We start from the raw sequence: 144179 nt of genomic DNA, 5'->3' as shown, positions 1-144179 counted from the left end.
CCAGCGTCGGAGTGCTGACCACGTTCCTGAGCTTTGCATGATTCTAATTGCATTATATATATATATATATATATATATATATATATATATGTTTGATACAAATTTTGATATATCATTCAGTACTTCCCTTTGTATCTTGTTTGCGTTCAGTTGTGGCCTATATATTTCTGTACTCTATGCTTTACATACTCAGTACATCTTTCGTACTGACCCCCTTTCTTCGGGGGCTGCGTTTCATGCCCGTAGGTACAGACACAGGTGATCCATCACTGTAGGCTCCACTTTCTGCTAATTCGGAGTACTCCCTTTTGATCCGGAGTCCACTTTTGGTACATACATCTTTTGTTATGTATATATTTCTGTATATCTGACTATTTGGGTACGGCGGGGCCCTGTCCCGTCATATGATTCTGTCGGTCTGTTTAGAGGTCTGTGGACATGTTTGTGGGTTGGGTCTTTCTATACGGATGTGTGTATATGATGTGTTTGGACGATCCCATTCGCCGCGGCGGCCGGTCCGCATATGTTTACATGTTTCCTTGTTGGCCGGTGTGGCCTTTGTTGGTATTTTCTGTGCGCAGGGTTATTTTGGATAGTCTGTAAAACAAAGGAAACTCTGCCGAAATTTTTCTGGAAATTATCTAAATTTAGAATATAGCCTTGACGGCTTCTGCTAAATACTTGAATGCATATGATAGATGGGTTTGGGTGCCCAGATCGGGCACTAGTCACGGCCTACGGGGTTGGTTCGTGACAGTTTCCTTTGGTTCCAAGGTTGTCCTTCCCGGTTACGACTTACGAGATCGTAATTCATCCTTTACTTCATTGTTACGTACTTCCCATGGCTTGTACCTTCCAAAAATTTATGGGACGTCTCTAATACTCCATTGGTATGGTGAAATACGTGGCATGCTCATGATCTGAATGTTCAAGGTGTAACATCCTTCCCCTCTTAGAAACATTCGTCCTTGAATATTGTAGCTTGCGAGCTTACGACGCTTTCATTAGTTTCTTGAAATGGTTGTCTTCCTTTAGTTTCTGATCCCATATTCTTATACTATGGGCTCATTAGTCTTCTTTCATATTCTCCCAATTCTTTGTCGAACTCATTCATTAGTTCCATATCCTCATGTTCTTATGTATGTACTCAGTGGTCAACAGATATCTAGTTACTGTCCTGGGACCTGTTGCCATTAAGATGGTCTTAACTCATGATTGCTACAGCTCCCTGCCAGTCTATGAGAACTCTTAATTTTTGTACTCTTTTGCCTTGCTCCTTATTTCTATACTAGTAGACAAATTCTCTTGTTCAGATATGACACCCTTCCTTGTTTGCTTCTTTGGTGCTATTTTAGATTATCCCTTTTTGTACTCGTCGACCTTATATACATACCATATCATCTCCTTTTTAATTCCTTGGTCAAATTCTTTAATTCCTTACAATATCATCCTATTCATACCTGAACTTTTCCTACAATTTCCTCTCCTCAGTTTTAGCATAATTGTAATATAAACTCATAAACATGGAACTAAGATGAAATCCTACTTAATCATAACTTCCTTTTGATACGAGTATGCTTTCTTCTTAAGTCATTGATTCTCTTGTACCATTGATCATTTGAGACTTAAATTAGCCGATGTTCTTCTTAGACTCCCTATCGTTGTCCTTACACCATTTTTGTCGGCCATTGCATCATGACGATTGGCTATATGGTTATATAACACATACTCTCACATTTGATATGACCGTCGACTTGTGACTCCACGACTTGCGAGGTACTTTCTAATCTCAGGTAGCACTGCTGTCTTGCTATCCATAGGCACACTATCTCCCTTTCCTTTGGAGATCATTGAACTCCCTATAATTATTCCTCTTGTTAAAACTTTCATCTCTTCTAGTGCTAAGATTTCCCTTTCTTGAGCTTTGGAATATTGTAACTCATCTTAGAACTGAATTTGTTCTTCCCCCCTTTTAAAGGACCTTTGAGTGTTAACCGTCTTTGATAGTCATCTGGCCAACCTTAGCGATCCTTCAACTCCTTTATTCCATATAATGCCGGAGTTCTTTTCATCGCATGGTCTAACTTGTTTTCCTTTTTGCAAGTTGAGTTCTTGTATCAAATCAAAATGCTTTATCGGATACAATCCAAACGCCTTTTTTATTGTCTGTTCACTTCTACCTCTCATGACTAGTAGTCCCCTAGGTTAATGAATTAATGAGGACATCGGAATTCATTAGGCCCCTTATAGAGTGTCCGACTATACCACGCTCTTTTAGCCCTAGTCTTTCTCCACGACTATCTTCTTAATATCCTTGAAATTCTCCTTGCTCTAGGTGCCCAATTCCTATTTATGTCTATCCTATACCATTGAAAGTTGATATTCAACACCATCCATTCCCACGACTCGTCCTTTCATTAGCTTAGCTCATTTGCCTCGTAATTCTCCTTAACTACTCGTTTGCATCGCAGCTATGCATTATAGTCCTTCTAGTGTTCTGTCGACTCTTATTCTTATCATGAAATCCTCACAAAGTAAACCCTTTCCTTTCTTCTTTCGTCGAGTCTTCATCTTCCTTTATGATACTACAACTTGTGCACACATATATAGATATATATCTTAAAAAAATCGGTTTTCTTCATGATCGCATCTTTGCATCTTTCACATAACTATTGTCTTATAATTTCAATTAGTTTTCCCTTGGGCAAGCCTACTGATTCACTAACCTTCTCCTTGTTGTAGGCGGCCACATAATTCCCTTTAACCATTTCATTGACACCTCCTCCTTCCTTCAGTCATCATAGTTTATTTTGTTTTCCTTTACTCGTAAAACGCATGTTTCCATTAGTCATCCTTTACTCTTAGGTTAGGAAGCTTTGGAGTGTTTCGTTACGAGTGCGAATCCCTTTTAACACTAAAAATCTCTTCTTAGGGCACTTTCTTCCCTTAAATAGGCGTACCAATCATGGGTTCACATCCATCCTCCTGGTCAAGTCTCAGGAGCTTAAAATTCCCTCATCGCTCTCATAAGATCTGTTTATTTCTTCTCAAGGATGCGCCTTTATTTATTATTTACAACCTCCTTGGTTCTAATTATAAAGACGTATAGGTTGGTTCCAGGGTCCTCACGTTCATCCCTTGTCACGTATAACCTTACTCTATCTCCCGTTGATTTATTTAAATTTGATCCTATCGTCTACTTTTCTTGCTTTCATCCTAACCCCTTCCTCACTTATATTACCTGATCTTCAATGGGTATACGTTTTCCTTGTCCAAGTTTCTTTGTCCTTCATAATATCATAACCTTATTTTTCTCAATGCTCTTGCTTACATATTTGGTCGCGTTACCGCTATCCGACTTTAATTCCCGAGAAAATCCAATCCTGATTCTTTTTGTAGCGCTTGCTACCTCAATTTTGACATACAACACAATCAATATTCTTAACATGTCGTAACATCAATCATAAAGGTATACATAATACTCGATGTAGCCACTCGTAACTTATCTTTTTATCGCTTTTCAACACCTTTTCTTGCAAGATATCCCATTGCTATTTGATTTTGTCCTGAATCTGTGGCTTTAAAAGATCTCCCTCTCTTTTTGCCCAGCTAGCCAGAGATTTCTAATTGTAAAGCTCATATGCTCCTAATTTCCCTCGGGCTCATATTCTTTTTTTTCGTATGTCTAAATTTGTAGGTCTTCCTAGCATATCTTTCTATGTCTAACTGTGAATCTCAGCGATATAATTTTACTTAAAAATCTTCACTCGTACTTGTACCCTGTCTCCTTGTCTAAGATAATCAACCTTGCATCCTTTCCTTTCCTGTAGCAACCGAATCGATCCTTACGATATTTTATCCTCACTTGTACACCCACTCTCTTATCTCCTTACACATAAACCAACAGCGCAACTAATTTCTCTATCGTCAAATAACCTTCACCACACCTGCCTGAAAAAAATTGAGGTGAATCCTTCTTATAAGGATTAGCTAGAAATACACCACATATTCCTAAAGTTAATACAATCTCTACTTCCTTCGTCGGCCAAGCAACATCACACTTAGAAATTATATAAACAATCCAGAAGACAATCATAATTGCAATCCAACTTACCTAACCATTTCTCATTCTTGAGTTCAAGGTCGTCATTAATACCCCAAGTAACTCGGCCATAATAATTCTCAGAGTAGTACCAACTATCAAATATTCAGAATCCCTTTGTAGTCGAATGACTGGTGACTTCTAAATCCCAATATAACCCACATCATATGGAAAAGTTTGATATTGTGTGCCTGTCATCAACCCGTCCTGGTCTTATGTATGTATAACTTCTAGGGTAAAACTTTTCCCTACTCATTAACTTCCTTTCCCATATCAATATCTTTTCGTTATCTCTTACTCACCAGTCTATAAATCATAATACTGCATTTGAATTCTTAATATCAACTTTCCCTATATCTTCAATAAATCTCAATTCTCTGAAATCTCGAATGCACTCATTCCAACTCCTTTAATTACTAATCATTTTTCCCCTCCAGATTTCTTCCCTTAAATTAGAATCATTCTAAAACTTCTCTTTGAAAGCGTCTCATAATGGTTCATTCAATCATGACTTACCAAACATCCGATTATCACATTTTTCCTTCATCCTTTCTCTATAGCCTAGACATTCAAACAATTCAATTTGTAAAAAAATCTCGGCAGAGTTTCCTCTATACTTCTTACTGCCTCATTCCTGCACACAGCCCAGAAAACACATCCAATGCCTCACAGGGTAATCACAAATACACGTAACATCTAGCTCGAGCTCTTATATCAAAGTCTATCAATATCATAAGGCAATAAACATACCTTTCAGAGTAACAACTTCAATTCTCATCAATTACCTCATAGCGGCATAATCAATAGCTCATCCACAATCCAAACATTTAGGATTTTGAATCAGGGACATCACATCCTATAGTTTAGCTCTACGGCACGATCTAAGATGAGAAAGAAAGGTGAATGGTTCCTAAATGCCCTGCAGCCTCTTATTTATAAGTGTGGCGCGCTTCACACCTATAAACAAGACTCTACTGGATACGGCTCGTAGACACTCCCTAGGACAAACTGCTCTGATATCACTTTTGTCACGACCCAACTAGAGGGCTATGATGGGCACCCGGAACTAACATGCCAAGCACCTCTAAACATACATCTTATAATCATTTCTGGGTGGACCATAAAGATAGCTCATAGATATCATAATCTGTAAAGATATATATCGCAATATAATGGCACATCTCTGTATAATCTTCGACAATTATGCCCATCATTACCCGCCGTCAAGGCTACAAAAATATTACACAACGATATGAACCGGTAGGGTTATGAAACGTATAACTGTACATACATGTCTATGAGCCTCTACATAGGATACACGTGGCCGTGGAGACCAATACCAATAAACTGCAGCTCCGAAGTAAGTGGAGCGCTCCTGAGATTTCACTGTTGAAGTTCGTATGGATCAGAACCATCTACCTGTCTACCTGCGGGCATGAGCGCAGCGTCCACAAGAAAGGACATCAGTACGAATAGTGTACTGAGTATGTAAGGCACGAATAATAGAATTAATAAGAGATACCGAACATGAAAATTAACATAATGAGAAATATAGAGCATAACATGAGGTAAGGAAATAACCGGTACATATGATTGCCTCCTAAGGCGGATACCATACATACTTAACTTTAAAGAAAACATTTCTCATATACATATATATATCATAATCATTAGGCCGCGTCCGGGGTAAACATCTCACGCCGCCCACTAGTGGTGCTGCCCGGCCATATAGGCACGGTGTTATTATCATTATCCATAAGCCGCCCACTACGCCCATCGTAGTGGTGCTGCCTGGCCATATAGGCACGGTGTTATTATCATTATCCATAAGCCGCCCACTACACCCATCGTAGTGGTGCTGCCCAGCCATATAAGCACGGTGTTAATATCTTACATCAAGCATGCATGAGAGCCCAACTAAAAGCTACGACTCTATCGGAGTGACGTAAGGTCGGTAACCTCCGTTTTATTTTATGGAACAATCATCATCGCTATATCTCACCTTGAAGGAACAATTATTATAAGGTGAGATCAATAACAGTGAGTAAAATCGAGAAAATCATGAAATAAGCTCAATAATCTTATAATAGCATTAAAATCATAAGCTTTGAAATTTCTAGAATTAAAATCATCATCATCATCATGTTCATCATAGAAAACATATCATCTTTAGTATCATAATAAGCTTTTAAGAATCATGAACTTCTAACTTTTCGAAGTAAGAAGGTTCTGGAAACATATATGAAATCATAGCATAGGAATCATGCCTTTTGAAAGATAGGGACTAGCCTTAACATACCTTTCGGTCGCCTTAGTCGTTCAACGTTTATTCTTCCAAGCTCGCAACTCTACACGTAAACCATCCATATTATCATTAGGCTCAATATCATACACTTGTCTCAAGCATTCAAATGAAATCTATTTAGAATCTGCCGAAATTCGAGCAGCATCTCCCCTATATTCTTTACCTCCTCCAAATACCAAACAACTCCCAAACAATACCAACAACATCAATAATAATATCAATACCAATATATTCCATAAAACATCCCGCACAATGTTTCTCCAATTTTCAAACCAACTATAACAATATCCACAATACTATAATCAAAGAATTATATTCAATTTAATCTCAAATTAATTCAAAATTCTCTTTCAAACTCACCTCATGGCCATCAACTTCAATTCAACTCTTTATGACTTTTCTCCTATGATTCTTTCCTTTCTAAAAATTTCTAAACCTTTACATCATCTCAATCATGTAACTAATAGTAGGAAAACATACCTTATAGTGGAAGAACTTCACTTTATTCACCCCTTTCCAAGACTAAGTTCATCACCACCTTGAAGAGAAACAAGAACAATCATTTTCCATGAATTTTCTTTGAGATTTTGATGTTGATATTCTCTCTTGATGATATGGAAAGGTTGTGGAAGATTATGGAGGGTTATGGAGTATTATGTAAGTTTATGGAAATTTATGGCAAGTTATGGAAGGCTATAGAACCCTCAAGAGTTCTCAAGAATACTTTAGAAATATGAAGGATGAGAAGATGGTAAAAATGATGAAAATTAATGGGTTAGAGGGGTATTTATAGGTGTGTTGGGTCTGGGTACTGTATCACCTAACTTGTAACGTACATAACTCCCTGCTACGATGTCGCATTGACAAACGGTTTATTGTGTTGGAAACTAGGCTCGAAGAACTTCATTTTAGGCTTTTGAAATTCTATAAAACTCCTTATATACCCAGAGATATACCCCTCCAATGTTGACCCAAAATTCTGCCTAGAATTCTGCCAACTTTTTTCAAGTTTTCGACAAACTTATTTTCTCTGCTTTGCTTGGTCCCGGAATCTTCCGAAACTCTCCATATATGATATTTATCATTGATCATACTTGATAATAGTCGTTTCCTTTGGTTCCAAGGTTGTCCTTCCCGGTTACGACTTACGAGATCATAATTCATCCTTTACTTCATTGTTACGTACTTCCCATGGCTTGTACCTTCCAAAACTTTATGGGACGTCTCCAATACTCCATTAATACGGTGAAGTACGTGGAATGCTCATGATCCGAATGTGCGAGATATAACATACTATCTTAGAATTTTTGGCAATATATTAGTCATGGTCCAATTTTAGCCAAGCACATAAGGAACAAAAATAGACATGAGGCTTTCTCAAGTTTTTACAAATGAACAACAAAAGAGTATATCATAGAGCAGGTATCTCATTAGTTTTCTTAAAATAGCTTTAATCCTAGTTCTGAGCCCTCATTCTTAGTCTTTTAGGTGACAATTTTAGACAAGGAAAAGGCAAGTGCAAGCAACACAGACATCATATGTAAGCCATCTATTCAACCTCTTAAAACAAAATAGTAGCAAACCCAGCAAGTTCTAAATCTTAATCCACTTCTAGCACTGTTTTGAAAGAGAAATTTAATCAGAGGTCAATTTTCCAAGAAGCCAAATACATAGAAAGAAAGAACAAGAGACTATGCTAATACTAAGTTCTGCTTTTACTTCCTATTTAGTCTAACCCTTTTTATACTCCTACTGTTTAATCAACAAGAAATATGTGAAGTCTGCCCATTTAGTACTTCAAAAACCCAAACTAGAATCATAACAGCCTCTAAGATAGTCTTAGTAACTAACTTAACAAAAAAATATGAGGCTTATTGTCACAAAATGAGATCTATTTTAGGCAAAACACCTCCTCTTTTCCCTTTTAAAGAGATTCTAGGCAAACAATAGCAGTACACATAGATTCAGTAACAAGTTTAAGACTTCAGAAGATTCAGCTAACAGTGAGAATTCAGAACCTTAAGCTACCTCTTTTAAAAGATGTTAAACTTGTTAAAGATAATTCAAAACCTCCAAATGATGAAACAGGATCAAATATTACCTTCTAAAACTCACGGACTGAACAGACTTCTAGAGAAGAGATTCAACTTTTATAACAAATCAATCTGAAGTTACATCTAAAATCACAGCCAAATCATACAAATACGCTAGTAAACTAAATTATTCCATTATTATCAGACAAAACCATCACTACAACATTATGAACAGAAATCACAGGAACAAGACTAAACACTTAAACTTCCAAATAGAACAGTACCATACAACAAAACTAAAGCCTTAAACAACCTAACACCCTAACACTGAACCTCAAAACAACATTCTCTGAATCCCATTTTTGCTTATAAATTCCAAGAAGAGAAAAAAAATAGAACAAATCCTCAATCATGATTCAAAGACAAACCCCCATCACAATGTATTAATTTAAACAACATCAATGACTTACTATCACCTAAAACAGGCAGCAACATGTCCAAATTAGTGAAATAAAGCTTCAAACACATATTTAAGCAACACTGCGGTCATTTAAATTCATATAAAGACTGGAATTGAAATAGATAGTAGTATAGGAGTATTATCTCTTTCAAAGGCAACCCAAAGATCAAATGGGGAGATTGAATCAAGCCTTCGATAATAAACACTCAAAAAACCCTTTTTGCAAGGCTTTTCTTCTTGATTTTCAAGATGTAATGTACTATCTTCGAGTAATATCTTATGTATTATAGTAGTATATTGTAATATATATATATATATATATATATATATATATATATATATATATATATATATATATTGGTAATGTAGGTATATATGTTGTATATTTTTTAGGTAAACTAGCCAAAGACTCAAACCCTAGCAGTAGAGTATTCGTAGCAACCCCTAAAAAGGAATCCCCTTTTTTCTACTCCTAGTTTCTATTTATAGCATGCAAATCATCTTAGGGTAAGAAAAATGGAAGATTCTAGGTTTTCAACCAGATTTCCCCCCTAAATCCCCAAATCGTCCACCAATTCAATTCAAAAATGAATAATGGCAAAATAAAATACAGCACATCGTACTAAACAGTACTAAATCCCTAATTTTTTGCATATTGTACGAGGAATAACAAAAATGGGATCATATTGTACAACCAGATGGCAAATAATACGCCAGCACACACAAAACGACAAAATCAAACTAACAACAAACAAAATAGGACCGTTAAAACCTTATCCAGGTGTACACGTAGCCAAATAATCATCCCACCATCAAGCAAATCACCACACACACCCCTTCTTGGGGTGGTGTGGTAGCACAAGTTGGCTAAAGCCTTTAAGGCTCGCCCGTGGCATCCCACACCACAAAGGGGGGGGGGGTGGGGAAATACTCTTGGTAGACAGAAAATGGGTGCAAATGCAGTGGAGGGGCGGTGGCTAGCGGTATAATCCCAGTGCCGCCACTGAACTCTCTCAAGAGAGAAAATAAGTGGGGTTGGGGGGGGGGGGGGGGGGGGGGGTTAAGTATATTATTTACCTCCCCTTTTTAAAATATAATACACATTTAAAAACATAGTATATGTTTTAAAAATTATTTAAGACAAAATGCCCTCGTAAAAATAATATTTTGACAGGATAAAAATCGTAACACTTCGTTTTAAAATATGAGCTTCAAAACGAGCCCAATATTGATATACTTTTGAGAAATATTTAAAAATAGAAATAAATGCAGTAAAATTGAGCAGTAGTTTATACGTCATTTTTAATTAACAATTTTTCCGAGTCGGGCGGAGCGGGATATGTATCTTCTTTTCAAATTATGTTTGTGACAGTAAATAACTCGTAATTGCTTATAATTTTTAATGTTTTATAAAAACTAATAATTAAATGTCAATTTTTGTAATTTTCTCGGGATTTTTGAATTTTAAATTTTAAAGGTGCATCCTTGCTCCGTCTTTGACTCGGGAATTTTGGAAATTAAAATACACGTCTTATGCGGTGGAAATTAGGTGTCAACACACACACACACACACACATATATATATATATATATATGTATCGAGTTTTCTCAGTTTTCTTCATAATCGCATCTTTGTACCTTTCACACAATCATTGTCCTATAATTTCAATTTGTTTTCCTTTGGGCAAGCCTACTGACTCATTAATCTTCTCCTTGTTGTCGGTTGCCACATAATTCCCTTTAACCATTTCGTTACACCTCCTCCTCCCTTTAGTCCTCATAGTTTCTTTTGCTTTCTTTTACTCGTAAGACTCCTGTTTCCATTAGTCATTCTTTACTCTTAGCTTAGGAGACTTTGGAGTATTTCGTTATGACTGTGAATCCCTTTTGACGCAGAAAATCTCTTCTTGGGATACTTTCTTCCCTTAAATAGGCATACCAATCGTGGGTTCACATCCATTCTCCTTGTTAAATCTCAGGATTTTAAAATTTCCTCATCGCTCTCATAAGACATGTTTATTTCTTCTCATGGATGCACCTTTTTCCATTATTTACAACCTTCTTGGTTCTTGTTATAAAGACATATAGGTTGGTTTCGGGGTCCTCACGTTCATCCTTTGTCACGTACAATATTACTCTATCTCCTATTGATTTATTTAAATTTGATCCTATCATCTGCTTTCATGCTTTCATCCTAACCTTTTCCTCAAATATATTACCTGATCCTCAATGGGTATACTTTTTCCTTATCCAAGTTTCTCTCTCCTTCATAATATCATAACCTTCTTTTTCCTAATGCTCGTGCTTACATATTTGGTCGCGTTACCGCTATCTGACTTTAATTTCCGAGAAAACCCAAACCTAATTCTCTCTGTAGCGCTTGCTACCTCAATTTTGACATACAGCAGAATCAATACTTTTAACATATCGTAAAATCAATCATAAGGGTATACATAATACTCGATGTAGCCACTCGTGACTTATCTTTTTATCGCTTTTCAACACCTTTTCTTGCGAGATATCCCATTGCCATTTGATTTTATCTTGAACCCACAACTTACTACGCCTCCCCTCTTCTGACCAACTAGTCAAACTTATATCTAGCAACCATCTTGAAATCCTAATCATAAGGCTCATATGCTTCTGATTTCTTTGAGTTATTCCGGGTTCTCATATTCACCATATGTCTAAATCTGTGGGACTTCTTAGTATATCTTTCTAAGTCTTAATTGTAACCCTGGCAATATAACTTTACTTAAAAATCTTCACTCATATACATAATCTTTTCCCTTTTTGTACATAACCCAACACCAGATGTGTTTTGAAAGTTCTCTGTCAAGGTGTCTTTCATGATCTTGACTTCCTCAAATTAGTCCAACCTCCATGTTTATCGTACCTTCTCATCAGTAAATATACTTTTCTAAGTGCTGCCGATAGCTTTTATCAGCATAATTTTATACAATAACCTTTAGTCATACTTGTAATCTGTTTCTCGGTCTAAAAATAATCAACCTCACATCCATTCTTTTCATTGCTACATAGCCTTTTATCAAATATCTTTGAAAACCCATTTGAAGTTCTAGAGGGGAAGTCTAAATAAAATCATGCAATGTATTCTCCTAGGTTGGAAACGTCCCTTACTTCCTTGGTGGGATGAATATTATCGTAACTTTTGAAACTTTCAATATCTAGAAAATTTCCCGTAACCACGAGTCAACACACGTGATTACTTTCCATTCCTAGTCCTCGGGGTTCATAGTGGCAGAACTGTCTTGGTCGCAATTACCCATGAATACTTCAATTATTGATTTCTTTAAAATCCCCAATTGTCGACCATTAGATAATATCCCATAGTAATTGCACATAACATAAAGAGTTTCAGTAAGATGATCCGCATACCTGTGACCGGCCTGTCCTGATCCTAGTCTTAGGGACTGTAAAGTGAAATATCCCTTTCATCATCCTCCCACCATCTACTAGTCTGACCATCCTCATCTCCCTCATCATAGTCCGAAGGATACAAAAACTCTGGCAGTTCTTGATTGACTGAAGCCCAGGATAGAGGGCTAGAATACTCAGTGACACTTACACTCATAGCTGCTCTGACGTAATGCTCCATCATAGGAGAAACTGGAGGTGCCAAATCCGGTGCAGCCTCAGGAGCCTCCTACTCCACTGGTGTCTCATACAAACTCTCAGACCGATCCGTCTCATAGCTATCCTCTGACGGATCCTCCTCCATAGAAGTCAAAAGCTCTGGGGGAGTCGTCTCAATATTCTCAGAAGTATCTGACTCAAGGGGAGTAACTAAGACTCCTCCTAATCTATCCTGGTACCCGTGGTCCAGAATCGGTGGGTAGTGCTGGTCCGGAGTCCACCCTGGGGGCCTTCCTTGCACCCCCACTATCAGAAATCGTCCTCTTCATCTGTATCAATTTGCACACAAGAGGGTCAAAAATGATCTTTCCTAAACTTTGGTTCTATCACACGATCTAAGATGAGAAGGAAAAGTCAATGATTCCTAAATGCCCCGCAGCCTCCTGTTTATAAGTGTGGAGCGCTTCATACCTATAAACAAGACTCTACTAAACACGGCTCATAGACACACCCTAGGACGAACTGCTCTGTACCACTTTTGTCACGACCCAACTAAAGAGCCATGACGGGCACCCGGATCTAACCCACCGAGCACCTCTGAACATACATCTCAGAATCATTTATAGGTGGACCACAAAGACAGCTCATAGGTATCATAATCTGTAAGGGCATCTATCAAAATATAATGACACATCGCTACATAATCATCAATAACTATGTCCATAAACATAGGCCAACAAGGCTGCCAAAATATAATACAACAATATGAACTGATAACGATATGGGACTTCTAGCTGCACCCATCTGTCTACGAGCCTCTATATAGAATACGTGAATCAATGAAGACGGGGCAGGACTGCGCCATGCCCAAGTATTTATATATATATATATATACACACAATAGTATTACCAATAAGCTACAGCTCCGGAACAACTAGAGCCTTTCTGAAACTCCGGTGATGAAGCCCCTAAGGATCAGATCCGTCTACTAGACTACCTGCGGGCAAGAACGCAGCGTCCACAAGAAGGAACGTCAGTACGAATAGTGTATTGAGTATGTAAGGCATGAATAACAACATAACAAGAAATGTGGAACATAACATGAGATAAAGATAACCTGTACATCTGATTGCCTCATAAGGCGGATACCATGCATGCCTAGCTTTCTAAAGAAAATATTTTTCATACATGTATAACATAATCATTAGCCAGCGTCTGGGCCTCCCGCGTCCGAGGTAACCATCTCACGCGGCCCACTAGTGGTGCTGCCCGGCCATATAGGCACGGTGTTATTATCATTATCCATAGCAGCCCATCGTAGTGGTGCTGCCCGGCCATATAGGCACAGTTTTATTATAATTAACCATAGCCGCCCGCCGTAGTGGTGCTGCCCGGCCATATAGGCACGGTGTGAGAAAATACTTACATATATATAAAGCATGCATTAGCACCCAATTAAAAGTTACGACATTATCGGAATGATGTACGGTCGGTAACCTCCGATTTATATTATGGAGCAATCATCATCGCTATATCTCACCTTGAAGGAACAATTATCATAAGGTGAGATCAACAACAATGAATAAAATCAAGAAAATCACGAAATAAACTCTATAATCTCATACTAGCATCAAAACCATAAGCTTTGGAATCTCTTGAATGGGATCATCATCATCATCATTATCATCATGGACCATATTTATCTTTAGCACCATAAGTAACTCTAAGAATTATGAACTTCTAGCTTTTAGGAATAAGGATGTTATGGAAAACATGTATAGGTTCATAAGAAAAGAATCATGCCTTTAGAAAGAAAGGGACAGCCTTAACATACCTGTTCGGTCTCCTTAACTACCTAACGCTTGTCCTCCCAAGCTCGTATATATACATTCAAGAAAATTCATACTATTGTTAGGCTTATCGTCATATGCTTGTCTTAAGCCTTCAAATTAAATCCTCCTAGAATCTGCCGGAATTCGGGCAGTATCTCCCCTATTTATATCCCTAGCCCGAAATCACAATACCAACAAAACAACAACCATAGCAACACCAATGTCACGACCCAACCCCGTGGGCCGCGACTGGCACCCTAGCTGGGTACCCGTACATACCTACCTGATCGAATTTCGTATCGTACAAATTTTTTTTTTTTTCAAACGGGTATTACAGAAGTAGGCCGATACAGATACGGCACGCGCGCAAACATATATATATATACCTGAACATGCAGACATTTACAGGTAAGTCGATAAGGATAACGTACAGATGAAACCCGTAACCCACACATCTATCTACAGGCCTCTACAGACATACAGAATCATATGACGGGACAGGGCCCCGTCGTACCCAGAATTTCCATACATGCAGAACATACGGAAAACAGAAGATATATACCAAAAGTGTATGCTCCGGATCAAAGGAGCTTTTCAAAACAGCTGAATCAGAACCCTACGCTGGCGGCGTATCACCTGGTGCGTCTGTACCTGCGGGCATGTAGCGCAGCCCCCGAAGAACGGGGGTCAGTACGAAAAATGTACCGAGTATGTAAAGCAGAAACATAACAGATACAATCATAGTCCGAACCGGAGTCACAGAAATATAACGGACAAAACCATACATCAGACGGACGGACAGAGTCATGATGCAGACCGACATACAGAATCGTGGTCCATACAGATAAACAGAATCATGGTTCAGACAGACAGACGGAATCATAATCCGGACAGATGAGCAGGATCAGTATCCATACAGACGTACAGAATCGGAACCCATACAGACGTACAGAACCAGAATCCATACGGACATACAGACATAGTCGAAATTCAGGCGGACAGACAGAAGTATACCAGACAGAATTATGCATGCAGAGTAGTGCAAAGTCATACTAAATCATACAGAATCATACGGAGGCACGTGCTTATATAAACACTGATGGCACATGCATACAGACATACAGATCCCGGCCCTGTCTGGGGGCGCGGTAAACAGAACCCGGCCCTCTTAGTACGGGACGCGGTGGACAGACAGAATCAGATCAGATCAGATCATATCAGATGCCATCCTGGCCGCCATCCCCATACACAGATCAATATATCATAATCATATAGATATAACAGATCCCGGCCCGCACACCGAGGGACGCGGTGAACAATGCAGAGGAATATGCACGATAACAGAACCTGGCCCGGGACGCAGTGAAGGAATGCATTGAGACAGCCACGAACAGATCCATGAGAAACCACATACATACAGACTCACATACAGACTCAATCAGACTGAAGGTTGCCAAACGGCGAGTCAAAATCAGAGTATACGGTTAGTATGCATAGTACGCGCCTATATCCTACTTGGGAAGGCACGACAGATTATTATCAGAATCAAATTCTCAGATGTTCAGAAATCATTTTGTAAGAATTTCATAAAAATAGTTGTATCATGATCAAAATAGAAGTTCAGATGGTTTCTGAGAAAATCGGACAAAACGGAAGTATTTAAAGTATTACAGAAGATATCGGGCCTTGCGGGCCCGCCTCGGACCAACTCGAGGAAACATTTGTAAATTATCGCTAATAGACCTTATGAGGTCATCCATAATCGTTTGGAAGTGTTCCGACTCCGTTTAGGGAAATTTTGTACAAAAACTCACTTTAAAGGCAATTTGTAAGAAAATAGCTTCAATTGAATTGAAGGAATTGGAGCGGTTTTCCGTCTCGAATTCCGGGGAACGGAGTCGTACTTAAGGCTCGCGGCCGAGCCTATCACATCCAGAACATGCCTAGGAACAAAGGGAAATGCTTCACATACCTCGATAGCGCCTTACGCTCGCTTGGCGTCAATCCCAATTTCGTCCAAAATCTAGAAATGGTCAAGTTTACCATTTGTTAGTTTCAAAATTTTCAATAGTCCAACTTAACACATACTTGCCTACCGAAATTTCGGCAGCATTTCCTCTGTATATAAGACATCCCCGAGACTTAGCTCGGCTCAATTCATCATCACAACAACCCAGAATAACATCAAAACAACAATAGACATTAAAACATACACTATGGCATCACTAGCCATCTTTCGACATAACGAAACATCTTTCGTTTCAAACTTACATTTCCAAACCAAACTTATCATTTTCATATTCATCAACCATCAAAATCATTACAACATACGTCGAAGGCATATCATACCATTTTCACACAATATACATAAGATATGCAAACATTCAAACTCTCCATTAAGCCACTACTTTTCCAATATTTCCTAACCTTCAACATACAAGTTCATTATACATTTCCATCTTCCAAATTCATCAACAATAATCATAATTTGCCTCTTGATACATTCATTTCCATTTTTACATAAATCATAACAAAGTTGCATACTTTCCTACAACAACTTGATAACCATTTTTCCAAGACAATAAAGATTGTTGTCTTTCCATTCACTTCACCATAACATACTTAACATACAAACAAGATCAAATTCATACTCCATCAACACATAACAATACCACACGGCCACCTCCTACATTCTTCAATTTTCACTAATTCATTCCACTTCCATTTCTAATACAATTTCCACCATACTACAACTAAATTACAACATGAATTCAAATCATCCAAGACATGTAATACATGTACATGTATTCGGCCAACAAGCATATTTTTCAACACACAGAATTTCCATGTTTTTCATTCATTCACACATACTACAACATACATATACCTTCCATAACATATCAAAAGCATAAAATCCTTACCTTTCTTCAAGTTCTTCACTTGGCACTAAACTTGTCCTCTTGCCAAACTAATTGTACCAAGTTGTAGAGGACTTTGCACTTAGTAGTATTCCCACAAGAATTGAATTTTAAACTCAAGGATTAGGCTCCAAAAATTTTCTTTCTTTTCTTTCTTTTTCTCCTCTCAAACCCGAAATGGTCTTGTTCCTTTTTCTTGATTTTTTTCTTGCTTTCTTGAACCTTCTATGGATATGTATAACCATATATAATATTACCTAATTAAATCATGGACTTGGGCCCTTCTTTTTACATAGCATGGCTGGTTGGGCCTCCCCTTTTGGGCCTTGTTTTATTATTTTTTTTTAAGTCCAACTTGTTGGCTACATATTGCAATCCATAAGGCAAATTTCCAAAATTCCAAATTTTGCCCTTGGCCACCTTTCGTAATTCCACACCATTGTATTCATTACCTACACATTCATGCCAAGTAAGGTCCAATTGTGGCCTTATTCATTGCAAGTCAATTTACCTTGAATTTTCGAATAAGCAAAAATGTCGGATGTAACAACCAATATCAACAACATCATCATCAACATCAATATGCTCAATAAAACATCCCACACGATGTTTCCCTAATTTCTCAACCAATCACTAGCCTTTACGAAGCTTTAACAACTAGATTTCAATGATATAATTCATAATATCCATAGTAAATAATATCCTTACCTCAATCAAGGTTGATAGAGCTTGAAATCTTATTTATCTTCGGCGGCCTCCTTTGATTCGTCGAGATTCATTGTTTAGAACAAGAACTACAAGACCTTATACGCTTCCCGAGCCTAAATTCTGGGGTTTCACTTGATTTGGGCTAAAACATTTATGGAGGAAATTAGGAGAATGTTCTAGGGGTTTAGGGAAGGTCTGGGGAGGTGGCTGAATGAAAATAAGGGGTAAATCCTTTTTTTATATTATTATAGGGTCGGCTTGCACCGACCTAGAACTTTTCGCGCACTATAGCGCGTGTCTCGCGCACTATAGCGCGTGTCTCGCGCACTGTAGCTGCCCGTGTCCTGTACTGTAGCTGTCGTTTCTGCTCTGCCCGCCTGACTTGTAACATCCATAATTCTCTACTCCGACGTCGTATCGATGAGCGGTTTGTTGCGTTGGAAACTAGACTTCGAGAACTTCATTTTAGGCTTTTAATTTACTTCAAAACTCTTCATATTCCCATAGATATACCCCCTCTGAAGGACAAGCTTATGCATGGTAGTATATGTATGTGTTATACCTTATAAAATAAGTTTATTTTGATATTTGGACCATGGAACCACAAGTGTGAGGATGATATCTCAGATTTAAGACCCTACGGGATAACATGATATGAAGTTATCCACAGCGGGCACAAACCACTCACGATAGTTTTGGACAAAAAAGAGCCTAAGGGAAAAATACCTAAGAGGCAAAAAAATATGCGATATTACAGAAGGTGTGTTTTCATACGACCCATGCAAATGACTAATAAGGATATATGATGTACGAAATGAGAACCATCGAACCAAACAAACCGAAAAAATTCTAAGTGTTCCAGTGCAGCAAGAGCTAGTTAAGCGAGCCAAAAAGCAAGATCAGGTCTTGCTATAGGGCTTGCTCCACAAGTGGTAAATATGCCTAGATAATTTTTTTAAAAGATTGACTAAATATGGAAAGTAGGAATCGCATGCCGAGCAAGCCAAAAGGCGAGGTGTATCCTCGCTATAGATTTTTCTCTAGATATGTTTTAAACATCATCCTTGAACTTAGAGAAATTTACCCGTGGTCCTCATCTTCAGATTTTGATTCAGAATTTTCCATAAGTGCTAATGTGTCTTCTAGCTCATCTATTTCCACCAAGGACCTATTTATTTTTTATCTCTCATATTCATCGTCACTTGAGGGGTTTCCCATTGCAGCTAAAGCCTTTCTTATTATTTGGTGAGCTTGCTCAGTGCTCATCCTGCTTCTAGGAACCTTTTACTTTTTTCTTCTGTCAGGTTCACTTCTTCTTCCATTATCCTTTTTATCTGGACATTCTCTAATAAAGTGGTCTGTACTCCCACATCTGAAGCATCCTTCTCGATTGCCTCTATCAATCCCCTATGATCTTGAGGTACTTCATCTATTCAGGAATCCTCCTCTTCTGACGAATTTTTAGAACCTTCTGGTGAGTAATGCCATATCTTCTTCATCAAGATCCTTGCTATGGGTAGGTGCAAGGACCAGGTTTACTGATTTAGTTGATGGAGTATTCTTCTACGCCTAGATCTTCCTCATAATAGGTTTTAGGTTTACCGTGTGTTCTTCTATTGTCATTGTGTCCAGGTCTTTCGCCTTTATAATGACATTGACTTTGCTCTAGCATGAGTCAGGTAGAATATCAAGCAGTTTTTCAATCATTTTTTCTTGAGTAATATCAACACCAAAACAGTCTAGTTCATTGGTTATATTGCTAAACCTATTGAATATCTCCTGGATGGATTCCAACTCATTCATCTTGAACAGCTCATACTACCTATTTTATGGAGATTTTGACTTTTTACCTGACTCATTCCTTCATGTATGAAAGGTGTCCCACACTTCTTTGGTTGTCTTGCGAGAGCAGATTTTGTTATATTCTTCAGATCAGGTGCCACAAATAAGCATCTTCTTGGTTTTGATATTATTTTGGATGGCCTAAAAGTCTTTCTTCTTTTTGGGGGAGGACGTTGTTCCTTTGTCATGGGTGATCATAGGAATAATTGGGCCTTTTATGACGATTTCCCATGATTCAGAGGCTACACCAATTATTAAGTCCTCTATCCTTGCTTCCCACCGGCCATAGTATTTGTCATCGAAGCGTCGTGGTCTTGTTTTTTTATTAACCTTTTTGTATTGTTGGAGGTGCAGCCATCATTCAATGTGCTAGCCTTTATAGAAAGATATATAGCTCTGATACCACTTGTTCGGATTGGGCTACTACGTACCTATGTACGCAAAGAACCAGGTTCTTTGAGCAACTGTGCAAGAAGGTAAATTGCAGAATAAGTAAAGCAACACAATGATTTTTGCATGGAAAAATCCTTGCTAAAGGAAGGAAAATCCATGGCCTACCTTTGTAGGACTTTCTCAAACTTCACTAAACAAGAGCAGTTTGAGGTTACAACGACTTGTGCACCTGCGGAATTGTTCCTAATAGTCCCGTCTCTACCATTTACTCAACAACAGCTCCTAACTTCCAGTGTTTTAAAAGGTGCGGACGTAAGGCGAAGCATTTTACATATGCATCGGTGAGGCCTAAGAACCGAGGCACGGGGCGTAAGCCTCATGGGTATATAATTTTTAGTATTTTATAAATTAACAAAATAAATATATAAATAAAAAATACATTGAAACTATAAAGAAAAAATAATAAAATTAGTAGGAAAATGTATATATCTATTAGCATGCTAACATGTGCACAAACCAATAAAAATCTTGAAATGTGAATGACGTAAAGATGCATTACACCAATAACATGATTTTGATGAAACATAATTAGAGTTATAAAAATGATACTCTATTCTAATAATTCAAAGATAAAAATGACAATAATATAAAGTTATTGTTTATAACCTAAAGCTAGATAACAAATTAATGTTCATTATAATACAAATAGCCAGAGTAGAGTCTTCAAAACATTATTTAAACCAGAGTGATACCCAAAAAAAAAAATCTAAAACTATAGACTATCATGAAAAAGATAAATTGAAGAATGCTAAAAAATCTTGAAGACAATAAAGTATATAGAAGGAAAATGCCAAAATGGAAGGTTAGAATTTGTTTTTGACATTTTGAGATTTTTAATTTGAGAATTTACTATGAGTTAACTTTTGAAAATTTAACATTTTAAATAAAATTTATTAAGCAATTCTGGCTCAAATTTGAAAAATTTCTCGGGGCTTACGCCCCAAATGAATGCCCAGAATGTTGGGGCTTATGCCTAGGAGAACGCCTAGAAGGTTGAGGCTTACGCCCCACGATACTTATGCGGCGCCTGTACGCCTTGGTGCGTTTTTGGTACGCCTCGCCTTGGGGCTAGCCCCGAAAACGTCTTTTGAAACACTGCTAACTGCTATCAATATCTCAATGACTCTACCCAGTCAGCAGGTCCCTTACAACTCAATATAAACTAACACCTATTACACAATTCTGGCAAAGGTAAATAGATGGAACCACAACTAGAATCTAATTGTTACAACTAAAGAACTTAATTATAAATCTTGATAAGCTCATATTCTTTGTTGATAGGTAGTTGGCTCTTCCTGAGACTAGGTGTTGACTTCGCCTATTCTTGCCTTATGTTGGAATATTATGATTGTGGTTAAGATCCAAAGCTTGTTCATGTTGTGCTTATATAGAAGTAGTTGTTGCCTTGTCTTGATGAATCCAACCAAGTATTGGTTTCATGATTGTACTGAAAATAATTCTTGTTTGACTTGGATCATTCTTCTTTCCTTGTATGCGCGTCACCTTCTCCTTTTCCTACTTCAATGCTAATTACATGTAGTGTGTTTATGGTAATATTTCCATAACTTGTAATCCAACCTTTCATCAAATAGGAATGAGTCGATATTCCAGCTTCTCCCAGCTAGCATGAAATTGCTCTTTGACATTCTCTAGTGTTACATGAGAAGGATTAGTTCTTTTGAGTAGTTCCTTTGATATTGTAACTGCTTCACCGAATCCCTCGGAGATCTGTTTGGACTTCTGGTTCTTCAATGTCTTCCTTATATGTCCCTTGATTGTCGTTGGATACATTGTTTGTCACATCATCAAAATAACATTTTAAACTCGGCAACTATTATTGAGTCGACATCTACTCAATAGTTCGAAGTATATGGGGTCCCACATGAGGTTAACAAGATTATTAGGATATTTGAACACAGCTAGAGCATAAGTTGGAAGAGGCTCGAGTTGGGTGAGGAAAAAGAAACCATGGAACAACCTTGCCCTCACAGGTTAACCGTGGAAAATTCCACCGAAAAGGGTAGGAGACCAATCCCAATCGTGGCCTCCAACTGTACGCACGGTTAAACTGTGGCACATTCCAGAGAAATGTGTAAGAAACCATTTTTAATTGTGGCCTTAGTTGGTTCGAGGCCTGTAAAAAATCAAAATTTATGGTCAGCTCGGCTAGTGGGCTTTTATGTTCGAACCTCGAATCAGGACTTGATCGAAAAGACAAGATCCATCAACAAATCTAGATTCAATATTTGCATGTACCAGCTAGACATCAACAGATAAACATATTTTTACCGCTGTCTTTCCCTATTGAGCATTTACAAGGTATACAAATAAAGAACGAAAACAAAGAAAATAATTGTATTCCTACAAAATTTCAAATACCTAATTACAAGGATTTGATTTTTTTCATAGTTACAAAGTATAAACTTTTTTTGCCATATTTAATAGTTTGGTTGTGTGAGGTTGATCAAAGCTGATCAATTTTAATAGAAAATTGACTAGAACTGGGGTTTAGCTTTGTGGAGCTCAAAAGGGTCGGTGGAGAAGGTTGAATTTTGGTACGTACTTTGGATGGTGAATAAGTTAGTAGGCTTACATTTAGTGGTGGTGGTCGAAACAGGTAGTGATGATTTAGGGACGATTTGAGCTATACTGTCTGGACTATCAAGATCAAATTGATGGGCTTACAATTGAACTCTTAAGGGTTCTCTCAAGATGAAGGGTCGACGAGCAAGGGAATTAGGATGATGACTCAAACGCGGTAGTAGAGCACGGACATGACGTTCCATAATGGCAGTGCTTGTGTGCCACACGAGAAACTCTTGAGAGATAAAAAAAATAGTGTTCACACTTTTCTATATTGTCAAGTCTAATTGTAAGTTCAATGCACTGGACTATGAAAACTTTAATGCAAATAATATTAATTAATTTGCATATTCGTTAAATATTAGAGAATATTTTAATTCAAATGATGTTGTAAAACTGTTTGTTCAATTAAACACACTCCAAGAGTTAGCAGCCCTGGCAATGGTCAGTGACAGTATTCGTAAAGTCAAGGCTGATAGGGTGGTTGATAGTGATGTGCAATGGTGACTGATGGTAATGACAACGCTGATAGCGGGTGTTAGACAAGGTTGGTGGTGGAAGGTGTGATGGTTGTTCGTGGAGATGATTGGTGAGATGCTGGTTGGTGGTAAAGTGGTTAATAGTGGTGGTGGTGGTGGTGCTAGTGGTTGATGGTGCTAGTGACGATTGATGATGGTGGGTCACCTTCACATGCATTTCTTAATGAAAAGAATCTTAATAATTTTAAGGCTATGTACGAGATCTAGATGAATCACCGATCCAAAGTAATCAATAGCTGCAAAACATCGTAGGGGTTACTTGGTTTACAGACAAGTTATCCAAGGATAAATAATGTTAGAATTATAATGTATGGATTAATAATGTAGGAATTATAATATAACGACTAGTAATGCAGGGTCCGGAATGATAGAATTATAATGCATGGATTAATAATGTAGGAATTATAATAACGACTAGTAATGCAGGGTCCGGCTCCCCTCTAGTGAAATTTCTGTCCAGTTCCTCTGGTGATGCTCTTGATTTGCGACTCGTGTCTTACTAAATAATAAATGGATCAGATCTATTTTGTTAAAATATTCTTTAACTATAGTTAAAATTCTCACTTTTCTCCCCAGTTAATTTCCCTTTCTCTCCTTCCTCCCTCCTCATGAACCCAGACCATCCCTCATCTTCATTTTCAATTACCAGAGGGTTTTAGAAATAGAAATTTAAAAGAAAAATAATAAAAGTAGAACTCTCAATCTTTCTGATTCAGTGTTAGTCCTAGATTTATCCACAATCATGCTCATAATTCTCCACAAATTTAATCAACAACGATTACCACCACACAATTTCTAAAACCCCGTAATGAAGGTGAGAAGAAGAGAATAGGCTAGGCTTGGTGCGCGATTTCAACATTGGTTCTCTTGGATTTTGAGGAAAGAAATTCATAAAATTGTTCCTGTTAAAATTCATATATTGCTAGATCTTGGAATATGCTAGCGCACAATTTAGCCAAGTTTTCTATTTCATTGCTACGTAAGGTACTTGGGTTTCTGTATTCCCTAGTCGGATTGTAACTGATGTTGTTGCGTCTTTTAACTCCTTGAGACCGTTTATGCATCAATACAGTAAAGTTGTTTATTGTCCCAAAAAAAAAAGTAACAGCAACAGAGGTTTTACTTAAAATGGAAAAGGGCCTAAAATGCTCTCGAACTATGGGATTTAGTACAAAAATGCCCTTCATTTACCTTTCCGCTCTAAAATGACCCTGCCGTCAATCTATTGGGCCTAAATTGCCCTTATTTTTAACGGCAGAGGCATTTTTGGCCCAATAGATAGACAGAGGGAAATATTGTACCAAATCCCATAGTTCAGGGACATTTTAGGCCCTTTTCCTAAAAGATAATTAATTTTTTATTTATTACAAGGCTCGTTTTAATTGGTTAGTTTAAAATTAACCTAAACTAATTATATCCCAACACAAATCTAGATCCACCTAACCCGCCATGACTTAAAATGGTGATTGTAGCAACATCCATCCCCGTCGGTAAGCTACCAATAATCTTCACCGCCCTTTCCTCTACTTGAACAGCCCAAAACCTCTATTAAAACCACCAACATAACACCGCTCATCTTGTATTGATGAGTGCAAAAATTCTCCTTTCTCTCTTTTCTCCCATGCAAACCCTAATCCTAGTGTAGCCTCTCACGGGAGCTCCGGGCACTGATCAGCCGTCAACGGCGGCTGGCCAGTCATCATGTCACGACCCGACTAGGGGCCGTGATGGGTACCCGGGGCTAACCACCGAGCACCACTCATTTCTCTACTCGCCATAGTCATCATACACTTCTTTACCATTTATAAACTCATAATCATAAGACAATAATTTTTCATTTGAAAACATAATTGATTTTATACACATACGCCCTTCGGCTATCAAAATAATAACATATACACCATAGTAGCATCGTGAGACCATACTACCCACACATACGTATCTACGAGCCTCTACTAGAGTACTAGACATATGGACGGGACAAGACCCCGTCGTGCCCAAAATACATATACATATATATATATATACACAAAAGTATAAACCTGATTAGCACCTCCGGAATAATGGAGTGCTTATACAAATCTGCTGATAGCTCCTAAAGGTCTGCGCCGTCTCCCTGTCTACCTGTGGGCATGAACACCACGTCCAAAGAAAACGGACGTCAGTACGAATATTGTACTGAGTATATAAGGCATGAATGAAATAAACATGATAGAGTAATCATAAGTCATAAGGTGAAGGCAAAACCTGCGCGACCTTTAAGGATGAATACATTCCATACATACATCGCATATACATAATCGTCGTACATGAATCATCATAGCGTATACATCATCATGTCATATAATTCATCATCGTAGTACTGTAGCTACTCATACACATAAAACATTATCCGTATTCGGCCACGTAAGGGCTCGACAATATCCGTATTCGGCCACATAGTGGCTCGACAGTATCCGTATTCGGCCACGTAGTGGCTCGGCAATATCACATACATATCTTCCGTATTCGGCCACATAGTGGCTCGACCATATCACATACATCATACAAGGATCAGTATATCGCATCATCATCATTGTCATCACATTCATCTTATAAACGTATCGTAACCTTTCATTAATGCACACATTTAAATTTAAAGACAATCTATGAAAATCACATCATATTCGTAGCATGGACTTCGTATGAATATCGTAGGATAGACTTCATAATATCTAGGCTTAAGCTCAACATTACCACTATCGTTTATATAGCATATCTCTTACCTTTTGTCTCATATGAAATCCTCTATAAACATAGACTCGCAACTTTGCGGAACATTGGTCATAAGACGTGCATTAAGGCTTATGGACAATCTATAACAATGTCGGGGTGACATAAGGTCGAGAACCCCCGATTACATTATGGAGCATTCATAGGTATTCTGCCTCACATTGAAGGAATTAGTATATAAGGTGAGTGTATACATCAAGCATCACCAATAGATCGTAGTTAATGTTGTTAGCTTTGTATAAACATTATACCCTGAACTCTAGAATCTTTAGACTTAAGCTTATCATCTTCGTTATCGTGCTCATAACATGTCTCTTATCCTTATCTCACGTGGCTATCTATGAACATAGGCTCTTAGTTCCGGGACATAAGGAAGCCATGGAAATGTAGGGAAATAATATCATAAGAATCGTATAAGGATTTCCATTTTTGTAGGAATGTCGTTCATGAGCTTTAGGACTCCTAGACTTAGATTCACCATCAATATCGTCAGGCTCGTAACGTGTCTCCTTCCTTTATCTCGTGATACTCTTTATAATCGTAGATTCATAATTTTTGATACGTAGGAAAAATCATGAAGAAGGAGGAGACATCATACTATAGAATTCATGACATAGAAAGAAGGGACTAGCCTTACATACCTTTTCCTTTAGCTACTCTACCGCTTGATCGTTCTCCTTCAATGCACACGTTCTACCTTCAAGAGAATTCGTATCGACATTAGCTAAAAATTATAAGAACGGACTTACTAACGCTAGAGAAAATTGGGCAGCATTTCCTTTGTTTATACTACTTTTCCCATGTTCTATATCAACTCCCAAACGTTCATATCAACATTCACAATATCGCACACGACAATCATCATTTATCTACATTTACCACAATTCACCATTTCCCTTTAATTTCTCCACAATTATGGTTATGACCCCCTATCGCGTTTTTCTCACATATAATACATATTACATGGTCTAAATGTCATTTATATCCTATTCACAATCAGAACATACCAACATTCATGATTCAGCCCAACCACTATTCAACAATGACACTATTCACTCATTTATGACCCATTTTCTATGTCTTTCTACAATTCAAGTGTCTTAGCCTTCCAATACCTTAAACAACATGGTATGGTCATGAAACTTACCTTAGATGATGGATGAACAATCCTTGAATGGAAATACTCTTCTAACACCAAAACCCTATTGCACTTCTCTTGGGATTTCTTGGCTTGGATGACTTTCGCTAGGTCTCATACACTTGTTTTTCATAGATTGAAGTAGTTGATCATGGATTTCCTTTGATTTTCTTGTGGATGAATGTTAGAGAGTATTCTAGAGGTTTCTTGACTTGTAGAGAGTGGGAATGAAATGAAATGAAATGAGGAAGGGTCCCTTATATTAAATTGAAAGCTGTCCCGACCAACTTATACGGACCAACATACGGTCCGTACATTTTATACGGACCGTATGTGTGTCCGTATGTTTGTTCCAGAATATGATACCCCTCTTGGCTAATTATACGGCCTAACATATGGCCAGTATAATTTATATGGTTCGTATGTTGGGTCGTATAATGCCCAGTGGTTCCGTTTTCGTTCTCGTCGACTCGTTTGATCTCCGATCCTTATGGAGCCTTCTTGACACTTATTTAACACCTCAATACCAATCTAAGGAACGTCATTACTTGTCTTTAAGACATTATTATGCCATCATTAACTTGTCTTCCATAATTCCTACTCGACACATAACATATCCTTTACTTTCTTTACCAAACTTCTTCCTTTTAGTCAAATGTCTTTGAATCTCAATTAAGACAATCAAATGCTATTTCTTACTTATCCAAATCATCGTATACCTCGTGTTCCTCACTAGCCTATTTACTGTACATTAACGGGGAATTTTTCAAGGTGTAACACATCAAATCCTAACTACCAATCACATTTCCCAGCCTTACCTCCACCACCAAAAATACAAACATCTTTTTCTTCTTTTATGCCTACCCTTCCTATAAACCCTAACCCTAATAGCTTTTCTCAAACCCTGCTGCATGGCACAAAGACAAATTCACTTTTGCAATGCGAACCTATACCACAGAATAAAGTCACGTATGTTAATGGTATTCCATACGTGAAATGGACGACGAAGGAAGTAACTCGCATGGAACAGATAGAAAACTTGCAATATGCCATTGTTGGTAAGTTTTCTTATGGTTGGCTTGAACTAGAAGAATTGAGAACCATAATTCCTACGCAATGTGGTGCAAAGGGTAAATGCACAGTAGGGTTTTTTTTAAATAGGCATGTTTTGATTTGTTGTACATTAATGGAAGATTTCATTACTATTTCTTCCAAAAGTTCTTTTTGGTTGAAGTCGAAGGATAGATATTGTCACGACCCGACCAGGGGCCGTGACGAGTACCCGATACTTGTACCGAGCACCCCTTAGCTATCCTGTACAAACAGTGCCATATTTGTTTTTTTCTAAACATTAACATTTGCAGTAAACTTTCTAATATCGCGTTACACCAGAACGCGGACCGTTCGGAATAAAATACATTAAACTGTACATAGCTGACTGTGTATATCTGTCTACGAGCCTCTAGACATAGTACATTTATACAGAGTAAGGGCCGAGTACTATCGCGCCCGAAAATACATACAAAAAATAGTACCGATGAAATAAGGCTCCGGAACAACTGGAGCGCTGTCGAATGCTGCTGATAGGGCACTAGGAATCTGGTCCGTATACCTGCTGACCTGCGCGGCATGAAACGCAGCGTCCACAAGAAGGGACGTCAGTACGAATAATGTACCGAGTATGTAAGGCATGGAAAACAATACAAGCAGTAACATGAAGTACGATCAATAATAATATCACGGAGCCATAGGGCGTATAACGAGGCAAGAACGTAACCTGTACATAGGAAGGCCCCTCTTTAGGCCTGCTGTCATGTAGGCTTGTCTTTTCGTCTTTGAAACGTTTCTTTTCATAGGCATAGGAATCACATCTTTATATTACTTATTCACGTGTACAGAAATAAAACAGTACGTTTCAGTAACGGTATCATTTGCTCACGTTTACGGACACCGAATACAATCGGCTCTCCCAACCCCCCCCCCCCCTCGGTGTCCCTTATTCATGTATACAGAAAACAGTACAATTCAGTAGACGGTATCTTTCATTTACATTTACAGACGCCGAATACAGCCGGCTCTCCCAACCCCCTCCCCAACGATGACCCAACATAGTACATCACATATGTATCACACATTATATATATATATATATACAGACGCCGCGTACGGCTCATCCCATATCCCGCGTCCGGGCATCCCGCGTCCAGGATGGAATCCAACTGAATCAGGTGGTGATATAACAGTGGCCCTTCCCTTTTTCCCCACATACACATACATATACATTTACTCATCTTTTATGCATATACATGTCTTATATACATTTACTTTACCATATATATATACATACCCATACACGTATACCCGTTTTATGTACCTATATCATATAAGCACAGAAGAGAGCCAAGGAAAATCATGTATCCATCGGAGTGACATAAGGTCGGTGACCTCCGATTACATTACGGAATGCTAGTGATAGCTTTGTCTCACCTTGAAGGAACAAGTATTTTAAGGCGAAACTATCAACGGAAAATAGTGTTACAGTAACCGAAAATGAAATCTTAGGTATTTTAGAAATGAAGTTATAACTAGAAAATATAAATATGGTTCAACAATTAGTTTATCGCTTTCATGTTTATATGAAGTACTTGGCTTAGTCGTAGAGTCGTTCCGGTCGTACTTATCATAGCTACATTCTCTTGTCCGACATTGTCATTATCATTATCATCATAGAAACACTCCCGCTGGAGTAGTCATAGTACTTATCACTTGGTGACGAAATCGGGATCAAAGGCCCCCTTTTGATTCACTTCAAGTACGTTAACCAAGATTATAGGAAAATCCGAGAGTAACGGGCCCACCTCGGGCCGGACGAGGTAGCGTATATAATTTACCCATAGTACGTGTCATAACGTTACTTGTATGAGTCTTAGGGTAATCGGGTCCCGCTTAGGCAAGTTATAGAGGTCTAGAAGATCTTTTCATCGTTTTGCACACTTTCTACTTCAATTCAATTGAACGAAAAGTTGAAAACTTTAGGTGCGGATTCCGGGGATTAGGGTTATCCCCGAGACTCGTACCCGACTTCGTTTAGTTAAGACATGCCATAGAAAGAAAGGTGAAGCCTTACATACCTCTTTCCGCTCCTTTAGCTACTCCAAATTCGAGTCACAATCTCGTCAAAATCTGCGATTTGGTCATTTTTACCAAAACTCTCATTAGCATACTTAGAGTTAACACCTTAAGGAAACAATTGGCTACCGAAATTTCGGCAGCATTTCCTCTGTAAATACACCATCCTCGACATTCAATATAACCAAATTCTTGACAAACACAATCCGGGAATTCAAACCCGGCCAAACTATTATCATAGCTCAATAATCACACTAGTGATTCACACATTTAGTTCAAGACACATGATATCAATTTGCTACTTTCTTCAAAACTTTCCAACTTCAATAAACACAATAGCAACCTTGTAATATATATTTCCTCAACATTATACTAATACCATTACTTACTATCCATGCAAGAACATTGTCCTCCAATATACATAATCTCCCACTTACCAATACTTCACCAAGGTCACCAAATCTTTATTTGCGATATGAAATCTACGACACAACAACTACAACATTGAATATAACTTGCTCATTATTCTTCATTCTTCAACACATATACATTGCCATACATACAATATACACGGCCATGTACACATAATAAAATTACTATACCTCACGGCCATACACAACATCAATATTCTCCAACTCATTCAACTTTCATTTTCTACACATTACTTACAAACATAACAACCAAATACTAGTTAACACAATTGAAGCATGGCTTCTACACATACATATAGGTACACGGCCACATATCATATTTCTCTCCTTCATGAATTTCATCCATTTTAGCATACTACAACACATATAAACCATATATAACACATAAAACAAGATTAGAATTTACCTATCTTCTTCAACTTCTTATTTGCCTAACTCTTGGCAACTTGTATGATTTTGAACCTTTCTTGCTCCAACAACAACTCCACCTTGTTAAGCACCCTTCACTTGGTCGAAAATGATTTTTGGAGGAATTTTGCAAATTTTTCTTGGGAATTCTTGTTATGGCCGAATGGCCTAGGTTATTTTCTCCTTCTTTCTTTTCTCCTCAAGTCTTGAAATTTCTAGAGGTTAGCAAGATAAGGATGACTTACTCATCCTATTTATTGACAAATTTTTGTTCAATATGGGCTTGGACCCAAGTCCTTGGCCGGTTGGGCCTAGAAATTTCCCAAATATTTACTTTCAAGCCCACTTGTATTTTTTTGCTAGTTTATGTAACCAAAATTGCCCTTCATCTTCTTCCATATTTTCACTTCTAAGTTTTTCATAAGCAACTCATATGTCAAACAAAATAAGATATGGCCTTGCTTGTTATCTTCCCGCGATTGCCTTGAATTATCCGAATGTGAAAAATGCGGGATATAACATCCTTCCCCCCTTCAGAACATTCGTCCTCGAATGTTAAACTTGCCTCATAGCGTAGTACAATATTTCGGGGAGGTCTCCTTTGTAAATACCTCCTGTCGCTTAGCATATTCATCTTAGAAGCTTAGGTTGCCCTTTTTACGACCTTTACGGTTGAAATTCCTTCTTCATGGCATCCGCTGCGTCTATCCCCTCACTAGACATGTTCCCGTATACTGCCATATTAGGTATTCCTTGCCTTAGCTAGTGTGGACTCAATATTGGCCTCACCCTGACATTTGTACTTTTCTCCTTCGTTCCCAAAGCTTTCCGTTGTCACGACTTCCCTTTTTCTGTTAGTCTAGTCCGGCTCGGCCTATGTGACTCGTGTGGGGTTTCTAACCACTTCCCACACCCCAATTTACTCTGGGCTACCTACTTTTACACTCGTCTCTTGTTTCCGCATCTATGAAATTTTCAGCACATTTCCCAGGGGGTCACCCATCATGGGATTACTCCCACCTGAGCACGCTTAACTTTGAAGCTTTAATGCATTTCAATGTCTCGGTGTCAATATTTTTACTTCCGCTTCCTCGTACCACTTATGCCGCATAATATGGAACGAGTTGGGGTCTCGGCAGTTTTCGAAACGTCCGCGTAACACGTCTTTTCCTTTATTTACAGTTCTAACCTTCGCAATTTTCGGGTGTTCGCCTTTTACCTATGCGTATGGCCACTTCCGTCCAAATTTCCAAATTCTCAATGTGTTCAGTAATACAGAGGACAGTATAGGGAAAAAAAATAAATTTCGAATTAATTAACACATGTCTATCACAGAGGATACTGAAAAAGTACCTGTGGCCGCGTCTGCGGAAGCCTCAGGGTCCTGTCGTCCTGTCAGTGCATATAGGCGGTGCGGAGGACCGGCTGAACTAGGTGCTCCTCCCCTACCTCGGCCGCGGCCTGCTGGAGCCTGAGAAGTCTGTCCACGAGGGCGCACGGTCGACGACGAACCGATCGCTGATCCGGCTGGCTGAGTTTGGCCTCCTCCATCCTTTAGTGGGCAATCACGTACAAAATGGTCAGTCCGACCACAGGCAAAACAACCACCGGTGTCTAGGTAGCACTGCCCAGAGTGTGGCTTGCCACACCGAGCACATCGTGGTGGGGGAAGCCCCGTCCTGCTAGAATCGGCTCTGTACTGGAGTCTTGAAGCCTTAGAGCCTTGTCCTGTTCCTGAATTGGTAGGTCGGTCAAATCCCCATTCCGCTAATCGAGGAGGTGCACTGGCCGCTGGTTGGCCCGAATACCCAGATTGCTCTTGTGCCTGCCCCCCTCTATACTCGCTCCTACCCCTAGAAAATCTGCCTCTTTTTCTGGAACCCCTATCTGGATAGCTCTCCTCTCTCCGTGTCTGATACTGCTCCTCCAGACTTTGGGCGTGGGCCTGGATGCGAGTAATAGTCATCCCGTCTTGGAGTGAGGCCGTCAAACACTCCTTAACCAAATGTGGCCCTAGCCCGCTTACAAATCGGTGCACATGGTCTCCCCTATCTGCTATCAGGGCGGGGGCATACCTGGCGAGCGAGTTGAAACGAAGGCTGTATTCCCGAACGCTCATATTTCCCTGTCTCAAGTTCAAGAACATATCGGCTCGAGCCCGTCGAACCTCTGGCGGTAGAAAATGTCGTAGGAAAGCCTCAGTGAACTCCTGCCAAACCGGAGGGGGTGCATTTGCTCCCCTCGATGATATCCAGTTACCGTACCACAGAACTGCCACATCCCGCAGCCTGTATGAAGCCAACTCTACGGACTCCGTATCCGAAGCATGTATGATCCTCAGAGTCCTCAGCATCTCGTCTATAAAACCCTGCGGGTCCTCCTCTGGCTTCGATCCATAGAACTCTGGCGGCTTCAGGGTAATAAAGTCTCGGGCCCTTGCGCTTACCGCCCTGTCGCCTGTGTCCACATCTTGCCGCTGAGCTTGCGCGGCGACTAGCTGGGTCAATAACTGGATGGCCTCTGCCATCTGCTGGCCCGGAGCTGCTGGCGGTGGAACTGGAGGTGCGGGGGCTGGAGCTGGAGCTCTTCCCTGCTCTGCCGGTGCAGGGGGTGCAGGAACAGTCTAAGGGGGAGCTTCATTGTGAGATTCTTCTTCGTCTAGCTCCTGTTCAACTCTGCGGGCCGCCGCCCCCTTGGCTTTCTCGGCCGTCGTAGCCTTTCTCTTCGGCGGCATTACTGAAACCATAACATCGGTTTTAGAAAAGGAGCATGGAAGCCTGGTAACATAGCTCTATCGCACGATTTCAGAATACAAAGAAGGTCACATTTCCTAAATGCCCTGTAGCCTCCTGTCTATAAGTATGGCGCGCTACACACCCATAGACAAGACTCTACTGGACACGGCTCGTAGACAAACCCTAGGACCGAACTGCTCTGATACCACTTCTGTCACGACCCGACCAGGGGCCGTGACGAGTACCCGATACTTGTACCGAGCACCCCTTAGCTATCCTGTACAAACAGTGCCATATTTTTTTTTTTCTAAACATTAACATTTGCAGTAAACTTTCTAATATCGCGTTACACCAGAACGCGGACCGTTCGGAATAAAATACATTAAACTGTACATAGCTGACTGTGTATATCTGTCTACGAGCCTCTAGACATAGTACATTTATACAGAGTAAGGGCCGAGTACTATCGCGCCCGAAAATACATACACAAAATAGTACCGATGAAATAAGGCTCCGGAACAACTGGAGCGCTGTCGAATGCTGCTGATAGGGCACTAGGAATCTGGTCCGTATACCTGCTGACCTGCGCGGCATGAAACGCAGCGTCCACAAGAAGGGACGTCAGTACGAATAATGTACCGAGTATGTAAGGCATGGAAAACAATACAAGCAGTAACATGAAGTACGATCAATAATAATATCACGGAGCCATAGGGCGTATAACGAGGCAAGAACGTAACCTGTACATAGGAAGGCCCCTCTTTAGGCCTGCTGTCATGTAGGCTTGTCTTTTCGTCTTTGAAACGTTTCTTTTCATAGGCATAGGAATCACATCTTTATATTACTTATTCACGTGTACAGAAATAAAACAGTACGTTTCAGTAACGGTATCATTTGCTCACGTTTACGGACACCGAATACAATCGGCTCTCCCAACCCCCCCCCCCCCCCTCGGTGTCCCTTATTCATGTATACAGAAAACAGTACAATTCAGTAGACGGTATCTTTCATTTACATTTACAGACGCCGAATACAGCCGGCTCTCCCAACCCCCTCCCCAACGATGACCCAACATAGTACATCACATATGTATCACACATTATATATATATATATATACAGACGCCGCGTACGGCTCATCCCATATCCCGCGTCCGGGCATCCCGCGTCCAGGATGGAATCCAACTGAATCAGGTGGTGATATAACAGTGGCCCTTCCCTTTTTCCCCACATACACATACATATACATTTACTCATCTTTTATGCATATACATGTCTTATATACATTTACTTTACCATATATATATACATACCCATACACGTATACCCGTTTTATGTACCTATATCATATAAGCACAGAAGAGAGCCAAGGAAAATCATGTATCCATCGGAGTGACATAAGGTCGGTGACCTCCGATTACATTACGGAATGCTAGTGATAGCTTTGTCTCACCTTGAAGGAACAAGTATTTTAAGGCGAAACTATCAACGGAAAATAGTGTTACAGTAACCGAAAATGAAATCTTAGGTATTTTAGAAATGAAGTTATAACTAGAAAATATAAATATGGTTCAACAATTAGTTTATCGCTTTCATGTTTATATGAAGTACTTGGCTTAGTCGTAGAGTCGTTCCGGTCGTACTTATCATAGCTACATTCTCTTGTCCGACATTGTCATTATCATTATCATCATAGAAACACTCCCGCTGGAGTAGTCATAGTACTTATCACTTGGTGACGAAATCGGGATCAAAGGCCCCCTTTTGATTCACTTCAAGTACGTTAACCAAGATTATAGGAAAATCCGAGAGTAACGGGCCCACCTCGGGCCGGACGAGGTAGCGTATATAATTTACCCATAGTACGTGTCATAACGTTACTTGTATGAGTCTTAGGGTAATCGGGTCCCGCTTAGGCAAGTTATAGAGGTCTAGAAGATCTTTTCATCGTTTTGCACACTTTCTACTTCAATTCAATTGAACGAAAAGTTGAAAACTTTAGGTGCGGATTCCGGGGATTAGGGTTATCCCCGAGACTCGTACCCGACTTCGTTTAGTTAAGACATGCCATAGAAAGAAAGGTGAAGCCTTACATACCTCTTTCCGCTCCTTTAGCTACTCCAAATTCGAGTCACAATCTCGTCAAAATCTGCGATTTGGTCATTTTTACCAAAACTCTCATTAGCATACTTAGAGTTAACACCTTAAGGAAACAATTGGCTACCGAAATTTCGGCAGCATTTCCTCTGTAAATACACCATCCTCGACATTCAATATAACCAAATTCTTGACAAACACAATCCGGGAATTCAAACCCGGCCAAACTATTATCATAGCTCAATAATCACACTAGTGATTCACACATTTAGTTCAAGACACATGATATCAATTTGCTACTTTCTTCAAAACTTTCCAACTTCAATAAACACAATAGCAACCTTGTAATATATATTTCCTCAACATTATACTAATACCATTACTTACTATCCATGCAAGAACATTGTCCTCCAATATACATAATCTCCCACTTACCAATACTTCACCAAGGTCACCAAATCTTTATTTGCGATATGAAATCTACGACACAACAACTACAACATTGAATATAACTTGCTCATTATTCTTCATTCTTCAACACATATACATTGCCATACATACAATATACACGGCCATGTACACATAATAAAATTACTATACCTCACGGCCATACACAACATCAATATTCTCCAACTCATTCAACTTTCATTTTCTACACATTACTTACAAACATAACAACCAAATACTAGTTAACACAATTGAAGCATGGCTTCTACACATACATATAGGTACACGGCCACATATCATATTTCTCTCCTTCATGAATTTCATCCATTTTAGCATACTACAACACATATAAACCATATATAACACATAAAACAAGATTAGAATTTACCTATCTTCTTCAACTTCTTATTTGCCTAACTCTTGGCAACTTGTATGATTTTGAACCTTTCTTGCTCCAACAACAACTCCACCTTGTTAAGCACCCTTCACTTGGTCGAAAATGATTTTTGGAGGAATTTTGCAAATTTTTCTTGGGAATTCTTGTTATGGCCGAATGGCCTAGGTTATTTTCTCCTTCTTTCTTTTCTCCTCAAGTCTTGAAATTTCTAGAGGTTAGCAAGATAAGGATGACTTACTCATCCTATTTATTGACAAATTTTTGTTCAATATGGGCTTGGACCCAAGTCCTTGGCCGGTTGGGCCTAGAAATTTCCCAAATATTTACTTTCAAGCCCACTTGTATTTTTTTGCTAGTTTATGTAACCAAAATTGCCCTTCATCTTCTTCCATATTTTCACTTCTAAGTTTTTCATAAGCAACTCATATGTCAAACAAAATAAGATATGGCCTTGCTTGTTATCTTCCCGCGATTGCCTTGAATTATCCGAATGTGAAAAATGCGGGATATAACATCCTTCCCCCCTTCAGAACATTCGTCCTCGAATGTTAAACTTGCCTCATAGCGTAGTACAATATTTCGGGGAGGTCTCCTTTGTAAATACCTCCTGTCGCTTAGCATATTCATCTTAGAAGCTTAGGTTGCCCTTTTTACGACCTTTACGGTTGAAATTCCTTCTTCATGGCATCCGCTGCGTCTATCCCCTCACTAGACATGTTCCCGTATACTGCCATATTAGGTATTCCTTGCCTTAGCTAGTGTGGACTCAATATTGGCCTCACCCTGACATTTGTACTTTTCTCCTTCGTTCCCAAAGCTTTCCGTTGTCACGACTTCCCTTTTTCTGTTAGTCTAGTCCGGCTCGGCCTATGTGACTCGTGTGGGGTTTCTAACCACTTCCCACACCCCAATTTACTCTGGGCTACCTACTTTTACACTCGTCTCTTGTTTCCGCATCTATGAAATTTTCAGCACATTTCCCAGGGGGTCACCCATCATGGGATTACTCCCACCTGAGCACGCTTAACTTTGAAGCTTTAATGCATTTCAATGTCTCGGTGTCAATATTTTTACTTCCGCTTCCTCGTACCACTTATGCCGCATAATATGGAACGAGTTGGGGTCTCGGCAGTTTTCGAAACGTCCGCGTAACACGTCTTTTCCTTTATTTACAGTTCTAACCTTCGCAATTTTCGGGTGTTCGCCTTTTACCTATGCGTATGGCCACTTCCGTCCAAATTTCCAAATTCTCAATGTGTTCAGTAATACAGAGGACAGTATAGGGAAAAAAAATAAATTTCGAATTAATTAACACATGTCTATCACAGAGGATACTGAAAAAGTACCTGTGGCCGCGTCTGCGGAAGCCTCAGGGTCCTGTCGTCCTGTCAGTGCATATAGGCGGTGCGGAGGACCGGCTGAACTAGGTGCTCCTCCCCTACCTCGGCCGCGGCCTGCTGGAGCCTGAGAAGTCTGTCCACGAGGGCGCACGGTCGACGACGAACCGATCGCTGATCCGGCTGGCTGAGTTTGGCCTCCTCCATCCTTTAGTGGGCAATCACGTACAAAATGGTCAGTCCGACCACAGGCAAAACAACCACCGGTGTCTAGGTAGCACTGCCCAGAGTGTGGCTTGCCACACCGAGCACATCGTGGTGGGGGAAGCCCCGTCCTGCTAGAATCGGCTCTGTACTGGAGTCTTGAAGCCTTAGAGCCTTGTCCTGTTCCTGAATTGGTAGGTCGGTCAAATCCCCATTCCGCTAATCGAGGAGGTGCACTGGCCGCTGGTTGGCCCGAATACCCAGATTGCTCTTGTGCCTGCCCCCCTCTATACTCGCTCCTACCCCTAGAAAATCTGCCTCTTTTTCTGGAACCCCTATCTGGATAGCTCTCCTCTCTCCGTGTCTGATACTGCTCCTCCAGACTTTGGGCGTGGGCCTGGATGCGAGTAATAGTCATCCCGTCTTGGAGTGAGGCCGTCAAACACTCCTTAACCAAATGTGGCCCTAGCCCGCTTACAAATCGGTGCACATGGTCTCCCCTATCTGCTATCAGGGCGGGGGCATACCTGGCGAGCGAGTTGAAACGAAGGCTGTATTCCCGAACGCTCATATTTTCCTGTCTCAAGTTCAAGAACATATCGGCTCGAGCCCGTCGAACCTCTGGCGGTAGAAAATGTCGTAGGAAAGCCTCAGTGAACTCCTGCCAAACCGGAGGGGGTGCATTTGCTCCCCTCGATGATATCCAGTTACCGTACCACAGAACTGCCACATCCCGCAGCCTGTATGAAGCCAACTCTACGGACTCCGTATCCGAAGCATGTATGATCCTCAGAGTCCTCAGCATCTCGTCTATAAAACCCTGCGGGTCCTCCTCTGGCTTCGATCCATAGAACTCTGGCAGCTTCAGGGTAATAAAGTCTCGGGCCCTTGCGCTTACCGCCCTGTCGCCTGTGTCCACATCTTGCCGCTGAGCTTGCGCGGCGACTAGCTGGGTCAATAACTGGATGGCCTCTGCCATCTGCTGGCCCGGAGCTGCTGGCGGTGGAACTGGAGGTGCGGGGGCTGGAGCTGGAGCTCTTCCCTGCTCTGCCGGTGCAGGGGGTGCAGGAACAGTCTAAGGGGGAGCTTCATTGTGAGATTCTTCTTCGTCTAGCTCCTGTTCAACTCTGCGGGCCGCCGCCCCCTTGGCTTTCTCGGCCGTCGTAGCCTTTCTCTTCGGCGGCATTACTGAAACCATAACATCGGTTTTAGAAAAGGAGCATGGAAGCCTGGTAACATAGCTCTATCGCACGATTTCAGAATACAAAGAAGGTCACATTTCCTAAATGCCCTGTAGCCTCCTGTCTATAAGTATGGCGCGCTACACACCCATAGACAAGACTCTACTGGACACGGCTCGTAGACAAACCCTAGGACCGAACTGCTCTGATACCACTTCTGTCACGACCCGACCAGGGGCCGTGACGAGTACCCGATACTTGTACCGAGCACCCCTTAGCTATCCTGTACAAACAGTGCCATATTTTTTTTTTTCTAAACATTAACATTTGCAGTAAACTTTCTAATATCGCGTTACACCAGAACGCGGACCGTTCGGAATAAAATACATTAAACTGTACATAGCTGACTGTGTATATCTGTCTACGAGCCTCTAGACATAGTACATTTATACAGAGTAAGGGCCGAGTACTATCGCGCCCGAAAATACATACACAAAATAGTACCGATGAAATAAGGCTCCGGAACAACTGGAGCGCTGTCGAATGCTGCTGATAGGGCACTAGGAATCTGGTCCGTATACCTGCTGACCTGCGCGGCATGAAACGCAGCGTCCACAAGAAGGGACGTCAGTACGAATAATGTACCGAGTATGTAAGGCATGGAAAACAATACAAGCAGTAACATGAAGTACGATCAATAATAATATCACGGAGCCATAGGGCGTATAACGAGGCAAGAACGTAACCTGTACATAGGAAGGCCCCTCTTTAGGCCTGCTGTCATGTAGGCTTGTCTTTTCGTCTTTGAAACGTTTCTTTTCATAGGCATAGGAATCACATCTTTATATTACTTATTCACGTGTACAGAAATAAAACAGTACGTTTCAGTAACGGTATCATTTGCTCACGTTTACGGACACCGAATACAATCGGCTCTCCCAACCCCCCCCCCCCCTCGGTGTCCCTTATTCATGTATACAGAAAACAGTACAATTCAGTAGACGGTATCTTTCATTTACATTTACAGACGCCGAATACAGCCGGCTCTCCCAACCCCCTCCCCAACGATGACCCAACATAGTACATCACATATGTATCACACATTATATATATATATATATACAGACGCCGCGTACGGCTCATCCCATATCCCGCGTCCGGGCATCCCGCGTCCAGGATGGAATCCAACTGAATCAGGTGGTGATATAACAGTGGCCCTTCCCTTTTTCCCCACATACACATACATATACATTTACTCATCTTTTATGCATATACATGTCTTATATACATTTACTTTACCATATATATATACATACCCATACACGTATACCCGTTTTATGTACCTATATCATATAAGCACAGAAGAGAGCCAAGGAAAATCATGTATCCATCGGAGTGACATAAGGTCGGTGACCTCCGATTACATTACGGAATGCTAGTGATAGCTTTGTCTCACCTTGAAGGAACAAGTATTTTAAGGCGAAACTATCAACGGAAAATAGTGTTACAGTAACCGAAAATGAAATCTTAGGTATTTTAGAAATGAAGTTATAACTAGAAAATATAAATATGGTTCAACAATTAGTTTATCGCTTTCATGTTTATATGAAGTACTTGGCTTAGTCGTAGAGTCGTTCCGGTCGTACTTATCATAGCTACATTCTCTTGTCCGACATTGTCATTATCATTATCATCATAGAAACACTCCCGCTGGAGTAGTCATAGTACTTATCACTTGGTGACGAAATCGGGATCAAAGGCCCCCTTTTGATTCACTTCAAGTACGTTAACCAAGATTATAGGAAAATCCGAGAGTAACGGGCCCACCTCGGGCCGGACGAGGTAGCGTATATAATTTACCCATAGTACGTGTCATAACGTTACTTGTATGAGTCTTAGGGTAATCGGGTCCCGCTTAGGCAAGTTATAGAGGTCTAGAAGATCTTTTCATCGTTTTGCACACTTTCTACTTCAATTCAATTGAACGAAAAGTTGAAAACTTTAGGTGCGGATTCCGGGGATTAGGGTTATCCCCGAGACTCGTACCCGACTTCGTTTAGTTAAGACATGCCATAGAAAGAAAGGTGAAGCCTTACATACCTCTTTCCGCTCCTTTAGCTACTCCAAATTCGAGTCACAATCTCGTCAAAATCTGCGATTTGGTCATTTTTACCAAAACTCTCATTAGCATACTTAGAGTTAACACCTTAAGGAAACAATTGGCTACCGAAATTTCGGCAGCATTTCCTCTGTAAATACACCATCCTCGACATTCAATATAACCAAATTCTTGACAAACACAATCCGGGAATTCAAACCCGGCCAAACTATTATCATAGCTCAATAATCACACTAGTGATTCACACATTTAGTTCAAGACACATGATATCAATTTGCTACTTTCTTCAAAACTTTCCAACTTCAATAAACACAATAGCAACCTTGTAATATATATTTCCTCAACATTATACTAATACCATTACTTACTATCCATGCAAGAACATTGTCCTCCAATATACATAATCTCCCACTTACCAATACTTCACCAAGGTCACCAAATCTTTATTTGCGATATGAAATCTACGACACAACAACTACAACATTGAATATAACTTGCTCATTATTCTTCATTCTTCAACACATATACATTGCCATACATACAATATACACGGCCATGTACACATAATAAAATTACTATACCTCACGGCCATACACAACATCAATATTCTCCAACTCATTCAACTTTCATTTTCTACACATTACTTACAAACATAACAACCAAATACTAGTTAACACAATTGAAGCATGGCTTCTACACATACATATAGGTACACGGCCACATATCATATTTCTCTCCTTCATGAATTTCATCCATTTTAGCATACTACAACACATATAAACCATATATAACACATAAAACAAGATTAGAATTTACCTATCTTCTTCAACTTCTTATTTGCCTAACTCTTGGCAACTTGTATGATTTTGAACCTTTCTTGCTCCAACAACAACTCCACCTTGTTAAGCACCCTTCACTTGGTCGAAAATGATTTTTGGAGGAATTTTGCAAATTTTTCTTGGGAATTCTTGTTATGGCCGAATGGCCTAGGTTATTTTCTCCTTCTTTCTTTTCTCCTCAAGTCTTGAAATTTCTAGAGGTTAGCAAGATAAGGATGACTTACTCATCCTATTTATTGACTAATTTTTGTTCAATATGGGCTTGGACCCAAGTCCTTGGCCGGTTGGGCCTAGAAATTTCCCAAATATTTACTTTCAAGCCCACTTGTATTTTTTTGCTAGTTTATGTAACCAAAATTGCCCTTCATCTTCTTCCATATTTTCACTTCTAAGTTTTTCATAAGCAACTCATATGTCAAACAAAATAAGATATGGCCTTGCTTGTTATCTTCCCGCGATTGCCTTGAATTATCCGAATGTGAAAAATGCGGGATATAACAGATATAGCTACCAGATGAGGCCTCTCATTTATGATTCTAATTTCAAAATAGATGAGGAAACAACCATAGTCATGGCTTGGATTTCGTTTCCAGATCTTTTGCCTACCTACTTTGTGAGAGAGTCATTGTTTACCTTGGCCTCTGCTATTGGAAAGCCTTTGCAATTAGATTTGGCTACGGTTAATAAAACCAAGCCCAATTGTGCAAGGGTTAAGGTTCAGGTAGATCTACTTGCTGATATGCCAAAGTTTGTGATGATGGAGATTGAAGATGAGGACACGAAGGCAGTCAGGGAAGATAAAGTAAAGATCCAATATGACTTCTTGCCACAATATTGTACTAAATGCAAGCTACAAGGACACTCGAATGCAGATTGTAGAGTGTTACATCCAGAACTAGTGCAGGAGAATATTGTAGAGTCAACCAGTGATAACACAATAGAGAAACTTGATGATCAAAAGCAACAGGTGGTTGACCAAGGAGAAAGTGTGTTAGAAAGGAAAAATCACAAGACTAATAGAAGATATAGAGGAAGAACTGTGCAGAGATTTACACCAAAAGTTCTATCTAGTGGGATTGTGGTAACATATCCAGGAGAGATTGTCAACAAAGCTACAAAGAACCAAAAGGAGAAGAATAAGTCTATTGTGAAGGAGCAGAAGCAAGATGAATCCCTTAAGCATGATGAAGGTGTTGCTAAACAAAATAAGTTTGATATATTAGCTAATTTAGTTGAAGAAGGATAAATCATTCATGAATTAGCAGTGAAAATACAAAGGAATGGGTGATGGAAATATTTGTTGCTGGAAATAATTCTAATGTAGAACAAGCGTCAAAGTTGGTGGAAAGCACTGCTAAAAATGCAGAAGGTGCAAGAAAGGTTATACAAGACATTGTAGTAGAAGTTTCCAATGGAGCAAAGGAAAGTGTCGTGTATAGTATGCAAAATCCAGTTGCTGTTGATGTTCCAAAGGATAGCAATATGGAGAATTCTGAAGATGTCATGCATAAACTAGAGGTAGTGGTTAACACTATCAACAATGTGGAGAATGTAAGAAAAATACCAGATGACAAGGTGTTAGATGTGTGCAAAGGGAATAAAGAGGATAATACATCTGTTAATTCTGATGTTTTGTCTGAAAATGTGGATCTTTGTCATACAATTGTTAATAATGGAGATACCTCAGAATGTGTGAATGTTCTTGATATGTCTGAACTAAATACTGAGGAAGCTTCTAGGGATGGAGTATAGGTTCCAAGATTGGAAATAGTATATGTGTATAATGAAAAGGGGGAGAAGTTTGGCTGTGAAGATGATGCTGATGATTCTGAGCTTGCAAGGATCAGTAATGAGGATATGGTTAATGAAGCTGACTTGAATCATATCCAATCCTAAGATTCAGCTAATCTGAATGAGGGACTTGATGATGATAAGAATGTGGATGATTCTTTCAAGCAGGTTGGAGGAAGTATTACTTTTTCACAAGGGGAACATGCTAGTTCTACAAGTGGTAACTTTGACCATAATGAAAGGAATGCACTTTTGCTTATTGAAAATCAAGAGGATGTGTCAAGTCTTAGTGACAATTTGGAGGCACATAAGTCCATCAAAAGCAGGAACAATGCTGATATGTTGCCTAAGGAGAAAATTGAAGTTGGAAGCTATGGGGAAGAAGGCAATTTCAGACTTGTAGGATATGCAGCAGGAAGACTTCCTTCAGATACTATTTATAGGGAATCAGATTCACATGCACAAGTTCCAGTGCAAAATAGTTTGGTTTTGAAGGAAAATATGTATGATGTTTCAGTGCAGAGGAAAGCTTCTCCTATCAAGGAGCTTCATGATTTCGTCTCTCATAATCTGAATTACTTAGAGATCCAGAACAAAAGTTTTGAAGAGTTGAAAGAGAATTCTTCAGACTTGTAGGATATGCAGCAGGAAGACATTGAGCATCATCTGATTGATATTGCTAGGCATGCAAAAGTATCACCAAAGAAGAATGGTAAGAACAGCAGAAAGGGCAAAAAGAATAAGAATGATGTTGATGTGTAAGTAACAAGATCTCTTTCTAAGAGAAATGCAGAATCAAATAAGAAAACTGGAGAATCCAAACCATCCAGATTTCCTCCAAAAAGAGGTGCAGCTTCTAAATCTTGTTCCCAATGATATTAAAAACATTCATTTGGAACATCAGGCCTATCAACACTTAGAATGCCTTCCATAGAGTTCAAATGTTGCATAGACATCACAAGTTCATTTTGATTGCTCTTATGGAACCTTTTCAAGACTCAAGGCATATTTCTAGATACAAAAGAAGATTGGGTATGAGTTTGGAAAATCATAATTGTAATGGGAAGATCTGGTATTTTTTCAATAAAGGAGAAGATGTGGAGGTTTTTGTTACACCTTGGAAATTTCATGTCGTCGCATAGTGAATGAACCAACGCGAGCTCAAGGATAATAGGAAGTTATTAGGATTATAAGATGGATAATTGGTGGTTTTAGAATGCATACGTTAAGATCTTGAAGTTATATGAATTGATGAGATAAGAATTGATAAGGACAAGTGGAGTAAAGGTGAGGTTTAGGAAAGGTTCCGTAAAATCTTGTGTCAAGGATTGTCTGGTGAGGCTTTGAGGACGATTTATAGGGATGTTTAGAACATTAATGAAGACATATATGAGTAGTGCATGGAAAGTTTAGCAAGTCCTAAGAAGGACCCATAAGCCAAATATGGGTATAAGCCATCCAAAAGGGCGATTTAAGGAAACATTTTCGGATGATCTGACTTGGAGGGGCCAAAACGCCATTATAAGCTTGGAATTTGGAAAAACACTAAGAATTAAAGTTTTATATAATTGAAATATATTTCCAACCATAGGTCGTGGGCCCTCACACGATATCGGGATCAAGAGTTATGACCTTTTTACTGAACGAAATGACGAGAACAACTTCGGAAGCAGCTTTGAGTTCCACGACCAGTTTCACGACCCGTGAAACTTTCCACGGACCGTATACTAGTCCGTGGAATACCCAGCAGAGAATATTACTGGACAGTGGTGAACCACGACCAGTTCCACGGACCATACAATATTCCACGGACCGTGAAAGTGTCCGTGGAAGTCCCGACGAGCTGAACAAGTTCTGATTTTATATATGTGATCCCACTTCATTTATTTCATTCTCACGCACACTTCTTCATCTCTCAAGACCTCTAGAAGGTTCCACAAACATCATATACAATAAACCAAAGGAAATCCATGATCAAATACATCAAACCAACAAGAATCAAGAGTGTGAAACGCATTAAAGTCATCTAAGCCAAGAAATTTCAAAGGAAGTGAGTTAGAGTTTTTGGTGCAAGAAGAGTATTGCTACTCAAGGCTTGTTCCTACAATATCTAAGGTAAGTTTTATGATATTCTCATGATGTTTAAGATATTGAGAAGTTTAAACACTTGAATTGTTGAAGAATATAGAAAATGAGTCATAAATGTGGGAATAGTGCTATTGTTGAGTAATAGTTTGGAATGAAGCATAAATATGGACATGTTGTGATTGTAAGTAGATTATGAATGACATTTAGAACATGGAATGAGCATTATACGTGAAAGAACGTAATAGTGAATTATGACCATGATTATGGGGAAATTGAAGTGAAATTGTGAAATGTGAATAATATAGATGGATGACGAATGTTGTCAATTATGTTGTGAACGTTGTTATGAATGTTTGGGAGTTGATATAGAATATGGGAAAAGTTGTACAAACAAAGGAAATGCTGCCCAAATTTTCCTAGAAATAGTAAGCACGTTTAAGTAATCAATTAGCTAACGTTTGTGCGACTTCTCTTGAAGGTAGAAATGCGAATATTGAAGAGGAACGTTCGAGCGATAGAGTAACTAGACGAAAAGGTATGTAAGACCAATCCTTTCTTTCCAAGGCATGAATCTTTCAAATTTTTCCATGATCTTCTTATACAATAGAGACTATAAGTCTATGAATATGTGAAACTACACGCGCATGTGATTAAGAAAGGAAATACGATACAAGCATGATAATGACGATGATGAACATAAGTGTGAGAAATCCTAGTATAACGAAGGATGTCCATGAAGCTAATAATTCTAAGTATGCTTCCATCGACGTTTCTCTTTGCGTACACTCACCTTAGATTGTTAGTTCCCTCAAGGTGAAATATGATATCAATGATTACTCCATAGTATGATCGGGGGTTCACGACCCTATGTCACCCCGACATAGCCATAACTACCTTCAAATCCCAATGTATGTTTTAAATGATAAATGTATAATGATGATAAGATTATGTTATGCCTATGAGATGGGTAATAATGATGAAGCTATGATTGATTGTATGACGATGTGATTCCACCGTGCCTAGATGCCCGGGCATGTCACCGCTAATGCGGGCTGCTATGATTCCACCGTGCCTAGATGGCCTAGCATGACACCACTAGTGGGCTGCTATGATTACACCGTGCCTAGAGGGCCGGGCATGACACCACTAGTGGGCGACGTATGATGGTTACCCAGACGCGGATTAATGATGATGACGATGATGTGACGTTATATGTGCTATGATAATACATGGTCCATGATTATGAAAAATGCGATATATGTATGAAATGTACTCACCTATAGAACTCATGCAGGTTTTATCCTTCTCCTATGGTTTATGATTCTTCTATTATGCTTATTTCATTCATGTCTTACATACTCAGTACAATATTCGTACTGACGTCCGTTTTCTTTGGACGCTGTGTTCATGCCCACAGGTAGACAGGGAGACGGTGCAGATCCGTAGGAGCCACCAGTAGATTACATGAGCACTCCATTATTCCGGAGGTGCTACTTAGTTTATTCTTTTTTGTAGATATGTATATGTATTTTGGGCACGACGAGGTCTTGTCCCGTCCTTATGTCTAGCACTCTAGTAGAGGCTCGTAGATACGCAGTGTGCGTCATATGGTCTCACAAGGTCACTATGGTATATATGTATGTATGTGTATATTACCATTTTGATAGCCTGGAGGCTTATGTATATAAAAGTGTTTATGTTCCCAAATGAAATATGATTTTCTTATGATTTGAGTATAATTTGATGAAAGAGCGTTAAATGAGTATGATAAGTAATAGGACGAGCGGTGCTCGGTGGTTAGCCCCGGGTACCCGTCGCGGCCCTAGTTGGGTCGTGACAGTTTTAATGGATACAGAACAACAATTACCATCAAGTTGTTTCTGCAGAATAGTGGTAAAGTGCTAGTTACTACACTAGTATAAGCAAAATGTGATGCTAATGAAAGGTTGGAGTTGTCAGATAGCATTTATGATTTGTCCAACAATATGAACTACCCATTTTTAGTTGGGGGAGATTTTAATGTCATTACGAATAAAGAGGAAAAGATTGGAGGGTTACCAGTATATCATACAAAGTTTGAAGATTTTACTTTTTGCATGAATTCTTGTGAATTGACAGAAGTTGAATTTAGAGGCAGTCCTTTTACTTGGTGGAATGGTAGAGCTGGGGATGATTGTATTTTCAAGAGGTTGGACAGAATTTTAGTGAATAGTCATTTTCTAGATTGGTTTGGCAATCTGAGTATAGAGCATTTGTCCCGAACTGGTTTAGACCATGCACCTCTTTTGTTGACTGCAGAAAGATTCAACACTTTTATAAGCCTTTTAAGTTCCTTAAATTCTGGTTGGAAAATGAATCATTCATGCAAACAGTAGAGCAGCATTGGGAAACTGATTATATTGGGGATGCTTTCATTACCTTCAAATTAAAGAAGAAGAAGTTGAAAACTGCTCTAGCTAAATAGAGTAGGGAGACCTATGGGGATATTTTCAAATAGTTGATTACCAGAGAGAATATTATCAAGATTAAGGAACAACGTTTTGAAGAGGATCCTTTTGAAGTTAATAGGATGGTTTTACAACAAGCACAGGCAGGATTCAAGAGATACTTACACTTTGAGGAGGAGTTTCGGAGACAAAAATCTGGGATTCAGTGTCATACAGAAAGGGATAAAATACTAGATTCTTTCATAGTTTGGTTAATGGAAGAAGAAAGAGGTTGCAACTCACCAAAATTCAAAATGGAGAAGGAGATTGGATTGATAATAGTGATCACATTGCCAATGAAGCAATTGAATTTTATTAGAAGCAGTTTACTCAAGAGGCTACTTATTCAGATTATAGCATACTAGAACATGTGCAGGAGAGTGTCACACAGGAGTAGAATTCCGCATTATGTTCTATGCCTTCATTGGAGGAAGTGAAAAGAGTTGTTTTTGAGCTTGTAGGGTATAGTGCATGTGGACCTGATGGCTTTTCAGGTCTGTTTTATCAAAAATGCTGGGATATTGTTGGTGCAGACACTACCAAAATCTGTCACTCATACAAACTTGGTACTGCTACCATAGAAGGAAATTATCAACACTTTTTCTGATCTGAGGCCCATCAGTCTGAGTAACTTCATTAACAAGGTCATTACTAGAGTTATTCATGATAGGTTGGATTCCATCTTGCCTTCATTGATATCTCCAAATCAGTCTAGTTTTGTCAAAGGCGGGAACATTATTGAAAATGTGTTCCTTACACAAGAATTAGTTGCTGATATCAAAAAAAAAAAAAAAAAAAAAAAGGAAAACCAGCAAATGTGATCATCAAGTTAGATATGGAAAAGGCTTATGATAGGGTGTCCTGGAACTATCTTATATAGGTGATGAAGTGGATGGGATTTGCAGACATTTTTCTTGATATCATTTGGAGGATTGTGGCAAATAATTGGTATTCTATTCTCATAAATGGGCAGGCTCATGGTTTCTTTCATACATCAAGAGATGTAAAGTAAGTGATCCTTTATCACCTGCTTTTTTTTATCTTGGCTACTGAGGTACTATCTAGAGCTCTGAAGTTGCTTTTTGAAGATGGTATGTTTAAAGGATATGGGATGCCTAAGTGGAGTTTAAGTTTGAATCACCTGTGTTATACTGATGATACTATTGTCTTTGCTTCTGCTGAAGAGGTGTCTGTTCAAAGAATTATGAGGGTTCTCATGAGTATGAACTTGCTTCTGGTCAGAAAATCAATGCATGCATAAGAATGCCCCTAGTGAATTGACTCAAGATGTGAAGCAGACTATTGGCTTCACTAGCAGGAATTTCCTTTTACTTATCTTGGATGTCCAATATTTCATGCTAGAAAGCAGAAGCTTTTCTACAAGGATGTAATGAAGAAGGTTAGGGATAAAATACAGGCTTGAAAAGGAAAGAAAACTGCTATTTTTGGTGGAAAAGCAATGCTGATTAATAGTGTTCTACAAAGCATTCCCATTTATCTATTATTAGCAATGGTTCCTCCAAAGTGTGTTATTCAAGAGTTGCACAAGCTATTCAATAGATTTTTTTGGCAAAACAAAGAGGAGGGCAAATCTAAGCATTGGTCTGAATGGTCCAAGTTATGTTATCCCAAGAATGAGGGTGGATTAGGATTTAGATCATTGTTTGATGTCTCTAAATCACTTTTCACCAAACTTTGGTGGAGGTTTAGAACCAGTAACTCTTTGTGGTCCACCTTCATGTGGAACAAATATTGCAAGAGATTCAGACCAACTGAGATGCAATGGAAAGATCGATCTCAAACCTGGAAGTTTATGCTAGAAGCAAAGGATGAAATGGAACAACATATTTGGTGGGAACCTAATAATGGATCATCTTCTGTATGGTTTGATAACTGGTCAAAGATCGGAGCACTACAGGATAAACTTCCTTCCAACTTTCAAAAAGATGGAATAGTAGAAGAATTGGAAGAGTTAATGGAAGGTGATTATTGGAATATAACAAGAATGCAGGAGATATTGCCCAATGACATTGTTGAGATCATCATAAGTAATCTAGCGGAATTGGTGAGAACTCAAGAGAGAGATAAACCAAGGTGGATGCGTGCATGCGGATATATCAGACAAAGAGATCAAGTTTCACCATCTTGTGCAAAGTTTTGGATCAAAGGACTGCCTTTTAAAATATCACTGCTTTTGTGGACAATCTGGTTCTATAAATTGCCTATTGATGAGGTGCTTCAAAGGATGCACATTTCAATATCATCAAGATGTTGGTGCTGTCAGACACAGCCTGAAACAGTTAATCTTTTCTTAACTGGTTCTTTTGCACGGAAAATATGGAGGTATTTTTGTGCTGCAGGAATATCAGGTCCATTTGTTCAGGCTAAGCAAACAGTTTTGAAATGGTGGAATACATCAGTGATTGCCAGGCTGAAACCTCTTTATCAGGCTTCCCCAGCTCTGATTTTATGGCAAATTTGGAAAAGTAGAAACACATGGATACATGGAGGATCAGTTCAGTCAATAAGCTGCTCTATGAGATTAACAAGAATATGTATTTGTTTGCACAACAAAAGTTTCCATGGATGCAGAATTTACCAAGAAGCTGGCCTTTCATTGTTCAACATCTGGAGAAGTTCAGCCTGCCAATATCATGTAAACAAGTAGTATGGAAGCCACCAGAATTAGGAAGTTTCAAATGCAACGCTGATGGTGCTTCAAGGGGAAATCCTGGGCCAAGTTCAGCAGCTTTTTGCATAAGAAATCATAGTGGTGATCTCATGTATGCGGGGGAAGGAGACTATCTGATACTACTAATCTTATTGCTGAAGTTGTGGCAATTAAGGAAGGGGTGAAATATTGTATTGATCATCTTTGTTTGCCATTGATAGTATAAACAGACTCATTGACAATGTAGAAGATCTAGGTGGTATATAGGAGGTTCCATAGAGTATTTCACTGCTGGTAAAGAGGATCCAAAAATTAAGACAAGGCAGACAGATACAAGTGATCCATGTTCTGAGAGAAGGGAACTGCATGGCTGATTATTTCACTAACCTGGTTTTTTATTTTGCGGGTACAATGCAATTTCATCACTTTCATGAAGTTCCATCATCGGGAAGAAGGCTAATTAATATGGAAAAGGATCTAACTCTTAACTTCAAATTCAGTTCACAGGCAAGGCAAACAGGATAATACATAAAGTGCTGGGGGATAAAACTAAACATAGCTTTGCTTTCAGTGTGTGGTATTAACTTGATTGTTCAATCTGCTGAAGGCACTGCTATGTTTGGTGGGAAGTTCATATGGTTTGTTACTGAGTACAGCAGTAAATACAAGGATAGAGGAATGCTTATTGAGGATGCACATGATCTGAACCTGTATTACAAGTGCACTGCTTCATATTCAGCATGAAGTAGTATTATCAGTGGTTCATATGATCTGGTTTTTTTTCATATATATGCTAGGTGATTGCAGATCCTAACAAACACTGCATGAGAAGATTATCGTAATCAAGAATGCTTGAAGAATTCTTCAAGAGACTTTGATCCATTCCACCTGTGAGACTTGAAGGTGTGAAAAAGGGATACAAGTCAAGCCCTTGGAAAGTAGTTATTCTTTTATAGTGTTATTAGGATTTTGTGTAACCTTAGCATACATTTCACTTTCTGTCTTTTCTTTATTTTGTTCTTTTTTTTTTTTTATTGTACAGATTGATTTTTATTAATAAAGTACCACCAGCTTGGGTGGTTATGAATTAAAAAAAAAAAAAAAAAGTAACACCGCTCATCCAAACGGCCCATCGAGCCACCATTAACTAGCCAATATTTTTGTCTAATGGTTCTATGTAGACAAATAATCTAACCTGTTAAAAGAACGGATTATTAATTGAACTGCATGGATGATTATCTCATGCAGTTATGAAGTGTAATATTTTTTAAAATGAATATTTCCGGATAATCATTTCTGCCACATGAACATTCCCATTAATTTCCCTTATATAGTATTGGGTTTCAAGTGAAATTAAGGGTAATCAATTTTACCACATGAACTATCCCATTAATTTCCCTTATATAGTTATTGGGTTTCAAGTAAAATTAAGGGTAATTAAAACCATCACCGTAACATTGTCAAGAATATTGGCTGTTTAATGGTGGCTCGATGGGCCGTTTGGATGAGCGTTGTTACGGTAGTAGTTTCAATGGAAGTTTTGGGCTATTTCAATAGAGGAAAGGACAGTGGAGATTCATGGTAGCCCACTAGTGGGGATAGATGTTGTTACAGTCACCATTTTAAGTCGGGGCGGGTTAGGTGGATCCGAATTTTGTGTTGTGATATAATTAGTTTAGGTTAATTTTAAAACTAACCAATTAAAATGTGTCACGTAATAAATAAAAATTTTAATTATTTTTCGGAAAAGGGCTTAAAATGCCCCTAAACTATGGGATTGGTACAATATTGCCTTCCGTCCATCAATTGGGCCAAAAATGCTCCTGCCGTTAAAAATAAGGGCAATATAGACCTAATAGGTTGACGGCAGGGACATTCTAGAGCGCCAAAATGCCCTTTTCCGTACTTAAAATTATGGTAAATTCTAAAGAAAAATAGGTTACTTGGCTTATATCCATTATGGTGTTTGAATGAATTTGAACCCTTATTTACAGAGTTGAGGTTTAAACGAAATTCACTCAGTCACGGAAGAAGAGAGAACGAAAGATAAACAGGAGAAAAGTGGAAATAAAGACCATGGTCAAAGTATACTTTAACCAGACAAATCTGATCCACTTATTTTAGTGGGACACATGTAGTAAATCCAGTGCATCAGCGGAGGAACCGGAGGAAACTTATAAGTTACACCGGAGGGGAGCTGAACCCAGCAATGCAAGGTTTTTTTGTTGAATGTTTCATTTGATATAACATTTTATTATACAATATAAAATTTGAAATACTTACTTAAAATTATAAGGATGGGTCGGCCATTTTAGCATTTTAATCTATGTTCTGCTAATACCCCCAGTCTTATTCCACGTTCTCTCACATGAACTAAAACATAAATTCCCACATAACTTAAGCAGATACAATTTATGAGGAAAAAAAAGAGAATAAACCAAACGTTGTATTAATTAACGCTGATTTTTATGTGGAGACTAAATCTCCTCAAATCCCAACCAAACATTACATTAAGTGGAAGCAAACGAAGCCTTGCAGTGTACCAACAAGGTACAACATATAATCAGTGAAGAATATATTACTGTACAAGCTATCCGTTCAAGGACATTACATCTAGCTGCAGTTGACACCTCGTGTTAAAATGAGATGCATAAACTTGTACAATGGATACAAATGATTGACAACAAAACTTCCGGAAACTATGATCATCCTAACATATAAGCTTCCCCGGGTTTCAAACTAACATTTAATTACAGCCTCGGTATTCAATGAGCTTGAAATGCCTAGCATGCATGCCATTCACTTCCCAGAGGATGATATACATTGCACCTGGGGTATGTATGCACATCTAGCCAAGGGGCAGGTAATGGATTCTTATTTACACATGCTTCTTGACTATATATTGACTGTTTAACAATTAGCAGTTCCTTTCCAGTAGGCGGCCATGGTGGTGCACAAATCGTACCATTCGATTTTTTGCCTTTATGACAATGAAGAACTGAAGCTGCTTCAGGTAGAAACAGGATACTCAGAAATAGCGTGCACAGATAATTCCATCAGCTTAAATCAAAACCAGCATCAGCATTTATGGCGTATAACAATTTCTGCTCCATCTGCTCTTTGCTGTATCATAGAAGAAATGAGAGTTAGTCTTTTATAGTCATAAAGGACAACCAAGGATGTAAACTAATTTAGAAGCACCATATAAAGGAAACTACTCATTTGAAAATTGATACCACTCCATTTGCATACTTATTTCTTTTGCTTTTGAAGGTTTAACATTATATCGCATAGTTGTAACAACAATAGATATCAGCGGAACAGGGCAAACCTTCTGTATGGCGGAAATTTTAAAAGATTCATGCAAGTAGCTGATGTCGGCAGACGATCAAGAGCTTCATCAGAAGCATTCCCACCCGCTCTAATTGGAAGGCAAAAACAAAAAAACAAAAAAAATACATTGGAAATTGAATTAAGTAAATGCTTGAACAAAGACATCATATAAAGAGCTAGCCTAACCTCTGTATGCAGAACAAAGGCTCCAAATATTTAAATCCGAGCAAGGGTCCTCGTGAACACCCAGTCACAAACCTGGCACCGAAAAAAGAAGTGACGATGTTGATTTAATTCCTAGTGAACATTAGAATCAACACGAATAAAACTTGGGAACAGTATTCATTCTAGCTGATTTGGAAGTCATTGCCTACTGAAAATTAGCATGGCTGCATAAGAGCAGATCAATGCAAAAATGTTGCACAAGTATCTACAACAAGTAATATTCATTTCATGTATAAGCTGTCCATTAACCTTCCATATTGAGTGTCATATCTAATATGATATGAATACCTATTTTTACCATAAAGGGTGCAAAGACCAGCTACAACATACATATTTATAAGTAATCTCCGTACATATTCGCTTTTGCTCTCCAGGAGATGTGTAAACCAGGAAGTAGGATCAACACATTTAAGTGGAAAACTGTAGTTTTGAACTAAAGAGGACACAAGCTGGTTAAATGCACTAAAGATCAGTTAAGCAGACACTTCATTTATGCCCAAAATAATACATCTAATAAATCCATGGAAAAAAAAATCAAAAAAAAAAGCACAAAAAAAGGTTATATAATGCCAGACCTACCACCAAATAATCAGTAACAACAGTTGTTTAATCCTTGGAATGCTATTCAGAAAAAAAAAACATTCATAAGATATGATGAGAAACAAAGGGAATCTGTAGAAGAAGACATAATGGTGTCCATCACTTCTTTCTTTTACTGTGAGATTGCTTAGGATTCTGCCATATGCCAGATCTTTTGTATCAATAACCGTCTTCTTTTTTTCTTTTGAACAAAACCTACTTGGTCGCAGGCATAATTTAGTGTCCAAGAAACAGTCCGTATCTTCAGTGCTGAAGCATTAATAGTTTCCACAGACTTGATCCAATGAGTTAGCAAAAAGAAAAAGGTTCCTTAGAAATCCACATGAATCTCTATACATAGCTCCAATGTGAAACCCCAAGCAGTAATCACTTAAAGATTTGTACTTAGTTTTGACTTTTGGTTCAATGAGTGTAAGTTTATTTCTTGTTAATTTTCCAGCATTTTGTAGACACTGTAGACATATTTCCTAATACTTTTTCAGGACCAACTGGATTAAGCTCATCACTGCTGACACAACTTAATCAGCTTTTCCCACGAAACACTTTTCCTCAAAACCTAACTACATCGAACTTTAGTACATGCGACTAACTATTACATTGCATATTGAAACACGAAAAATATTTACACTGCGGACAGTTTACTTAGGACAAAAACAAAACAAGAAAATCAGGGAGAACATTATAAAAGGCGAAAAATCAGAAGACCAAAAAACCCCAGATTTCCCCTTCCATCCCTTTCCCGCTAGCATGTTTAGCTATATAAATTAAGGACGTCTTCCCAAGTTAACAACAATGGCTATACAGTGGCTGATCTCAGAGAAATTAAACAAACTCAGATTCCTCAGTTAAACATTGAGAAAAGGACAAAAATGGTCCCTTAACTATGATAGTAGGTTCAAAATAGTCCCTTAACTATGCACTTAACGGTTTTAGTCCTTTAAGTTTGTTACAAGTTAACAAAAACGGTCCCTTAACTATGAGAGTAGGTTCAAAATAGTCCCTTAACTATGCACTTAACGGTTTTGGTCCTTTAAGTTTGCCATAAGTTGACAGTTTTAGTCTCGACAAAATATTCATCGAACTCTGTTTGTTAGATTTGACGAGAACTATGAAAAAAAGGGAAAAATTAGTGAGAACTCTAGATCGGTCAAATAACTCGGGACAAAACCGACGGACGTTAGTCGGTTATAGGATGGACTTCTGCACATTTTTCCTCAAAAATAACCGATGGACTTCCGTTGGTTTTCGTAAAAAACAATAAAAAAAAAAAAAAAAAAATAGTGTCCCTCGATTTTATCCATCGGTTTCCGTCCATCATTTTTTTCGCTTGTTTTTGGTAGTGACAACTTTTTTAGTTTCTTCTATTTCTAATTTATTTCTAAAGTCTAGTGTATTTTATTTAGTCGATGGATTCCCTCAGTTTTAATCGATAGAGTCCGTTGGTCTTTGTGTTTCGAGACATCATTTTCTGACATTATCAAACCGTTAAGTGCATACTTAAGGGACTATTTTTAACCAACCCTCATAGTTAAGGGACCATTTGTCAACTTATGGCAAACTTAAAGGACCAAAACCGTTAAGTGCATAGTTAAGGGACTATTTTGAACCTACTCTCATAGTTAAGGGACCATTTTTGTTAACTTGTAACAAACTTAAAGGACTAAAACCGTTAAGTGCATAGTTAAGGGACTATTTTGAACCTACTATCATAGTTAAGGGACCATTTTTGTCCTTTTCTCTCAAACATTCATTGATTGAAAACTTAAACACAAAACCAAACGTATCAAAGAAGTACCAAAACACAGCAATTTAAAAAAAAAAAAAATCAGACCTTAAAGTCTGAATCCTTCAGATGAAGCAAAATGGAAGCACTTTATTCAGAGGAAAAAAGAAATACCAAATCACTTCCCAAGTTCATGTTCACCAAGGAGTGTACGCATAATTTATCAGAACATCATGTTTAAAGATGGCAGCAAAGAAGCACAAAGTCTCAGGCATCCTATTGCATCTTAAGATCAAGTTACTTCAATTACATCCTATGCACCATTTAAACCAGATTAGCTTTAGCAGTATCTAGCAGTTTCCTATTACTGAACAAGAATGAAAGGAACATATGAGAAGGGTAAAACTTACTTCAGAAATTTTCTCTGATTTTCCAAAGAAGAGCTTTTCACAACCTCCCAAAACATATCGATAACATAGTGTTCCTGTGAGTAGTACTTCAATTAGTCATGCACAGCAAAAGGACGTGTTCAAATTAAAAACAAAATCTGAAAGCATTTATTTGATGAAACAACAATGTAGCTCATTAACCTAAACGACTGGTACTTAATGCTCAGCTTCTTGATAATTAGAGTCTGGCTTTTATCTAAGGTACATGAGCGGCTTAATAACTTGCTATAGCCGAGAAGACCCTATAAATCCATAAGCTTTAACATTTCATCATGTATAGGAAGACAACAATACGCATTAGTTTTCTACATTACTCTTTTGCAAGCGATCTATCACAAACGAATATATGGACTGTTTGGGGAGATTTTTGGCACTCCATCTTAAATTGGTGGGTTTCTAAGTTCTGACCAACATTTATTGATTTTGCCCATGACTCATGGCAATAATGGCAAGATTCTATAGGGGGGCTTCATTGCTAGTGCTACAGTAGAATGTTCAAGATTGTTCTCTTTCAGAATACCAATAGATGGCACACAGTTTTCTTGTCCTCTATGCTGTGTAAGGTTATAGACCTCATGATTTGACTTATCCAGTGAGTTTGAAAAAACCTATGCCTTTGGTTGCATTAGGATTGGAAAACGTTTCATTTATGGAATGGTTTGGGGAGAATTGGTTTTATGTTGCTTTTGAAATTTTATTTTGCAAATAGATTTGTGAGTATTTCAAGTTGGTTCGAGTTTTACTTTGAAAGAAATAGTCCTTGCTTTTGTTTTTCCCGGTAGGAAGCAGTCTAGCTATAAAACCTTCTTTGAGAAGCTTTCATATGGATGAAATTCACAGATTAAAACTGACTAAACATTTTTACTGGTTATGAAACCTTATTTCTGAATAGAGTTTTTTTGTCAAAGAAAAACGTGTTTTTATAACGGTGGGATCCGGACCAGCTCGCGTGTATCTTGACTATTCCACCGGGTCCGACCAGCACATTTACCGGATAACTTTGCTCACCAAGGCTTAGGCAGATGGGAAGAAAAGCGTGTGAAGAAAGGGAAAAGAAAGAGCAAGGATACCAATTAAAAAAAAATAAAAAAAATAAAAAAGAGCGAGGGCCAAACTGCAGATTGTAAAAATGAAAAAATTGTGGATTCATGCTGTTTGATGTACAAGGACAAATAAACCCAGCATAGAACTTTACATTATCAATATTACGTTGATTTCTATTATAAAACTCTGCATTATTTCCCTTCCAAATACAGCTTATAGTTTCAGCTATAAAACTCATAATAATAACTAATATTGAAGATGAAATAAGGGATATATGTATTAGCAACATTAGGATTATGATAAGTCTTGACTTTGTTATCACAGTCATAACAATCAAGGTATTATTACTCATTGCGTATCAACCCAAGTATTATCCGCTACATAACAATTCCTACATAATTTGTCCGTGAACCAAACAGCTCCTAAGTGCAGAATTTTCAGGGTGTGGCCCCACGCAAGACCAACAGTGTTTTGGTTCAGAGAAATCTTGGAGGTGATATTTATTTTTGGTGTGGCTACCAATTATCTTTCGAAAAACAGAGGAATATCTATCAGACAGGTATTTTTTTCCAGTAGCACCCATGATAGAATGTTGGGAATATACTTCTTTCAGCACAGAGAACTGTGCGAAAGAAACATCAACTTTGTGTCGCCATGCATAATATAATAAAGAAAATAACGAATATGCCAGCAAAAGAACCACCCGAAAGTAAGTGTTTAAGGTTCTCCTTAACAGAAGTCACCAGATCATGTTTGATTTAAGACAAATATTACCAATTTATTTCTAACCTGATGATGCAGACCATGCTCTTCTCCAAACCTTTTATGCATTCTAATAGAACTTATTTTTTTAATTAAGGAATAAACAAATGAGCTTAAAGGTATATACTTCTGCCATTAGTTTTAGAGAAACACACAATATAATTTATCTTGTAGGAACACGATGCCTTTCCCTGACGAAAATGAGGGATACAACCCGCTGCAGACATGTCCAATTCAAGCAAATGGGAAACCACTGTCAAGAGAACCCTTTACAGAAGAGACGGAAGAAAGTGAAAAAAATTGCAAAAGCAGTTACCTTATGGTAACCTCCTGTATAATTGGTATGAGCTCGAAGGTCATCAATGTCAATGCCATCAAGTGATCCAGAAATAAGAAGCTGAAAACAGGGCCAAAAAGTGATACACAGAAAACTAGACATCTTACTAATTAAGAACATAACAGTTATAAGACATATAGACCAGAAGATGACAAAACGATCCTCGCCCATTGGATAATTTTCCAGAATGTTATCTTTCGAGCAAGTAATTTTATCTTGTCCAGACTTCTATCACTTTCATCTCCGCAATTCTCATTTTCATTTTCATTTTCTTAAGGGTAAGTTCTACAGAGTAGTGGTTAGACCAGCGCTGTTATATGGGGCGGAGTGTTGGCCAGTTAAGAACTCTCATGTCCAGAAGATGAAAGTTGCGGAAATGAGGATATTGAGATAGATGTGTGGGCTTACTAGGAGAGATATGGTCAGAAACGAAGATACTCGGGACAAGCTTGGAGTATCCTCCGATGCGGGAGGCGAGGCTGAAATGGTTCAGCCATGTCTAGAGAAGACACACCGATGCGCCAGTGAGAGGCTGGTGATGGGAGGTTGGAGGAGAGGTAGAGGTAGGCCGAAGAAATATTGGGGAGAGGTGATTCGGCAAGACATGACAAGTCTTCGATAAGAGCTTACCGAGGACATGACCCTAAAAAAGAGGGTGTGGAGGTCGAGGATTAGGGTAGAAGGCTAGTAGTGAGTAGATACACATTTTGCCTTCCCGTACCAGTAGGATTAGTACTATTTTCGTCATTTTATTATTTTAGTATTCTTATATTGCTTATGCTTAGTAGTCTATAACTACTTGTTGTCTCTACTGCTTCAGTTTTCTTACTATCCTATTGTGTTACCGCGTATGTTTTATAATTGCTGTGTTTCTGCTTTGCGTGGGTCGAGGGTCTATCAGAAACAGCCTCTCTATCTGCCAAGATAGGGGCAAGGTCTGTGTACACTCCACCGTCCCCAGACCTCACTTGTGGGATTACACTGGGTATGTTGTTGTTGTTGTTGTTTTCATCTTCTTGAGGCAGCACATGAACAGCTAGTTCTCAATTTGTTGGTGATTGAAATTTAGATCATTCAGACATCATGCAAATCCTTCTTTTCTAATCTTGTTCGTTCAGAATTGCTCAGGATTTTTCATTTTAATCATTTATTCTCAGCAAACAGATCTAGGCATTTACTAGCTCTGTGTAAATGGCTGAGCTAACGGCAATAATTTACTACATATAAAGTGCCTTACAAGTTGCTTCATCCAGAGTAGTCTATCATGCCTCAGTCAAATAAGGGTAGTGGATCCGTTTACTTTGTTAAGATGTATATAGGCAGTTGAGATGCAAGGGAGGGACAGGCAACTTTCCTGAATTGCAAGTGTTGCCAAGGTATAGCCTGCCTCAGGATATTAGGCTAGCCTGTCATTTAGCTTATTTCCTTCTTATAACCAGTGTTATCAAAAGCAAAAAGCGCAAGAAAGCTCTACAGTCAGCTGGGGCTTTAAGCGCAAAGCGCAAAGAAAGTGTGGGCTTTAATGAAAAAAGGTGCAATGGTGCAAAATAATAATAATAATAATAATAATAATAATAATAATAATAATAATAATAATAATAATAATAATATATGTTTAGCCCAAGACTAATAATAATAAGCATGGATAACAAATATATGGACAAACAAATTGTAAAAACATAACAATAGAGTGAAATATCAATTATCTGGTGTCATCTCTTCAAGAGAGGCTAATTGGCAAGGAAAAGTATGTCTTAGAGCCTAGCGCACATAAAGCGAGGCGAAGCGCTCAACATGATTTGAGCCTCGCTTTAGGGCTTAAGCGCGCTTTTGACAACACTGCTTATAACCATTTCCAAAAGATCAAAATGAAGTGTTTAGGGTTGTTCTACTTTTGGTGTAAAGGAATAGGTTTAGAAGATAATGAATGAATGAATCTCTGATGTATTAAAATCTTTGTGAGATGACACAGGATCAGATGCTTACACTTTTGTAATCTGTAATTAGGGGGACTACACAGTTTTGTGTAGTCTTCATATATAGGGAGAATAACACTTTTAGTCCCCGTGTTAATGCTATATTGTGATTTTAGTCCTTGAATTATCCAACTCACCACTATTGACCTTCAATTTTATTAGGCGAGTGTTTTTGGTCCTTCAACTAACAGAACCCAAAAAAAAAAAAAAAAGTAACAGAAATTTAACTCCATCAAGGGCAATTTAGGTATTAAATTTTTTGGTTGTGTGTTGAGAAGCAAGCTGAACAATTGTTTTCTTCTTAAGATGAATCTTTTGCCAATATTCAATCATGCAATCTTGGAGCAGTATTTTCTTTCTCTGCATACCTTTTCCTTCCTTGAGCTTTCTTGAGAAGCGTTTTTTTCTCTTTTTCAAGTTGTAACAAAGGAATTACACAAACAAAAGCAATCCCCAATCCCAAATATAAGCCACCCACTAATGACTCTATAACTTTATCAAACAAGAATTGTGCTCCACGAATGCATATTTAAGACCCTTTTAAAATCATCTTAATTTTTCTATGTTTGAAATTCGCCTTTGAAATCAGTTTTTTACCACTGTCCATATTTGTTCTTTATCTTCTCATCCAACTCTGTAGCTTTCAATTCAGTAATCTTCGTTGCGTTTGCTATGGACTCTTCTTGAACCTTTGCAATCCTCTGAACATTTGTTGACTAGGTCCCATTGGCTGATTAGATGGGGTTTGTGTGACGATAATGTAGGAAAACTTACCTCACTTCAACAAGCAACCGACAAGGGTTAGATCATTGTTATGTGGCTCTTTTTGCCTGACAGAAAAGAACTTTCTGCTACATTCCTTTGTCTAATAGCATGAGCTGATTACAACGAATCATGCTAGAGCTATTTTTGATATTGCCATAGCTTTTCTTCTTCATCAACTAAATTTAACACCAGAATTGCCCCCAAGTAGAGTAAACTTTCCGTTAAATTTTCCAGGGTTTGTTAGTTGAAGGACCAAACACGCTCACATAATAAAATTGAAGGTTAATAGTGGTAAGTTGAATAACACAAGGACCAAAATCACAATATAGCATTAACAAAAGTGTCATTTTCCCTCATATATATATACACACAAATATGTTACCTTCTCAGGAAAAAAAAAAAATTGATACTCCCTCAGTCCCATTTTATGTGAAACACATTTCTTTTAGTTTGTCTAAAGAGGAACGATACTTTTATATATTTGGAAACAATTTAACTTTGAACTTCCTATTTACCCTTAATGACATGATTTTATAGCCACTTATCACAAGTTTTAAAAGTTTTCCTTTCTTCCTTAAATTCTGTTCCCAGTCAAACGTCACATAAAATGGGACGGAGGGAGTAAAAATAGGAACACCAACATTGTTTCTGATGTGAAAATATGTTAAAATGTGTAACAGAGGTATAAATGCTAGCACCTGAAGTTCATGTTCATTAAACATGTCAATCCACTCCCTTTGTATTAGCTGTTGGAAGCCCCTCAGAAAATGAGAACTTTGTTGACGGATCTACATCATAACAATTATATAGAGTAAGCAGCACCTCTGAAATGGATACATCTCTCCAAGGATAAAAAGATCTTGACAGAAACATTGTGATATTGCAAGGAGCAGTAGTTTGGAAAAGAAAAAAGTGAAAGGTAAATAACCTGAAAGTTTAAACGATGGTTGGCAACAAGATGAATAAAGGTGATGACATTCTCATTAGTCACACGTATGCTTTTCCCACGAGGAAGCAGCTCTTCTTCAGTTTGCTCCCCATATTCATTATTGACAATGACAAAGTACAACTCAAGATCCGAAACATCACCTTCGTAATGCTGAAATTTCAGAAGTCAAAAAGAAAACAAAGAATGAGCTAATAAAATAAGTAATAGGTAGAAGATAAAATTATCAAGAGATGAGGAAGACACCATGTCAATAGCACTCGGTCAAAACCAGCACGCCTGCCCCCACCATATTTCTTTTAAAATTGTCCATAAGGCTCGCCTATAATTTTGCAGGGCCTGGGATTTTCACCCTTTATAAGAGACCAAAGACTAACAGAACTACAGAAGTAAAAGAAAGGAGGAGCATATTCCTATCTCCCATCCCTCACATCCTCAGAACATTACAATAGGAAAGATATGTCAGTTTGGTATTATGCCTTAGCAAGTGACACAGATAAAATAACATAGTTCTATGTTACCTTCTCAAAAAAAAAAAAAAAAAAAAGAGGTATAGTTCTCCTTTTTGAATGAAAAAAGAATATTCTTTAGCGTTAGTGAACCCCTAGTTTGTCTTGAAAGCAGTGTTATCAAAAGAGAAAAGCGCAAAAAAGCTCTAAGGTTAGCTGGGGTTTTAAGCGCAAATAAAGTACGGGCTTTAGTGAAAAAAAGCGCAATGGTGCAAAATTACAAATATATGTATGTTTAGTCCAAGACTTATAATAGTAAGCATGAATAACAAATATATGGACAAAGAAATTGTAAAAACATCACGATAAAGTGAAATATCAATCATCTAGTGTCACCTCTTCAAGAGAGGCTCAATGGCAAGGAAAAGTACGTCTTGCAGCCTTGATGACGACACTGAAGCGCACATAAAGCAAGGCGAAGCGCTCAACATGTTTTGAGCCTCGCTTCAAGGCTTAAGCGCGCTTAACAACACTGCTTGAAAGACAAATTATGGATATTGGATTGAAATGGGTCCACCTGGGGCGAAATGGATATTGAGGATTCTGCTAGACCCCATCTAGTTTGGCATTGATACATAATGCCTGTTGCTGTTAACTTCCAAAATTCTTACAGACGATTTGTTTATGGCCTTTGCTTTTAGTTATGGATCCAAACTTACATTCTGACCTACAATACTCGTGTGATTAAGACTAGAATGAATTATTTCTATCCTCTATTTTCTAACTATTGAGGCTTAGCCAGGGGGCTAAAGACCATAAAAGTTGACCAAACCAAAAAAACAGAAAGAAAGGAAGGACCAAGGACCAAAAAAAAAAAAAAAACACCTCAACACCACTCTTAGACATGGTAGGATTTCTTTTTGCAGTTCTTAGACATGGTAAGATCTTATAAAAAGATTCCTTCATAACCCTAATTTACCAATTCAAGGAAAAGGTGCATGTACTTTAAAAGTATAAACAAAAGATGGAAATGAGCCTGAAACACTCCATTTTAACTATAGAAAAATCGATTTTCACCATGAGCTTACTGGGAAACCATCACTCCAATTACAACCTCCTTCGCAAACATTTGCTTTGAAACAAAATACTCATCGGTCGTCCAAGATGCATAGTATAACAAAACTAGAACAGAAGGAAGAAAGAAAAATGGGGGAAAGGGAAATTAAATTAAAAAGGAACTTCATAGAAAGAAATGTCGTCTCACAAAATCAGAAGTTGTAATGCTAGTTGTCCATGGAGTACAAGCAAAAAAAATTTAAACATCTTTACCGTGTAGAATGCATCAAACATAAATATAAGAACCAACACTTGTACTCAAATATGATAAAGCGGTATACAGGATATTGAGAAACATCACCTTCAGGAAGATGAGATGGCGATATAATTCTGGATCCAAGGAAGGAAGATCATTCAAATAGTTATACCTGAGAAGCAAAGTTACGCGAATGAATCAAGTGAGGCAAAATATGCATGTCATAATGAGCTATTGAAGAAATGACTGACAAGGTAGAAGTGTAGAAATGTTGGACATGAGAAGGCTCTGGAAAAGATGGCATTCCAAGTTGACATAAAGATCTCTATTCAATTAGCTCAATATATCAATTTTTTAATTCCTTACCCTTCCAACCACAGTCTACAGAATTTCAGCTAAAATATTGTTCAATATGTGTCTATTGTCTAGTAATATGCATGTGCATATTGCATGTTACTCCTAACCAGAAAATGCGTTATTGCCTTACATAATATAAGATTCGGTTGCTTTTACATCCTCAATATAGCGATTGCTTTCTTTTACTCCCTCCGGATCAAAAAAAGTGTCCACTTATCAAATCAAGAAAGAATTAACCTTATTTTTTCAGATTTGCCCCTATAAAGTGCTATGTGATCAAATCTCAATACCTATTTAATTAGGGCCAGTTTAGTCAAATTACATTTTTTTTTCTAGGAGTCAGTATTTTCTTAAGGGGTGTGCAAATGGCTAAGTGGACACTCTTTTTGATCCGGAGGGAGTAGCTAATAATACTATTTTGTGATTGCTTTCTTTTAGCTAATAATACTATTTGTGATTGCTTTCATTTAGCTAATTACTACTTTGCAACAACCAAAGATTGTAAAGTGTTCAATAAACAAAAGCAGTAATATAACATTGATAAAACAAAGTTTCTACATATTATCTCCGTTAAAATAGTCAATCTCACTTGAATAGCATGGCAATTTAGAGAAACTAAGTGTGCTGAGTTATTGTATTTAACTATAACATATTTATTTCTAAATAACTCTAGGAAGATCGGAAGAGAGTAGGAAAAACATCACTTCAGAATCAAAATAATATTGTTTAAAACAAAACATTAACATATCTTAGTAAGATTGTACATTTTGTCCCATCTAAGAAAACAGTTAATTTCTTTTTTTTTTTTTTTGTCCTGACAAAATGGATATTAGGCCAAGCAAAGTGAAACAGTGAAGATCATAATTTTCTTCTGGGTGCTTCATCACCGATTTTTGAATTAAGACTGCAGTCAGGAATTGTTACACCATAACAATGATTAATAAGAGACCAACTCCTGAATTTCATCTATGGAACTATCTTCACTGTTATCAAGAAAGAATATGGTTCATTACATGAAGAACCATGATTGCATGGTATATTTCAAGAAAAAACTTCTGGATCCACAAAGAATATGTACACATTACTTTGTGTCAGCTGCATGATCTATTGCATGAAATAAATTACTTTTTGGAGAAAGCAAATGCTCTCTTTTAAGAATAAGGTTTCATTATATACTTCCTTTTTGACTTTTCTGTATCTTTCTAAGAAGGTTTTGTGCATCAATTCTTCTAGAAAATTTGCACAATTTTGTAAGCCATCAAAAATATAAAAATGGTATATCTAGACAACTACAGAATAAATTAAATCGCAGAAGATTTTTCCTATTAGCTTACTTTTGCTTCAACTTGCTCAAAAAGAATGTCGCAAATGGAATATCAACGAGGATGCCTTCAAACATTGCCTACAACATCACGAAAGGAAAAGAAGACAAAGCATTTACTGGCAAGATAGAATATTTAAGGCACAAAATGGAAATACCTTGAAAGGAGCAGATTCAGCGAAAAAATGTCCTAGCTAAAGACCCATAAGCTCAAATAATGGGATATATGCGCTGCTAACAAAGAATTAAAAAATTATTGCATCTAAATTTCTCTCTCTTGATAAGGTGCATTAATATTTCTCATAAGATTATCTAGTCAGTGTTTTCTAGTGGTTCAACAGTCGTAAACACGTACAATTGTCCATTTAACTTCATGTTGTAAAAGATAATGCAGAGCTGAAGCAGATCCATTAGGCACACGTTACAATTTCCCTTCCATTTTTGGTTCTGGAAGTTGAGCTGAACTTTGTTTAATGATGTTAAATGAAGAACTGCACTATTATATACAATCGTCAACAATCTTTAAATTCGAAATAAGTTCTGACAAAGCAGAAAATTTCCCCTTCCACTATCAAAGAAAAGGTTTTCACACAGAAACAGCTTCCCAGATAAATCACACAACTACTGCTGCTTTTTTTTTCCTCCTGTTGAGCTGTTAAATCGCACAACTGGTTTCCAGTCCAAAAACAGAAGCTTTAACTAATGAAATGCATATTTATCTCAAGATGATAATAACTTGATAAAAGAGCTATTTCGAGATGATAATAACACGTGTTTGGTCTAGTTTAGAAAGAATATACAACAGGATGTGACAAGATGAGCCAATCACCAATCTTCAGAGGTCATATGTTGAACAAGAATTACACGTGTCAATACCTTAGCAAGAATTGTCCCCAGAAAATGAAAATACTGGAGGTGTTGATCATGAATCAACCCAGATCCAGGATTTGGATAGAGTAGGTGATCCGCAGTTTCCTAAATACACAAGGAGAGGCAAGATAAGTGGAAGTTATTGAACAAAACAATAACATGAGTGCAAATCAAACATTTATTGACACCAGGGGCGGAGCTAGGTGGAAGCATCCGAACCCCCTTCGGCATAAAATTACATTGTATATACAGGGGTAAAATTATTATTTTTATATATATAGTAGATGTTAAATCCCCTTGGCGTCTTCGTGTGTTTACTTCTACATATTTTGAACCCCCTTAATGAAATTTCTGGCTCCGCCACAGATTGTCATCACAAATTTTACAGTGATCTCTTCTGCCCTTCCTTTTCTATTTCAGATAGTGAGCCCAAGAGATTTTACCACCCAGCTATCCACGTTAGGTAAAAGAAATGTTTTAAAAAGATGGGAATTGGAGCTAACGAGAAGGAATTTCTCTAGAGTCTTCAACGAGCTGAATGCCCTAAGATTGATCTGATTACTCCAACAGAATGAGAATGTCTTAAAGACTTACTTTAGCTCTACGGATGATTAAAAAGAGAGGATCATAGTGGTAAATGTCTCAGTGACGTCAACTCGAGGAAGATTCGAGGAGGCCTTACGTTGCCTACTCCTGCTCCTATCAGATCTAAGATGGCCGATGCCCGATTTTCTGAATCATTACACATTCCTTCCTAACTCAACAGGGATTGCAATATCGAGAGAAGGAGCAACAATTGACCACCAACAACAGGTAAAACGGGTGGGCTACTATAACAGCTAGTGTTGGATAGATCATAAACGAATGAATATTCCCTTAAATTCAAAAACAAATTGATGTCCTACTCGTGAGAAGATAGAGAATGGGCAAAACTGCCCCTCCCTATTATAATCATTCTAAGTTCTGAGATTGGGTTGGACGGGAAAATCCAAATGAATCTGACTATGATAGGGCTCGATAAACTTTTCTATAAAATAAGAAAAAATATATAAAATAATCAAAACCACGTAAAATGGTTCCAACTGACTATTCTAGGAGGTATTACATATCATTGGTGAAATACATCTGCAATACAAATTTATGTAGCAGGCAGAAGTTGGCGACTCATACACAAATTGTATCTCAATAACCCTCTAGAAGTTAACCATACAACGCCAATTAATTTAGAACAAAATCACATGCTGTCCTTTCGTACAAGTCGAACAGCCAAGCAAAAGACTGATTGGTTGAAATGATAACAATAAACACTTATGGCCTTAGCAAAACACAAAATCTCGGCAGCGAAACTTTTTACCACTAACACAAGAAAAGAGAAAAGAATAGGAACCAAATTACCAAAGTAAATGGGCTCCCATTTTTTTTTTTTTCCTTTTCTGAGAGTAATAAACACTTTAGCATTGCAATTAACAAAGTCAGGCCAGAGCCAAATTTGTCTAGCATCCAATCAGGCTACATAACAAACTCCGCCACCAAGTCTCTATCTCTCTTCCCCCATCAACGTTATCAAAGGCGAACTCTAAGGTTTGTTGGGATGTAAGCGCAAATAAAGTGTGGGCTTTAAGAAAGAAAGGCGCAAATGGAGAAAAAATACAAATATGTATGTGTAGTCCAAAACTAACAATTATAAATATGAATAACAAATATATGAACAAAGAAATTGGAAAAGAAATACGATAAATTGAAATATCAATTCTTTCGTCTTGCCTCTTCTGGATTACACTTATCGACAAGGAAAAGTATGGGCCTTGATGACGACATTGAAGCGTCCGCTAAGCGACGCGAAGCGCTTACCATGTTTTGCACCTCGCACGCCTTTGACAACATTGTTCCCCTGTCCCCCTCTCTTTTTAGGGTACAAAACTTTCTAGTTGGAAATACTTTCATCTTTTTCAATTTCTTATATTTAGCAAAAAAAAAAAGGGCCAAAAGAAAAAGAGGAATAACATAAGGAAGTTCGGGGAGAGAGAGAGAGAGAGAGGAGGGGGGGGGGGGGGGGGGGGGGTGGCAGGAAGAGAGATTCTTCACAGTAAATATACGGAAAGTTGTCCTTCATATAACATGGATTAAAGCGATAACCTAATAAGAGTTAGGAATTTACGTTTAATTACTAATTCTTTTTGAGAAATAAAAGAAAAAGAAGTAATTGAACTTATGATCACTAATTGCCTATTAAAAAGGTATTCAATCACCGAAACCTTCAAATAAATGTTCATCTTTCAAAAATCAAACCAACCACAAGCGAGGAATGGAAGATAGACCAGATCAAATTTTTGTGAAACTCTTTTCTTTTTAGTCAGTCCCAAAAGTAGACACCTTTCTATAATTTAATAACTACTTAATTTTAAAATACCTATTTTACCCTTAATGGGGGAGTTTGACCATGACTAGTGCCCTGGAGATGGGAGAGAAATTGAAGGTTGTGGGGGCCTGGGATAGTAGTGGGGATGCGACCAGTATGTGGGATAGGACGGCTAGTTGCATTAGGGTAGTAGCTAGGGAAGTGCTAAGGGTCTCGACAGGTAGTCGTGGTAGGCATCGAGGGGATTGGTGGTGGAATGGAGAAGTGCAAAGGAAGGTAGAAGCAAAGAAGGTGGCGTATCGAAGTTGATAGAAAGCAAGGATGAGGTGGAGAAGTGGACGAATAGGGAACTTTATAAGATGGCGAGGAAGGAGGCGAAGTTGGCGGTTTTGATGGCAAAAACGGCAGCTTTTGAACGCCTTTATGCTGAACTAGAGGAAAAAAGCGGGGATAAGAAATTGTTCAGGCTAGCCAAGGCGAGAGAGAGGAGGGCACGTGATGTGCATCAAGTGAAGTGCATCAAGGACGAGCATGGCAAAGTATTGGTAAAGAAGGCTCACATTAGACGGAGATGGCAGTCACACTTCCACAAACTCTTGAATGAAGAAGGGGACAGGGACATTGTGTTGGGAGATTTAGAACATACAGGGAGGCGTCGCGATTTTGGGTATTGCAGGAGTATTAAGGTTGAGGAGGTTAAGGGTGGTGTTCGTAGGATGCGCAAGGGAAGAGCGACCGGACCTGACGAGATTCCTGGGGAATTTTGGAAGATTACGGGCTCGCAAGGTTTGGAGTGGCTGACTAGGTTGTTTAATGTCATCTTTAAGACAGCAATGATGCCCGAAGAATGGAGGTCGAGTGTAATGATCCCTCTATACAAGAACAAGGGCGATATCCAGAGTTGCAACAACTATAGAGGTATCAAGCTGCTAAGCCATACTATGAAAGGGTGGTGGAGATGAGGGTGAGGAGAGGCGTATCTATTTCAGAGAACCAGTTCGGATTCATGTCGGGACGCTCAACTACAGAAGCCATCCATCTTGTAAGGAGACTGGTGGAGCAGTATAGGGAGAGGAAGAGGGACTTACACGTGGTATTCATCGACTTAGACAAGGCTTACGACAAAGTTCCAAGGGAGATCCTATGGAGATGCTTTGAGGCTAAAGGTGTACCTGTGGCGTACATTAGGGTGATCAGGGACATGTATGAGGGAGCCAAGACCAAGGTAAGGACATTAGGAGGAGACTCAGAGCACTTCCCAATTGTGATGGGGTTGCATCAAGGATCAGCTCTTAGTCCGTTTTTATTTGCCTTGGTGATGGATGAATTGACGTGGCAAATTCAAGGTGAGGTGCCATGGTGTATGCTTTTGGCGGATGACATAGTCCTGATCGACGAGACTCGTAGCGGAGTTAACGCTAAGCTTGAGGGTTGGAGAAAGACTCTGGAGTCTAAAGGGTTCAAGTTGAGTAGGACCAAGACAGAGTACTTGGAGTGCAAGTTCAGTGAAGCACCTCAAGAGGCTAGCGTGGAAGTGAGGCTTGGTACCCAGGTCATCCAGAAGAAAAGTAGTTTCAAGTATCATGGGTCTATTATACAAGGCAGTGGGGAGATTGACGATTATGTCACACATCGTATTGGGGCAGGGTGGATGAAATAGAGGCTCACTTCCGGAGTGCTATGTGATAAGAAGGTGCCACCACAACTTAAAGGCAAGTTCTACAAAGTGGTGGTTAGACTGACTATGTTGTATGGGGCGGAGTGTTGGCCAGTTAAGATCTCTCACGTTCAAAAGATGAAAGTTACCGAGATGAGAATGTTGAGATGGATGTGTGGGCACACCAGGAGTAACAGGATTAGGAATGAGGCTATCCGGGACAAGGTGGGAGTGGCCTCTGTGGAAGACAAGATGCGGGAAGCGAGACTGAGATGGTTTGGACATGTGAAGATGAGAGACACAAATATCCCAATGCGGAGGTATGAGAGGTTGGCCATGGATGGCTTCAGAAGAGGTAGAGGTAGGCCGAAGAAGTATTGAGGAGAGGTGATTAGACAGGACATGGCTCAGTTACAGCTTACTGAGGACACGACCTTAGAAAGGAGGGTATGGAGGACTCAGATTAGGGTAGAAGGCTAGTAGATAGTATCGTTTATCCTTTCATATTAACAGTCGCATTATCGCGATATAAGTCCTTGTGCTTTGTTTTCTGCTACTATCTGTTATTTTCTGCTACTATCTGTTATTTCCTGTACTTTGATTATCTTGTTTTATCTGTGATAGCTACTGCCCCTTTGCAAACTACTTCATCATGGCTTAGTCGCTTTCGTTATTTTCATTTCCATATTGCATTGAATTTATTGGCCTTATCTGACCTTTTTTTATGCTTTCTATTGAGCCGAGGGTCTTTCGGAAACAACCGTCCTACCTTGGTAGGAGTAAGGTCTGCGTACACTCTACCCTCCCCAGACCCCACGTTGTGCGATTTCACTGGGTTGTTGTTGTTTACCCTTAATGAGATGATTTACAGCCACACAAATATCTTTAAGTTATTTTAGACCACAAGTTTTGAAAGTCTTCCTTAATATCTTAAACTTTGTGCCCTGTCAAACACCTTCAAATAAATTGTGATGGAGGGAGTAATTTGTAGTTTTTGCCTTGAATGTGGTTTACTTAGTACGAGAAGCATGTCATCTTCCTTTAATAGAACTCCTACAGAAAGCAGGCAGCATTATGTAATTTGAATATCCATAGGTTTTTCAACAATTCAAATGTTAGGTGAAGCAGGAAGCATCTGCAAAGAAGGGGAAGTCAGTTATGAATTATGATCAAGAAGTAAAGAATACTTTAAAGTTTTTAGGTTCAAAGCTTCTGAGACTTCTGCAATTTACACGCGGCTAGAAAGTTACTTGAACAATCTCTACTGTAGTCATTGTATCTCTCTTACTGTTTATACTTTCCAATATGTTTAAATAAGCAACTGGTAGTCTCACGGACCACAACTCCATAAATAGTACGTATCTTTGTTTCTATCAGATAATCAGATCCATTTATTGTTGAGAACCTAACCATTAGAGTCCAGTTTTTTACGCAATTGCGCTTGACATCATTTAACTTAGGCCTTAGTTCCAATTTAGAAAAACCTTAGGTTATTGTGAAAACTGTTTAGAGATCTTTCTCAACTCTTCATTTTCTTTTCTGAAATTTTAACCAGCCTCGTCTCAAATCGGAAGCCCCATTAGATGCCACTAATGGCCTCACCAAATTGATCAGCTAAGAAGTTCCAGTGAGTTCCATCTAACTTTTGCCGCCAATTGGAGGCTATGTTACAAACCCTTCAATTGCCGTGATGTACCTGGATTGAAGGTATAACATGGGTACTTTTTACTTAAATGAAGTCACATGGGTATGGGTATGGGTACTTAATGCGAGTCCTACTTGCCAAAGAGTTGACATACCCATTGCTTACATATACTCCTATTAAGTACATCATTATACCCAACGCCATGTAACATAGATCATAAGCCCTTTGTTATACATCGAGGAATCTTTAGCACTAGATATTGAAGCTCTTCCTATTACATCTAATGTGTTTCGTTACTCTCTTTTTTTTTTTTCTTTTTTTTTCTTTTTTTTTTTTTTGGATAACCGTAGTGTCCAGGTCATCTTGCGCGCACCTCAACTAATTCCACGGGATACCTACCACCTCCCACCAGCAAAAGGTACCAGGTAACTCTGTGGACAGATAAAAAGAAATCACCTAATGTTATATGTTCCGTTTCTCATCTGCTAAAAAGAACTCTATTTCCTTCTAAAGTTCCAGGCATATCCAGATGTACGTCATCAACTGCTAGATTCATAAACCTAGGACACAAAGCAATGGGGTCCTGTGCTGCAAGAGTGAATACCTCAAACTACACAGTACCAGGAAATAAAAATAACTGGAACCACAACTAGTTAGGGGGCAAGTGGTCCAAGCACTAATACGTAACAACATTGGTGAAATTAGTACCTTAAATAATCCATATTGTACATCAAAAGCTGCTCGAGTAATGTTCTCCATGAAATCCTTGAATATCCCACCACCATCTATACCAGCTTCCTCAACTCCAAGCTCGTTGACAAAAGTCACACGTATCTGGATATACAAAGTTAACCATAGGAATAGAAATTATTTCTCTTCTGAGAGAAGTGTCCGCACACACGCATACTTGTACACATACACGCAAGTATATAATCAAATAGAAAACAAACATAATCACACAGAGAGAAATGTATCACCAATCCACGGAGATCCTCCTCCGACAATGCATTCAATTGGTTAAAAGCATCTTCCAGAATTTGGTCTCTTCTAATTCTGAATCTATGCCTAGCAAAAAGACCAGAGCTCCCATTCCTTTCTCTTGCTGCAGCTAGCTGTGACTGCCAGATGATTTAAGAACTGTTGGTTAGTGGTAGCAGAATAACATGCTATAAACGAAAGAGACAAATATGTAAACGGCAAACGGAGCCGCTCATTTTCATAATGGATATTAAGTCCCGAAAGAAAAGAGGGGAAGGAGTAAAAGGGCAAGCGAAAAAGTTAGATGCCAAGACTAAAAAAGAGAAATTCAAAGAAAAGTTGTGCAGATTTAATCACTCACAGTAAATATTTTAGCTCGGCTAGTAAATGGCACCAGGAATGGAGCTTGTTTTAGTATATCATTGGCTCTAGTATTCTCCATCATTGCCTGGAAGAGACTTCCAATTACCGATACAAATTTATGAAACAAAACCCAAACCAAAAGAAACATAAGTTGCAATGACATAGCTATTACCTGAGATATGAAATACTCATTTACACCATCAGCATGAAACTCACTAGGAGGTGTAAATTGCCGTCTGTTGTTCCAATCTTGTAACTACAATAACGCTATGTTAGAACATTGATTCGATATAATCTTTATATCTCATACTTCAATTATAAACTAATTCAAGTACAAGACAAAATATTGCAAAAATCGTGTTTGAAGGAGACGGACTCTGTATTTACCTGTGATAGGAGTTCAGACGCTACAACACAAACCCTATGCTGAAGGAACTCTAATGGATGCTTCTTCATAGCAAAGATATCAGTTGGTGATTTACCAAAGTTAGTAGGCACCGTAGGATTCGACCAGAGGAGCTGCCACAAGGCCTGAGTATGTAAAGCATAGATGCATTAGGCACGGAAAGAGTCCACATACAAACACAAGCCCTTATAGTCTTCTTTCATCAATTGCACACTTAGCACTCTCCAAGCAAAAGAAAAGTTGGATTTTTGGGTTTACACGACTCCGGAAGCTAAAGATATGCTTCAAAGAACAATACCGTCTGGTTGACTTAAAAAATGAGATTTTATGTATCTAAATATGATTGCTAAGGAACCACCCCTGTCAGATCATCGAAAGAGAAATTGTTCTTTTTTTTTTTTTCTTTTTTTTTTTTTGAAACAAGAAATTGTTCATTTACATAACTTTAGGTGTTAATCACAGAACATAGTGCAACTAATCCGAGAACAGAGAGCATATTTAGAAAATCAAAAGAACTAATATGGGCACTTCGATTAAATACTACGTATGCGCCCAACAGCTCTTTCTCTCTCCTCTGCACTTTCTCTCTCCTCTGCTCTCTCCCAGATCTGCCCACCCACCACTCCGTCCGGCGACCATACGTCACCACTGTTCAGGTGACGCCGGCGACCAGGTAACGCCGGCCACTTTTCCGGCTAGATTTACTTTTCTTCTCTCTTTCCTTTTCTTCTTCTTCTCTTCTCCTTTTTTTTCCTTTTCTAATCTGCTCCTGGCGCTGCCAGTACGCCGCTGCGCCATCGCCGGCGACTTTTTCCGGCGACTTTTTCCGGCCAGCCCCCTCTTTCTCTCTCCTTTTCCCTTTTTCTTTTATTTTTCTTTTCTTCTTTTTCCCTCCTATTCTCTTCTCCCTTTCAGGTATTTGTGAACATTTTTCCGGCAGTGAACAGTACTCGACCGTGAACAGTGTTTTCCGGCGACAATCAGGTTTAGTTCAACTGGAGTTGGTACCTCCGGTTGCCATATTCACTATTTGTCTATACACTTGTAGTTATATTTTGCTGACTTTAGACCTTTGAATAATTTATTAGTTCATACTTATTTTCGTGGCTTTGGTTAGTGATGGTAGACTAGGGTCATGTTCTCGTTCGGGGACGGGGGCGAGGGTTAGGAGGGGTAAGTGGGTTAAAGGAGTCTCTAGGTTGAGAGTAGGGTCTTGGAACATTGGGACGTTAACGGGAAAGTCCATAGAGCTAGTTAAGATTCTTAAGAAGAGGAAGATTAATATAGCTTGTGTCCAAGAGACTAAATGGGTAGGTCCTAAAGCTAAAGAGGTAGACGGGTATAAGCTGTGGTTCTCTGGTAGGTCGAAGTATAGAAATGGGGTGGGCATTTTAGTAGATAGTGATTTAAGAGACCAGGTGGTAGAGGTTAGGAGAGCCACTGATAGGATGATGTCGATTAAAGTGGTCGTTGAAGGACTCACTTTGAACATTATTAGTGCTTATGCGCCGCAAGCGGGCCTAGGCGAGGAGGAGAAGAGGCGCTTTTGGGAGGATTTGGACGAATTAGTGGGAGGCATACCGCCTACTGAGAAGTTATTCGTGGGAGGTGATTTCAATGGGCACATCGGGCCTATTTCGGGAGGTTATGATGATGTGCATGGAGGCTTTGTCTTCGGGGACAGGAATGGAGGAGGAGTCTCACTTTTGGATTTTGCAAGAGCTTTCGGGTTGGTGATAGCCAATTCGAGTTTCCCAAAGAAGGAGGAGCACTTGGTAACCTTCCGTAGTTCAGTGGCTAAGACCCAAATTGACTTTTTACTCCTTAGGAAGGACGATAAAGGTCTGTGCAAAGACTGTAAGGTCATTCCGAGCGACTATCTTACAACCCGACATAAGCTCTTGGTGATGGATCTAGGGATCAAGATGCCGAGGAAGAAGAGGGTCGTGGATGACCGACCTAGGATCAGATGGGGGAGTTTGACCACGACTAGTGCCGTGGAGATGGGAGAGAAATTGAAGGTTATGGGCGCCTGGGATAGCAGTGGGGATGCGACAAGTATGTGGGATAGGACGGCTAGTTGCATTAGGGCGGTAGCAAGGGAAGTGTTGGGGGTCTCGACAGGTAGTCGTGGCCAGCATCGAGGGGACTGGTGGTGGAATGGAGAAGTTCAAGGGAAGGTGGAAGCAAAGAAGGTGGCGTATGCGAAGTTGATAGAAAGCAAGGATGAGGTGGAGCAGTGGACGAATAGGGAACTTTATAAGATGGCGAGGAAGGAGGCGAAGTTGGCGGTTTCGACGGCAAAAACGGCAGCTTTTGAACGCCTTTATGCTGAACTAGAAGAGAAAGGAGGGGATCAAAAATTGTTCAAGCTAGCCAAGGCGAGGGAGAGAAAGGCACGTGATGTGGTTCAAGTGAAGTGCATCAAGGACGAGCATGGCAAAGTATTGGTAGAGGAGACTCTCATTAGACGGAGATGGCAGTCATACTTCTCCAAACTCTTAAATGAAGAAGGGGACAGAGACATTGTGTTGGGAGATCTAGAACATACTGGAAGGCGTCAAGATTTTGGGTATTGCAGGAGTATTAAGGTTGAGGAGGTTAAGGGTGCTGTTCGTAGGATGCGCAGGGGAAGAGCGACCGGACCTGACGAGATTCCTGGGGAATTTTGGAAGAGTGCGGGCCCGACAGGTTTGGAGTGGCTGACTAGGTTGTTTAATGTCATCTTTAAGACGGCAATGATGCCTGAAGAATGGAGGTCGAGTGTAATGGTCCCTCTATACAAGAACAAGGGAGATATCCAGAGTTGCAACAACTATAGAGGTATCAAGCTACTAAGCCATACTATGAAAGTGTGGGAAAGAGTGGTGGAGATGAGGGTGAGGAAAGGCGTGTCTATTTCAGAGAATCAGTTCGGATTCATGCCGGGACGCTCAACTACAGAAGCCATCCATCTTGTGAGGAGACTGGTGGAGCAGTATAGGGAGAGGAAAAGGGACTTACACATGGTATTCATTGACCTAGAAAAGGCTTACGACAAAGTCCCAAGAGAAATCCTATGGAGATGCTTGGAGGCTAAAGGTGTACCTGTGGCGTACATTAGGGTGATCAAGGACATGTATGAGGGAGCCAAAACCAGGGTAAGGACAGTAGGAGGAGACTCAGAGCACTTTCCAGTTGTGATGGGGTTGCATCAAGGATCAGCTCTTAGTCCGTTCTTATTTGCCTTGGTGATGGATGGATTGACGCGGCAAATTCAAGGTGAGGTGCCATGGTGTATGCTTTTCGCGGATGACATAGTCCTGATCGATGAGACTCGTAGCGGAGTTAACGCTAAGCTGGAGGATTGGAGACAAAACTCTGGAGTCTAAAGGGTTTAAGCTGAGTAGGACCAAGACAGAGTACTTAGAGTGTAAGTTTAGTGAAGCACCTCAGGAGGCCGGCTTGGAAGTGAGGCTTGGTACCCAAGTCATCCAGAAGAAAAGTAGTTTCAAGTATCTTGGGTCTATTATGCAAGGCAGCGGGGAGATTGACGATGATGTCACACATCGTATTGGGGCAGGGTGGATGAAATGGAGGCTTGCTTCCGGAGTGTTATGTGACAAGAAGGTGCCACCACAACTTAAGGGAAAGTTCTACAAAGTGGTGGTTAGACCGACTATGTTGTATGGGGCGGAGTGTTGGCCAGTTAAGGTTTCTCACGTTCAAAAGATGAAAGTTGCTGAGATGAGAATGTTGAGATGGATGTGTGGCCACACCAGGAGTGACAGGATTAGGAATGAGGATATTCGGGACAAGGTGGGAGTGGCCTCGGTGGAAGACAAGATGCGAGAAGCGAGATTGAGATGGTTTGGGCATGTGAAGAGGAGAGACACGGATGCCCCAGTGCGGAGGTGTGAGAGGTTGGCCATGGATGGTTTCAGACGAGGTAGGGGTAGGCCAAAGAAGTATTGGGGAGAGGTAATTAGACACGACATGGCGCAGTTACAGCTTACCGAGGACATGACCTTAGATAGGAGGGTTTGGAGGACCCATATTAGGGTAGAAGGCTAGTAGATAGTCTCATTACCCTGCCTTATTAATAGTCGCATTATCGTAGTATAATTTCTTGTGCTCTAATTTATGCTATTATGCTATTATCTGTTATTTCCTGTGCTTTGATTATTCTATGTTATCTGTGTCGCTTGCGTTACTTCATTTCCATATCGCTTTGAATCTCTTAGCCGTATCTGACCTCTTTTTATGTTTTTATTGAGTCGAGGGTCTCTCGGAAACAGCCATCCTACCTTGGTAGGAGTAAGGTCTGCGTACACTCTACCCTCCCCAGACCCCACGTTGTGGGATTTCACTGGGTTGTTGTTGTTGTTGTAATATGGGCACTTCCAGTTACACTTAGGTCCTATTTCAGTTCTGTGGATTATAACATCAGATTTGTTTATATAATAGTTTCTGCGAGCTAACTTCAGATTATGGCCGGTCCCGAATCAAGATAAAGGAGAAAGATTGTGGTAGGTTCATAAAGCAGCATAAAAATAGTAAAAAAATCACGATGAATCCTCATATTGATGAATGTGTTCAAGGCGCCCGTTACGTTGACCCCACGTGTAGCACTAAATGACAAAAGGTACCGTAAAATAGTTTCTAACTGCTTTAGTCTGTTGCTTCCAGATTTCTACTTCTTCTTTTTTTTTTTTTTTTGAAACTGGTGACTGTTTCTACTTGCTTCCAGATTTCTACTTTATGAACAAACATTTCTCAAATCATAACCAAGGATGCAAGGAGTAACTTTAATTATTAGTAACTTCTCGTGGAGGTCTTGAACCAATTACCTATATGATCATACCTTTAAGTCACAAGGGTGAGCAGATAATTACTACACATAAGTGAGAGTTGGGAACATCTGTACTTGTTCTTGGTTCTGATAGTAGATAAGTCTATGATTGCAAGCAAGTACACATTTTAACAGTATCAATTGAGGCTTCTACAGGTCTTCACCAATCACAATGGTAATCAATCTCCACTCATGATTCTTACACTGACCGACCTGATGTGAACAGAAGCTAATCCTATCACTGCAGTGCTTCCTCTAACAATCACCACAGTAGTTTCCTAGGCCAGGATGAAGAGATAACAACTTAAAAGTTCTTTTCGATCAGTACAATTTTTTTAAGTCCTTTGTTTACCAGTTTATTGATCCCTTACAAGGTTTTACCTGTCTAAGGATAACAATCAAACATCTGATATCCTTCAGCGATAATGGCTTCTCCTGTTCATAGAACTCCTCATTATCGACAATCATAAGCATATGCCTGTTTCACCATAGAAAAGAAGATGTGTTATTTACTTGTGCACTGTCACACCATACAAGCAGCCCTAGAATATTTGCCCAAATGATACAACTGAATGTATTGAAGCCATAAGCTCTTACTTATAAACTGGGCAGAAAACAGATAAAGGTAATAGCCATCCAGGAGCATCTGCTGGCAAATATGGTGATTGCTCTGACAAGGATGACCATTTCTGATTTTCATGACATTGTTTCATGAAGTTCCAAAGGACAGGAACTAGTTCTGTCCGATAGGCTAGTACAGTCATAATACGTTCAAGCGGCAAAATGTTGAAAGTCGCATGAAGGAAAGCACAAACTGCACTAACAGCTGCCACATGTTTCTCATCAAACTGGCCACTATGTGAACCATTTAGAGGTGAAAACCCTCCCAGTAAAACAGTAGTCTGTTCATCAAACATAAAATATGATTCATTGTTCAAATGGATAAAATCTTGACTGAACTAATAGTGAACCATAGTCGGTACGGCAAAAATTATGCGTGCATACCAGCTGTAGAAGAAAACGTGCATCGATAGCATTGGTTATCTGTTGCTCCAAACCCAAATTCAGAACTTTTTCTGTTTGTTCATCATCAATGACCATGTCATCCTCAGACACTGAAGAATTTGAACAAAGTGTAATCAGCTCGCAATACAATTTAAAAAAAGGGAAAAGGGTCAAAAATGCTCTTGCCATTAATAGTTTGGTCCGAAAAATCCCCTATTGTTACTTAATTGGGTCAAAAATGCCCTTTTTTTAATATTGTTTTCCTAATAAAAATATAGTTTTTACAGAACCATTTTTTTGTTTCTTTTCTTTTAAGATCCCTTTAACTAATAAAAAAGTGGGAAGTCATCTTTTTTTCTTCTTAATCTCGTTTTATCAATTAAAAAAAATAGGATATATTAGCAAATGTTTATCCTACAGACATAAAATAAGTTTCCTATTTTATTAAGAATTTTTTTTTATCGCCATCTAAATGAAAATTAATAATTGGATACAATGATCTTATGTATATGACCTATATTATCCAATAAAAAAGTACATGGGGTTATTATTCTATTTTAATTGACGAAACGAGATTAAGAAGAGAAAAATATTAATTCCCACTTTTTTAGTAGTTAAAGGGATTTTAAAAGAAAAGAAACAAGAAAGGGGATTTTAAAAGAAAAGAAACAAGAAAAGGGTTCTTTAAAAATAATATTCTACTACGAAAAAATATGTTTAAAAAGAAACAATATGTTTATCAGGAAAAGGACATTTTTGAACCAATCAAGTAACAATAGGGGCATTTTTGGACCAAACAACTAACGGAGGACATTTTTGTTCAATTTCACATAATTTAAGGGCATTTTTGATCCTTTTCTGAAATGTTGTTTACATTCTTTTACCTTCTGAAATCTTATGTGTGTGAATTAGAACACCAATGAGCACATCTATTGAAGCAATAGCATGCAGGTATAACACAAATGTAATACAAGGACATACTTTCTTTACTTCCCATATTTGATGATTGGAGAGAAGGGAGTGCTTTCAACAAAAAAGTCGCAACTGTTGCAAAATCAACCGCCTGTGAACAAATATTGGAGGAAGTACTGTGATCCCGGAAGAAAATGAGCGAAGAAAACACATTCTATAAACAATAGTTTAACAAGAAACATTCCCTTTTGAAACGCAGATTCAACATTGAACAACTAATGAGCAAATCCAAATTCCCTTTTCCTTATTTGTGGCGTTACATCAGTCAACATCAAGTATCTACCTTGTAATCTTATTCATTTTAACCAAGAATAAAATATGCCATCAATTTGTATATAGCAGAAATCATGCAAAATACTCCACAGAAAAAGACAAGGTGGATATAACAATATTAAAGGTTGCCTAAATCAGCAACATAATCTACAGTAGTGAGAAAATGAACCTTTGGCTAACTCAACCCAAAAGCTAGCTCATGATTATCTGGAGTGTGGAAAACATAACATTGGGGGCCCAAAACAGTCAACCAACAATTGAAATGGATTTGACTAGAAAATAGTCCCCGGGCTTAACTCAATTCCAAAACATAGTTCATGAGATGGAGATTCTCCAAGTCCATATAAGAAGATAACCCATTCTCTTTATGAATGTGGGAAACCTAACAACTACTAACACTTATTTTCTTCTCATTCCGAAAATACAATTGATCAATACTCTGCCTCAATCTCGAACTAGTTAATGTGGCAATATCAATCCTCTATGTATCTTGATCAATTCGGGCCTATTTCATTTGACATGGGTAAGTTCTTAGTATTTTAAGGCAGATCAACACTTCTCTAACCTGAAGTTCTGTAAATCTCACACCTATTCCTAAGTGGACTCGACGTATGTGTAACAACAATAACTAGGTCTTAATCTCGACTAGTTGACATCGCCGACATGGAACTTTTGCTTCAGTGATATACATAGTTACATCCTTATTGGATCCTAGAGAATCCGAGATGGTAAGTCTTTTCTTTTTAAATAACTTCCTTTCATTTGATTTTAGGTCTAATTTACCCTTTTTAGCACCTACAATCAACACAGTATCGTAAGCAGAAAAAAGTGCATTTAGAGGTCCAGGTCCTTGTAGGACGTGTCTAAATCATCCCATGGTCCTCCTCTCATTTTATCATCCATATTGCAACTCCATATGTTGTGATAATACTTAATCTTATTTCTAATTTTGTATTACTGCACATCCATCCCTTATGACATCGTTGGCCTCCGAACCGTTCTGTAGAAGTTTTCTTTCAATCTAGCAACATTATAGGAGAGTGAATGGTGAGCCTCTGATGCAATCCTAAGTTCTGTTGCAAAAATTTGGCTTGCAATAAAAATGCTTACGAACACCATGCATATCCACTCATCCTGAAACAATAGAGATGATTTGTCAAATGCTTGGTGTGCAATAGCATGTGGCTTGAAACTGATATTCAAATGTTGAGCCGTATCAAAACTCCTGACTCTCTTCCTATAATCCTTTCGCTACAATTTATTTGACCGTCTTTTCTTTAAATCCATTTGATGAAGACTGATCCATTTTAAGTGAGCGCGTGTACAATATTTACTTGACCCAAATTTTCGCACATTCTCTGATCCACCCCTACCTTGACCTTACATGAAATTTATCCACAAATACCCCCAAACCCCAACATTTCAAAAATTAAAACTTTTGCCATGTTTTCCTTCCATACAAACTATCACCTTTTGTAGAACTATTACTTCATTAACTCAAATTATACAAATAGGCTACTCTACCTAACCTTTGACATAACTTTTTATTTTTTTAGTAGAGAATCTACAAGAAAATAAGATGCAGAAGTATACGAGAAATAGATTCTTCAAGAAAAATATGGTTCTAAACAGACTATACCCAATCTTCTACACATACTGGAATAACTTTTTATTTTTTTAGTAGAGAATCTACAAGAAAATAAGATGCAGAAGTATACGAGAAATAGATTCTTCAAGAAAAATATGGTTCTAAACAGACTATACCCAATCTTCTACACATACTGGAACCTCATTGGTACACCAAAAACATACTAGAAGAAAGAGGCTATTCCGCATATGGTCAGAATCTCCATACCATATTGACTTTAGAAGCTAATTATGTCGCCATTCCCATCCTATATGTTATGTTGTCACTGAAGTCTCCCCACCTCTTCATGGTGTTCCTTCATACACTGCATTCAAAAGGTAGTGTAACACTCCTGGTCCTCCATTTCTTTATCCACACGTCCATATTTTTTGTGCTATCAGCTCCCCCCATAGAGTTGATCCTCCGTCCCAAATCTCTACAGTAATTTCGTTGTAACGTTTTGTTTAACACTTTAAGATTCTTCATACTTGGTCACCACTGTTTCGAGAAAGTTACGATATCCAAACTTACTAAATGGTGCTTGCTATGATCTTGATCTTCCGGCCACACTGGCCAGTTTCAGCAAAAGTGACATGTAGTATGTAGGAATCTTGACAATGCACTCTCTATCCCTTTCCTCCTTACGAACAAGTATCTCTCTTTCCATCCAACTAGCCTCTTCTCAACTCGTTTGATGACCAGATTCCATGTTGCTTGTTCCTTAATCGAGGCCCCCAACGCCAACCCAGGTAGATAGTAGGAAGAGCACTAATGTTCTCAATAAGTACGTATGTTATCTGCTTGATGATACCTCTCCCGTTGGAACGATCTGACATCTTGAGGTTTGACCTCAAGTTTTAACATTACTTGTAACCACATTTGAATCGGTCCCACGTATCATGGTTTATTTCCATCGGCATCACAAAAACTAATAGATCAATAACAAAGAGGAGGTGAGAGATCCTCACACAATTTCGTCCCTCAATTGACACAGAGGAATTCCTCAAGTAGCCTCCTACCACAACTCTGTCCATCACCCTGCTCAAAGCTTCCTTCATCAGAATAAAAAAGTGTGGGAGATGATTTCCTTGACACGATATCTTTCACAAAAGAAATCAACCCCCTTCTAATAAAATCTCACTTCCCAACATGTACCTCTCAAAACTAATTCCTTCAAAAGATATGTAACCAACCCCAGTCTTATCAAATCATTTATAGAATATTTCCTTAATCTCTAACCCCAGTTGAATTAGCCTAAATAAAATGTGAGAGGAAGTATCACGTGGAATCAATTCATGCCAAATAAAGCATTTGGGATTGCCAAAGAATGAGAGTACCTTCGTTGATATAAGATTCCAACAAGCAACTGTACTAGTAGATTCCAAGCAATAAAATTATGTTGCAGTCCCAACCAAGTTGGAGTCAGCTATATGAATCTTCACTAATCAGGTTCTCCACCTAAATTAATAAAAACTACTAGAAGTTCTATATTTCCTATTGCATAAAAATATCTCACTATATGAATCCTCACTGATCATGTTACCCATTTAAATTCATCTCAGGCCAATATTATACAGAACAAAAACAAAAATGAAAAGTACTAGAAGTCCTCTATGTTTCCTACTGGCATAAGAATCAGTAAAAGCCTCCTTTAAAGCATAGGACATAAAGTAACGTATTAATATGATTGAAATATATTTTCAATTATTTGGTATGGCCGATATAAGAAGATTCTTCCACTGATGCCTACACTAAAGCGCCAACTAAGCGAGGTGAAGCAAACAACTTGGGCTTCACCGGCTTCAGGGCTCAAACGCCCTTTAAGTGAGCCTTTAACAACACTGATAACTGCACATCCATCTTACCATCCGCATCTCTGCAACACTCATCTTGTGGATAAGTTGGACTTTAGTGACCTAACATTCAATGTCATACAACATTGTTGGTCTTATAACTGTTTTATACTACTTACCTTCCGTTTTGGTAGCCACTCTCCTGTCATATAACACTCTGTAGCACATTTTCATTTCAACCATCTGATTCTGATTCTATATGTAACATCTTCATCTTTCATTCATTCTCTTGGAATAACGAGCCTAGATATTTGAATTGTTTGAATTTAGCACCATATCAACTACTCTGGACATTCTAGATTCAGCCATAAAATCACTCAAACTTCTCAATTACCAGTTTCAAAAAAAAAAAAAAAAATACTCAAACTTCTACTTATCCTAAAACTCTTTAGTCTCTAGATTGTTTCTCCACAGATCAAGCTTTTTGTTGATACCCTTGTTGGTTTCGTCAATTAATATAATCTTGTTAGCAAATAACATTCACCACGAGACCTCATCTTGTATTGGTTAGCTCATCCATAATTAGGGTAAACAAGGGCGTGCTCAATATTGATCCCTGGCGTAAACCCACGGTTATGGGAAACTATTTTGTATCTACTACTACTGTTCTCACGCTAGTGACGAGTCATGCATACATGTCCTTATGGCATAGGTTTCAAACATAAATGACAGTAATTATAAAACTTGTACGACAAAAAAAAAATCTCTTTTTATTTGAGTACAACAATGGCATGTCTTTAGTCTTTACCATAGTGAATGATTCTGGCTGAGCAAAAGCAGGTCCAACAACTTCCAACAGATTCCCAAGAAGGATAGCGTATCCAGGTAGATCGATCGCTATATCAGGAGGGAGGACATTAATATGGTCTTTCATGCATAATGTCATCTGATGAAAATAATGACGACTCACTGATGGACTTGCAAAGACCTGCATAATAAAATGAAACTAGCTGACTAAGCCATTAGGAAATATAAAAGAAACGTGGGCAAACAGAACATAAACATCCCAGAAGCATAAATCTGAAGCTTCCACATGAAGATGAACAACTGTAAGGCACAGATCTGAGATATAAGCTGATAATTCCTGCAGATCATCCTAAAGACCAATTTACTTGAACTAGCAAAAGAGCAACTTGATACTTGGTAAAGGATTATTCCTCAATCTGATCCTCTACAGAAATAATCATGTTCCACTTCAACATTGTAACCAATTACCTCTTTTAGGTGAGGGAAAAACCGCCATAAAAATGGAATTGTAAGAATCTGGGATGGGAAGCAACACTTTGGGTCAACACTTGGGCAAGTACAAGTGCTTTGACCAATATGAGATGTAATTAGTGCAAGCACATGCTCGAATGAAGATACAACCCTGTTGGAAGCTGGAAAGCTTCTTTCCTGCAAAAGTTAAGCTGCATCCTGTCACTCTTCAAACTTTGATATACACCAAGGCAAGTAGATATTTGGACTCTTGAGATACTAGCACACCAAAACAGAAAAACAAGTGAATCATGCATGCAAAAAAATTAAGGTTGTCTTATTTATATTATATCCCATCCGAAGAAATATTGTTTTGATGTATATTGTCCAAAGCATTTGTAGAAGGTCCTAAGCACAAGATACTTGTCCAACTTAGTCCCCCAATATCTTCCCTTCACTAATTTCTCACATCATATCAAAGTTTACGATCTCGATAGATATTCAAGTCTTTAAAGCTTGCCAGTGGGCAGCTTTTATATATATATATATATTATTAGTAGCCTATATCTTCTGCAAAGAATGTTCAAGAGTTAATGAGAAAAGATGAGAGATGTTGTGAATGAATTGTTTGATTATTCCCTCAAACATGTTGGGGCTTAAATAGTGTTTACAAGTAATTCTAAAAAGAAAAACAAACAAAGTAATTCTCACAAGGAAAGGGAAGTAATTTTTATTTTGAATTACACAACTATAAGAACCATGGGATCTTGCCATATTTATAATCCCTCATTCTTAATACTCCCCCTCAAGTTGAAGCGTACATATTGTATGCTCCTAACTTGCCCCAGATATACTCAATTCTGGAGCCACAAATATACTCAACTTCATCTGATGAGTGCTCGATGAAGCAGCGGATGTCATTGGAGTAGGCGATGAGTTACTAGGCGGACTTTGTGTGCCAAGTTGAGCTTGCAGCTGTAGATGAGGATAATAATTGTTGCTTCACAATCTCGTACCGAAGATAGTCCTCATAATCAATACTAGTCAGTATAATAGAATGAGTATTCGGTATCTCTTGCATCAAGTGAAGGTATGATTCCAGTTTCATTGGTCTGAACTACCATTATAATTTAGGAATAAGAAGAAATTCTTTTTGCTTTTGTGTGAGATTAAGAATAAGAAGATATTTGTAAGGTAATAGTTCTTAATTTTTAATTGAACTAGAGGAAGTGAAGGAAATTTGAGATAAGAGAGAGAACTCTTTTTTTAAACCAGAAAAAGAATTAGAGGAAGTCGTACTAGAAGAGGGATAGAAAGAATTTTGAATTATGGAGAAAGAAATTTTAGAGTAAGGACTCAAACCGTTGGCTTTGATTCCAGAATAGAAACTCACTAGCAAAAGGATTTTCGGAGTAAGGACACAAACACTGGATTCTAATAGAAATTCAAGATCTGAGGAGGGTATTGGTTGCGTAGAAAGTAGAAGCGCGGGTCACCGAAGAGATAGTGGCAGCATATCGGTCGCCGGAGAAATGAATGATGCTGAATAGAGAGAGGAGCATCAATTGCTGGAGAGAAGAGTTCTGCTAGCCACCAAACGGAAGAAGAAAAGAAGAAAATCATTGGCGGCACACGTTGGCCGGCATCACCCCCTGTTAGCGAAAGCTATTTGCATCTCTACCAAAATCTTAGAAGCTCTGATGCTATGTAGAAAATGAAAAAGGAAAGAGAAATTGGGAATGAATTGCTTAATTATTGCCTCAAACATGTTGGGATTTAAATAGTGTTTACAAGTATTCCTAAAATACATGCATAGATAGACGCCGTGATTGACTTTTTGAGCTCATTACGTATAAAATAATGTAGGCACTATTAGAAATATTTACGACACTTGTTGCTGAGATAAATACAATAATTTTAACAATCAAAATAAAATCCTAAAAAGAGAAGGAACATAAAAGGAAAGTAATTCCTATTTCTAATTACACAATATGAGGACTCTAAACCTTTCCTCTATATACACACACACACACATATATTTTTTATTACAAAAGCAAACGCGCGCGCACACACACCTATATACATTGATGTGTGTGTGTATATATGCAGTGGCGAAGCAACGATTTTTATTAAGCGGGTTCAAAATTATAAAGAAGTAAACATACGAAAAAGCTAAGGGGGTTCAACATCTAGCATATAGAACCTTGTATATACAGTGTAATTTTTCACCAAAGGGATCCGAACCCCCCTCGGCCCAACCTAGCTCTGCCCCTGTATGTATGTATATCACTCCCTCCGTCCCAATTTATGTGACACCATTTGACTTGGCACAAAGTTTAAGCAAGAAAGGAAGACTTTTGAAATTTGTGGTATAAAAACAAACCTTAAACATTCGTGTGACTATAAATCATTTCATTAAGGGTAAATGGAGAATTTTAAAGTTAAATTATTTCTAATTTTAGAAAGGTGAATTTTTTTCGAGTCTGACTTTGTCGAGTGCGCAGGTGATGGGGGAGAAGTTAAGGGCTATAGGGGCTTGGGAGAGTAGAGGGGACGCGAGCAGTATGTGGGATAGGACGGCGAGCTGCATTAGGGAAGCAGCTAGAGATGTTCTGGGAGTCTCGAGAGGTCGCCGTGGTGGGCGACGAGGGGACTGGTGGTGGAATGGAGAAGTCCAAGGGAAGGTGGAAGCAAAGAAGGTGGCGTACGCGAAGTTGGTAGACAACAAGGATGATGAGGAGAAACGGACGAATAGGGAAAGGTATAAGATTGCGAGAACGGAAGCAAAGTTGGCAGTTTCGGCGGCAAAAACGGCAACTTTCGAACGTCTATATGCAGAATTAGAGGACAAAGGCGGGGATAAGAAGTTGTTCAGGCTAGCCAAGGCGAGGGAGAGAAAGGCACGGGACCTGGATCAAGTAAAGTGCGTCAAGGACGAGGATGGCAAAGTATTGGTGGAGGAAGCTCTCATTAAACGGAGATAGCAGTCATACTTCCATAAACTCTTGAACGAGGAAGGTGATAGAGACATTTTGTTGGGAGATTTGGAGTACTCTGAGAGGCGTCGCGATTTTGGGTATTGTAGGAGTATCAAGGTGGAGGAGGTTAAGGGTGTTGTTCGTGGGATGCGCAGGGGAAGAGCTATCGGGCCTGACGAGATCCCTGGAGAGTTTTGGAAGAGTGCGGGCAGGGCAGGTTTGGAGTGGTTGACTGGATTGTTTAATGTTACTTTTAAGACGGCGAAGATGCCTGAGGAATGGAGGTGGAGTATGATGGTTCCTTTGTATAAGAACAAGGGTGATATTCAAAGTTGCAACAACTATAGAGGGATCAAACTGCTAAGCCACACTATGAAAGTGTGGGAAAGGGTGGTGGAGATGAGGGTGAGAAGAGGCGTGTCCATTTCAGAGAACCAGTTCGGATTCATGCCGGGGCGCTTGACTACAGAAGCCATCCATCTTGTGAGGAGACAGGTGGAGCAGTATAGGCAGAGGAAGGACTTGCACATGGTTTTCATCGACCTAGAAAAGACTTACGACAAAGTGCCAAGAGAGGTTTTATGGAGATGCTTGGAGGCCATAGGTGTACCTGTAGCATACATTAGGGCGATCAAGGACATGTATGAGGGAGCCAAGACCAGGGTAAGGACAGTGGGAGGAGACTCGGAGCACTTCCCGGTGGAGATAGGGTTACACCAGGGATCAGCTTTTAGCCCATTTTTATTTGCCTTAGTGATGGATTGTTTGACGCGGCAAATTCAAGGTGAGGTGCCATGGTGTATGTTATTTGCGGATGACATAGTCTTGATTGACGAGACTCGTAGCGGAGTGAACGCTAAGCTGGAAATTTGGAGACAAACTCTGGAGTCTAAAGGGTTCAAGTTGAGTAGGACCAAGATAGAGTACATGGAGTGCAAGTTCAGTGACGTGACACATGAGCCTGGTGTGGAAGTGAGGCTTGGTACCCAGGCCATCCCAAAGAAAGGAAGTTTCAAATATCTTATAGGTCTATTATACAAGAAAATGGAGATATTGAAGATGATGTCTCACATCGTATTGGTGCAGGGTGGATGAAATGGAGGCTTGCTTCAGGAGTGCTGTGTGATAAGAAGGTGCCACCAAAACTTAAAGGCAGGTTCTACAAAGTGGTTGTGAGACCGACTTTGTTGTACGGGGCAGAGTGCTGGGCAATCAAGAGCTCTCACGTCCAAAAGATGAAAGTTGCGGAAATGAGAATGTTACGATGGATGTGTGGGCACACCAGGCGAGATAGGATTAGGAATGAAGATATCCGGAATAAGGTTAGAGTAGCATCAGTGGAGGACAATATGAGGGAAGCGAGGCTGAGATGGTTTGGGCATGTGAGGAGGAGAGACACATGCCCCAATGCGGAGGTGTGAGAGGTTAGCTATGGATGATTTCAGAAGAGGTAGAGGTAGGCCGAAAAAGTATTGGGGAGAGGTGCTGAGACAGGACATGGCGCAGTTTCAGCTTACCGAGAACATGACCTTAGATAGGAGGTTATGGAGGACTCAGATTAGGGTAGAAGGCTAGTAGGTAGTCGTTGTTTCGATCGATAATCTATTGTTCTTTGATTCTTGCTACTATATGTTGTTTCTTGTGCTTCGATTATCTTATCTATCTGTGGTAGCTACTGCTTCCTTTTTCAAACGGCTCTATCTTGACTAATTCGCTTTCTTTAGTTTCATTTGCATTTTGCTTTGAACTGCTTGTGCTTATCTAACCTTCTCATTGTGTTTTCTCTTGAGCCGAGGGTCTTTCGAAAACAGCCTCCCTATCTTCCGAGATAGGGGTAAGGTCTGTGTACACTTTACCCTCCCCAGACCCCACATTGTGAGATTTCACTGGGTAAGTTGTTGAATTTTTTTTTTTCTGGGGACAGACTAAAAAGGAAAGGGTGCCACATAAATTGGGACAGAGAGAGTAATAATTTACAAATCCTTAACAAATGTATTGGAAGCATAGGATTGAAGAGAGTCGTATGAAAGCCCTGCATTTCAACATTAGTTCGGATATCGGGAATCTCCATGAAAACTTACAAGCTTGTCACACAACTCCATCACCTTTCGCTCCATACTTTCTAGCTCCCAAGAGTAGAAGAGCAATTTACGGCAATAAAACCAGTTGGCAGAATGTAAAACTAATCCATAACTACAACCTACTTGGATTTTGTGATCACTTCCTTGAAAACTATACTTAAAAACTCATTGTGGAGCTCTAAAAGAAAGTATCAGCTGATATGGCATATGTGGAGATGGATTACTCTAATCCTACTATGCAGACAGTGCAGGAAACTTCAACATACAGGTGACAGAACTACAATAGCTATATTCAGAACTCAGGATAGGAATCATATGTTAGCAATAGCTTTTCTTCTTTTAGCTAGTTCCAATTTTGAACATTATGTAGTAACTTTTGATTTTCTGGTTGCTACGAACAGTCAGGAGGCTCAATACCAAGTAACATATTAGTTTAAAAATAAAAACATATGCTATGGCAGGTTGTAAAATAATTTAATTAAATAGCTCTTGTACTTGTAGAAGCAGGCAGAAAATATACATGGTAGAGGAAAGAAAGTATCAGTTGAGTTCATATTGCGTATGCTATACCTTGCCAATCAGAACAATTTCCCTAAATAAGGAATATATATTACTTTGAAGAAGATAGGTGACAGTGCTGCAAGCCCAAGGAAGTCTTAAATCAATCAACAATGTAACTGCATCCAACAAGAGTATTGCTGATGTACAGGACTTCTCAGATTCCATAAAAAGTTGATCTCTCAACTTATTCCTGCATGGACATGGCTCACATGAGTAAAATAAAGACATGAAAGCACTTGTTTAGCGTTCCAATTGGACTTGAGTCCTACAAAAACTGGTATCCTACAGATGTTAAATAAAACAGCTTATTTCAGAAAATGACACTACACGTGAGTAAACACAGTTCTCACGTGAGTAAACATAGTTCTATGACTGGTATAGTAGATACATCAAAATAAATGCCTGCCCCAAGCAACCTCAGCAAAGCTAACTAAATTTCAAAATTTAGCAGAGTAAAACTACTCCCCTCCCCCCTCTCGCAATAAAGAGTTCAAAGCCAGCAGCTATAAAGCATGTTATCAACGTGTCAGGATTATAGAACGATGAAAGACGTCATAAAATAGCATAGTTTTAGTTATATGATAGAAAACGTTTGCTGTATCAAGCTTTCCTCCGAGAATAGCTACTAAATATGTTAGGGAAGAAAGTTGGAAGAGAATACATGTAAAAATGGGACCATAGAGGCTGTATAGCCCCTTTGCCAGCACTGTAAATCTTGTTAACCAGCTCACTAACGCTAACTTTTAATAGTGACATCCAATAATTCTTGCAACCCAGGGGCAACTATCTTTAGGGTGGTGAAGGTGAAGCTCCAAGTGGTCTTTCAACATAACTCACATAGCACAAAAAATAGAATGAAATGCGAAATACAGAGGACTGATCAATGGCAATATAAAGATCTGGAGTTCAGGTCCAATACAATCCAAAGAAGTTTAAGGAAAGAACTTATTTTTTGATGAATAACACGAAAGAATCGATTTATCCCTCTTTTCTTGAATATTATATATTTGCTACACAATTAGATTGATTTTAAGCTTTTAGATAATAAGGTCAAATAACTCTCTTTCTCTGTGTTCGACAGAGACAAGAGTAACATTAACCAAATGAAGTTCAAGTGCTTCATATGGGAAAGTAAATCAAGAAGAAATGAAGAAATGAAGTAAGGTCTTGAGTTAACCTGTTCCCATAAACAGCCCGAATACAAGCATGAACATATTTCTTTACTCTGCATCTCACCAAGGCAGGATTGGAAGCGTACTCCGTACCAGCAAAGAGGCTAACAATATCCCCTGTAAAATTCCTGCACACTGTTAATGCTAAAGGCAAGCTTCCGACATGCAAAACTCAAGAGGTTAATGACAGAGAAACAAATGAATAACATGTAATGATTAACCAAAAAAAAAAATCTAATTAGAGTACCAAGAATAAATATTTTTTTTGACGCAGTTAAACTTGAACACGAAGATGCTATGAACAAAACATGCACTTAAAGAAACAAGGTCAGTTGTGTAACTTAGAAGTATCTGATAAAAGAAACAAGGTCAGTTGTGTAACTTAGAAGTATCTGATAAGTTGCAGCATAAATAATGAGTTTTGACAAAGCACCACATTCCATAAAAGCTGGCAAAGAAAAATTAAATTAAACCATTAGTCATACACTTGATTTTCGCCAGACAACAATATATCAATTATTTAGCATGGAACCCCAAAAGATCTCAAGAATATGAAGAGATACCTAAATAATACAATCCAATGCCATTACAGGGGACTTCCATTGAAAGGTAACTTAAGTTTCAGGGATTACTAAAGCCATGGAACCAACACAATTCAACACTCCATCAAAGCCCAAAACATTATCAAGCAAGCATTTGTTTGCCATGATGCAGATCCGCAGCTTGACTTCTAAAGTTCTAAAATATTCATCAATTCATATGACTTACGTAGATAGCTTAACACATATGATGTGAAGTGATAAAATTTTCTTTTTAAAGCCATCATTAACCATCTCTTATCGGCAGACGGAACCAGAATCAAACAGGAAACACACAGCTTCACAACTCCAGATAAATGAAGGCACTCAGTATGTGCTACATAAATTGTCCACATGAAATTGACAAAGAGAGGAAACAAACCGCTATCTCGAACAAACTCTAGTAGCGATCGGCATGTCTCCACAAGGACAGAAACATCAGTAGTGTATGTTGGATTGAAAAAAAAAAGTAGCTGACGCAGAAAATCTGAATCTGGACCGAAACACTGCCTGAACACACATGGGAAAAAATAAAATAAAAAGCTAATCCTCAAAGATTCTAGAAAGAAGCTCATACAACTTCATGGGATAAGTGCAAAGAAAAGAGAACATATCAGAGCACCCAATTACATGACCTAACAGGGGGGGAGGACATTGCATCTAAAGCAACATATTAAAGAGACCAAAAAAGCAATATAGGTAAACCTGTCAACAGGGTGGCAGCGCTTCCCATATGTTTTTAAAAAATTCTCACGAACTTTAGAACGTTCAGCTTCCACCTCCTTTCTACCTCTGAAGCATTTCTGTATTCAGTACTTATTCAAGTCAAAAAAAGTAACAAGTCCTAGATGATTCTAGCAAGAGAGGTTATCCAAACATATCCAAACAATTTGAGTCAAATATAGCCAAAATAAAAGAGAAAGGCATAGGGAGATAGAGAAGGTGCAAGACAGAACTTGCAAATTGTCACATTAGATGATCTTGGAAAAGTCTTTTGTCGTTTCTATTGGCAAGAGCAACTAAGAGCCCAAAACTTAAGAATAAAATAAGCACTCAAGGCAGTTGACAATCTGTCTGGTGTGAAAAAAAGTATCTGCGTGGATCTATACATTCCTACAAAGGATTTGCATATACGTGAGGAATAGCCTCCTGTTTTTAATGTCTTTTTGGTGCACCCACGAATTCCTATTTGTATAATAGACTGGGTGTCTTTCGTATAGAATCATATATTTATGTAGATTCTCTACTTTTTGGTGTACCTCTTGCACACGGGGGCTTTCTCGGTACCAATAAAATTATATTTGATATGGAAAAGGGGGGAGATTCTATCAGTTGTGATTGTAGATAATGATTTCAAATACAATGACACTTTCAAAATACAAACAATTATGTGGTGCTCTAGATCCTCCGATTCCTCTAGTTTTTAGTGAATACAAACACATAAATAAACCTGATTACATCTTGCATTTTTCTTGCCATAATTTGACGTACCTATCCTAAAACCAAGAGAGAGATGAATATATGAACTTTAAGATACTCCCTTGCTTCAGTTTAGCAAGTTTTTTATTTTTATTTTTATAAGTCATTTTTATTAAAGGAAACAGTATCAAGGTGATACTGTTAAAAGTACAAAAGTACATTAAATAACTACGCTGTCTAGCAAGTCCAGCGAATTATGCAAATCCAACACTACATTTCCTTCTTTCCAAAAGTACAAGAAATGAAACAATTATATTTCACTGACTGCAATTGACTCCTCTTTCCTTCGAAGCATCTCATATTCCTCTCCTTTCATAAGGTCCAAATTATGCATAGAGGAATGTTAACCCAGATATTCTTTAAGGCTGAATCTGGCAAACAAACGCCCAACTTTCAAGCACCTCTCGGAACTTCCTAGGGCTTACCCAGTGGGAGCTATACATTGTGAAAAACGTAGACCGCACCTGCCTAGAAAATTCACAGTGCAAAAAAATGTGGTCCACAGATTCACATGCTCTTTCACACAAGAAGCATCTACTACATAGAAACCATCTCCTTTCATCAAGTTTTCTTGAGTCAGGCATGCTCCATGTGCCACTTGCCAGCCAAAACAAGCAACTTTTATTGGTACAGTTTAGCAGGTTTGACTGATGGAAATTAAAATCAAGGACAAAAATCTCACTAGCTTATTGCAAGGATTTTGGTTGCAAGGGGCATTTGCTAACAGGGCTAACAAATATTTTTTTATTTTATCCACTAGAATTTGGAGCTGATAAAATAGTAAAACCTTACCTTTACAGCTTTACTATCTAATATCTACAGACGGGCGAGTTTTATTTGTAAGTGTCTATGAATGGACTAGTCAATGGGTATCAAATTTATCATATTATTAATGTCAATATGAGGAGTGAACCCAATGTAAGATGATATTATCAGAATTGCGATTCCAGGATGTTCTGTATAGGCCCTAGAAAGCATCAGCTTTCAAAACAAAAATTGAGGTCTCATACAAGGATTTGAGACGAAAGCATATACCAAGTGAAAGAATTGAGGGCGGGTAGGCTGAGTGGGAGGTTACCATGAAGTAGAGAAACGACAAGAATGGGGGAAAAGGAGGCTGAACTGAGAAGACAGTCTTCAAGGTGAATTTTGCGTCTGAAGTTCGCTCCTTTCTAAAGCTACGAAAGTAGAGAAAAGGGAAGGATCCAGAGAAGGAGGGGTTACAGTTTAGTAAAACCTCCCAACACGCCAATTAAAATAAAAAACTGGAACACGAGAGGTTAAAAAGACCCCTCTAGAAAATGTGGTAGTGAAGGATATGCTGAAACCGAAAGCAAACTTGATGTGTCTGCAGGGGACCAAAGTGTCAAATGTTAAATATAATAGTTCTTCATTATTGCGGGCCAATAATATGAAACAAAAGGATGTTAGAAGTTATGGAGGTGCTTCACAGATACTCCGATATGTACATTTTAGCATGACAACAAGAGTTATTTTCAGGTGACGAGGTGCATCATAAATGACCTCTTACATGGGCATTAACATAGAATTTATCAATTAGATATGCAGATAAAAGAACATAAATGGAAATGGAAAAACTCCCCAAGTGTCTTCTCTGACTTTAATAATGAAAATTGGAGTTATAGACCTGTCTTTGTCATGGGCGAAAAAACTTCGAGATATAGAAATGAGCCCAAATTGGAAAGAATCATGATCTCTACAAGATGGGAAGAGAAGCATCACGACTCCATCTGGAGAACTTTGTTGAGGCCAATCTCAAATCGTATTCCTTAATTCTTGATAGCGGAGGAATCCAAGGACTCATCGTTGTTAGAGTTTGAGAAGATGTGGCTTCAACGTCAAAACTTTAAGAAGACAGGGAAATCATGGTGGAAGACCCACTCAATTACCGAAAGACAAGATTTTATGTGTTAAAGATGTTGCAAAGTGATTGTTTCTTTTACTACGTTATCCTATTATTTTTTTGAAACTGGTAAATTTTTCTATATTTCATATGTAGCAAACAGTACTTAGGTAGTACTGAAACCGTATTTACAAGAAAGTCTACTGTCCTCTCTCTATATTGTATCTAAAACATCAATTGTAGTGACAGTATCATTTGAGTAGATCTGATTGCACCAAAAACACAACAGCAAAATAAAGCTTAACTTGATCTTCTGCACCCCATTCTCCACATTCTCAAAACATCTGGAGTTTCTCTCCTACCAAATTGTCCACCAAATGCAAGCAGGGATAATTCTCCATCTAGTCCTGTCCTTTGCCTGTAAGCCTATTTCCTCCCAGCTTTTAAGAGCATCTGTAACCTTCCCATGCATGGTCCAGGAAATGCCTTTGAGATTAAGAATAATTCTCCATAGATGAGCTGTTATCTTACAGTGAAGGAAAAGATGGTTAACTGTCTCTGATGTTTCCCCACACAAAAAGCACCTGGAACATAAAATGAAGCCTCTTTTCATCAAATTATCTTGTGTAAGAGCTGCTTCTTTAGCCAGTAGCCACACAAAACAGGCAACTTTGTGAGAAATTTTTGTTTTCCAGATGTGTTTCCAAGGCCAGTTGGCTATCTGCTGATTGGAATAATTCATCAACTTGTAAGCTGCATTAACTTTGAATAAACCCTTAGTGCTGCCTTGCCACCATAATACATCTTCACCTGTCTGTAGTCCACTAAACTGCTCTAATGTACTAAAGAATTCAACCACTCTTTGCGCTTCCCAGTCATTGATATGTCTTCTAAAAATGATGTTCCATCCTTGAGGTGTCCACATCTCTGCATACTGAAGATATCTGGGAAGACCACATCTAATCTTCCAAATTCATGCCAATTGTCCTTCCAAAAGCTAGTTTTACTCCCATCAAACACTTTGATCTTGGAATTATCCCTCAACTCAATCCACAGTGTTCTAATGGATCTCCATAGGCTAACCCCAAATGGTGTAGTGACCTCCTTAGTCATCCATTTGTCTTCCTGTTCATACTTTGCTTTAATAATATTCTCCCAAAGGAGTTGATTCTCATTGGTGAACTTCCACAACCATTTCATTCTAAGAGCTTTACTCTGAATCTTCAAGTTCTTGATCCCTAACCCTCCAAGATTCTTGCCAAAAGTGATTGCTTTCCACTTAATCCTATTATTTTGCTGCTATTACTGCTTATTATTATTATTTATTATTACTAATGCTTTTTCATCTCTCCTTGAGTCGGGGGTCTATCGAAAACAGCCTCTCCACCCGTCAAAATGTAGGGTAAGGTCTGCGTAAACTCTACCCTCCCCAGACGGCCCCGGCCCCACCTGGTGGGATTATACTGGGTATGTTGTTGTTGCAAAGTGACTTGAAAGAATGGAATTAACAGGTGTTTGGAAATGTTGATGCAGATACCGTAATTGATATCCACAACTTCAGTTAATTTGAGCAAGGATGAGAGGCCCCAAGAGAAACAATTAAGAAACTAGGGTCGAGTGCAAAGGAACAATCAAATTGTTATCGGAAAACATTGTCTTCTTTTCCAGGGTGAGGTTTTCCATCATGATTAATCAAAATGCTTTCATTTTTCCAACAGAAGTGAAGGAAAACATTGTCTTCTTTCTCCAAGTGAGCTGGAGAAAACATATCCTCTCCACATCTCTTGTTTGCAGACGGCACCCTAACATTTTGTTGTAAATATATGAGAGATCTGATTTCAAGATCCTGACATAAATTGAAGCAGTTAACTTTGCATCAATGTAATAAAGTATGAGTTGATTCCAGTTGGTTGGTTAAAATTGTCCGAAGATCTCGTTAAGCTAAGTGATTGTTATGTGGATATTTTTTTTTTGAAATTGGTAACTTTGTATTCCTCAGTATTAAGGGTATGCTGACCACCTCCAAAAATTTACACTTTACTGAAAGAGAAATACTTACAGTAATCCTAAAAAGTCCACTAACAAACTTCCTCTTCTACATATTGCTCTTTACACCAAAAACTTAATGAAGTAATGACCTTCCATTGGATCTTCTGCAATGAACTTTCTCTGCCTTTAAAAATTTTGTCGTTTCTTTCCCTCCAAATGTTCCACCAAATGCAGGCGGGAACTGTTTTACCAAATCTTCTGACTCTCGCTCCCTCCCCTTCTTATCCAATAGCTTAGAAGGTCTGCAGTGTGTTCAGGCATAGTCCAGTTCACCTTAGCCAAGTTAATGAACAATGCCCAGACTTGTGCTGTAACTTTACAATGAAGGAAAAGGTGATTGTTTGTCTCTAAGGCCTCCTTGCATAATGTGCATCTTGAAGCAATGTTAATTCCTCTTTTCTGCAGCGCTTCATGAGTCAAACAGGCTCTCCAAGCTACCAGCCAGGTGAAACACTTCACCTTAGTTGGTGCCACACTCTTCCAAATGGATTTCCAAGGTCTAATTTCAGTCAAACCCTTGTCGTACAATCTGTTCACAGAGAACAGTCCATCTTGATTATGCTTCCATGTTAATTATCTGGCTCAAAATTAGTTCCTTGAAATCCACCAATTACTGTCAGTAGTTCTGCTACCCATGCAATTTCCCAATCATTTAAAAGTCTTCTGAAAACTAAATTCCAACCTTAGGGAGACCACATCCAAATGTGGATATTTTACCTAGAGTACTTGGAGATCCCTTTAGAGACAAGTTTAATCTAGCGATCTGTGAATTGTGATAGAAAGAAATAACAAAAGGTTGAAACGGTGGGAAAGGCCATACTTATTGTGAGGAGGCAAAGTTAACTCTCACTAAGTCTATCCTTTCCAACATTGCCAAAAATATAGTGTGTTTTTGTTCTAGATTCCATCTTCAGTTACTCTAAAATTAGAGAAGACAATGAGGGACTTTCTTTGGGAAGAAGAGGAGGGATAGAGAAATGTCAACCAGTGTTATCAAAAGCGAAAAGCGCAAAAAAGCTCTAAGGTCAGCTGGGGCTTTAAGCGCAAAGCGCAAATAAAGTGTGGGCTTTAATGAAAAAAGCGCAATGGTGCAAAAATACAAATATATATATGTTTAGTCCAAGATTAATAGTAATAAGCATGAATAACAAATGTATGGACAAAGAAATTGTAAAAATATTATAATAAAGTGAAATATTAATCATCTAGTGTCACCTCTCCAAGAGAGGCTCATTGGCAAGGAAAAGTATGTCTTAGAGCCTTGATGATGACACTAAAGCGCACATAAAGCGAGATGAAGCGCTCAACATGTTGTGAACCTCGCTTCAAGGCTTAAGCGCGCCTTTGATAACACTGATGTCAACTTAGCTGGATGGTAGAAGGTGTGGCTCCTATTGACTTGGGCAGATCGAGAACGGGTAGTTGTCAATTTCCAAACAAACCCCCTTAGGGTAGATGAAGGGATTTATGAATGAGAAATGGGCAGCATAAAGGAGAGCTTCACGACAAAATGTGGATGTGTAGGATACGGGAGATTCACAAAAGAGGTCACCAGCCCCGATGGGGTTTCTTTTATGAAAGGCAAAGATTCTAATACACTGGATTTACATTAGATTTCAGTTTTGGCTAGATATCCATAGCACGGAGTCAGCCTTAAAGACGTTCCTTTCTTTAAATGTATTTGCAGATGACAAAGATGTAATAATGTTGGACTTACTTAGACCGGAATCACACGAGATTCCTAGGATATATCCTCCAAGAGACCTATACAAGATTGGCAAGGGAAGACTTGGAGAATCTCCAACGAACATTTACGTCCTTCTGACCGCAGCAGAAAGTTAGATGGGGCGAAGGGACCACGAGTGAAATGCTGGAGCCATTGAAGTCATTCTATAAATATTTAGAGAATAGGGAAAAATGCAAACTAGGCAGAAACACATATAAAAGACTGGAGCCCCTAAAAAAGGGGCCTTCTTCACATGGTCTACTACTTTGGATGCCATTCTCACAGTGCACAATTTGAGAAATAAGGTGTGCACAACGGTACAATAGTGTGGTATGTGCAAGAAGGGCAGGGAAGACACTAGTCACTTGCTCCACAATTCTAAGCTAGCAGCAAGAATATGGATAGTGGTTATTGCTTGTTTAACGTTTCATCGGTACCTCCTGAATAAAGCATCTTGGCTGCACAAGCGAAGACCATTGAGACTTTAGAGGTCCACAAATTGAGAAAAAGAAAAGAAAAGAGTGGAAGGTATGCTGAGGCATTTTCTAAATGATTCTATGATTGCTCGAGGGACGTACAAAGCTTGAGTGGAAGATCAAGAATGCCCTTCAATTGGCAGCCATTGATACAGAATTGAATAATCTCTTAATCTTCTGATGACCGGAGATAGCCTAAAAGAGAAATCAACAATTAACTATGACTAATACAAAATCAATACCAAATCTTTGATCGGTAAAGTAAAGATTATAACTATAACGAAAATCACCAAGGAGGTGCTTAAGTACAATTTTTTAAGAAGTAATATAATTAATGGCATCTACATAGATGCAAATAGTACAAACGAATAGTAAGTGCAAAAGTGATTTTGTTAGCTGCATTACATAGCCGCACTTAAAAGCCGAATACTCTATCGTTGAGTTAGTAACCCGAAGAAAATATCGAAAAAATTGTGTAGATCCAATCCGAAGAAAAAGAAATAAAGAGATTAGACAAGACAACCAAAAACCATTGAAAGAAGAAATCTAAAAAAATACATTCACACTTTCTAATTAATTTAAAGCATGTGCCCTATACTAAATATAAGGAGCTAACAAAGTACAAAATTCGTCACAGGAGTAGGGCAGTTTACAGGGAAAAGGTCACTTGAGCTATTATAAACATGAAAGAAAAATTAGCCTTGAGAGTGTGATTAGGAGTTGATGTTCCATCGAACATCGTCGATTCCTTTCTGTCCAAATGCACCAAAAAATACAAGCAGGAATCATTTTCCAAGTCTTCGTGATGGGCCTACCGACTTTTCAAGAACTCCAGCATATGAAGGCATCCTTAATCCTCTCAGGCATGACCCACCACCTGAGTCCAAAACTAACAAGAACTTGCTCCAGATATTTGTGGCAACTGTATAGTGTAGCAGGAGGCGGTGGTTACTTTCTATGTCCTCATGGCACATATAGCATTTGTTTACAATGTCTATGTTCCTTAAATTGAGATTTTCTTGAGTCAAACATGCTTCATAGTGTGTTGTCCAACAGAAACAAATTACCTCACCTTAGGGGGTAATTTAATTTCTAGATTAGTTTCCATGGTCATTTATCCACCATCTCATTTTGGTCACAAAAAGCTGAATATCCTGCTTTAATAGAGTATAGACCATCAGCTTTATCACCTCATCTAAGTTTCTCTGAAGTTTGCTCATTGGTTATGCAGCTCCCCAGTCTTTCAAGTAAGTCGAATAGTTCTTCACGCTCCCAATCCTACAGGTTCCTTCTGAGTTGTGGGTTCCATATATTGTATGCCCTATTTTGCGAGATGGTGGAGTCTTGATTGCTGAAGATATTAGGATAGTCAATTTGCAAATATGAATTCTCCAATTCTTCCAGAATTTGATGTTTGTTCCATTACCAACCTGGAACCTGCAGTTCTGATAAAATTCATCCCATAACTTGACTATGTTTTTCTAGAGGCCTACACCTTGTGGAGCTCTATATGTATCGGTGCACCGGTGGCGCTGTACACCATGATTTGCAGCTACCACATCCTTCTGTAGAGTAGAAGCATCCTAACCATATCTTCAAAGCCATTTCATAAACATTTATTCGTTATGGATAGCTAGATTTTATTTTATTTTTGCCCAGGCCACCAAGGATTTAGGTTCTCTCACTTTTGGCCATTTGACCAAACGAAACTTGTGAGTTTTGTTGCTACCTTCCCAAAGAAAATTCCTTCTATTTTGTCATCTGCTTTTGCACCTTGCGTAGAATGGGAAATAATGACATAAATATGTGAGAATGTTGTCCAAAACACTATTAATAAGCGTGAGTCTATCACCCATGAGAGTAGGGTTGTTCAAAACCGACCGCTACCAATAACCCAACCGCAAAAGTGGCTTATTGGCTTATTGGTATTGGGTTATCGGATTAACGGGTGGGGAATGGATTAAAATTTTATAATTAACGGCTTATCGGTGCGGGGGATGGATTACTTAATTTTCTTATTGGGTAAACCGTTAACCCGTTAAGAATTTATCATATTTTATATTTTTACTCCTAAACATGTAAAATATGTATGGTAATTATAATTTCTAAACCTAAAGCAGGCTGCAGGCCAAGCCCATTTAGTAAATCAGTAACTTTTTCACTTAATTACTTTAGTTATTAGTTTACACTTTATAACCCTAATAAATAATCTATCTGAAGGCTAAAGCACAGTAAGTCATTAGTCTTGCAACTGCGTATTGCAATTTGCAAGACTCAAGGATTGTTCTGCTTCAACGAGGTAAATTTTAAGTTTTTTATTTTTTCCGCTTATGATCTTAATGGATTTTTTCCTTCTGATAATCCACATTCTGTTTGCAGGATTACCATATTTAAAGCAGTAATATATATGAACAAGCTAATTTAGATAATTGAACAATTTCTAAAATAAAGTAAAGTTGAAGCTCAATAAAACCTAAAACTCCAAACATACAAATAGATTTATTTGTCTCAATACATTAAGGGTCTCGTGTGATCAATTTATTTTTGTCAGAGTTTTATTCGACTTGACTATCTGTTAATCTATTTCCAATCCTATGATGTTAAGGTATTGCATTATTTGCTCTGTTTCTGTTTTTAGTTTTGCCTCCACTAGCATAATGTGTCTATGATGTATTTGGATTAACAAATTCTCTATTTTCCTGTGCTATGTGTATTTTTTGTTACTATTTGCAGTGCCGATCATATTTTATCTGTTCTAATTTTGGTTGTTTGTTGAATTTTTTTTCTTATCATAGGAACTCAAAGTCTTAAACTCGTAGCATGGCTGAACAAGGTGATAAGGTGATAGCTGAAAGTGAGGCTTCAAATGTAGCAAGTCAAGCTGAAATAACTCAATCAACTAGTGCTAAAAAAAGGAGAAAAAGGTCTGTCGCGTGGGATCATTTTACAGAAGTTGAAACTTCCGAAGGTACGAAAGCAAAATGTAGCCATTGCTACAAAGTGTATTGTTTTAAGTCAAGAGACGGTACGTCCACTCTTCTTGGTCAGTTGATGACGTGTCCTAAACTTCCTACTCCTCTTGTTGATAAAAAACAATCAACCATAGGCTTTAAATCTATTCCGGGGGGTACTCAAGGGGACGTAGCCGTTGTCTCTTGGAAATTTGACCAAGAAGAGTGTAGGAAGGCTTTATGTCGTATGGTTATAGTGGATGAGCTTCCTTTTAGCTTTGTCGAAAAAGAAGGCTTTAGAGAATTTATGAAAATGGCGCAACCTCATTTCTGGATCCCTTCCCGTAGTACTGTCACTAGGGACTGTTTTAATCTTTTTAATGAAGAAAAGCAAAAGTTGAGGAGGCATTTTATAGAAACAAAACAGAGACACATGGACTTCTATACAAAGAATTAATTACATGTGTATCACTGCCCATTGGATCGATAGTGATTGGAATATGCGCCAGAAAATACTTAATTTTTGTCCTATTATTAGCCATAAAGGTGAAGATATGGCAAATGGTATTAGTAGATGCTTACGTGAGTGGGGGATAAATAAGATCTTTACTATCACAGTTGATAATGCAAGCTCAAACGCTGTGACAGTAAAAGAATTGTCTAAACAATTAACAAAAATGGGAACTAATTTGATGAACGGTAATCACCTTCACGTGAGGTGTATGGCTCATATCATGAATCTTGTCGTCCAGGATGGTTTAAAAGAATGCTCTTTGTCTATTGAACGTGTTAGACATGCAGTTAGATATGTTAGACAGTCTCCCGCGAGGTTGAAAAGATTTCAAGAAAGCTGTGATGATGAACAAATCAATTGCAAAAAATCTTTATGTTTAGATGTCCCAACTAGGTGGAACTCCACCTATCTGATGTTGAGTAGGGCTGTTGAATTTGAGAATGCATTTTCAAATTATGCTTCTCGTGAAATCGGCCTGAGACATTATCTTGAAAATTCTTATGTTGAAGTTGGAATTACTGCCGGTGAACTTTTGAGCAGTGATTGGGTCCATGTGAAAAGAATTACGAGATTTCTTGAGATCTTTTATCTTCTTACTTTGAAAATATCTGGATCACGTTATGTTACGTCAAATATTCATTTTCTTGAAATTTGTGCGGTTGCTGTTTATTTGAATAAATTAATGGCAAGCGAAGACACTGGTTTAAGTGATATGGCAAAGAAGATGAAAGAAAAATTTAATAAGTATTGGGGAGATCCAACAAAAATGAACAAGATAATTTTCATTTCATGTATTTTGGATCCTCGTTACAAGCTTGAATCAGTTGGCTATGCACTTGTAAAGATGTTTGGAACGCAAGGGCCATCTATACAAGCAGAAATAAAGAAGTACATGACTTCATTATTTAACGAGTATGTAAAATCAAGCTCAAAAGGCAGCGTGCTTGATGTATCTTCACCTTGCTCTTCAATGGACACGTCTACTTCCGGGATTTCTGGCAGTGAAGAAAGTACCCAAAGTACAGGACTTTAGAATCACTCATGCAAGATCTAAAGAGCTATAAAACAGCGAGTGGAGGTGTGGATGCTAGAACGGAGTTAGATAAATATTTTGGTGAAGAAACTGAGGATGACACTAAAGAATTTAACATCCTAGACTGGTGGAGAATGAACTCGGCTAGATTTCCTATTATTGCTGAGATGGCTCGTGATGTATTAGCTGTCCCTGTTTCAAGTGTGGCATCTGAATCTACGTTTAGTACGGGTGGACGTCTTCTTGATTCATTTAGGAGTTCATTGACTCCTAAATTAGTGCAAGCTCTTGTGTGTCTTCAAGATTGGCTTCGAAGTGAAAAATTAAAACAACCTGTTAGCGTTGAGGAAGATCTTGATAATCTCGAACAGCTTGAACAGGGTAATAATACTTTTATTTATATTTGTTATATATTATTGTTGTAAATGGTTTATACTTATTACATGACTCATTATGATAATTTTCTGTTCAGATTTAGCCAGGGCTGGGAAAGATCCTATCGTAGTTGACATATAGTAGAAGGTGACTTTCATATTTTTTCTACTATTCTTCTCATTGTTTGTTTGATGCACTTAAATTTTACTCAATCACTATTCTGTTTTCTTACTGTAGGATACTTGCTGGTTGCTGCAATAGAAAAAACAACCAGCAGTTGTGCAAGGAAAAGAAAATATGCTATTTGATTACATTGGCAGAAGTAGACTAATTAGATGTGCAGAAGAATTGATTATATATTTACTTTGACATATGTTGATTTTATCTGAATGCGTTTTGGTTATGGATCATCTGCATGTGAGATTTACTACAGCTGGAAAAGAAGAAAGTTTACGGTTATAGTCTATTTGCTTAATTTATAGAACTGGTGAATTTTGTCGAGAGAACTGTGAGGATGAAGCAGGCTTCATCTCCAAACAAGCCGATTTATTTAGTTGGAGATTCATTTGGAGGGTGTTTGGCTCTTGCTGTTGCTGCTCATAACCCTAAGATCGACCTTGTTCTGATATTAGCTAATCCAGGTAAGGTATCATAAAGAGAGCCTTTTCTTATTGTAACTCTTTTGGCATGCCACTATATTTATGATCCATTATCTAATTCTTAGGTTCTATATTTTTCAGCAACTTCCTTTGGGAAGTCACAGCTCCAACCTCTGCTTCCTCTTCTAGAGTTTTTGCCTGATGAAAACAACTTATTAGTGATCTGTTTAGATGGCATAACTTAGTACTTTATATTTTATGTTGTTTGACTGAACTGACCAATTCTTGTTAGATCTTCCAAGAATATAATGCTCTATTATTGTTGAAAATAAAAGTTTGAAGAGGCAAATAGTTGAATGTTTCTGCCTCTTTATGTTTGAATAAAGAGGCGCTTCTGTGAATTATTGTCACCTGTGCTTAAATTTAGGATTCATATTACTTTTAATTCCTTCTGGTAACATGGTGACTAAAGTGAAACATCTTCTGCAGAATCTCCATTTGGCTTATTCAATTCAACAAGAGGGGCTAGGGAGTTTGACACAACGGAAAAATATTACTGATAAAGTTTCTCCCATTCGTGCTGGATCCAAATTAATTTGAGATTCTTGTTTAGTTTGCTTGCTTGAATTGTGTCCTAAGACCTCAAATTTTTCATGACATTATTGGTCAAAGGGTTCAGCACTGTAGTAAGATATTAAAATGATCTTGATTTTGTTGTGCTCAAAGATAGGAAGATAATTTTACAGTCAAGGTTCTTATATACATGCGCAGTTTAATCATTTTTACATGAGGTGTAGGAGCGAGTACAAAACCAGAAAGATTCTGGTACAGAGAAGGATTTTTCATTTTTTTCTTATATTTAGCCGATACACCGCCCGATAACCGTCCAATAATTGCTAACCCGATACCGAACCAAACGATATCTTATCGGTTGGCTAGCGGATTAGTACTTTTAGAAGCCGATAACCGTTAAGCCAAACCGTTAAGCATAGTTATCCGCCCAATCCGTCCGATAAGCAGCCCTACATGAGAGGTATTGCATCCGCCAAGTAGCCAACTTCTTTTCAAAATTTTCCACTATACCATCCAGATTTGAGTTGACATGGATCTAGCCCCAAGTGGTAGCCCAAGAGGTTGTTGAAAAAGTACCAATATTGCAGCACAAGATGTCTGTCAGAGTATCCAAATTCTGAACATCATTGGCTGGATAAATGTAGCTTTTCAGGATTTTGATAAGTACTTCTGATAGAGCCTAAAAAATAAGCACTGTAAGATTTGAGTATTGCACCTGGGACTCCTCTGCGCCACCTAAAATGAGGGTATCATCTACATAAAGCAGATGTGAAACGGTAATAGCATTCCCTTGACTAGTGTCTACTTCAAAACGTTTTATCCATTGCAGGTATCAACCATTCGGCTCAACCCTTCACTAGCCAAACAAAAGAGGAATGGAGAAAGGTGATATCCCTGCCTGATATCTTTATGAGGGGAGAAGAAACCAACCAAGTTGGAGTTGACCATGTCTAAATTTGAGGTGCCAGGCCCTTCTATTGACCCCTTCTCCATCTCACCGCCTTCATTTTTTCCAACCGACCTGAGTTTCACGTGAAAACCGGACAAGACTGCAACCTTAAGATTCAAGTCTCCCACTTTAAGATGTAGACTTGATGGATATTCACCACCGGAGCTTTTGACGTAAATACAAGCCTAGTGGAGATGTGTTATATCCTTAGTATCTTCGTCAATTCCGATGTGCCCGTCACAGTGCTCTCCGATGAGGTGAAAAAATTCGACCGGCTATCCATGTAAGGGTATACCAAAAGCTTTGACCCAAACTTGGCCAGGTTCTCCATTTGCTGCCACCGAACCCATCGATGAAGACCACTTTCCAACAACACCGAACCCGTCGCCGAAGACTACTAATGCAACGACACCGAACCCGTTGTCGGAGACCACCAATACAACAATCTACCTTTCCAAAACCAGTCGCCTACCTTCACTCTTATTGCTTCTTGCCTCGATGAAAGGTCAAATAAGAATCGATTATGATTTAATGGCATCACTTTAAGGCTAGCACATAGTTCCTATCGGGTGATAAACCACTTTCGGATCACCTCCGTAACTGGGTTGTGATTTAAGCGATCATTGAAGCAACCTACTAGGCATTTAGACAAAAATTACTGGTTGTAGTTATAACTGTGGTCTGATGCCCATTGGGAGTTTCTTTCTCTGCCTGGGTAGCCATTTCGGGCCATTGAAGGATCTTTGTCGTATCTGCATAAGTCCTTTCCTAGTGTTTAATAGTATTGAATCAGGGATTGTGGGGCTTTCTTAGGAAATGCAGGATTTTTTCCGCAACATCTCCCTATCCTCAGTTGTATTTTGATTCTGTGACAATCACCATTGATTTCCTATCCTCCAAACAGGCTTCAATTCTCAAAACACGCCCGTAGTTGTTGTAGTTTTGGAATACGCCGGTGTATGCTTGTACCTTCCTTTCCCATCTCCTGCAACAATTTTCTTTCCTTGTCGATACCTACTTGATAGCATCGCAGACCCATCAAAGATTCTACTCATCTATTTTGATTCTACTTGTAAATCTTCTTCTTCTCAATCAATATAAACCACCTATCGAGCTCATCAGTCATCACTAATATGGATTAATTCAAAAGATTTTCCCCAGGAATAAAAAATATTCTCTCTTCCTCATTAAAGAAGGAAAAGATATTATTGAAAAAGAGTTTCGCTGAAGAAAGGGAAGAAAAAGAGAGAAAATTTGGGGGGATAACACTTAAGTACGAAATTATGTACAAAAACAGTCTGTCTATTAAACTGCATATCACATAAAAATCTTTAATTTAAACCATAGGCTAACAGACGTAAGCATTTGAATTTTTAGTCATGTATAGGTTGAGTAATTTAAGGCTGCGTACAATAGACCCTTGTGGTCCGGCCCTTCCCTGGACCCCACACATAGCGGGAACTTAGTGCACTGGGCTGCCCTATAGGTTGAGTAATTCCTTAAATATATCTATGTTTCTTTCTTTCCATAATACCCTCAAGACTCAAGCTAGGACTGTGGACCAAATCACTTGACATCGTTTCTCAGTCGATGCAAAGACTAGCATCAGGGTTGATCCTTGACTACAACAACGATCATCCATGAGATACCAAAAGTACCAAAAATGATTTGACAAAATCAATATCAAATTACTAGCATCACATTTCCATCCCATTCCGGTCAACTTCATTCCAATAGGAAGTGATTTACAGTTTAAAGGCAAATAACAATGTTCTTTGTTTTTCTTTTTATAAGTTAAGGCAAATGACGATGTCCAAAATAAGAGTGATATACAGATCAATTTGTACGCACCTCGACTGTTCCACTGGGTACCTACTACCTCACACCAGCACAACTACATACCTTAATCCCAGCTAACTGATACTACAAATACGGATCCTTTGCTTCAATTGTGCTCTAGATGAGCAATATTACTTGAAAAATAGTTACATGATGTTACCACCAACTCTACTTGTACACGCTCTCACTTACAAGAATAAACCACAATCGTAATCCGTTGCCTCGGCAAACACTAGTTATACATTATTCAATTCCAAAAAGCCATCTCATCAATAGCTAAACTCCAGCCTAATTAAAACTAAACTTTGAAGCTACTAATTATCAATATATCAACCAATCAACTATCCCGAACTAGTTGAGTTGGTTATGAATATATCAAGCAATCAATTTTGCCTCAATCTTGAACTAGTTGATAAAACTTAAGTATTGGATAAAACAGTCAAATTTTGGCCGCCATCCAGATATATCCACATTAAGGGTGTGTTTAGTATGGAGGACAACAATTGTGCCTCAATCTTGAACTAGTTGATAAAACAGTCAATTTTCTCACGTTTGGTTGGATAAAAAATTTGAAAAATATTTTCTCTCGGAAAACAAGTTCTTTAAAAATGAGGAAAATGACTTCCTCAATGGAAGTAGGGAAAACAAGTTCCATCAGTGACATTCTAAGTTCATTATCTCTTCTCCGCGTCCCCAACCCCCACCCATTGATCATCCCACCCCCTCCCCCACCACCACTCCTCACGTCCTCCCACCTCCATAGTATTATTACATATAAACGTTTTCCTGGAATAATATATTTTACCAAACACTAGAAAATAAGTAAGAAACACACTTAGGTGCCATTTGGCCATAAATACCAAAAACAAATTCACTTTTTTTGGAAATTTTGAAGTTGGAGTTGGAGTTGTGTTTGGCCACAGTTTTTTAAATTGTAGTTTTTGGTGAAATGTAGTGTAAAAAAGTGAAAAAAGTGAAAAAAAATTGAAAAATAAGTTTTTCTCGTTTTTGGTATTCCGGAATACAACTCCGGAGTTGTATTTCGAATATTTATGGCCAAAAGCCTAAAAGTGGAAAAAAAATTCCGGAAAAAAGTGAATAATTTTTATGGCCAAACGGCTACTTAATTTCCATGAAAAACATTTCCCTTCATTCCGAACACACCCGAAAACTGTTGTGAACCCCAGTGAGGATAAAACCATTTGAGCTAGAAAATGTAAATTATAACATGGAAACTCAAAAAGAAACCTGAATTTTGATAGCGGCTGAGTTTTGCTGACGCAAGAGGTTGCGTTTGTTGCGCTCTAAACGAGTCTGTTCTAGAAGCTTCTGTCGGTCACGTTCTTTAGAGCTGCGTCCACCCAAATCGACTCGCTTCCTCGTCGAAGGATCACCCGAGAAAAACATTCTTAAAATTCACAATAGTTCTGCCCTAAATCCGATGATTGATAAATCTTGATTTTGTTGAATTGATCGGAAAGGAGAGAAAGAGGGCTTAGGAAGAAAAGCGTGTTTACTGTTTTGTTTTCTTTAAACTTGGGGATTAGATTCTACCATTAAGAGCCTTGGTGGATGGGTTTAAGCTGGTTGCAGCTTATAAGTCGGTAGATAATTTATTTATTTTGGTTTATAAGTTGAAAATTTATTTTTTTTGGCTTATAAGTTATTTTTAGCTTATAAGATGTTTTAGATAAGCTAAGTTAAATGGGCTTAATTATTTTTTTTAGCTTATTTTAAGCACAAAATGACTTTAAGCTGGCCAGTCAAACACTCAAAAAAACTGAAAACAGCTTATAAGCAACTTATAAGTCCATTCAAACGGGCTCTAAGACAAGTTGCTAATTAGTATAGCAAAACGGATTTTATAGAATAACCTTTGGCATTTCAATTTTCAGGTGCTCTTTTTTGTAAATTACCAAGGAGAATTTATTGCTTATTCGTGTGCCTTTTTTTTTTTTTAATATGAGGTGAGGATTTAGGTTCATCCAAAATAATTGAGGTTTAGTATGTCAAGAACACATTTTATTCTTTTTCTAGATATACTTTTGATGCATTCTTAATTCAATAAACAAATTTAATGCATACAGTAATTTCAAAGCCCCTCTTAATCAACGGTATTTTAGTCAATACACCTCTTAATTTTTAAGAGTAGTGAATGCCTAAGTGTAGAACCTCAATTATCTTGGACCAGAGGGACTAGTGAATTTGGTGGCACTAAGTTTAGTTCTGAAAGGTAATGGTGAATTTAGAAATGAAGTTTTATAAATTTTGGCAAATGGAAGAAATAAAATTTTGTTTTAATGTGTAAAATTTTGTCACACGATGAAAGTTTGAGAGAGAGTGGTGGAAGCGAGGATGAAGAAGATAGTGTCTATTTCGGAGAACTAGTTCGGATTCATGCCGGGGCGTTCGACTACTGAAGTCATTCACTTTGTGAGGAGGTTGGTGGAGCAGTATAGGGATAAGAAGAAAGACTTGCACATGGTGTTTGTTGACCTAGAAAAGGCTTATGACAAAGGTGCTATGGAGATATCTGGAAGCTAGATGTGTTCCTGTAGCTTACATTAGAGCGATTAAGGACATGTATGATGGAGCCAAGACCCGAGTGAGGACAGTTGGAGGTGACTCAGAACACTTTCCAGTCACGATGGGGTCCGCTCTTAGCCCGATTTTGTTTGCTTTGGCGATGGATGCACTGACGCGCCACATTCAAGGAGAGTTGCCGTGGTGCATGTTGTTTGCAGATGACATTATGCTTATTGATGAGTCGTGGAGCGGTGTTAATGCGAGACTGGAGGTTTGGAGACAGACCCTGGAGTCGAAAGGTTTCAAGTTGAGCAGGACTAAGACAAAGTACTTAGAGTGCAAGTTCAGTGATGTGATTCAGGTAGAGGACGAGAATGAGGACGTGCAGCTGGATACTCAGGTCATCTCGAAGAAAGAAAGTTTCAAGTAACTGGATCGATCATCCAAGGGAATGGTGAGATTGATGTCGATGTCACACATCGTATTGGAGCGGGATGGATGAAATGGAAGCTCGCATCGGGGGTGTTGTACGATAAGAAGGTGTTGCCTATACTAAAGGGAAGGTTCTACCAAGTTTTGGTTAGACTGACTATGTTGCACGGGACGGAATGCTGGCCAGTTAAGAAAGCTCATGTCCAGAAAATGAAGGTAGCAGAGATGCGGATGCTGAGATGGATGTGCGAGCATACCAAGAGAGATAGGATTCAGAATGAAGTGATTCGGGACAAGGTGGGTGTGGCTCCAGTGGTGGATAAGATGCGGGAAGGGAGGTTGAGATGGTTCGGCCATGCGCAGTGGAGATGCATTAATGCGCTAGTGAGCAGGTGTGAGAAGCTGGCAGTGGTGGGCCCAAAGAGAGGGATGGGTTGTCACGACCCAGCTAGGGGCCGCGACGGGTACCCGGGGCTAACCACCGAGCACCGCTCGTTCTATTACTCGTCTTACTCATTTAATGCTCTTTTATCGCTTTCATATTTAAATCATAAGAAAATCTTCCATTTTGAAAACATAAATACTTTCATATACATATGCCTCTCGGCCATCAAAATAATATATATACATAATAGCATCTCGTGAGACCATCTAACCCACACTGCGCATCTACGAGCCTCTACTGGAGTGCCTAGACATAAGGACGGGACAAGACCCCGTCATGCCCAAAAATACATATACATGAGAATACACAAAAGCATAATCATAAGCACCTCCGAACAATGGAGTGCTCTCAATCAGCTACTGGCTCCTACGAATCCGGGTCAAGCTCACCTCCCTGTCTACCTGTGGACATGAACACAGCGTCCAAGGAAAACAGACGTCAGTACGAATATTGTACTGAGTATGAGAAGCATAAACAATAATGAAGCATCAATGAAATGAGGAACAATCTGTAACTGACTGTGAATCATAAAAGAAATAAATCATGTTGTCTTACTCATACTCGTCATCATATTATATATGTATAAATGTATAAGCGTAAGCTGCCCGTCCATGTAGGAACGGTGTAATAATAAGTAACCTGCGTCCAGGTCTGCCGCGTCTGGGGTATAAGCTGCCCACTATAGTGGTGTGTATATCTGCCTGACCATATAGGTACGGTGTAATATCGTCATCATAATATACTCATCATCATGTACTCCTCATCATATGCTCATCACAGTATTGCTTATCATAATACATGCATAAAGACTCATGGACAATTATACTTGGGCGGGGTGACGTAAGGTCGTGATTCTATGCCACAATCGACGCTTTTCTGCTACCAGTTTTACTTGTTTTTAAGCAAGTCCATGTGATTTTACGAGGCTTGTTGTGTTTTTCAGTAAACGGAACAGATTTGGAATGAACAGTAGTTGAAGGTGGAACAGTGGCCGTAAACTCAGTTTACGGTCCATATTCTAAAATATGGGTCGTATTCCATGGGCGTATTAAAGGATGACAGGACCAGAAAGTCAAGCTGAGGACATGGTGATTTACGAACTCAGTTTACGGTCCGTATTTCAGTTTACGGTCCATATTTCAAGGCGTATTTAACCATTCGAGCATTTGGCAGAAAGTCGAAGTTTGGGAATTTGAAATACGACATGGCAGTTTACGGCCCGTAAACCACTTTACGGTCCGTATTTCATTTTACGATCGACTGGGCCAAAGTGCAAATCTGCAACTTTCACGTTTTCAGAACCAATAAATAGTCATTGTGGAGCATTCACAAGTATCCTACCTCACCTTGAAGGAAGTAGTATATAAGGTGAGTATGTACAACACATAACATCATCGTCATTCTTGAACTCATAACACATCTCTTATCTCATATAGATGTTCATGATCAAAGACTCTTGACTTTTCGGGATATAGAGAATTCATGAAAAGGAAAGAGGAATCATACCATTAGACTCATGCCATAGAAAGAAAGGACTAGCCTCACATACCTTTTACGTTTAACTAATTTATCGTTCGCTTGTTCTCCTTCAATGCCACGTTCTACCTTCAAGAGAATTTGTATTGACATTAGCTAAACAATTACAAGAACGTGCTTACTATTTCTAGGAAAAATTGGGCAGCATTTCCTTTGTTTATACTACTTTTCCCACATCATATATCAACTCCCAAACAACCACAACAACATTCACAATATAGCACAACAATCATCATTTATCTACATTTACCACAATTCACCATTTCCTTCCAATTTCCCACAATTATGGTCATAGCTCATTATCGCGTTTTCTCATATATAATACTTATTTCATGTTCTAAATGTCATTTATAACATATTTACAATCTCAGCATATCCATTTTCATGATTCCTTCCAACCACTATTCAACCATGATACTATTCACACATTTATGACCCATTTCCTATACTCTTCTACAATCCAAGTGTTTCAACTTATCAATACTTCAAACATCATAAAAATACCATGAAACTTACCTTAGATAGTGTAGAATTAAGCCTTGAACGGAAATAATCTTCTAACACCAAAACCCTATTTCACTTCTCTTGGGATTTCTTGGCTTAGATGACTTTAATGAGTTTCTTACTCTTGATTCTTGTTGGTTTGATGAAGTTGATCATCAATTTCCTTTGAATTCTTGTGGATGAAATATATGGAGCCTTCTAGAGGTCTTGAGAGATGAAGAAGTGTGAAATGAAATGAAAATGAAGTGAAATGAGAAGGGTCCCTTATATTAAATCATAAAAGCTGCCCCGACCAACATATACGGACCAATCTAAGGGACGTCATTACTCATCTCTAAGACGTCATTCGAACGTCATTAACTTAAGGCTCGTAATTCTTGTCCAACACACAACATATGATTTGCTTTCCTTAACAACTTTCTTTCCTTGCTTTATATGCCTTTGAAATCTCGTTTAGGGTCATCAAATACTATTTCTTACTCATCAAAACATCGTATACGCTATGCCCTTCGTTAGCCTATCCATTGTACGTTCACGGGGAAATTTTCCCGGGGTGTAACATGGGTAGGCCAAAGAAGGCCTGGGGAGAGGTGATTCGGTAGGATATGGCACTACTTCAGCTTACTGAGGACATGACCGGTGATAGGAGGGTGTGGAGGTCGACTATCAGGGTAGAGGGCTACTAGGGGGCCGCAAGGATTTATTTTCCGCATTAGGAGAATTATTATCTTTGTTCACTCGCTTATTTTTTACATCTCTCATATAGCTTGCTTGTTTCTTTCTTTCTTTAATCATTTATCTTATTATATGTTGTTGTTTTATTGTTCTCTTGGCACCTTTTTTTAAGGCGGAGTCTATAGGAAACAACCTTCCTACCTCCCAAGGTAGGGGTAAGGTCTGCGTACACTATACCCTCCCCAAACCCCACCATGTGGGAATACACTGGGTGTGTTGTTGTCGTTGTGTAAAAAATTTAATCTATATAATCATGAAATCACCTATATAAATATTTATATTTATATTAGAATTAGAGCTTAAGTGAGAAAACATGTTATCAAATTAAGGTTCACAGAACCAAAGTCTTTGTTAGATAAAGCTGAAAGTCATAGTATCAGCAACAGATCTAGACTGACTAGATCAAATTCTTCATGTCATTCTTATATTTCACCAGTTGATTATATTCCAATCTCCATCTAGAGCTTCTACTTCTCAAATTAGAGAGAATCATGATAATAGAATCAGTAGCTTCAATTGACAAAGATAATATTGTCAGTGGTATTCAAGACACAGAATTAACCGAGTCAGAAAAGAATTTTCCAGATGGTTTATAATGAATCAAGACCAAAAAATAGATTTTAATCGGGGATCACCCGCAAGACAAAAAATCAGTGAAGAATTTTTCCAACCCAGATGGGAACCATTTAGAAAATGGTTTTTTGAAAATTTTAATACTGAAAAACAAACAGTTTTTCAAAATGACTTTTATAAAGATCTTTCACAAGTCAACAAGGTTATATCTTTTGTTCCTTGGTTTATGGCCAAATATATTAGAAATTATATTTATGTTTTAGAAAGAGAATATAGATTGATTAATGGAGAGATTATTAATACTATATTCCCTCCACAACAATCTTTTCAAATAGAAAAGAAGGATAAGTTCCTTCATTTTGCAGCTTTTTCAAAATTATTTGAAAATTGATACTTTACAAATCACTGCTAGGCATATTAATATTATGCTAAAGCAACAAAATTACGCCAGTATTTACATGAGTATATTGGGCGAACAAATTATTTCATTACATGATAGAATTGAAAAATTGTTTTCTGAAATCGGAAAATTACATCATTATGCTAATTTTAAAGACAAAAAGCAGGAAACCATCGCCACTCCTAGTGTGTAGCCTCCTCCTGAAATCAAAGACTTTAAGCTAAAATCTTTTTCAGAGTTGGAGCAATTACTTGATGATAAATTCAAAGGATTGCAAATTAGTCCGTAAATAGCGGAAGAGAATGATTTTGACCTTTCTGATCACGATTATAAGCAGAAGGTGTCAGAAGAAATTAATAAAATATCGGAAGTATATGCCCGAAAACCTTCTCAAAGGATGTTCTACTATCCTCGTCCTACTCCCCTGGATGTATTGCTCGAAGAACATGAGCATATTATTACCAACAGTTATAGTGGTAAAGAGATTTATGAATGAAATATTGACGGTTATATCGAGAGACAAATTTATACCCTGGTGCATAGAATGCTAATATACAACACAATTTGCAAGGCCAATAAAAATAGTGATAGGAACATTGCTGAAATAATTATTGCTGGTTTTACCGGCCAATTGAAAGGATGGTGGGATAATTATTTGACCCAGGAACAACGCGGTAGAATTCTAACTGCTATTGAGCAGGAACATGGAGAACATGGAACTGTTTCTATACAGAATGTTGTATATTCATTAGTTATTAATATCATAGAACATTTCTCGGGTAGATGGTCTAATAATAGTGAAAATATTAGGATTAGGACCATGCTTCAGAACTTGAGATGTAAAACCCTTACCTCATTTAGGTGGTATAAGGATGTATTCCTTAGTAGCGTCATGGAATTGCCTGAGTGTGATAACACCCATTGGAAGTCCAAGTTTATAGATGGACTACCTAGCCTCTTTGCAGAAAGAGTTACGAAAGCTCTTAGAAAAGGAGAAACTAGCATCAATTATGATGAATATACCTATGGCAAGTTAATAGGTACTTGTGTCCAAGAAGGTTTATCCTTATATAATGATATTAAATTAAATCAGCAGATTAAGAGACATCATCTAAATGAAAGACAAAAATTAGGGGAATTTTGTGGACAATTTGGTATGGATATTTCACAAACTAAAGCGCCTCATAGGAATAGAAAGAAGAATAAAGATTTCCAAGCTTGGAAAGAAAAACGCTTGGAAAGGAGAGCAAGAAGGAAAAGGGAATTCCGGAAAAAGAAGGATTTTATTAAATCCAAAATCCTAAAGCTTGCTATAAATGTGGTCGCGTAGGTCATTATTATAAAGACTGCAAAGTTAAGGAGAAAATTAAGAACCTTAACATTGATGATGAATTAAAGGACTCATTATTCAAGTTATTATTAAATTTAGAACCGAAAGATTCGGGTTTTGATTCAGATGAATTAGAGGACTCTACTTCAAATGAAGATCTCCGGGTTCTTGAAAATGAAAGTTATATTTCTTCGGATTCAGATGAAGAATGTGCTCCTTGTCAAATGGGATAGCCTTGTACCAGTAAAGGCGATAAAGAAGAAGATTAATTTTATAATATCTTCTCTCAGTTCAAAGATTTGAATATCAATGTCTTAGATGGTGGTAACTAGGTGGATTTATTAAAGATTATCAAGGATCCGGAGCTTTGGTCTCAGAGCATTGACAAAATTCATCAAACACGTGAAATTCAAGGTGAAACACAGAGTCAAGAATCATTAGGTCCATACACCATGTCTGAAGTTAAAAGACTTCTTGGACAAAGGAGAAATATTATAAGTACTCCTATCATAGCACAAGATTTGAAAAAAGAGATTGATAATCTCAACAAGGAGATTTCATATCTCAAAAAACATAATACCATTTTGGATGAAAGAATTTCCCGAATTGAGGGTAAGGGGAAACAAATTATTGAAACCCCAGACGCTGAAGATGCAACAACGGAAGGTATAAGTAATAGGGAGAATGAAGAATTTCTCAAAACACTTGAGATATTTACTTCTCAAAAGTTTTTTATAAAAACTACTCTTTCAATTGATTTTAATTTTAAAAAGGAATTTACTGCTCTAGTTGATAGTGGATCTGATTTAAACTGTATAAAAAAAGGATTAATTCCCTCCAAATATTTTTATAAAACTACTCATAGTCTTCGATCTGCTAATGGGCAGAAAATGGAAATTGCTTTTAAATTGTCAAAAGCTTATATTTGCTAAGAAAAGGTTTGCATACTAGAAAGTTTTGTACTGGTAAAAATATTTCAAACCAAATTATATTGGGTACTTCATTTTTTCAAAAAATATTTCCTATTTTGAAATGGGATGAAAAAGGTATAATAGGAACCTTTGAAGGAAAAGAAGTTAAATTTTAGTTTATAACTGAACCATTTTCAAGAATTATAAATGAAATCAAAGACAAGTTGATGAATAAACATCAAGTCAATTTTCTTAGACAAGAAATTTATAGTATAAATATTGAGGAACTTTTATAAAATCTTAAATTACAACAAAAAAATAGATTTTATAAAATACCAGTTTTCATTACAAATTTGTTACTTTTATGGTTACTCTTCCATACGAAGATAATTTTAATGAAGGAAATATTCCTACAAAGGCAAGACCTTGCTAAATGATTTTTGAATATTTAGAATTATGTAAAAAGGATATTACTTCCCTTTTACAAAAATGCCTCATACGACCTTCAAAATCTTCATGGTCATGCATTGCTTTTTATGCTAATAAACATGCTGAACAGGAACGAGGAGTTCCTAGATTGGTTATAAATTATAAACCCCTTAATAGAGTTTTGAAATGGATTAGATATCCTATTCCAAACAAAAAAATATTTATTGGATGGACTCCATAATGCTATTATATTTTCAAAATTTGATTTAAAATCGGGATACTGACAAATCAAATTGCATAAGCAGGCAAATAATGCAGAGGTATTTGGATACAACGTCAAACGCCACTCCTACTTATAAGTAGGGGTGTACATGGACAGGGTTGGTTCGGATTTTTTAAACACCAAACCAAACCAATCGCGTCGGGTTTTTAAATTTATACACCAAACCAAACCAATAAAATTCGGGTTTTTCAACCTCGGGTTTTCTCGGGTTATTCGGTTTTCTCGGGTTTTTCGGTTTTTTTTTTCCGGAATAGTCTTGATACAATACATATAACTTTTATTTCAAATATTTCTGTCCTAGTAAGATACAACTATATAATTAAGGTGTTTCTTAAGAAAATAACACAAAATGTGAGAAGAGTGATGACATTGCATTAAAATATTCAACAAAACTAATAAAATCGGTTAAAATAAATATTGCTATTTAACAAGCCATAAAGAAAATGACCATAATCTAAAAATACTAAGTCATGCTAAAATAAGCACGGCTAATAAGTATTAATTACATGACAAAGAAAAAAAACTTAAGTTATGTATTTTCACTCTCTAAACTAATTATGCAAAACTAAAGAATAGATATCCAACATTATGTCATTCCTAGTGGTAAATTGAATTTCTTTTGTTAGCGTTAGTCTTGAGCTGGTTTTGGTTTGAACTTTATTTGAGTTACAAATATCCATAGGATATAAAACTTATTGACATTCAAAATTCTAAGTTCAAGCTTGAATAATATGATAATAGATTAAAATAACTACGAAAAAATAAAAGAAATATTTATAAATTCCATTACAAATAAATATTTTTATGTATAAAATATTTTAAAAATTGAATACATGTAATATCGGGTTGGTTTGGTTCGGTTTAACTTTTTTTAGTTAAAACCAAACCAAACCAATTATGATCGGGTTTTTTTTCTCAATACCAAACCAAGTCAAACCAAACCACTAGTCGGGTTTTTTTCTCGGTTTGACTCGGTTTATCGGTTTGGTGCGGTTTGTCGGTTTACTTTGTACACCCCTACTTATAAGTATAGAATGCATTATGAGATGATTCTCTCTTCCATAGGAACAAGAGAAGTTCAACATTTTTATCCTGCTAATAGCAGAAAAGTTTATAACTTTTCAAAAATTATAATAAAAAAGATTTTTTCTCCAGCTGAATGGGGATTAAGTACGCTCAAGGAAAAAAGATAATATCCATCTTGAGCAAAAAGTCCCAGTCAAATTTAATTATTATGTTGAAAGCTTTCATAAAGCCTTTTTATTTGAGAATGCTAATAAGAAACATTCTTGATTTATAGAGATATGTGCCAATGTTTATAAACAGGGCATACCAAATTTGTTTTGTCAATGGTGGATTAACTATGGTCCATCAGTCAAAATATTACCGGAACCCGTCAAGAGTTTATACACATAATGGGTTGAAGTTTCTCCCAAGTTAATAGACTTGGAAACTAATAATATATTTTTTGAAGGAATAACTAATATGTATTTCTTTATAGAATTCTCTATTCCATGGATCATTAAATGGTCAATAGTAGTGGGTTATACCCCGCAAAACCTTCCTTTTCTCAATAGAATTTTTTATACAAAATTCTGAAAAAACTTATTCAGAAAACAGCCGATGGTAATATACCTGGCCAAGAATTAATAGATAAGATTAAGGTTAGTATAGCCAGTTATAGAGATTATATTAATTTCATACAGCAGAGGGAAATTCCAAGTCCCTTCTAGCACATCGCCAGAAGAATTCAAATGAAGAAAGGTGTTATATCGAAGAAATGATAGCTGCCTATATGGAAGAAGTCAAAAAGATTTAATGCAAAATCTAAATATAGAAATGCCTTCAGACATACACATGGCATCCGTTGGTAATACCACAAATAATGATGATGAAGACCAGACCTGTTTAGCAGGGGAATCCCAAAGTCTTGATGATACAGAAGATGTTGAAAATTTTATTATTATAACTAGTCATTACTACATAAATATTTCATGTGTATTTGAAGAGCATAGAATTATCGTGTAAGATTAATGATATGTTATGAAAGTCGCAATCGTCTAGTTGGAGCAGGTCTATTAGGAAGCACATAGAAATACCATTATAGAGATTATTATTTGACATTATTTTATAAAAATTATACTAATTAGTTTTGTGATCTAATAAAAATTAAATAATTTTATATATATATAGAGAGAGAGAGATATAACTATTACAGTCATTTATTGGAAGGAATATAAGAAACAAAAGCTATAAATAACAACTTATTTAGAATACATTTTATCTTTTAATATTTCATCCTCATTTTTAAGTTTGCATTTTAATTAATTTGACTTTTCACCTTGTCACCTTGGACCCAAAGAAATGAACATGAAATGCTGTTCAGATTTGATTTTAGGTGGAGGTAGTGCTGCTGATTTGGAGGATTGGTTCCAGAGAAATCCCGGCCAGTTAGTTAGCGAGAAGAACATGCAAGAAATGCTGGCAAAGTCACGATCCGTAAGGATTGCTAAGGCTCGACAGTATTTGAAGGAGATAAAAGTGATGGAGAAACAAACAAAGTTGGTCATTGATGCTCTGAAAGCCATTCCCAAATGATAAGCCAGATTTTTGTATTACTTATTTGGGCTTTTAAATATTTGCTTTCTTTTTTCTGCTTTTGAGTTTATTTTGGTTGTTGTTGATCTATGTGGTTCTAAGAATGATGATTTTCCTGTAATGAGGTGAAGTGTTGCTCTCTTCTCCTTTTCCCCCTTTTTTGCAATCTGTGTAGTGGAAGATTGACTATTCTAGTACTAAATTTCAGCTTGTTGGTGCCTTCTTTGGCTTGTTTAATTAGTCGATAGAGTCAACTTTTTCAAGATGATTATTTATTTCAAATATTAGTGGTGGATTTTGTTCATTTTCTTAAATAACTTCTCTTTTCACAATTTCTCTTTGGTTTTCTTATAGCGCAAAGTTTATCTTTATCTTATGCATATGAATATGCGATGATCTTAATAAACAGGTTTCCAAGTTATGTACATTACAACAATTTAATCTGTTCAGCAAAATAAATCGTAAGCAAAACATATCAAAATAGAAAAAGAGTCATGATAAAAAGGGGGATAAATCAAATTCACTTGAACACATAATACAACTGAAAGTCTATAACTAATACAGAATGGGATACACATGATATTTGATGTCTATATGTTATAAAAGAATTAACGGTTTTGGGTTGGTGCAGAGTAGGGCTGGGTTCTTCGGTTCGATTTCGATATTTAAATTTTTGGTTCGGTTCTCGATTTTAGTGTCCCGATACTTCGATTAATCGAAGAAGCGAAATTTTTTCAATCCATGGGAATATATGATAGTTGTGCTTAAATTACTTGTATAATTACACTACTATGTTTGTTCCCTCCATTTCATTTTCATTTCTTTGTGTTTCAAATTAATAAGTCGCAGTACCGTTCACCTTGTCACCTTGGACCCAAATTCTCTTTGACAGTTTAAATATTTTCTCCTCGTGAGGCTTGGAAAAAAAATCCTTTTGGCTACGTTTCCCTGATATTTCTTTTTCAATCTTTTGAGTTTATCCCGTAACAGAGTTTTTGTTGTTTCCGTATGCAATTTGTCCTTTACAAAGTTAAGGAATGTAGCATAATCTGTTGAATTGTCACAACCCAACTCGTGAATTGTTCAGGAACCCACGCTAACTCCCTGGTGGGTGAGCCCTTCCCTTATAACCAAACATCAAATCAACGCGGAAGTGAAAACAGAAATATATTAAGGGGTTGTTTGGTACGCGGACTAAATTATCGCGGGACTAATTTATCCCATCTGCGAGAAGGGATAAAATAATCCCAAGGTTAATGACATAAGGTGGGATATCCCATCCTTAAGATTGTGCTTCATTTTATACTCTGTTTGGTAGAAGGTATAAATTTATCCCATGATAAATTTGGATAAATTTATACTTTCTACCAAATACGGTACAAAATTAATATCAAAATTAGTTCTGGGATATCCCAGCTTATATACCATGTTCCAAACGACCCCTAAGTCTCAATAGATATATAAGATAATAATGTAGGTGCGGAATGAGAAATACTACACCCCAAGGATCTAGTTTGAAGCTAGTACAAGAGCTACAAAAATAGTATATACTCTAAAAAGAATACTACAAATCTCAATAGTAAAACTATTGCCTCGTGAGTAAAAAAAGAAGAGACAAATATGTAAAGGAAGAATCTCCGGGCTGCAGGTCTAGCAGTAGCTCACCCTGGAGTATCTGTCAAAGGCCTTGGATAACTAGCGAGGTCTCGAACATAACCTGAATCAAAATCGACACTCCACAAAGAGTGTGGCAAGAGTAGTATCAGTACAACACCAGTACTGGTAAGAGTCATAGGCCGACTAAGATTAGTTAACACATATGAAATACAGAAATCTACGAGTAGAAAAGATAAGCTAGTCAACAACAATCAACAGGCATAATATGTCTCAATATTCACCAGTCATAGCCTAGGTTTAAGCTTTAACCCACACGTCTGCCAAGTTTCTGAGATATCACTCCACAACAGGCAAGAACACAAGTGTAACACCAACAAAATCCGATGCGGTACTATGCAATGATACGATAAGATGTGCAATACAGATGGGACACAATGCAATGATTAGTATCTCGAACCTGTACACACATGCTATACGCACTTTTCGCTTCAATAGCCATGACCCATGGGGGACCCGCGACGTCCATTTACTAGCCTCTCCGGAACAGACCTTGGATCGTGACTCTGCCACTATACGTCCAGTACAGACCTCGGACTATAGCAATAATAATGTTACTTTCCTCTTTCCCTTTCTTTCCATTTCAAAATCCTTTCGCATAACTCTTTAATCATGTATGAAGGTATAAATGCAAGAAATAAGGAGTCATATATAACCAATGCCAGTTAATATGAGATGGAATTCATAAGCACTACAATGGAACATTCAACCGTTGCACATATTATCAAGACTATCATTGGAACATATCAGATACTCAATCCCAATCACAACAAATAGAACTAGCACAACCCTCATAACCACAACCACATTGTCAGGTATAACACATGCCAATAATTGCATAAAGTATGGTGGCAAGCCCAAATAATCAGAAATCATACCTATGGCGGCAAGCCCAAATAATCAGTCATACCAAGCCAGTGGATTTAACACTACAACCATGCCCGAAGGCCTATCATTCTTTCCTCGTCTATAACTATATAACACATGCGATTCGCTAATCAAAGTCTAAGAAAGGTAAGCCATAACCTACCTCAAAACCAAACACGAGCCTCGAACTCCTCAAACTTAGGCCTTTCCGTTCCGGATTGCCTCCTAATGCTCAAAGTCTAACAAATAATTGATCTATGTTAGACTACAAATCTAATGATATACATATTGCTATACTTTCGGAAAAAAACCCCAAAAATAACCTTAAAAAGTGACTCGAGCTCACAAGGGTAAAATGAGAAATTTTAGGTTGAAAAAGGTCAACCTTAAGCTCAGGAGGTCCAACTACTAATCATCAACACCAACTAGTCCCCAATTAGCATTAATTTCATCATTAATTGAAAACCCCAAAATTTAGAGAAAACCCCCAATTTTCCATATTCAACACCCTAGAATTAAGGAGAGATTCAACTTAGTCTTAGTAACTAAATTCCCCAATGATTAGAAGCTTGGAAATCAATAGACCTTCCGATAAACTCATTATAATTGAAAAAGAATCATAAAACACTTTAGGGTTGTAACCTATCTTCCCCAACATAAAAGATGAAAGCTATCATGGGTTCCAATCTAAGCTATAAATAATTCACAAGGAAGTACAAAGGAACTTACCCCGAAGATGAAATCACCCACAAGCTCTCCAAATTCGTCCACAACACTCTCTAGGTTAAGATTTTGGTAAATGGGAAGAATGGGTTCGAAATTGGAAACTAAAAGGGAACTCTGTTCAGCAATTTTTGCATCCGCGAACACCTTGTCCGCATATGCGACTCGCCTCCGCGAAGTGGCTCTCGCATACGCGAAGCCACTTAACACCTTACCCTCTCGCGTTTGCAGGCCAAGTACCGCATAGGCAGGCCCACGAAAGCAAACACACACCTGCGGAAGTGGGATACCAGAAACCAGCAAAAAAATTGGTTTTTCACCAAGTCCAGCCCGACCGGATACAAACCGAATATGCATATCAACGCAAAAACACGCTATAGACTCACCCATGCCCTCGAAATTCCCAACGGGGATCATCTTGACCCGGTCAACCCCCACAACCCCAAAATCAAGTTTCTAACTAAGTGACCAAAACGGTCTCGAGCGCTGAACCAACCAGCCTACCAAGTTATAATCGACTCTCTGGCCCTCATGGAACTGACAAAATTCCCAAAAAGGTTCGTGTACACAAAAATCAACTTTTGGTCAACCATTTTTCACTATTTCAACTTAAGGGCTTCCAAAATCCTCAATTTTCATTATGACTCTTCCGACTCCCTCGAGAACTGTACCTTACATCCACGTGGGTCAAAATTATTCGGATCAACAGGGTAAAAGGGTCAAAAAACCTAAACGATCAAATGGGTCGTTACATGAAGGTTTGGCGTTGTTTATGGATGAATATTCGAGATGGCCTTGAGGTATAGCTATTTTATTTTCTTCGCTCCATACTCTCTGAAAGGCACTCTTCACATCTAAATTTTCCATTTTCCTTTTTTTTTGGTGAGTTTGTAGGAGAATCAGTGGATATATTCCTACTTGAAGGTGTCCAATCTTTGTCCATCAAACCTTCAAAATCAGGACGTTGGGCCTTTTTCTGCATCTGTTTTTCGTTTTTGGATAAGTTTAGAGAATCCATGGAAGGAATGTGCTTTGATTTTGGAATGTTCAATGTTCAGAGGAGAGGAAGGAAATTTTATTTTGAAATGTAGGCGAGGAAGGGAAGCAATATTTATATTTTCAAGTGGAATACACTATTAAATGTACTTAGCATTAGTCTTTTGGGCTTCCCGAGAAACAAGATTTCGTGAAGTTTTTTTCTAAGTTTGCTACACCGGCAACTTTGTTTATATATGAGTTTAATTTCTGAATAAAGTATCATGCTAGGAGGTAAATTGTGTGACCTTACGTGAAAAACACATTGCTAAATCACAATATTTTTGGGGGTGGGGGGTGGGGGGTGGGTGGGTGGAGAGGAGGGGTCTATGAAGACACATTGCCATACTCCATATAATTTACATAAATTTTTGATCACTTGTAGCACCTGAAAGCACTGCGAAAAGAAGTGCATATGAATCATCTGGAAATTGACACACTGGTTTCATTATTTTATTTATAGCATTCCATTCCCACATTTGAAGTACGCCTATCAATTACTACTCCCTCCGTCCATTTTTACTTGTCCTGTATACTAAAAATAGTTGTCCAATTTTACTTGTCTAGTTTGGAAAATCAAGAGATAATTTACCATTTCATACCTATTTTACACTTATTATTAATTATTAGGTTGGAAAATTTTACTCGCGAAGTCCATGTACTAGTCACTCTGCACACAGCCCAGAGATGACTTCCACAATAACAAGCCAGTCCGCACACAACCCAGAGACGGCTTCTATAACAAACCTGTCCATAATCTCCTGCTCCGATCATAAACTCGGATGTTTCCTTCTCACTTATCATCATCAATACCAAATCACACTTCATATCAATGTATCATGCAAATGTGTATGAATGCTATGCATGATATCAATATCGAATGTAAATCAAAAATCAAGATCACAATCGTGCCTCTACATGGGCACATACCAAAATGCCATTCCTAAATCATTATTCCTTCCTTTATCGATGATAAATGAATAGATAAGTGAGAAATGAATGCATCACAAATACAACATAGTAAGTGGGAAACAAGCCCAACACCTCACACGTAGCAACAAGCCAAATCACAATAACAAGGCGACAAGCCCACAAGTAATCAACAATACCAACCTAAGAGTATCCATCCCAACTTCATACCTGAAGGCTTAACATGTTTTCTCTGTAAATAACTGACTTCTACATATGCTTCGCTAATTGAAGTCTAACCAAAAGGTAAGCCGTAACCTACCTTGATGACGAGCTGGTGCCACGAGCCGTCAAACGCGAGCCTTGCCCTTCCGAAGATCCTCCGAATACTCAAAGTCTGGTTATTATTGAAGTCTAAGTTAGAAACAGAGATTAGCGATACCTATATTACTATACATTTGTTCAATTCGAAAATCAACTATAGGAAAAAGGGAAGTCGAACCAACAAAAGTAAAACGGGAATTTCAAGATTGGAAATGGTAACCCAACGTTCTAGAAGTTCAATTCTACTTTCCAATAGCTAATTAAGCTCAATTATTGAGCAATTTCATCATTTAGAAGAAACCCCTCAATTTAGGCATTAACCCTAGATTTTCATAATCAATCTTTAACCCAAATTAGAGATTTAAGCTTATTATCCACTCATCCACAAGATTTCATGTTTAGAATAGCCAAATTCGTCAATTAACTCATATTTATAGCCTAAGATTCAAGTATAAAAGTTAAGGTTGAAAACTCGTCTTCTCCAACTAGTCCCACTAGTTTCCACCATAGATTCTAGCCTAGAATTACTTTTCCAATAATTAGTGGTAGAAACTAGCAAGAATCACCAATAAAACCCAACAAGATTGAAAGGAGAACCAATAATCATCAACTTAGGGTATAAGAACTCATCTTCCCCAATTAACTTCCTTAAACACCATAGATTTCCTTAATAATCATGACATAAACATAAAAGGGAGTAAAAGAACTTACCCTAATGAAGGTTCAATCTCAAATGCCTCCTAAATCGCCTTTAGAATTCCTTATGTCAAGAATTTAGTGAATGGGCATAATGTTTTTGGAGTTGGAATAAAAAGACAATTCTGAATTAGCGCCATTCGCCTCTGCGGTAAAAGGTTCGCTTAAGCGATCTCGCCTCGGCAGAGAACCATCCGCTGAGGCGGATCTCATTAAGCTATCATGGACTCGCGCCTGCGGGTCAAGCCTCGCTGAGGCATAAATAGTCGTGCTGGAGCGAGACATCAGAAACTAGCAAAATCTGCTTTGCACTAAGTTTCACCCCAAATCCCGACATCTATCCGAGGCCTTTCGGATGAAAACCAGACATGCAAACATATGTAAAAACACAGTACGAACTCGGTCGTGGCCTCGAAATTCCCAACGGAGGTCTATTTGACCAGGTCATCCCAAACGGCCAAAACCAACTTTCCAACCCAGAGTACAAAATGCTGCTGATTGCCTCGGGAGCCAAACTGAATACACCACCAAGTCATAATCGACCCTCTGGACCTCTCAGAATTGACGAAATTCCGAAAAATGTCTGTTTACCCAAAAGTCAACTATTCGTCAAACATTTTTCATTCAAAAGTTGTATCTTCCTCAAATCATTCTAAAACTCGCCCGATGGCCTTGGGAATTGTGTCGCCCATCCCTGCAGGTCAAAATCATACTAACAGGGCTCGGGGAAAGGTCAATGGGCGTAAAGTGGTCAAAGTGCAATAACGACAAAACGGGTCGTTACAGCAGATACTAATAAAACAATCGTTCATCGTCGAACGATAAAGGAAAAGAACGGAGGAAAAGTACTTGAGTCAGTAAAAAACTGGGGATATCTGGTATGCATATATTGGAATCGGTCTCCCATGTGGCCTGCTCGACTTAACGGTGCTTCCATTACACCTTAACTGAAGCTATCTCCTTCGATCTCAACTCCCTCACTTGCCTATCTAAGATCGCTATAGGCTCTTCCTTCTAAGACAGATTCTCATCGAGAAATACTGAGTCCCAACGAATGATATATGAACCGTTTGAATGGTACTTCTTTAGCATGAAAACATGAAATACCGGATGAACTCCTGACAAGCCTAGTGGAAAAGCCAACTCATAAGCCACTGCGCCAATACGACGGATTATCTCAAATGGGCCAATGTACCTCGGGCTCAACTTGCCTTTCTTCCCAAATCGCATGACACCCTTCTTCGGTGAAACCTTCAGAAGAACCTGCTCACCCTCCAAAAACTCCAAGTCCCTAACCTTCCGGTCCCCATACTTATTTTGCCTGCTCTGTATTGCCAGAAGCTTTTCTTGAATCAGCTTCACTTTGTCCAAGGACTCCCTCAGCATCCGTACCCCAAGGTCTCACCTCGAAAGCATCAAACCCCATGAACTCTAAATACATCAATTCTCCTCGTGCTTCCTCTTAACTTGATCATGATCTCGAACACATCAACACAAAACTTGCAGCCTCATTTAATACACCTTTAACCATCGAATCTCCCATTGGACCACCTCGATACAACAACAACAACAACATACCCAGTGAAATCCCACAATGTGAGGTCTGGGGAGGGTAAAGTGTACGCAGACCATACCCCTATCTCGGAAGACATGGAGGCTGTTTCCGAAAGACCCTCGGCTCAAGAGAAATCACAACGAGAAAGGTTAGATAAGCACAAGCAGTTCAAAGAAGAATTGGATCACCTCGATACGTCAACCATAATTTCGAAAGTATCAAATCTCGCAATCTCTTGCACTAACCTTGCACAACTATTCCTAAGTCTTCAATATTCCAAGATTCTCACCCAAGCTATCCAGTTAGTAATACTCTCACATAATCTACTACCACAATACAGTCTCATCTCGAAATTGTAACTTTGGTCTTCAAATTATAGAGATTTCCAAAATTCCTTCTCGTTAGACAACTCTAGCTCATGTAATGAAGAGTGCTACGAAGTTATCCATCTTGGTATAACATGAGTCACCCTTCCGTAAGCCTTATCATGTCGGTCACCTGAAATTTGCTTCTCACCTATCGCTGATCAGAGACGAAATTCCGAATGTCTTTAACGCCGAATATATAATCAACATTACTGCAACTATGAATGTTTTTCACTTTTCGATTTTGATCTTCACTGGTATTTTCAATAGGACCAAGACTGCCCATTGATTTATTTATCCCACACCTGCGTTTTAACTCCTTTACTGTAGGGGAGGTCCTGCGGAAAAATAGCTCGACGCCAGGATCATAAAAAGCTTAACACCTCTCATTCTTATTACTTTTTCAATATGAAAATGAAAAAAAAATGAAAAATCAAAAAGTCATTTTATTCAAAACCCCAATTGTGACATCCCTTCTCTCCCACTTCACACCTCGGAACGCACCCTTCTTATAGAGATAAATGCGCTTTCACATCTTCTTAACCCGAAATGGCTGGGGAGAGGAAAGGTTCCTTTTTTTTAGGGTACTCCCGGGAACAGATCCAGTGGAGACGGGGTGGGGCCTGTAGCTCAGAGGATTAGAGCACGTGGCTACGAACCACGGTATCGGGGGTTCGAATCCCTCCTCATCACGAAACTTCTTCATAGCACTTAGTCCATTTCTGTAGACTTTTTTCCTTAAGCGTACTTAACATTCACACCCCATCTGAAAGATGCAAGACAACAACACCACAAACCATACCTGACCCAAGTAATCCCAAAGATGTACCTTACTCCTACCAATTTTCGACCAACAATGCCTTTATCTTAAATCTTCCCTTTCTCTATTCCATGCAAATCGCATTCACCGCCATCGACCGACCATCACTCAACCCTACTTAATAAGTATACCGCAGAGTCGTAAGTCCTGCCAAATAGCCAAGTCAATCCCGGAGATAAGTATGCCGCACACTCAGCCAACTGAGAGTTTCTTTTGCCTCACTCGAACTTCACACTAGAAACCACTCTAAACCCGCGTATCACATAAGCCATTCTTCAAGAAGTCTTCCCACTAGAAATTATCGACCAACCCTAGTTATCCCAGCAAGAAACAATCATTGCCGATGCAATACCCTAACACCACCACTGAACCGATTCATAACCCGTAAGGCAACCTTTAATAACGAACCAGAACACCTCTAATCAAACTGCACGATTATCCCTCTCATTTGATCCACTCAACGGAGTCATAACAACAGTAGTAGCAAGAAGTAGCCGAAACTTACACAACATATGCAATGCCCACACCTCTTGTCCAAGATTAGATGCAACACCCGATAACTCCTTGAATACTAAAATTTCACTCTTGCCTATCACTGAGTCATTCATATTAGTCAACCACTAGCCCCCATTAGCCTACGACATAACCAAACATACCAACTCACTCATGAACCCTTACGTCCACTCTACATTGCATAACCTCAGCATGACTCTCAAATCAACAAACTCTTGTTTCAAACGATCCCCTTACCAATGCACTAAACACGACGACCTTGCGAACACACCATTTATTGAAGGACCACAGCTACCCACTACCTCGAGTTTCCCACTTGTCACAATTAACATTGCCTTCTGATCTAGAATCGATGGCAATGTCTCGAAAAAAATAAATAACAAACCACTAGTTCTTACTCCACTACTACCATTCTATCACGTCAAAGCCCATTTTAACTTCCCATATCTAAATACAAAATCTGCCCTTGTACATCTTGCAACCTTATCCTGACGAGCACGTCAGATATTAGTTATTTCCTTCCTATAGCGGAGATTGATCAATCCAAATTCTCTTCCTTACGCATTCGTCTCATAAGACAAGAAGTACTCTTATCGATATACCCTAAGAAATCTTACTTCGTTACACCTTACCACAAAAGTCGCCTTTCCTGTCCTTATCCTCAAGTTCTTTTCGTTATCATAGCACGGTCACCATTCTCTTGTAGAATCGGACGATCCTCCCCAAGTTACACTTGCTTCCGGATGTTGGCATCGATACTCTTCCATTGCTGAATTGCTGACTTGCCATTGATACACTTGTGCACCACATCTATCAGACTAAACTCTGACGATGCCAAAACCTTTCCATACCACTAGAGAATCTCGATCATGGTTGAAAACTAGACTTGGCCATAGGCCCGTATCAGAATAACACATCTCATACCTTACCGCGCCACGTCATGTCAAACCGCTCGCGTAAGAATTTAAGGACGAGTTCCCATTATCCGTGAGAGAATAAGATAAAGAAATTCAGACACTAATTTGAATCGACTAGATACCAATTTGAATGAAGTAACACAAAAAGAAGGAAAGAAGTGGAAGTTTCCTAAATGTCCTATAGTGTCTAGCAGATAAGTACGGAGCTCATCGTATTGATCCGCAAGACTCTACTAGACATGCTCTTGTACTTATAAGATCAGGTAACCTAGAGCTCTGATACTAACTTGTCAGGATTCAACTAATGGATCAAGCAGGCACCCACACTAACCCCCCGATGGACGAACCCTTCCCTTATTCAATATCCATTCCAAACATAAGAAAAGTAAATAAAATAATTAAACAGTCTCAAAATATAAATAAATTACTAAAGCAGAATACTAATTCGTACTCCCCGAAATGTGGTCTCAACAGTACAAGAGCAACTAATACATAAGTCAGAAGAATACAAGTCAGAAATACAAATACTTTCTCAAAAAGTGAAATAAAGACAAGTAAGATAGAAGAATCTCCGGGCAGCGGAATCCATCAAATGCTCACCCTGGAAACTCTACAAGATAAGCCCCGGGATCACTTACGAGGTGCGGAGGAGGAACCTGCTATGAAATCTGCACTAAAAAAAGAATGCAGCAAGGTAGTATCAGTACAAACACCATGTACCAATAGGTATCATAGGCCGACACTAATTAGATAACATATATACGAAGAAAGAAATCGAAAGATAGACATGCAACAGTCAAGTACAAATTGCAACACAATCCAAGATCTGGAGCAATACTCATGATATAAGTGGATTTCATAATCAACGATAAAGATGAATAAAGTAAATGAGTGCACATGCAATGCAATGAGATTCACTAGCCAACTATCTGTCTCCGTACACACATGCTACGGATGGATATCCTCCACGTCTCGATAGTCATGACCCATGGGGGACCCACGAAGTCCATGGACTATTCATTCCGCACACAACCCAGATATGACTTCCACAAAAACAAGCCACTCGGTACACAACCCAGAGATGGCTTCTATAACAAACATGTCCATTATCTCCTGCTCCGGTCACATACTCGAATGTTTCCTTTATCACTTATCATCATCAATACCAAATCACAGTTCATATCCATGTATCATGCAAATGTGTATGAATGTTATGCATGATATCAATATCGAATGTAAATAAAAAATCAAGATCACAATCGTGCCTCTACATGGGCACATATCAAAATGCCATTCCTAAATCATTATTCCTTCCTTTATCGATGATAAGTGTTATATCCCGTATTTTTGCGTATTTGCAAAATTTAAAATAATGTTGACTTGTAAGAAATAAGGTCATAATTAATTTTATTCAACATATGAGTTGTTCATGAAAGAAAAATATTAGTGAGGAAGTGTTGAGGAAGGCTAGGGGCAAAATTGGATTTTTGGAAAATTAGTTCGGGAATTACAAAATAAGATTTCTAATGAATTGAGCTCAACACAATAAAAGAAAAATTTAGGCCCAATTTGCTAAGGGTGGCCGGCCATGTGCTAGCCCAACCCATAAATTAATTACCCATGTGATAATTTATTAAAGGGGCTTGCCATATATATCTCTAAATAGAAGTTTCAAGAAGATAAAATCAAAGAGAGACCAAGAACAAAAGAAAAAGGCCATTCGGCCGAGTACCAAGGAAAAGAATTTTTTTTTCTAGCCATCAACTTTCAATCCAAAAATCTTACTCTTCTTGAATTCTTGTTAAGCTCAGGACGCTCTCCAACGCGGTATAATTAGTTGAGCGAGAAGACTACGTTGCGGCAAGTTGAAGTTTGAAGAAAAAGGTAAGAATTAATCCCTTTAAGTTATGTTATGAAGGCTTACCTATATTGTAGTGGGTAGATATGAGTAGAAATCATGAGAATATAGAAGTTTGCATATTGGGTGTACATATATGCATATAGCCGTAAATGGGTATTAATGTATAGATGGAATGAGTTGAATTTTTGTCGTATTTTAGTTGTGGTTATTGTGGATTTTTGTATTGGAGATGAAAGTTGAATGAAATTGGTTGAAGTGAAAAAAAAGGGGGGTGTTGACCGTGTGGTGCATAGTGGTGGAATGGAAATGAATTAATTTTGTTTAATATGTTAGTTGTGACCCTTATGATGTAAATGAAGGTTAAATGGGTTAAGTGGGCATGGAAATTGATTGTAGAAGATTATGTCATTTTAATGTGATGTTATATAGTTATATGTAATTACGAAAGTAAGATGTTAGAATGTGAATTATTGTTATTGTTATTGATTTTGGAAGAAGACAATGTGATTTGGTAGTTTTGTTACAATTGTGGAGGTTTTGGATAGAATATTGAATTGGCGGGAATGCTTGAATCCATGAGCATTGCTTGAAATGTTATTGAATTATGTCTGAATGATCTTGAATTAGCAAATGAATATGGAAATGTTGATATTAGCTTGAAATTGTGAAGTTGGAATGGAAGTTGTTGAACTATGTAGAAAGGAAGAATAGTTGTGTTATAATATATTCTGTGATGATTATTGATGCTCTTGGTATTGTGGTGTTGTTGTTGTTGATATTTTTGGCCGAGCAAATTCTCGGGGATGTTGAATTTATAGGGGAGGTGCTGCCGAAATTTCGGTAGACAAATATGAATTTAAGTTGAATTCTTAGAAGCTATAACTCACAATTGGTAAATGTGACCAAATTGTAGATTTTGGCGAACTTGAGACATGATTTTGGAGACGTATAGGAGGCGGAAAAGGTATGTAAAGCTATTCCTTTCCTTCTTTTGGCATGTACTAGATGTACTAGGTTTGGATTTGAGCCTCGAGGATTATTCCGTTCGTAGAAATCTGAGTTTACTTTTGGTATTATTTCATTCAGCAGAATTGAATTAGAACCTTTGTTTTGTTGGAAAGAAATGTTCAAATATCCATAATTGTCATAAACGTAACCGAATCCCCTTGAAACTTTCATAGGTGACTTCATAGGGTCTAATGTTCGTAAATCACATACGCCACCTCGACTTGACCTGAGGTGGGCCCACTAGCTCCGAAACTCCTTCGTTTGCCCTAATAGACTTATCTTTGTACGATATCCGAAAGAGACTTTTACTTATGACTCTAGCTATTAAAGAGTAATGTTTTGATTACTCCATGATATTCTGATTTACATTTTGAACCATGAATACGATTTCAGAAGTACTTTTGTGAGATAAACTCCGTGTGGATCAGTTCTCCGGACTAGTTTGCCTAACGGGTTGTCATATGATTATATCCAGTTCTCTAAATGTTTTGATATGTAAATTGCATTAGTTTCCGCACTACTCTGCTTGTGCCCATTGTTATGATATCGTTCGCCGGTTCCCGGGCCGGTTTTGTGATCGTGCGCACTATGATATATTCGGCAGTATGCTGTGTTACGGTTCCCGAGACCTCGCCATAGGGCCGGGTTCCGTCTATGGAGTTATGCTGTGATATGGCTTATGATATGATGTGTGTGATGTTATGTTATGTTCGGGGTTGTACGGAGATTTGAAACTTTCCGGAGTATGCTGTGTTGTCGCGCTAGCGTCGGAGTGGCGACCACGTTCCTGAGCCTTATGCATGATTTATTTTATTTGCATTATGTACGTATGATTTCCGTACCGGTTTGATATACTGTTTCGGTATTCTCTTTCTGTACCTTTACTACAGTTATGGTTTGGATTTCTGTACTCTATGCTTTACATACTCAGTACATCTTTCGTACTGACCCCCTTTCTTCGGGGGCTGCGTTTCATGCCCGCAGGTGCTGAGGTTCGTGACCCGCCAGTGTAGGCCATACTTTCTTCTATTACAGAGCGCTCCTCTTGATCCGGAGCCTACATCTTGGTACATATCTTTTGTCATGTATCTGTATATATTTGGACTATTTGGGGTACGGCGGGGCCCTGTCCCGCCATATGTTTCCATTTTGGTTTGTAGAGGCCTGTAGTCATATATGTGGGTCGTGGGTCCTATGTGTGTTCGTTTTGTTTCTGATTTGCGTCTTAATGCGGTCCTGTTTGTTATGGCGGCCAAAATGGCCCATGTGTTCGCATATGTACATATGATCGGCGATGTGTATTCCGCCGCCCCTTTTGTTCCGATATGATGTTTTTGGTACGCGTGACCGCTTAAGATAATATTTGACTTCAAATCTGTTTAAAATAATTGACACGAGATCTAAGTTAAATTAGAATATGACGAGTTAGCATGTAAGTTTGTTTGGGGTGCCCAAATAGGGCACCAGTCGCGGCCCCTGGAGCTGGGTCGTGACAATAAGTGACAAGATAAGTGAGAAATGATTGCATCACAAACACAACATAGTAAGTGGGAAACAAGCCCCAACACCTCACACGTAGAAACAAGCCAAATCACAATAACAAGGCAACAAGCCCACAAGTAATCAACAATACCAACCTAAGAGTATCCATCCCAACTTCATACCCGAAGGCTTAACATGCTTTCTCTATCAATAACTAACTTCTACATATGCTTCGCTAATTGAAGTCTAACCGAAAGGTAAGCCGTAACCTACCTCGATGACGAGTTGGTGCCACGAACCGTCAAACGTGAGCCTTGCCCTTCTGAAGATCCTCCGAATACTCAAAGTCTCGTCACTATTGAAGTCTAAGTTAGAAACGGAGATTAACGGTACCCATATTACTATACATTCGTTCAATTTGAAAATCAACTATAGGAAAGAGGTAAATCGAACCCACAAAAGTAAAACGGGAATTTCGAGATTGGAAATGGTGACCCAACATTCTAGACGTTCAATTCTACTCTCTAATTGCTAATTAAGCTCAATTATTGATCAATTTCATCGTTTAGAAGAAAATCCCCAATTTAGGCATAAACCCTAGATTTCCATAATCAATCATTAACCCAAATTAGAGATTCAAGCTTATTATCAACTAATCCACAAGATTCCATGTTTAGAACAAACAAATTCAGCAAGTAACTCAAATTTATAGCCTAAGATTCAAGTATCATAGTGAAGGTTGAAAACTCATCTTCTCCAACTGGTCCCACTAATTTCCACCATAGATTCTAGCCTAGAATTACTTTCCCAATGATTAGTGGTAGAAATCAGCAAGAATCACCAATAAAACCCAACAAGATTGAAAGGAGAACCAATAATCATCACCTTAGGGTCTAAGAACTCATCTTCCCCGATTAGCTTCCTTAAATGCCATAGTTTTCCTGAATAATCATGACATAAACATAAAAGGGAGTAAAAGAACTTACCCTAATGAAGGTTCAATCCCAAATGCCTCCCAAATTGCCTTTAGAACTCCTTATGTCAAGAATTTAGTGAATGGGCATAATGTTTTTGGAGTTGGAATAAAAAGACAATTCTGATTTAACGCGATTCGCCTCCGCGGTAAAAGGTTCGCTTAAGCGATCTCGCCTCGGAAGAGAACCATCCGCTGAGGCGGATCTCATTAAGCTATCATGGACTCGCGCCTGCGGGCCAAGCCCTGCTGAGGCATAAATAGTCTTGCTAGAGCGAGACATCAGAAACCAGCAAAATCTGCTTTACACTAAGTTTCACCCCAAATCTCGACATCTATCCAAGGCCTTTCGGATGAAAACCAGTCATGCAAACATATGTAAAAACACCGTACGAACTCAGTCGTGGCTTCAAAATTCCCAATGGAGGTCTATTTGACCGGGTCACCCCAAACAGCCAAAACCAACTTTCCAACCCAAGGTACAAAATGCTCCCGAATGCCTCGGGAGCCAAACTGAATACACCACCAAGTCATAATCGACCCTCTGGACCTCTCAGAATTGATGAAATTCCGAAAAAGGTCTGTTTATCCAAAAGTCAACTATTCGTCAAATATTTTTCACCCAAAATCTCTATCTTCGTCAAATCATTCTAAAACTCGCTCGATGGCCTCGATAAATGTGTCCCCATCCTCGCCGATCAAAATCATACTAACAGGGCTCGAGGAAAGGTTAACGGAAGTAAAGGGGTCAAAAGTGCAATAACGACCAAACGGGTCATTACATCTATACTTAGAAACAATTCAACTTTATCAGATTATTTATAGCCACACATTTATCTAAGGCTTATTTTAGACCACAAATTTTAAAGTCTTCCTTTATTTTTTACACTCCATGCCAAATAAAATGGTGGCGCATAAATTAAGTGGCGGGAGTAGTTGACTTTGGTTGACTAAATGTTAATTAATTCAAATTTTTGATAATTGGTTAGGCCTATAGAGGGAAGCACAATGGATTTCTCTTTTCAAAAGTAAATGTAACAACATGTGTGGTCGTTTTAGGTATTTTACCTCTTTTACCCTTGTTGACCCTTCCCCCGGCTTTGTCAGAGTGGTTTTGACCCGAAGGGATGGGTGGTATGGTTCCCAAAGTAGTCGGGAGGGTAGTGATGAAATTTGAGGAATTTAGAAGTCCTTAAGTTGAATAAATGAAAAATCTTTGACCAATAGTTTACTTTTGGTAAACGAAACTTTTTGGGAATTCCGTTAATTTCGTGAGGTTCGGAGAGTCGTTCATAACTTGTTGGGGTGATTGGTTCTGTTACGAAGGCACTCGGGAGCATTTTGGGGCTTTGGTTGGAAACTTGTTTTTGTGGTTTTGGGGGTTGACCGGGTCAAGATGACCTCCGTTGGGAATTCCGAGGGCATGGGTGAGTTCGTAGCGTGTTGTGGCATTGTATGCATGCCTGGTTTGTATCCGGGGGGTCTCAGATCGATGTCGAGATTTGGGTTGAACTTGGTGAAAAATCATATTTTACTGGTTTCTGATGTCCCACTTCCACGGGTGTGTGTTCCTCCTCTGCGGTTCCACCTACACGAGACTTGGCCCGCAGACACAAGAGGGTGAGGTGTTAAGTGTTTTCACGTGTGTGAGCTTTTCTGCTCGGAAGCGAGTCCGAGTCTGTAGACAAGGTGTTCGCGGATGCGAAAATCGCTTAATCAGTGACCTTTTATTTACCCATTTCGAACCTTTTCTTCCATTCACAAAGTTAAGAACCTAGAGCAATATTTGGGGCGATTTGGAGGAGCTTGAGAGTGAACCTTCTTGGCGGTAAGTCTCTTCACTCTAATTGTGATTTCATTTTGATTTTGGGATTGGAATCTATGCTAAGTATTAATAGTTTAGTTGAAAAAAGGTGGGTTATGAACCCTAGTTATGATTTATGGTTTGTTCAATTAAAAAAAAGGTTTTGTTGGGAAGTCTTCATGATTCTAATCTTATAATCTATGAGGTAACTAGTTGCTAATTTGAATCTTTCTTAAATTCAAGGAATTTGTTTATAGAATAAGTTAGGGTTTTTTCTCAAAATTAGGTGTTACAGTTCACTTTTACGTGGGTGCATAAAAGATACTAAGAAGTTGTTGGTGCTTTAATTGGATTTTAGTAGTTTTAGAGTCACCGCCTAATTTATTTAAGGGAAATTAGGAAAACCGGGTTAAAAGGGTTTATTCAAACAAGAGAAAAATTCCTTCTGGACCATAGTTCAAGGTAAGGGTTCTGGTGATCCCCTAGGAAAGGTTTTAAGCACCCAAGTATTAAGGATCCGTAGAATACGGTTGGCCTAGGAGCTTCAATGTGTGATTATTGTAATTATTTACTTAAAATGTTTACTTTATCACAAAATGTCATTCTTTATCATAAATTCAAAATTTCCGCAAAATGTCCCCTTAAAAAGGGGGGTTTTTCATTTTCAAAATCCGTATAAGTGTTCAACTCACTTTATTACCGGACCGAGACATACCCGGGATTTCTCCCTAGTACAGTCACTACTATTTTGGTCATAATAAAATGTGTTTAGTTCTTATAGGTTTTATTTTATATACAAGAAAATATAGAGTATATCTCCTATTTTTTAAGTATATAATGATAAAAATGAAAGTTTTTGTCCAAGTTCATTTATTGATTCATTTTAAAAGCTCATAATCAACCACACTATACTTTCCAAAGCCATCTTATTCTCAAATCAGCCCAAGTGCATTTCTCTTAGATTTTCCCCTTTATTTGGGCTTTTGGCCCAAAATATACTTTCCTTTTCCTCTGAAAATTTGTCCATGATTAAGTAATAGCTGTCCATTTCAGATTCAGAAGTTCCAAACCTTTAACATCATCAAAATTTTGTTCAAGTTCCAAAAGGTGTCCTTTTTGTCAATTGCTCCGATCAGCTTTCCAATTCCTCTTTGATTTTATTCCAATTTACGTTAAATTGTATAAAGAAACAGTTTCAATGTCATAACATGGGCTCAAGGCCCAAAACTTATTTCTAGATTTTCCACAAAGGTGGAAAACCCAGATCCTCTATTCAATTCCATTTAAAAATCATTTAGACTTAAACAATTTTTTGAACCAGTTTTAAACTTGAGAAATGTTGATTTCATGTGGATGTGAGATTACGTGAGGTTTTTAAAGTGTTTAGGAGACATCCTAATAATACTAATCATTTTCCTAAATTCTAACATCGGGGTTTCAATATTGTACAAGTGTTTTTACACACACACATATACAAGAATGAAAATAAATAAGAAGGGTTAGGCTGGTGGGCCTACCTAAGCCCACCAGTTAAATATTTTCACCCATTGTTGGGCCTTCAAGCAATATTAGCTTCTCTTTTAAATTCGGACTAGATCAAAGATGATAAAGTTAGGCCTCAGGCCCAACAGGTTTAAATGCGGAGAAATGGCCCAAATGGCCTCGGTATTTATTCACATGAGACACACAAGCAAAAGGAAAATAAGGATTAGAGGGTATCAAGGCTCATTTGAATTATATACACTAAGTCATTCATCAATGCACATATACATATAAATATCCGAGCAGATGATATACACAAAGAGAAACAGTCTAACCCAAATTGTAACATAGAGAAGGATTTTAAAACTAAAGGCCCATTCTGGAAAATGAAAGCAAAAGAGAAAGGCCCAAACTAATATCGAACTCATGGCACGTGTAAAGGGAAGCCCAAAGAAAGCAATAATAAGGACCAGGCCCAAATTAAATCTTCAAGATGTACAAACTATCTGATCTGACTCTAAGCAGGTGATATACCTTCTGTATACTTCAAGATACAAATCCTTGTATACCAAAGGTATACAAGAGCTGTATAATCCGATATACCTAGGTATATTTCCTGTATATTCATGCACAAATTCATATCTAGACTCAAGCAGTATAAGATTTCAACTTGTTTGACATACTTATGACATTATTTTAAGTTATACAAAAGGCACTCCACAAAAAGGGGACACAATATTCAGCAAACATCAACCAGATGTGCACACTGGATTCATGTTTAACATGACATATACCAGATGCCTGGAAACAGAAGAACACACCAAGAGGAAAGGGGAGAGGTGCAACATGACACAAGTGAAACAAACCAGAGTCAGCAGGTTTCAAATAGAACTGATCAAGTGCAAGTAGTCATGTATAGGACAAGTTCTTAAGTCTTTTTATAGCACCTAGACATACATACCAAGTGCTCTCATCTCATATAGAGGGAAAGGGCAACTAATAACATTTTAAGGCTGACACACAAGTATTCTAGATGATATATATTTGACAGATTCATATGGCACTTTCAAAAGGTGACAATTATGCAGTAATGAGCAAAAAAGATTCAGATTGAACAGGGAGTACACATTTTGACATACAACTAATATTTTAAATAGCAGTCAGTAAAAAATGAGCTTCAAAATACATGTAAACTTTATTCAGATGTGGTAGATATATACAAATGCCTAGAGCTAAATTCAAAGTCTCCTTTAATCTTATCAAGAACATACAGACTTAAGCTAGTGATGGCAGTTGGGATAATTATCAAACTATGAGTTATACAACTTTATGGAATCCACGAAAACATACAGCTAATGATGCAGACATAGATATACAACTTTGGTGTAAGTAAAAA

General features: G+C 38.3%; 3 protein-coding genes across 11 annotated transcripts; 2 read left to right on the top strand and 1 right to left on the bottom strand.

The window, feature by feature from the left end:
• Nucleotides 1-54201: 54201 nt before the first annotated feature.
• Nucleotides 54202-112656, bottom strand: LOC132626692 (E3 ubiquitin-protein ligase UPL6). 9 transcript variants are annotated; one of them, XM_060341637.1, is made up of 27 exons: nucleotides 112322-112654; nucleotides 95352-95449; nucleotides 95029-95156; nucleotides 94074-94185; nucleotides 92906-93086; nucleotides 87295-87474; nucleotides 86828-87007; nucleotides 82336-82417; nucleotides 81355-81464; nucleotides 80947-81251; nucleotides 80731-80827; nucleotides 80553-80627; nucleotides 75500-75643; nucleotides 75285-75368; nucleotides 75111-75197; nucleotides 74749-74889; nucleotides 74480-74605; nucleotides 68117-68215; nucleotides 67254-67321; nucleotides 65668-65734; nucleotides 63784-63954; nucleotides 63554-63643; nucleotides 60094-60174; nucleotides 57933-58006; nucleotides 55161-55232; nucleotides 54973-55062; nucleotides 54202-54764 (listed from the first exon to the last, which is right to left on the bottom strand). In XM_060341637.1, the coding sequence occupies exons 1-27, from the start codon at nucleotides 112478-112480 to the stop codon at nucleotides 54698-54700; spliced, it is 3168 nt and encodes a 1055-aa protein (XP_060197620.1). In that variant the 5' UTR covers nucleotides 112481-112654; the 3' UTR covers nucleotides 54202-54697. The 9 variants fall into 9 exon arrangements, 7 of the variants coding, with proteins under 7 accessions (XP_060197620.1, XP_060197622.1, XP_060197623.1 ...); XR_009577582.1 differs by lacking the exon at nucleotides 54202-54764 and adding an exon at nucleotides 57697-57835 and having other exon boundaries at nucleotides 112322-112655; XM_060341639.1 differs by lacking the exon at nucleotides 60094-60174 and having other exon boundaries at nucleotides 112322-112655.
• Nucleotides 104972-108061, top strand: LOC132626694 (zinc finger BED domain-containing protein RICESLEEPER 1-like). Its single transcript, XM_060341645.1, has 4 exons — nucleotides 104972-107119; nucleotides 107211-107260; nucleotides 107351-107754; nucleotides 107854-108061. Exon 1 carries the CDS (start codon nucleotides 105653-105655, stop codon nucleotides 106736-106738), a length of 1086 nt encoding a protein of 361 aa, XP_060197628.1. The 5' UTR covers nucleotides 104972-105652; the 3' UTR covers nucleotides 106739-107119; nucleotides 107211-107260; nucleotides 107351-107754; nucleotides 107854-108061.
• Nucleotides 112657-118768: 6112 nt separating the features above from the next.
• Nucleotides 118769-119554, top strand: LOC132628707 (uncharacterized). The gene has a single exon (XM_060344471.1). The coding sequence runs from the start codon at nucleotides 118769-118771 to the stop codon at nucleotides 119552-119554; it is 786 nt and encodes a 261-aa protein (XP_060200454.1).
• The last annotated feature ends 24625 nt before the right edge of the window (nucleotides 119555-144179 follow it).

Source organism: Lycium barbarum, chromosome 2 (assembly GCF_019175385.1).
Source record: "Lycium barbarum isolate Lr01 chromosome 2, ASM1917538v2, whole genome shotgun sequence".
In the NCBI taxonomy this organism is placed as follows: Eukaryota; Viridiplantae; Streptophyta; class Magnoliopsida; order Solanales; family Solanaceae; genus Lycium; species Lycium barbarum.
This window is presented reverse-complemented; position numbering and strand designations above follow the sequence as displayed.

Excerpts from the sequence above, each read along its gene's own strand:
- LOC132626694 (XM_060341645.1), top strand. The coding sequence starts at position 105,653 with ATGTGTATCACTGCCCATTGGATCGATAGTGATTGGAATATGCGCCAG.
- LOC132626692 (XM_060341637.1), bottom strand. The coding sequence starts at position 112,480 with ATGTTTTTCTCGGGTGATCCTTCGACGAGGAAGCGAGTCGATTTGGGT. Across the intron at positions 87,008-87,294 it reads TTTTCCCTCACCTAAAAGAG|GTCTTTGCAAGTCCATCAGT; the intron begins GTAATTGGTTAC and ends TTTATTATGCAG. Across the intron at positions 81,465-82,335 it reads AAATATGGGAAGTAAAGAAA|TGTCTGAGGATGACATGGTC; the intron begins GTATGTCCTTGT and ends CAAATTCTTCAG.
- LOC132628707 (XM_060344471.1), top strand. The coding sequence starts at position 118,769 with ATGCTAATATACAACACAATTTGCAAGGCCAATAAAAATAGTGATAGG.